Source organism: Musca vetustissima, unplaced genomic scaffold, assembly GCF_032173495.1.
Source record: "Musca vetustissima isolate MV318-11 ecotype Yass unplaced genomic scaffold, APGP_CSIRO_Mvet_v1 utg13454, whole genome shotgun sequence".
NCBI lineage: Eukaryota > Metazoa > Arthropoda > Insecta > Diptera > Muscidae > Musca > Musca vetustissima.
Window position 1 is genome coordinate 96,016 of NW_026877931.1, and position 135,191 is coordinate 231,206.

General features: G+C 35.4%; 16 protein-coding genes across 18 annotated transcripts; 8 read left to right on the top strand and 8 right to left on the bottom strand.

Moving 5' to 3' along the window:
* Window positions 1-13,698: 13,698 nt before the first annotated feature.
* Window positions 13,699-22,102, bottom strand: LOC133322643 (exportin-6-A). The gene is made up of 11 exons (XM_061531607.1): window positions 22,050-22,102; window positions 21,457-21,977; window positions 20,065-20,217; window positions 19,612-19,994; window positions 19,343-19,536; window positions 18,111-18,526; window positions 17,500-18,055; window positions 17,235-17,404; window positions 16,960-17,169; window positions 16,466-16,883; window positions 13,699-13,777 (listed from the first exon to the last, which is right to left on the bottom strand). Exons 1-11 carry the CDS (start codon window positions 22,050-22,052, stop codon window positions 13,703-13,705), a joined length of 3,099 nt encoding a protein of 1,032 aa, XP_061387591.1. The 5' UTR covers window positions 22,053-22,102; the 3' UTR covers window positions 13,699-13,702.
* A 3,600-nt stretch (window positions 22,103-25,702) lies between these two features.
* LOC133322634 (ubiquitin carboxyl-terminal hydrolase 30 homolog) lies at window positions 25,703-28,538 on the bottom strand. The gene is made up of 6 exons (XM_061531598.1): window positions 28,441-28,538; window positions 27,612-28,333; window positions 27,450-27,539; window positions 26,189-26,512; window positions 25,892-26,100; window positions 25,703-25,815 (listed from the first exon to the last, which is right to left on the bottom strand). The coding sequence occupies exons 1-6, from the start codon at window positions 28,526-28,528 to the stop codon at window positions 25,704-25,706; spliced, it is 1,545 nt and encodes a 514-aa protein (XP_061387582.1). The 5' UTR covers window positions 28,529-28,538; the 3' UTR covers window position 25,703.
* An 11-nt stretch (window positions 28,539-28,549) lies between these two features.
* On the bottom strand, window positions 28,550-113,687 carry LOC133322636 (CTD nuclear envelope phosphatase 1 homolog). 3 transcript variants are annotated; one of them, XM_061531601.1, is made up of 5 exons: window positions 113,548-113,687; window positions 110,681-110,929; window positions 110,420-110,602; window positions 110,146-110,340; window positions 28,550-28,586 (listed from the first exon to the last, which is right to left on the bottom strand). In XM_061531601.1, exons 1-4 carry the CDS (start codon window positions 113,644-113,646, stop codon window positions 110,149-110,151), a joined length of 723 nt encoding a protein of 240 aa, XP_061387585.1. In that variant the 5' UTR covers window positions 113,647-113,687; the 3' UTR covers window positions 28,550-28,586; window positions 110,146-110,148. The 3 variants fall into 3 exon arrangements, with proteins under 3 accessions (XP_061387585.1, XP_061387583.1, XP_061387584.1); XM_061531599.1 differs by having other exon boundaries at window positions 110,681-110,938; XM_061531600.1 differs by lacking the exon at window positions 28,550-28,586 and adding an exon at window positions 107,485-107,528 and having other exon boundaries at window positions 110,681-110,938.
* Window positions 30,142-31,281, bottom strand: LOC133322640 (replication factor C subunit 3). The gene is made up of 2 exons (XM_061531605.1): window positions 31,222-31,281; window positions 30,142-31,159 (listed from the first exon to the last, which is right to left on the bottom strand). The coding sequence occupies exons 1-2, from the start codon at window positions 31,279-31,281 to the stop codon at window positions 30,149-30,151; spliced, it is 1,071 nt and encodes a 356-aa protein (XP_061387589.1). The 3' UTR covers window positions 30,142-30,148.
* LOC133322641 (exosome complex component CSL4) lies at window positions 32,144-32,905 on the top strand. Its single transcript, XM_061531606.1, has 3 exons — window positions 32,144-32,317; window positions 32,382-32,630; window positions 32,696-32,905. The coding sequence occupies exons 1-3, from the start codon at window positions 32,144-32,146 to the stop codon at window positions 32,903-32,905; spliced, it is 633 nt and encodes a 210-aa protein (XP_061387590.1).
* LOC133322645 (nuclear pore complex protein Nup160 homolog) lies at window positions 43,788-48,595 on the top strand. The gene is made up of 7 exons (XM_061531609.1): window positions 43,788-43,869; window positions 43,935-44,408; window positions 44,473-44,662; window positions 44,714-44,898; window positions 44,982-45,388; window positions 45,461-47,396; window positions 47,523-48,595. Exons 1-7 carry the CDS (start codon window positions 43,791-43,793, stop codon window positions 48,593-48,595), a joined length of 4,344 nt encoding a protein of 1,447 aa, XP_061387593.1. The 5' UTR covers window positions 43,788-43,790.
* On the top strand, window positions 51,414-55,859 carry LOC133322646 (vesicle transport protein GOT1B). The gene is made up of 5 exons (XM_061531610.1): window positions 51,414-51,438; window positions 51,570-51,661; window positions 51,774-51,952; window positions 52,015-52,096; window positions 55,815-55,859. Exons 1-5 carry the CDS (start codon window positions 51,414-51,416, stop codon window positions 55,857-55,859), a joined length of 423 nt encoding a protein of 140 aa, XP_061387594.1.
* LOC133322639 (cytochrome b-c1 complex subunit 7) lies at window positions 53,944-54,653 on the bottom strand. Its single transcript, XM_061531604.1, has 3 exons — window positions 54,516-54,653; window positions 54,341-54,388; window positions 53,944-54,205 (listed from the first exon to the last, which is right to left on the bottom strand). The coding sequence occupies exons 1-3, from the start codon at window positions 54,553-54,555 to the stop codon at window positions 53,958-53,960; spliced, it is 336 nt and encodes a 111-aa protein (XP_061387588.1). The 5' UTR covers window positions 54,556-54,653; the 3' UTR covers window positions 53,944-53,957.
* LOC133322647 (uncharacterized) lies at window positions 56,459-59,224 on the bottom strand. The gene is made up of 8 exons (XM_061531611.1): window positions 58,503-59,224; window positions 58,322-58,430; window positions 58,120-58,255; window positions 57,905-58,049; window positions 57,117-57,193; window positions 56,937-57,052; window positions 56,750-56,864; window positions 56,459-56,670 (listed from the first exon to the last, which is right to left on the bottom strand). Exons 1-8 carry the CDS (start codon window positions 59,222-59,224, stop codon window positions 56,459-56,461), a joined length of 1,632 nt encoding a protein of 543 aa, XP_061387595.1.
* On the top strand, window positions 60,076-61,726 carry LOC133322638 (puff-specific protein Bx42). The gene has a single exon (XM_061531603.1). The coding sequence runs from the start codon at window positions 60,082-60,084 to the stop codon at window positions 61,717-61,719; it is 1,638 nt and encodes a 545-aa protein (XP_061387587.1). The 5' UTR covers window positions 60,076-60,081; the 3' UTR covers window positions 61,720-61,726.
* On the bottom strand, window positions 65,526-77,227 carry LOC133322648 (nuclear pore complex protein Nup153). Its single transcript, XM_061531612.1, has 8 exons — window positions 77,102-77,227; window positions 75,310-75,691; window positions 74,914-75,217; window positions 69,780-74,832; window positions 69,596-69,685; window positions 68,931-69,020; window positions 66,425-66,489; window positions 65,526-65,712 (listed from the first exon to the last, which is right to left on the bottom strand). Exons 1-8 carry the CDS (start codon window positions 77,225-77,227, stop codon window positions 65,628-65,630), a joined length of 6,195 nt encoding a protein of 2,064 aa, XP_061387596.1. The 3' UTR covers window positions 65,526-65,627.
* LOC133322644 (uncharacterized) lies at window positions 81,460-81,705 on the top strand. Its single transcript, XM_061531608.1, has one exon. The coding sequence runs from the start codon at window positions 81,475-81,477 to the stop codon at window positions 81,697-81,699; it is 225 nt and encodes a 74-aa protein (XP_061387592.1). The 5' UTR covers window positions 81,460-81,474; the 3' UTR covers window positions 81,700-81,705.
* Window positions 83,336-86,660, top strand: LOC133322650 (lysine--tRNA ligase). The gene is made up of 6 exons (XM_061531613.1): window positions 83,336-83,364; window positions 83,799-84,107; window positions 84,188-84,413; window positions 85,346-85,486; window positions 85,559-86,506; window positions 86,571-86,660. The coding sequence occupies exons 1-6, from the start codon at window positions 83,336-83,338 to the stop codon at window positions 86,658-86,660; spliced, it is 1,743 nt and encodes a 580-aa protein (XP_061387597.1).
* A 4,667-nt stretch (window positions 113,688-118,354) lies between the features above and the next one.
* On the top strand, window positions 118,355-121,081 carry LOC133322651 (basic proline-rich protein). Its single transcript, XM_061531614.1, has 2 exons — window positions 118,355-119,427; window positions 119,550-121,081. The coding sequence occupies exons 1-2, from the start codon at window positions 118,443-118,445 to the stop codon at window positions 121,079-121,081; spliced, it is 2,517 nt and encodes an 838-aa protein (XP_061387598.1). The 5' UTR covers window positions 118,355-118,442.
* A 3,038-nt stretch (window positions 121,082-124,119) lies between these two features.
* On the top strand, window positions 124,120-125,600 carry LOC133322653 (NADH-ubiquinone oxidoreductase 49 kDa subunit). The gene has a single exon (XM_061531617.1). It carries the CDS (start codon window positions 124,158-124,160, stop codon window positions 125,577-125,579), a length of 1,422 nt encoding a protein of 473 aa, XP_061387601.1. The 5' UTR covers window positions 124,120-124,157; the 3' UTR covers window positions 125,580-125,600.
* Window positions 125,601-126,621: 1,021 nt separating this feature from the next.
* Window positions 126,622-127,835, bottom strand: LOC133322652 (ribonuclease H1). The gene is made up of 5 exons (XM_061531616.1): window positions 127,783-127,835; window positions 127,466-127,715; window positions 127,120-127,397; window positions 126,789-127,059; window positions 126,622-126,723 (listed from the first exon to the last, which is right to left on the bottom strand). The coding sequence occupies exons 1-5, from the start codon at window positions 127,833-127,835 to the stop codon at window positions 126,622-126,624; spliced, it is 954 nt and encodes a 317-aa protein (XP_061387600.1).
* Window positions 127,836-135,191: the final 7,356 nt, after the last annotated feature.

Consider the following 135,191-nt stretch of genomic DNA (forward strand, 5'->3'; position numbering starts at 1 on the left):
ATTCCAATGCAAGCTCGCTCGCCCCACCCGAACCAATTATAAAAATTGTTATGGAAATTTTGTGTTTAGTGTTAAATGAAAACTGAACAGGAGAGATTGAATCTTAACAAAATATTTAAACTTGATTCTTTAAATTTTAATTTCATTTCATAAATTAATTTAGTTAAAAAAAATGAAAAACAAACGAAACAAGCCCTATTCTTAATTTCACGATAAAAGAATAACAAATGAAATGAAAACCATACTATATATTTTTAAAAATAACTATAAATGTATAAAGTTGAATGGAATTTGAAATGAATGTGGCTGTGCCACAATTGACATACATATATACATACTACATAATATATATATTTATATTTAAAAAACAAAAAAGAACGAAACATGTAACTATTATATATTCACCATCATTTATTATCATTTGTTTTTTTATTTTTATTCCGCTAGTTTAATTAAACCCTTTTATTTTTTTAAACGCATTTAAATGAAATTTGAATGCTATAGTTTATCATTATTATTATTATTTTTTGTAATTTTTTTGATATGTATACATACACACATAAATTAACACTATTAATAAATTAATTATTTTTATTTCTTCCCCCCGTCTTCTATATATACATATATATGTATTTAAGTATCATTATTTTAGTTCAATGTCTTTTTTTCTTTTGCAAAAGAAACAAATTGATCACAGTAAAGCAGAGTTTTTCTGAATATAGAAAATTTTACTGTACTATAAATGGAAAAATCTAAAAAAAAAAAAAAAAAAAACAAAATAATATTTCTATGAAAAAAAAAACACGATCAAAAATTAAAATTATTTTTTGTTTTATTTATATGTTTTTTGGTATATAATTTTCTATATTTTGATTTTGTATTATTTTACATGTCATGAGATTTGTACAGGAGTAGTATAATTATGAGAGATCGAAGAGAAACCCCATTAAAATATCGACGCCTCCGAACCATAGTATGCTAAGTCGACTTAGCATGTTTTAAAGTTCTTTACGTTTTTAGATACTACGGTCCTTAATTTAAATTCTCTGAAATTTTGGTAATAATCGGCCAATCCAAACCAAAGTTATAAGCAAAAATGTACTCAGCATGGCACGTACGATTTAAGAAACTTCCATACTTTGAGGGCTTCTGCTGAAAAACTCACTTTTCAGACATAGCATACTATTCTTCGGAGGCGTCGATATGTACATCAAAAAGTTCAGACATAAACCATAACTCGGTATCTTTGCATCATCAATTACAGAGTGATATGTACACTTCACCAAGCAGTGTTATCGACGTTGTCAATTAACGGGTTCTGTCTTTGCTGTCGGTTTACAGGACACATTACGTTTCACCGCATTTTGGGGTGCAACTACACTAATTATGAAAAGCGCCATCACGCAGCAAACATACGAACTATTTAGTTTTTTTTTAATGGTTTTATGTTGTTCTCCCATAACTGCCCTACCTATGCGGGTTATTTTAAATGCTAACATATTTAGCATGCATTTGGAGACTTACGACATTTCGTTCAAAATGAGATGAATACTCAACAATATGAATAAAAACATTGGTTAAAAAATCACGCCTTATATAGCCCTTGAAAAAATATTCTTTAAAAAATGCATGCATTCTTGGTTCTTGAACACATTCTCGCCTGATAGTCCTTGAAGAATATTCTTCACGGCTTCTGTTGGTCCTTTCAAAAATATTCTTTAATAGATTCACGCCTTCTGATGGTATTAAAAAAATAACTTTTTTAATAAATGTTTGTCATTTATTTAATAAACCTGAGCTTTGTTAGTCCTTGAAAAAGCTTTCATTAATAAATCCACGTCTTGGTAGTCCGAGAAAAAACATACACGGCCTCTGTTGATCCTTGAAAAATATTCTTTAAAAATCCAAAAACATCCATGCCTTGGTATGCCTTGAAAAAACATCCACGCCTTGGTATGCCTTGAAAAAACATTCACGCCTAGGTAGTTCTTGAAAAAACATCCATGCCTTGGTAGTCCTAGGTAGTCCTTGAAAAAACATTCACGGCTAGGTAGTTCTTGAAAAAAACATCCATGCCTTGGTAGTCCTTGAAAAAACATCCACGCCTTGGTAGTCCTTGAAAAAACATCCACGGCCTCTGTTGATCATTGAAAAATATTCTTTAAAAATCCACGCCTTGGTAGTCCTTGAAAAACATTCATTAAAAATCCACGCCTTGGAAGTCCTTGAAAAATATTTTTTCCAAGCCTTGATAGTCCTTGAAAAAACATTCATTAAAAATCCACGCCTTGGAAGTCCTTGAAAAAACATCCACGGCCTCTGTAGATCCTTCAAAAAATCCACGCCTTGATAGATCTGGAAAAAAATCTTCAATAAATCCACGCCTTGATAGATCTGGAAAACACATTCTTTAATAAATCCACGGCCCATGTTGATCCTTGAAAAATATTCTTTATAAAATCCTCGCCTTGATAGCCCTGGAACAAAATGCATGCACTATAAAGAATATTCTTTAAGAACTCCTGGTCTTATTGCTCCAAACAAATAAAAAAAATCCCCCATTTATAGTCCGCTACAGGGTAACATCTACATTTCCCCACACACATTTTGGTGTGTATCTGCACTAAGTAAATAAAAAATACCGCCACCTGACAGCAAACAATTAAACTATGGGTGGTATTTCAATGGATTTTTGTTTCGATCTCCCATAACTACACTACTTTTGCGGTTTTTCTAAAAAATATTATGTCATATCGATATTTTGTTGAAAAATAGATGAATGTTTATTTCTTTCTATTTTTTATAGTTATTGTTTAGACTTCCTCCATGTATTGTTCATTGGTACCTCCATGTATTTGCCAGTCCCCTTCTATTTTCTAAAAGAGAAGTGGTTTTATTTCGCTCGTGAATTTAGTTCTGACAATTCGCAAGCTCAACGAGTTCTTATTGTGTCGCCGGTAAACCAAAATATCCACTGGACGTCTGTTCATGTCAGATATTTAAATCTTAGATGGAAAATTCACAAGGGACAAGCAGTCATCCTTCAAATTCTTGTATCCATCATCAGAACAACATATTTGATGAGGTAGAGGCAGGATAATCCATCCCCTTCATACTGGATTTTCTAAAAAAAAGTTACTACTACTTCTCCTGATCGACGAAGACCTGAAGTAAACATATTTTTTCTCTGTGGGACTTCTCAAAAAACTATCACAATTTTGAAAATTTTAAATTAAATAAAAATATTCCACTTCGACCTAAGCAAAACAAAAATACCATATATAAGTCAGGATAAGTGTTTGCTACCTGGGGGGGTCACGGACTTAGGGTATATATCTGTTGGGAATATCGACTTATACTTTTGTATTTCTACGGAAAAAGTTAATTAAACCCTATTTATATTTTTTTTATTATAAAAATCGATGGGACCTCAGTTACTGAGACTCTCCATGGAGGGCACTGGAACTCACATAGACTGAAGAGGAAATAAACGTTGATATCTCAGTTACCCACTATGCCTACCACCATCTACCATAAATGAGTAAGAAAATATTTTGCCTCTGTTAGCCAGGAGGACAATTTCGCTGAACAAAATGTAGTGAGGGCAGATTGTGTCTATAAAAATTTTATTAAGACCTCAATAACCATCGAAAACCCCGTAGTGCTTAAAATAAAAAAAACTATTTTTTATGTCACACTTCCAGTCAGCTCTATAGATGAAAAAAATTGAGGTCTCAGTTGCCGAAGAAAATTGGGAATTTTTTCTTCTGTATAATAAAATACGAAGGCTATTATATCAAAATTTTAGTTGCCAACCGACGACAGAACTAATTTTAAAGCTGATCTTTTTTATTTAAAATCCCCACTTTTGGTATATTAATTCAAGCTTTAATTTGTTTTTAATGATCAGTCACCATATAGACCAAACCAAAGAATCCAATTTTATTACAATTTTTCAAAATTTCAGTCATTCAAGAACTTTTCAAATTTACTCAATTTTCATAGTTATGTAATGCATTATATCAACATTTTTTGATTCTGAGAAAAACTAAACATTTTCAGCTAACCATTGATGAAATTTTCATAAAAATCCCCCCAGTCATTGCTGAGATATTTCAATTTGAAGTTTAGCATCAGCGAAAATATAGCTGTGCTGCGATGCTGTTTGCCTGTTACCCCAGAAAAAACTGAAATGATGGTAATTTGATTTCGTTTCGTTTGAATGTGGTGCGATTGTTGCCAGATTGTTTGCTTGCTTCTTAGCCATCGTGTTATTATTTAGGAAGCATAGAGCATATTTTTAGGCGTTATATTCAATTGTGCTAACAAACCAAATGTATTGGTGAAGATATTTTCATTTAACGCCTAAAGGTATGCTTTAGATAATTAAGATTTATAAAATACAAGGGGCGGTGAATGGGAGCAATGTAATAAGGTTGTGATTTATTTGTGGTTTCTAGAGGACAAAAAACAATTTTTAATTGGGTCCATATTCAATTTTGACTGGTGTAGAATAATCGTGGAAGATTAATTTTTTTATTTTTCCGTTAGCATAAATTGCTGAGCAACAATCATCAGATCAAATTTAAGGAATGCAAATATGAGAGTAGTAAGAGGAGCACTTTCTGGATGACGATCATGGTGGAAAATTGAAAATTTGAATTTATGTATTTGGTTCTGGCTCCTCTTGTTCCAATTTCAGATGGTCCGTAGTGAATCTACAGACAAGTGAGTAGTCATAGCTGGGCATGGAAGGCGACTAATCAAATTTTTTGAGATCAATAAGCGACTAGCAATCGACCATCCTGATCTTAGCTGTCCCAAGACCACTTGTGTATGTCTGAAACATTCCGCATAGGAGACACTGAGTCCTGCGGTTGCATTTATCTTACCCTTGCTTTATAGGAGTTCAACAAAGTTTGTCAGTCGTTCTGAGATTTGAGGACCTGGTGTGTGCGGACAGCTTGAAAAATATGTTTACTTCAGGTCTTCGTCGATCAGAAGAAGTAGTAGTAACGCTTTTGCAGAAAATCCAGTAGGAAGGGGATAGATTATCCTGCCTCTACCTCATCAAATATGATTTTCTGATGATAGATACAAGAGTTTAAAGGATGACTGCTTGTCACTTGTGAATTTTCGACCTAAGATTTGAGTATCTGACATGAACAGACGTCCAGAGGATATTGTTGGTTGACCGGCACCACAATAAAAACTTGTTGATCTTTCGAATTGTCAGAACTAAATTCACGAGCGAAATAAATCCACTCCTCCTTTAGAAAAGATTAACGGGGACTAAAAAATACATGGAGATACCAAGGGAAATCTAAACAATAAATATAAAAAATAGAAAAAAAATAAATATTAATTTATTTTTCAACAAAATATCGATATTGCATTATATTTTTCAGATAAACCACAAAAGTAGTGTAGTTATGGGAGATCAAAACAAATCTATTAAAATACCACCCATAGTTTAAATGTTTGCTTTCAGGTGGCGGTATTTTTATTCACTTAGTGCAGATACACACCACAAAATATGTGGGGAAATTGGTGTGTATCTGCACTAAGTAAAAAAAAATAGCGCCAATCAATGGATCGAATTGGATACTTCATCCGCTTGATATGGAATTTAGATGTTTAAAAAATTGCTCTAAACAAATTATAGCAAATTTGAGGTTAGGGTTGAAAATGTTAATATTTAATATTTTTTTATATTTTCTTGTCAATTAAAAGGCATTAAATTGGCCTTGACGAATTTTTTATAACATAAATAATGAATGGCAAGGATATTTTTTATAATATAAAGAATGACTGCAACGATTTTTTGAATAGCTTTACACAAAATTGAGGTTAGGTTTAAAAATGTTTATTGTTAATATTTTTAAATTTTCTGCTTAAGTAAATGGCAATGAATAGGGTTTGTTAATTTTTTTTTTAAATAGAAATAATGAATGGAACCATTTTTTTAAAAAGAAAACAAATTAACCCAAATTTGAGGTTAGGGTAAAAAATGTTAAAAATATTAAAAATCTTGTCAATTAAATGGCCTTAAATAGGCCAAATGGCATTTAAGAGGATCTGTCCAATAACAGAAATAATGGCTGGAACGATTTGTTAAAAAAACTTAACCCAAAATTGAGGTTAGGGTTGAAAATGTTTTATTTCTTTAATTTAAAAAGTTCTTTTTAATTAAATTAAATGATATTAAATACGCCTTGTCATTTTTTTATAATAGAATATTAAATTAAGCTTAACCCAAAATTGAGGTTAGGTTGTAAATGTTTATTTTTTATATATTTTTTTTAAATTTTCTTGTTATTTAAATGGCACTGAATAGGGCTTGTATATTTTTTATAACAGAAATAATAAATGGAACGATTTTTGTCTCTTTTTTTCTTCAAAAAAAGCTTAACCCAAAATAGAGGTTAGGGTTAAAAATGTTTTTTTTTTTATTATTTTTATTTTTACATTTTCTTCTTAATTTACATACATACTTACTTGCGACAGAACTTTCGTTCCATAAGCCGAGCTTAGAAAACATTTCCAGGCGCGTCGGTCTTTTGCGCAGTTTTTCCAATTTGAAAGACCATTTTCGGCGATATTGTCTTTGACTTGATCTTTTCAACGTATTCTTGGCCTTCTCCTTCTGCGTGAACCATCAGCTAGTTTGCTTTTATATGCCTTCTGGGCTGGGGCATCTTCATCCATTCTCACAACATGACCTAGCCAACGTAGTCGCTGCAGCTCAATACGTCTAACAATGTCGATGTCCGGGAATAGCTGGTACAACTCATGGTTCATTCGACGGCGATATTCACCGTCAACGCAGATCGGTCCATAGATCTTTCTTAGAATTTTTCTCTCAAACACTCCAAGAGCTGCCTCATCTGCTTGCGTATATCAGCACGGGTAGCATCAGCGGCTTGTAAAGTGTGAGTTTGGTCTGGCGAGAGGTGACCTTGCTTTGAGTTGTTTGCTTAGACCATAGTAGAATCGGTTGGCCATAGTGATGGCATTCTCCGAATTTCAAAACTAATGTCATTAGTTTCAATTATGGCGGTACCAAGGTATATAAATCTTTGACTACCTCGAAGCTGTAGTTCTCAAGTTCCACAGTTGGTCCGAGTCTACTGGACGTATTGCGCGTTGATACCATCAGCTTGGTCTTCTCGTCGTTTACTGCCAGACCCACTTTGGCAGACTCCTTCTCAATTTGTTCAAAGGTGGTTGTTACCGCTCGCAATGTTCGACCCATTATATCGATGTCATCGGCGTAGACGAGTAACTTATGTGCCAACTATAGAGACTTATTCCTCTATAGTTGGCACATATCGTCTTGCCTCCTTTCATGTGCACGGGACACAGGAGGCTGAGGTTCCAATCATTGGGCATGCATTCTTCTAGCCAAAGTGTACAAATGAGCTGGTACATGCACCTGACCAGCATCTAATCACCGGTCTTGAATAGTTGGGCTGGTAACCCATCGGCTCCTGCTGCTTTATTGTTCCGATTGATTGCTATTCTGACTTCATCTTGACTAGGTGGTATACACTCTATACCGTCATCTATTTTTGGTTCTGGGGTATCCACTTCACCGCCACTATTTGATACCAGAAGTTTTTCAAAATGCTCCTTCCAGATCCTCAGCACGCTGTCTGTATCTGTCACCAGGTTTTCTTCTTCATCTCTACTGGAGGATGTGCCTGTACCAAAGCCTTCGGACTTCATTCTGACTCCTGTACATTTCGATTTGCTCACGCTCACGTTTTTTTTTTTGTTCTTTCTTCTCTTTTCTGAAAGTACGTTTCTCTCCTTTCCTCCCGATAATTCTCCATGGCATTACGTGTTGCTACTGTCCGCAGGGTTGCCCTATACGCTGCGTAATATATAATATATTTTCAAATCTCTGGTCCTCTGGCCCTAACCCTTAATTTCCTTAATATCTTTTCATTTTTTAATAATTTAAAGAAAATAATAGTTACTAATAAAAATTAAAAATATATACATATATATATATATATATTGCCTAGAAAAATTTATAAATAAATACATACAAGGAATAAACAAAAAATAACCTGAACGAAAATATTTTCAAAAAAAGTTCAAAAGAAAAGAATGTCAGGCCTCTTTTTTTTTAAAGACAGCATATAAAAAATATAAAATAAGAAACAAAAGTACAACTGTATAACAAAAAAGAAGAAGAAAAAGGAAAATATATAGTTACCTGTTTTGCAACAAGAACATGCTGTGGCATGTTCACAGTATATAATTAGAGTAAAAAAATACACAATTTTTTAGTATTACAAAAATGAATTGTTGAATACGATAATAAAAAATATATATTTTGTGTATAATTAGAAAAAATTTTATTGTAATATGAGAAAAAATGATTTATAAAAAAGAAAACACTGTGCTTTTTATCCAGTTACAGATTTAGATGTCATATTTATATATAAAGAAGCTTAAGGTATAATAATAAAATTACACTACCATTAATTCTGTTATATATGAATGAATATTGTTTACAATTTTTTGATACACAAATAAAAAAAATTTTTATGACAAATTTTCATTTTGTTTCTTTTTTATTATTATTATTATTTTAAGAAATAAGCTCGAATATTTTTTTTATAAAAAAAGACGTGTCACTGTTATAAAAAAATTATATAGAATAATAAACAAAAAATTCTCATTGTTATAAAAAGGAAATAATATAAAATAATATATATTTTGTTTAATTGGTGGCACAAAAAAAAAGACCTTTTGAAAATATTTTTTTTTAATATTTCTTATATTTTCTTGTTCATTAAATTGCATTGACAGGCCTTGCAAATTTTTTTTATAATAGAAATAATGACTGGGACGATTTTTCTTAATAAATGGAAAATCAGTTCACAAAAAGTGAGGTTATAATTAATTAGGTTTTTATTTATTTTTTTTTTTATTTAAAAACGTACAAAAATAAATAAAATAAAAATTGGACAATTTTAATTTATTCTTATTTTTAGTAGAAATTTATTTTTGTTTCATGGGACACAAAGTGTGGTTATGATGATGATTTTATTTAAAAAAATATATTAATTTTTTAAATTGGTGGCACAAAAAATAGACATTTTTGTGCTTAATAATATTGGAACAGAACAAAAAAATAACAGAGAAACAAATATTTTCACATATTAAAAAAATTGAAAATAAAAATAAATAATGAAAATAAAAATAAATTAAATGTTAAATAAAAAATATTAAAAAAAGATAATAAAAAAAAATTAAATGTTACAAAGGGAAAAATAATATATTTTTAAAATAATAATTATAAAATTAAATGTTATAATTATAAACAAAAAGAAAGCATATTTTTCTAAAAAAATAATATACATACGCCGTTTTTTAATGAAAATGAAATTTTTAAAAAATGAAACTTGAATTGAATAAATTGTCACACACACATTTTGTAATTTAATAAGGAACAAAAAAACTCTTAAAAAAGAAAACTATTTATTAAACATAAAAAGAAAATGAAAATAAAAAAATACAAAACCAAAAAGGAACAAGGAAATCAAGTTTTGAGAAATGTTTTTTAAACTAAAACAAAAATTAATGTATACCTTAAAAACAAAATTGTTTAAAATATATATATAATAATAAAAAAAAAACAGAAATTAGTTTTATATCTATATATATATTTGAAATGAAATTTACAAAAAAAAATACACTCACACACACAAACAATGATGATGGCGAACAAATAAAACAAAAATAACAAAAAGTACCTTGTTTTAGTATTACAGAAACAAAAAATATATATATATAAATAAATATATGGAGAAAACTATTTAGATAAATAAAATACATGATGATGATAATAATAATTAAATCAATGTAAGCTATTAGAAACAATTTTAAACATACAGTGAGTGCAAAGAACTTCAAATTTATTTTTTTTTTAATTTTATTCTTATTTTTATTAGAAATTGATTTTTGTTTCATAGGACACAAAGTGAGGTTATGATGATGATTTTATTAACAAAAAAATAAACATACAAAAAATTAGGTTAATTTAGTTAATAAAAAAATTATAAAATCTTGAACATACTTTGCTACAAACAACCTCAATTTAAAATAAAATAATTATTTTGTTTTTGAAGGACAAATATTGTTTAAACAAAAAAAACAAAATTGAGGTTAGGGTTGAAAATACTTTTTTTATATTTTTACAAAAAAAAAACACAATACAAAATTAGAAAATCTTGAACATACAGTGCTACAAACAACTTCAATTTATATAACAAAAAATTATTTTTGTTTTTGGAGAACAACAATTGTTTAAACTAAAAAAACCAAAATTGAGGTTAGGGTTGAAAATATTTATTTTTTAATATTTTTACATTTTCTTTATGATTTAGATATCGTATGGGGTATATGTCATGTGTGTTGGTCCTGATTTTAGGTACTTTGAAAGTAGTAACAAATATTCTATAAATTACCTTTAATTCGGTATTTCATGTAGGTTAAGGAAGTTCTCTGTAAACTGTCGGTATAGTACTTTATGGTATATGTTCCACATAATGGAAGGCCCAGCCGTTTCTTCAAAACATATATTTTTCAAGATTTTCGCGTATTTTTCTCAAAATTTTCTTTCATACTTCAGTTACAGCTAACAGAAAGAAATTTTTAGTCAAATCAGTAACGTCGTTCTCAATTGATGAGTTGCTATACATTCTTTACATCATTTGTTTAATCTTTTCTTATGTATGAATTGGTGTCGGAATACTTAACGTCGATTAAGCACCCAATCTCTAATCGGGCAAAACACAAAGAAACTATATAGCGCGGCATCTGTCGGACGAACTTAAAACGCCCCAGAGAACATATCGAGCCATATTCGCCAAAAAAACGTAACCCTCAAATTTGAAATTTTACAGTAGAAGGTTTGTTTTAATAAATTCAGATTTAATAAAGCTATCATTTTGAAATTTAGAACTATAGTTTAAAACAAAACTAGTTTATAACAAAACTATAGTTCTAAATTTCAAAATAATAGCTTTATTAAATCTGAATTTATTAAAACAAACCTTCTACTGTAAAATTTCAAATTTGAGGGTTACGTTTTTTTGGCGAATATGGCTCGATATACACAAAGTTTGGTCAAAATCGGTGCAGTAGTTCTTGAGTTACGGCGCAAAAACACAAAAAACTATATATTGCGCCATCTGTCGGATGAACTTCAAACTATCCAGAAGCACTCTTCACGCTCCATAGAGCATTTACACACAATTTGATACAAATCGGTGCAGTAGTTTTTGAGTTCAGCGATTACGAACATACTCGTAATTTATATATATATATAAAGATAAAGATTTAATTTTGAATATTTTAATTTTTGCATTTTACAAATTCTAAACTTCAAATGTTTTTTTTTTCTGCAAATTAAGTAACGATAAGTTCTTTAAAATTTGAAGCAGTTTCAGTTAATTTAGAATTTATCTAAAAATTTTCAAGATTTTGTGATTTCATTACATAAACTGCACTGAATTCAGTACGCGGTGCAAATTTTTTACATAAAATCGGACGAAGCTATATATGAGAGCTATGTCTAAATCTGAACCGATTTCAACAAAACTTTACAGACATCAAACTGGACTGAATTCAAAACGCTCTGGAAAATGTTGGCTCAATCGGGCAAATTTTCTGAGTTTGGTGCACCACTTACATAAAATCGGATATGGGAGCTATATCTAAATCTGGACCGATTTCCACAAAACAGACATCAAACAGGAGTTAATTCAGTACGCTGTGCAAAATTTTGTCACAATCGGACAAATATTGGACGTCTGGTGCACCATTTACATAAAATCGCACGAAACTATATATGGCAGCTATATCTAAATCTGGACCGATTTTCACAAAACGTCATAGACTTCAAACTGGACTGAATTTAGTACGCTGTGCAAAATTTTGTCCAATCGGACAAAATTTCTGAGTTTCGTGCACCATTTACATAAAATCGCACGAAACTATATATGGCAGCTATATCTAAATCTGGACCGATTTCCACACAACTTCACAAAAAGAAATTGAAAAAAATTGCTCGTACCGGCAATTTTCTGGCAATTCGTTTTGTGTATTTTGTTTGTAGTGTCAGTAGTTTGAAATACCAATCTAGAACATTTTCACAAAATGTCGAAAAAAAAAATATGTTTGAAACCGAATTGCCTCTACACACATGAAGCAAGTTCAAAGGAGAACGATAAGTCTGCTTTTCCACAGACAAATTTTTATCTGGCAAATACTGAGTTTGTAGGCCAAATAAGTGACTTGTGAAAAACAAAAATTTCATCCTGTTCGATTTTGAATTATACAGGGAATTTTGAAACTTAAATAAATTTTGAATTGACATTTCCTTTGAACCTATTTTTAAAATTTTTAAAATGCAAACACTTTTGACTTTTATTTTCTGTTTTTGTATTTTGATTCGCCTTAAAGAAATGTTTATTGAAAAAAATTCCATTTTAAATGTCTAGGTATCAATCCTCCGAAGACTTTTTTGTTCAGTTATGAATTAATGCCTTGCACCAAAAATGGAATATTGAATAAAATTAAAAAATAAATAAATTCTAAATTTTGAATATGTTATAAATATTAAAACATTTATTATAGACAATTAAATTTTTTTGAAGCCATAACCTCACTTTTTCCACATAACCTCACTTTTTGTTCAATACTCGAGAAAATACACTTTTTCATATTTGTAGCAATGTACGAAGCAACAAAAAACTAATAAAACAATACGCAAATGAAAATAAATAGAAAAACATAAATAAATTACACAGTATTGACTTTTTTGTTATTGTTAAATTTTTAATGTTAGGTTATGAATGACCGAATAATGGCGCTATATATCAATAATTATAATAATACATATATGTAGTATCCGTATATTTTTTTGTTATATGCCTATGGAAACAGCGCAATATTAATGGATTATTATTTTTAATTTTTTATTTGACAATATTTTTTTATATCTAATTTTTTTTTATCGTTTGTTTTTGAAACGTAGACACTAAACACTACAAATGTTTATGGAGGAAATAAAATAAAAATAATAAAAAGTAAACAAAAAAAAAAGAGAACAGAAAATTTAATCTACATGGTAATTGTTATTTTTTAAACAAATGAAAAAATAAAAAAATTAAAATTTTATAAAAAAAATACTACATCGTTATGTATGATGATGGATGATGATATTGGTTTTTGCCTAATTTTTAAAGAGTTCTTAAAAAATAATTTATATTTAAGTATACAATAATAATAATAATTAATATTTATATAAAAAATGCTACACAATATTTATATATATAAAAAACACTTCACTTCGGCGCATACATACCATCAACGGGTACCCAAAAATGTTGATGTCGCACACACACACAGACACATTCACTCAAACATGATGGGCGATGAAGACATTCGAAATTGTTGAAAATGGGTACACGTTTGGTCTTTTGTTTTTGTTTTTGTTTCTGTTTTCTTTTTTTTTAACTTAAGCTTACTTATAATATGATGATCATTATGTTCTTGTTGCTGTCGCAAATGAGGCGACTCAGATCGACAACAATGTGGATGCGAGTTTATCATATATGTAATCAAGACATCTATCTCTAAAGATATTTAAAAATTTATAGAAAAGCAAAAAACCACTTTTTTATGTTTGCGATAAATGTACACAATGGGCATCTTGTATTAGTTGAGTTAGTTTTTGTGAAAATGTTGGAATGTCCTGTTGAATAGAAAAAATAACAAACACAAGAAATTAGAACAATATATTATATTAAAATAAAATGCTTTATAAAGAAACAAACAAAAAAAGAAAATTTACAAGTTGGTATAAAAAAATAATAAATAATAAGAAATTTGAATAAAAATAAATGTTTTTAAATGATGTGAAATATTAATATAAAATCTGTTTTATTTTATAAGGGCGGGCGGGTTTTCTAAAGAATAAATAATAAATACAAATTTTCAAGGATTTTTAAAAGAATAGTCTTTCAAGGGCTCAACCAGGCGTGAATTTTTAACAAAATATTTTTCAAGGGCCAACTCAGGCGTGGATTTATTAAAGAATATTTTTCAAGGACTACCACAAGGCGTGGTTTTTTAACAAAATATTTTTTCAAGGACTACCACAAGGCGTGGTTTTCTAACAAAATATTTTTTCAAGGGCCAACTGAGTCGTGTATTTATTAAAGAATATTTTTCAAGGGTCAACTCAGGCGTGGATTTATTAAGGAATATTTTTCAAGGGTAACTGTAGCGCGGATTTATTAAACAATTTTTTTCAAGGGCCAACTGTGGCGCGGATTTATTAAAAAACTTTTTCAAGGACTACCACAAGGCTTAGGTAGGGGTTTGGTCATTAAATCAGCTAGTTGATTCTCAGAATGTTGCAATGTTGATATTAAACCTTCCGTGACCTTTTCACGCACGAAGAAATGTTTCAAGTCGATGTGTTTTGTACGCTTATGAAATTCTGAATTCTTTGTCGGACGAATTGCAACGGTATTGTCAATTTTTATCACTGGAATTTCATTGTAATTCCCTATATCCTTTAAAAGTCTTTTAAGCCATATTATTTCTTTTGAATCTTCACTTGCAGCAACAATTTCTGCTTCAGTTGTTGAAGTTGACACGGTTGGTTGCCGTTGACTTATCCAAGATATAGCTCCACTTGCAAAGGTGGCAACAACACCTGTTGTGGATCGTCCAGTGGTTACGCATCCGTCGAAATCAGCATCACTATAACATTCTAATATCTTTGGTCTTTGCTTCTTATAAGCTATTCCAACATCTATGGTACCAGCAATATATCTAAAGACTTGTTTAAGTCTCTGAATATCTCCAGCAGTTTAGTTTTCAAGATACCTTGATAAATAACCAACGCTATATGCCAAATCTGGTCTTGTTCCCAACATTAGATACATGAGAGCACCTACTGCTTGTTAATATGGAAATTCAATTGTTGCTTTTCCTGCTCTTGTATCACATTTGATTGTGTTTTCCATCGGCGTTGAATTATTTCTGAATTAAATCTCTTCAGAATTTCTGCGATATTTTGAATTGATCATCGCTGTTTTTTTATTTCGATACCAAGAAAGTATTATGCGTCATTGCTAACAATTTTGAACTCCGATTTTAAATTCTGAAGAAAATAGCCCAATTCCATTTTGTCCGAAGCAGCAACTAATCGATCATGAACATAGAGAGCAAGGATCAGCTTTTTAGCACATTTCTCCCTAATATATAAACAACTGTCTGCGGATCTGGTTTCAAACCCAAGCTTCATAAGGAAATTTTCCATTCGTTGGATCCAGCATCAGGGTGCTTGCTTCAAGCAGTATAAACATCGTTTTAAAAGGCAAACTCTATTTGTGCCAACATTCTTGCTACTGGATCATCGTAGTATACTCCTTCTTTTTGCTTTAATTCTTTTATAACCAATCTTGCCTTGCATCAATACTGCCATCTGCTTTTGTTTTGACTCGATAAACCCATTTCTCGAATCTTCTTTTGTGAAGATTCGAGAGTACCCAGGTATTGCTTTACATCAATGAATTCATCTATAATTTCATGGGTTGAATCCAATCGTTTCTCTCTCTCTACTTTCAACAGCTTCCGAATAACTTGATGGAAGTTCGATTTGATGTTTTGAAACTATAATAGTTCGATTTCTCAACCTTTTTACATTAATATTATCACATGTGCCATCTAAGGCATCTCTATTACGTTTTCCAGTTTGTATTTCTTCAAAACCTTCAAAATCTTCCATATCAGATGTAGAATCTTGAGCCTGATTTTCACTTTCATTGTCCTGCTGGACCTCATCTTGGGCCTCATCTTTTGAACTGTCGTTTAGACGAATTCGAATTGGTATTTCATCTCCTTGCGTTTGTTGAATATTAGTGGAAATCTTTTAAAATTTCTTGTTCTGATGCCTTTCTAAAACCAAAACCTTCAATTTCTTCTGAAAATATCACATCTCTGGATATTTCTACGGTATTTCGCTCTTTGATGTAGACATGATATCTCTTATCGCCGTCATATCCAACAATATATCCAATTATTGTCTTTCTATCCATCTTCTACCGGCGTTGACTGGGAATATGAATATAGCATTTTTATCCGATTATACGGAGGTTTGTTGTTCATGGCTTATTTCCATACCATACAAGGCTCACAGATTTCATTGTTTTTCTTTACCCTTATTTCCATCTCATTTACTAGTTTCTTCTTAACGTACTGTTTATCTTGGTGTCCCCATCTGTCATGATATAATTACAGCTTCGACTTTTCTATTGAACTTGAAGCACATAGATTTACAGACATCTGATGAAAATCAACTCTATATAAAGTTCCATTTGCCACTCTACCACTTTTTAATAAATAAATTATAAAAAAAAATCTAACTCACCGTTGTTGAACATATTTCATCAATTAATTTCATATTTATTGGTAGACCGGCATTGGCAAAACTTTCACGCATTTTCAATGCATCCACCTGTGACATGGCAAACAGGGCACTTGCCAAAATATCGAAGTGTAACGCCCCCTCACCGGACAGCAAAACATTTATGAGAGCACTTTGAAATGAGGGCAGTAGCTCTTTAAATAATGGTCTCTGATATAAACGCCATTTCTCGTGGACATTTTGCATTGACATTAACACGGTGCGCACAATATTCGGATCATTACCGGTAACCAATATCTGACCATAGGCATTCATTATGGCCATAAAATGTTCTTGCCGTTTGTTATCACTTGACAGATGCATTGTCGAGTTTGATGTTGCATTGTTGCCATAGAAATACTGCCATTTACAGGTGAGGATACTAGAGAAGAGTTAGAGAGAATTTTTAATAATTGGTTTATGAAATTCTCAGTGGGTGGGAAAAGCCTTGAACATACCTATCAAATAAACCATAAACCACACTTGCAATATCCGACGTATCGGCTAGATTATTATCCATCTGAACCATTGGCATTAAGTGTTCAAATGTAAAGTCAAGAATTGATGGCAACATGGCCAATGATGCACTGCCTGGTTGTTGAACAATTAATTGGAACATTTGTAGAATTTTTTCCATAACTGCAACACGACTTACGGTCAATTGTTGTCTGCAAAAAAAAGTAATATAAATAATATTTAAATTACAATTTTTTTTTATTTATTTATTACTCACCTACTGTTAACACTAATAAAAAGTGTTATCATTTCCTTAATAAACTGTGAGCCCAATTGACTTTGTAGAGTACGTAAAACACTTAAACTAAATTCCGCAATAGTAATCGCCAGGGCATTACTACTTTGACCAAATGTATTGTAAATGACTAAAGCTTTTGTTAAGATTGGCTGCAAGACAAAAGAAAAGAAACGAAACAAGAATATTAAATAGAAATGAAATAAGGCTATAAATGTGGGAATAAAATATATGTATCCCTACTCACCTTAAACGTTTGGGCCAACATGTCTTTTGTGGTATTTGGAGAGTCTTTAAAGAATTCAATAACTAAACTAAATGTTACCAATAAACTTAACGATATGGAAGATACTTTTGCCTCGCCCGTTGCCGGTGACACCGAATTCAAATCCAATTCCAGGAAACTCTGTGCAATACAGCTGATATATTCTTTCAGAATTTGACAACGTCTGCTGTAGTCCTGCTGCTGTTCGTGGACATTCTTCCAGGGTAATACTAAATAACTAATTAGACTTATGTAAATATTTGCAATAACTTGACGTGGTAAATGCGATAGACGTGGACCCGATTGCATTAGATTGGCAATTGTCGGTATATCCAATAGGCATTTGGGACGTATCACAGATGATATACAGAGCAACAATTGACTTGCTGCCATATAAATTAATGGCGATGAACCCATTATGGTATTGGGTTGGAAGATATTGCCCAACGATTCGAAAAGTTGTAATAGCATGTGATCCGATTTCAGGGATTGACACAGCGGTAAAATGCTACGTATGGCCATAAGAACTTGAGCATATCTGCAAAAAAAATTAAATTAATAATTAATTTCAAATTTAGATTATAAAAACCTACAAATAATCATAATCAGTCTGAAATGTTGAACGATCAACATCGATGGCATTTAATTTGTTGCTGGTAAAAAATTTCAATGTTGTCAAGAGATTATCGGCTAATATATTTAAATGGCAGTTAACTTCGGAGGCGGCATCAGTTGCGGCATTCAAATCCAGTAATGGTGCTATTCTTACCACAGCCTGACACACCGTGGCAAAGTCTTTCAAATGTTCGGCGAATAATTGAGATCGTAGCTTACGCATTACTTCAAATGTTTTGCCACAATCGATATCATTTTCAATGGATTGCAGTTGTATGTGTGGTCGGGACCAATGGCTAAATACTTGAGCGAATACAGCATTGGGTCGTGACTCCGCCACCAAGGCAATACATTCAATACATTGGGTTAGATATTGCTGCCATTCGGTTTGAGTCTGAAAATAGAGAGGGGGGAAATAAGATAAAAAAAAAAGGGATTAAAAAAATATAAGCTTTGTTAAAAATTCACGCCTTGCTAGTTCATGAAAAAATAATTTGTAAAAAATCTACGCCCCTTTTGGGTTCCTAAAAAAATATTCTTCTAAAAATGAAAAATCTTTGAAATATCCCCAACTGTTGTTGCTTGAAAAAATATTTTTTTAAGTCCACGCCTTGCTGAGTTCTTGAAAACATATTTTTTTAAATCCAAGCCTTGCTGAGTTTTTAAAATTTTTTTTTTTTTAAGTCCACGCTTTGCTGAGTGCTTGAAAGCATATTTCTTCAAGTCCACGTCTTACTGAGTTTTTGAAAAAAAAAATTAAGTCCACGCTTTGCTGAGTGCTTGAAAAAATATTTTTTTTAAGACCGCGCCTTGCTGAGTGCTTGAAAACTTATTTCTTTAAGTCCAGGCCTTACTGAGTTTTTGAAAAAAAAAAAATTTTTAAGTCCACGCCTTGTTGAGTCCTTAAAAATTATCTTTTTTAAGTCCACGCCTTGTTGAGTCCTTAAAAATGATCTTTTTTAAGTCCACGCCTAGTTGAGTCCTTAAAAATGATCTTTTTTAAATCCACCCCTTGTTGAGTCCTTGAAAAAATATATATTTTTAAAAATCCACGCCTTTTTGAGTCCTTGAAAAAGTAGAATTTTAAAAATGCACGACTAAATAGCTCTGAGAAAGATTGTTTTAAAAAAGCCACCCCTAAGGACCCTTTAAATTATTATTTCTCCATTGTTTTAATTTAAAATTTTTAATATATAATAATAATACTTACATTATCCTCCATTAGCTCATTGTCAAGCAATTCCAGTTCAGTCTTGTTATATTCAAACTGTGTGCGACGCATTATTTCACCCACCAATTGATGTATTATATCATTGTAACGATTCAATTTTGCATTCATACTCAAGCCCTTAATGATGGGTGTCCAAATCTCCAATTTTTCCGTGAAATCATAGGCTCCGTTTTCTGTAACACAAAACATACAAAAAAAGCACAGAATTAATATTATTAAAATAATAAAACTAATGTCCTAACACTCACCACATATCGTACAAGTATATAGGGCCTTTAAAAACACCTCCAATACCGTTGATTCTTGTAACATTTTTTGCCAATACTTAACCGCATAGAGACGCAGTAATTCACGAAATTTATCAATATACATTTCACTTTGCTGTTTAGAGGTATTATGCTGTTCCAAGAGGACATTAACACCATTCATTAGTGTCAGACTGCAGGGTAATGTCTTTTGTAAATACAACAGCTCGTTAAGAACCGACAGACCGGCCAATGACAAGTCTTGATGTGCTGAACGCCATTGTGATATATCCAATATGGACATAAGAAAATATTCAGATATTAAATCAGTTCGTATCCATGATACTAAATGTTGGATACACGTTAGCAGTTCTAACACAGAGGAACTACAGAGAACAAAAATACACATATTATTTTATTTAAATGTTACGAGATTAAAGTTTGATTTACATTTACCTTAATTGATTGTCATTTGGCAGCGTTGCTATTAAACTATAATCCATGAGAGTATTTGATATGGAATGAATGTCTTTGCCATTAATATGACACACAGCTATTAGTAAATATTTTGTTAATAAATCCATTATTTCAGGCATACACATGGAAATGCTACAATAGGAGGGAGGCAGGGCGAAACAAGACATGAAAAAAAGTAGAGAAGGTATTACAATCACATTTTATCGTAAATAGAAGAATTTAAATCCATTTATATTTTTTATCGTATTTCCACACTTTTTTAAGTTATGAAAAACAAAATATTATACGAAAATGAGTCACTGAAAACTGCCCTGACTGTATCATTCACGTTGTATAGGCCACGTTTTCACGGGACTTTAGAAAAAAATCTAAGCTATTAATAAATCCACGCCTTGTTGAGTCCTTGAATAAATATTCTTTAAAAAAATCTAATCCTTGTAGAGTCCTTGAAAAAACTTCCTTTAAAAAATCTAAGCCTTGTAGAATCCTTGAAAAAAACTTCCTTTAAAAAATCTACGCATTATAGAGTCATTGAAAAAAATTTTCTTTTAAATAATCTACGACTTGTTGAGTCCTTGAACAAAAAATGTTCTTTAAAATAATCTACGCCTTGTTGAGTCCTTGCAAAAAATATTCTTTTAAAAATCTACGCCTTGTAGAGTCCTTGAAGAAAAATTTCCTTTAAAAAATCTACGCCTTGTAGAGTCCTTGAAAAAAAATCTTTTAAAAAATCTACGCCTTGTAGAGTCCTTGAAAAAAATGTATTTCTTTAAATCTATGACTTGTTGAGTCCTTGAAAAAAATTTCCTTTAAAAAATATACGCCTTGTAGAGTATTTGAAAAAATATTCTTTAATAAATTCACGTCTTGTTGAGTCCTTGAAATAATATTCTTTAAAAAAACAACGCCTTATTGAGTCCTTGAACAAAAAATGTTCTTTAAAAAAATCTACGTCTTGTTGAGTCCTTGCAAAAAATATTCTTTTAAAAATCTACGCCTCAGGGTCCATTCAAAAATATTCTTTAAAAAAAATTACGCCCTGCTGAGTCCTTGAAAAAATGTTCTCTAAAAAATCTCCGACTTCCTGATCCATTAAAACATGTGGCTGTAGTTTGGCATTGTGTGACCTTCGAACCGGCTGAACTTAAAAAAGTTCTCACTTATAATTATATTTTTTCCCCTAACTAGGAGCTATTTTTTCATAAACGTACAACAAATACACAATGTCGGGATACACATAAGATTGGTGGCAGCCACACACATTAAAAACATATCGAATGGATCTTAAAATAAATTCAGTCAAACTCCCATACAAACAAACAAAAATAAAAACAACAACTCACTATCATTTTTTCACTCTCTATTACTCACCAGGAATGAAAATATTGTTTTCGATCAGTACTAACATCTTCACGATTACTAACCACCTCCTCAGATGTGGTACGCAATAGGCACAGGCCTAAAACAAAATTCGATTTGATCAAAGTGATACAGTGGGCAATATAATTCGGATCTTCATCGGGAAATTCACGTTTTCCCATGTGAGCGATTAGCTGAGCATAGGTGTCACGTTGTCGTTTCACTGTGGACACCGGCGATAAACCGATATAGGTACGCCATAGAGTCTCACGGATTGCCAGACGATCAGAACTGCCCAGCTGCATCCATCGACGCGTTATCGAATGTTCCAATGTTGAGGTGCAGAAAAACCATAGAAATTGATTTTGTTCAAATGTGCCGGCATTACTGATCACACTCAGACATGTCTTCCAGGCATCGGATTGATTTTTAAAGGCGATTAAATCGGATTCTATTTCTCGTTTGCGATTATTAGGTGTGGCCGGGGCATAGAATTCATGTAACAATGAATCCACCAAAACTAGGGGGGAGGACTGTAATGAGAAAACAGAAAAGGAAAAATATTTGTAATTCCATTTTTGTTTTCAATTTCAAAATCGATTTACCATTTTTGGACTCCCAAGGAAATTTCAATTTGTGTTGTCTTTTTTTTGTATTTCGTAGTTTGTTTTCTATTTTATGGCCACCACAATCTACCAAGTTTTGTGTTTTTTTCTGTTGGAGACACAGACAGCCACTCACTAGCAATTGTCCCCGTCGTCGTCTTTGTCGCCTTTAATAATAGTCGTGTGGGTTTGGCTGCTTACTGTATAAAAGGGTTTCTTTATTTTTTTTTCAGTTAGGAGTAATTTGTTGTTATTTTTATATCAACAGTCTATTGGCCATTTAGATTATATCTTTACGGTATTTTATTTATTTTGTTAATTATTTATTTGGCTTCTACAACGTAAATCTCGTAAAAAATCTCCTGCTGAAATTCTTATTCGCAATTTAGGGATAAGTAAATCGACTTTCGATCAATCGATTAATCGACTTTTTGTATTGAAATACTCTCAATTGTTAGGGATGGGACAAATTTCTTGGTTATGCAGACAGTGATTCAAATATATATACAAAAGACGGTGTTCGCTCAGAAAATTTTGTATGGGGAACTAAGTAATTATTTCATAATTAAGGGTCGAACAACGAATGAGAGAGGAAACAAAGCTCGTCTGTACATGGCATTAATTCGCAAATCTAAGAACCTGGCCATACTGATTTGTTTTTGTAACGGCGTCACGTAATGTAACGCGCCAATAACAGCACATCTCATTGCAATTAGACGGCGTTCATGTTTCAAGCAGTGTTCGCAAAAAAACGGTACACTATCGTAGTGTACCGTACCAGGAACACAAACACTAAAAAATTTTTAGCGTTAGTGTTCCGGTACACAAACATTAAAAAATATTTTAGTGTTACTGTTCCGGAGCACAACGAAATTCGTAGTGTACCGCGGTCGGAGCACTAAAAATCGTAGTGTACCGCTGTCGGAACACTAAAAAACCGTAGTGTACCGCGGTCGGAACACTAAAAATCGTAGTGTTCCACTGGCCGGAACACTAAAAATCGTAGTGTTCCATTTGGCGGAACACTAAAAATCGTAGTGTTCCACTTGGCGGAACACTTAAAATCGTAGTGTTCCATTTATCGGAACACAAAAAGATGTATTAATTATATTTTATTTTTTGTATGAATACAATTTATATATTTTTTTAATAGATTTAATAAATAGAAAACTTGTTAAATTTGTATTTGTTTATATTTTATTAAAAATTAGTAATATTTTATTAGCATCTACAGTTTAAAATAATAAATATTTTATAACTAAAAAAGGTCGTCGAGTGAAAATTCAATCTGATGCCAACTCGCAACTGAAAATACCATTGGATTACATTTTCGCTGATAATCGATTGCGCTGATCGGAAAAATGTATTGCATAAGACTACCTGTGCAAAAAGCATAAAGAATATGTGGTTTTGTAAGATTTATCCCAAAATCATAAAATTTTTTTTTTCATACCCGCGTAATTTGTACACTTCTTTTAATGAATAAGCAGGTAATAATTATGTTGATTGTGTGACAATCACCAAATTTTGAATATTTTTGCTAAAATTTCCTAAAAGTATGAATCATAGATGGATGCAGGTATAATTGTTTTAAGAAAAAAATTTTCGTACTAGCATTTTACAAGGAGATCTCCCAATATTATGGAAAATATGTTCGTTGTGTAAATTAATGAAAATGTTATCCTAAGCTGTATAATTTTGTCACAAAAACTGGCCAAAATACCTATTTCAAATGGACATTTTCACTTTTTTAATTGCAAGTAAACTTATATTCAGTATTATTTTTTTTTATTATTTGATCTCATTTTACCTCAAAAAAAAAAAAAAAACAGACGTGGAACGCTACGATTTGTATTGTTCCGACCAGTGGAACACTACGATTTTTAGTGTTCCGGCAAGTGGAACACTAAGATTTATAGTGTTCCGATAAGCGGAACACTAACATTTTTAGTGTTCCGTCCAGAGGAACACAACGATTTTTAATGTACCGCAGTCGGTACACTAAGATTTTTAGTGTACCGCTGTCGGTACACTACGATTTTTTAGTGTACCGCAGCAGGTACGCTAAGATTTTCGTTGTGCTCCGGAACAGTAACGCTAAAAATATTTTTAGTGTTTGTGTACCGGTACAGTACGTTATTTTAGTGTACCTATCCACCTTGGTACGGTACAGAACACTATGGAACGGTACCATAATGTTTATTTTCGAACGCTGGTTTCAAGTGCAGCAATAACGGTATCATTCTTGGGGTTGCACACATATCTGGCGTTTAGCGTTTTTATAGCAGACGGCGTCAAATGTTATCATTGAAAAGGGACACAAAAAAATTAAGGGGACCCCCCATTATTGGTTTAAAAAAAACGATTTTTTTATTTATATTTAATATGAACCATGGTACAATAATTGGCTGATTGGCTTTTACGTTGATTTTGATCTATTGCCATCTAATTTTGGCATATTTACATGATTTGCGATTTTGAAATGTTTCTCTTTTACTAGCTTTACTATTAAAAAGTACTAGAACAGACCATATATTTTCCACACTTTTGACCTTAAACTTGAAAAAACTGCTGACATCCGCTTGCTGTGTGACCTTATGTAGCTTGTTTGGGATAAGGCATATTAATAAATTCATCCGGAAGACTAGTTGACTAGTTAATTCACAATAATGAATTTTGACAGTAAACTTGAGAGACAGCTGATATCCAGATATTCTCTCTTGCTGGCCTTATTAATAGACATTTGCAGATGACTTTCGCTAGCTGGGTCTCCTTATTAATAGATCTTGGACAAGGCCTTTAAATAAGGTCGTCTAGGGAGACCAGCTAGATATCAACTGCCTCTTAAGTTTGATTTCAAAATCCATTATTGTGAATTGACTTTCATTGTTCAAACGTAAACGAAAGCCAAATTTTTGACATTAGACTTGAGAAAAACAGCTGATTTTCGCCTTATTAATAGATCTGGCAACTGACTTTCGCTCCTGTTAACCAGGATTGCAACTTGTAACATTAACCAAAATTATATATGGGTACTGTAAAAAGCTTACCGACTGCATCTGCAAGCATCTAGAACCATTATTAGAACATTACACTTTCAATTAGTTTTATATTTTTTTATATTTATGTATATATAATATTAATCTGGGAAATATTTGTTGCTTATTGGAAAAAAAACTTGTTGTTTTGTAATATTAAATGACATATAATAAATACTACGAGCTTAGTGTTAGAACGAGCTGTAATTCATTATTATTATTATTTATTCCTTTATATAAATACGGCATCTGTGAAATTCCTAGACAAACACTCCTTCTCTCTCTCTCTCTCTCTCTCTCTCTCTCTCTTTATTTTGCCATCAACAATTCAAGTGTTTCCCGTGGGGGTTGGGGCGGGGGCGAAATGTTCATTTTTTATGTTTTTGTAACATTGAAATACAAAAAAATATTTATATATAAATTCATTGTTGAATAAGAGGAGATTGGGCGAAAATGCAATATATCTTGTTTTGAATATTTTTTTTGTTCTGGGTGTTTACATTTTTAAACATGATGTAAGCCTTTAAATTAGAAAGTCGTATGATAGTAAAAAAGTAGTGTAGTAGTAGAAACAATTTTAGGCATGAGATCCACAGTTAAAACATGCGGGGTTTATTTATCGCAGTGGTCTTTGGGGACTACGATCATAAAATATCAAATAGGCTGGTACACTTAAAACTTCATCAATGGATACTTCACGGACCACAGTGTCGGATGTATAAAACCATCTAGAAAAATAACAAAAGAAATATAAATACAAATACACAATGTTGTAAAGTGTTGTCCTGGGCCGGAAATATTTACCTATGACTATTACGCAATGCTCCCCTCCGGTATGTAACAAAATGTCCAGAATGGGCTTCACCCGAATGAACCACAACAGCCAGCAAACGATAGAGATTACGGGGAAACATTGTACCAAATGGTGTGCCATATGAATCATTGACATTACCCATATTCATGGGTAGACTAGAAGAGAATAATGACATAGTTGAACCCCAGGGGGTGCCGGCCTAAACAAACAAAAACAAATTATAAAAATTTGTTTAATTTTATTTTAAAGCAAAGAAAAAAAAACATGCTTTTGATTCGATAACTAACCTGACTATTGAGATGAGGCTGCACAAAACTATATGGTGCCATGGATAAACTTTCAGGAAAATGTACATAATCCTGTCGTTTACATGCTTGCCCGGTGGGCATCCAAACGGTACGAGCTATGTGTATGCACAGGCATGCTGGTAATTTTGCAAATGTCAATGATTTGGTGTGTGTTGTGGTCTCATTACATGATTCGCATTTGACACCGGTGACATCCTCGGAAGTGATATAGTCACTAAGTAAATGACCCAAACTAAGTCCGGATCGTCGTTGTTGTGGTAGATTTAACGATATACTATCGAATTTATCATAACGTACTGCAGACTACAAAAGGAAGGAAGAGGGAAAAAGTTAATGGTGATGAATTTGCGAAGAAAATTTCAATATGAATAAAAATTCAGCCTGGCTGAATATGATTTACTATCGAAAACCCGTTATTTTGATTTGCTGAATATTACTTTCAGAAGAAAAACATTTATTTAGCCTGGCTGAATATGATTTTCTAAAGAAAAAAATTTGTTAACCTGGCTGACCAGGATTTTCTAAAGAAAAACATTTTGTTATAGTGGCTTAATATGTTTTTTTCTTTTCTATAGCAAAATGTTTATTTTGCCTTGCTGAATATGATATGATGATATAATATCGAATAAAAACATTTGGCCTTGCTGAATATGGTTTTCTGAAGAAAAATGTTTATTTAGCCCGGCTGAATATGATTTTCTGAAGAAAAATATTTATTTAGCCTTGCTGAATATAATTTTCTAAAGAAAACATTTTGTTAAAATGGCTGACCAGGATTTTCTGAAGAAAAACATTTTGTTATAGTGGCTGAATATGTTTTTCTATAGGAAAATGTCTATTTTGCCGTGCTGAATATGATTTTCTATAGAAAAACATTTATTTGGGCTTGCTGAATATGATTTTCTATCTTCATTTTAGTTAAATATGATTTTCTATAGAAAAATGTTTAACTCAGCATGGCTGAATATTTTCTAGATAAAGTTATAAAACATTTTTTATTATTTCTATCTACTCAGTATTTCGTCCAACGCAAAAAAAAAACAAAAAAATTATTTTTGTTTTTGTTATGCGATTTTGTACTGAAAAAATATATACTTGCGGTTATTGATTTATTTTTAATTAACTGAGTCATTCAAACTAGGCTTCAATTAAATAATAATAAAAATATCTGCAATTTACCCGCTACGTGTATTGACATAAATATTAAAACAAATTATAGAAAATATCCGTTCGAACTTACCTTATATCCACAGCCATTACAAACAATTTGTGTTCCCATGGCACCTTTGAAAGGATGTTGCACTTGTGTTGGCATTTGATCCGACCATATCTATACACACACACACACAATTAAACAAGAATTAAAAAAAAACTAATTTTATTTAAAAGTTTTCCTACTCACCGAAACTTTTCCCGGTCCTCTTGTCAGCCTCTCCAATGAACGACACGATCCGGAATTTCTTTTATTTAGATTATCGCGTGAACGACTTGCACGACCATTACCCATCATTATTGGTGCAGCAGGTTTAACAAAATCTACTTCCATCATCTCAGTTGGTGTGGATGACATGGGCATTTGTTCCAAGTCCCGTTCACATATTGACGACGGTGAGTCTGGAGTATGGGCTTCTGAACGAACCATACGTGATAGACCGGTGGATTCATCATAATCAGCATTCAGAAAATCACTTAACATGGCACTTGATGGTCGATTGGGTGCATCACCCCGACCATCTTCGGGCAAAGCATCCGACAATGAACCAACTTGTTTGGGTCGATGTGCTTCTTCTTCCAACGTCGAAAGCATAACGTGAAACAATTCATGAGCATCATGTTCCTCCTGTGGTATAACCCAACCGAGGGCGTTAAGGGCACGCAACACGGCACCCGGCGAATAGGGATCTCCACGCAATGTGGTGTGGGTACCATTAATTACCTCCAAAGTGTTCAACAGCGAACTTATCAGACTCTTTTTATCCGGTGATGCATTATTATACAATTGCAGCCAAGCAATAAACTGTGGGCATGCGGCAAAGGCCTGCAGAAGGGTATTTAAAAAACATGTCTGGCCAAAATTGTGCAGGCCAGCAATTTGACCACGTCGTTGACGTAAACGTGAGGATCCTTAAATGACAAACACACACACACACACACACAAAAAAGAACTCATCACATTAGGGGAGGTCTCCAGAAGAAAGAAAGGAAAAAAATACCCCCATTCTAGTACTCACCCGAACCACTGGGTCCCCAAAAAACAAATGCTCCAACAACAGCAGCGACCGTAACGCCAGCTGCCATTAAAATTTTATCGCTTTCCATGTCAAAGTCTAATTTTCCGAATTTATTTTTTTTATCACAATTAAGTCAGCTTCTTAATCTTTTTCATGTTTTGTCCCCCAAAGGAAAAAATGCGAGTTTTGCCTGGCGTTCATCCAGAGAGGAAATATAAAATAGATACCGAAGAAGAAGAACAGCTGTTCTGAACAGCAGCAGCAGGGTTGTCGTTGTCTGAAATGTCATGGTAACTTTTAATAAAGCGTGTGGCAGGTGGCAAAAGTGTGTGGTGTTCAGGGAATTTAAATCGAAAATATCAAGGTCTATATAATAGGTTATCCAGTAAGGACAGCTGATATCTACATATTTTGTCTAACTATGTTGTTTCGATTTGAATTTCAATAAAAAACACACTTACGCTTACAAAAATGCCGAAACGGTTTTTTATTCAAGCAAAAATTTGTTAAAATATGAAAATTATATATTTCAAATCTTAGAAAAATCAAATCAAATTGTTTACGAAAAATTGGTGTGGTGACCAATTCGGGTTGTGCGTGCTTTAATATTTGGAAAATATAAGGATTTTCGCTCCAACTACAAAATTGGACAAAAAATATAGGTGTAAAGTTGTAATTTTGAATGGATTAGCCCTTTGGACCCAGGTAGCGAAAGTCAACTGTTTTATTTTATCAAAACTAAATCAACATTTGGACTTTGTTTACGTTTTCATAATGGAAATTAGTTCACAATAATGAATTTTGACAGAAAACTTAAGAAACAGCTGATATCCAGCTGGTCTCCCTAAATGACCGAAGTGATTATATCAAGATCTATTAATAAGGTCACCCAACTGGCGATGGCAAATGTCAAAAATGTGGACATTATTTACATTTTCATACTGGAAGTCAATCGTAATAATGGGTTTTGAAAGCAAACTTGGGAGTCTGCTGATGTCCAGCTGATCTCTCTGAATGACCTTATTAATAGACCTTGACGCAAAAAACGTCCTAATTTCTTACATTAGACTTGAGAAAAAACAGCTTGCTGGGTAACCAGTATGAATTTGGGTTCTCACAACTCCGCATCAAAAACTAATATTTGAAGCTAGTTTCAGGGTAGCCTCTATATAACGGTAACCCCCAATATTCGGTATTTTGGACACATTTTCAACCGAATTGGCAGCAAATTGGTATTTTGTATTCTTTTTCTTTTTCGGGTTCAAATTTCAATACCAAAAATATTGGTATTGACCCATGTTTCAGGGTAGGCACCCCCAGTAATCAGTGTTTTGGATACATTTTTCAACCATATTAGCTGTAATATGGTATTCTTATTGGGTGTCAAATATCATTACCGAAAATTATCAATACCGATAATTCTTTGGTATAGTTCCATATAATGGTAGCCCCACTAATATTTAGTGTATTGAAAATTTAAAAAATATTTTTCTTGCGTCTTTCAAGGATCTATCATAACATGAGATTTCTTCTAGGAGCCACCACCATTATTTTAAATATTTTTAAAGTCAACCTCGAGGTGCAGGGTATAGAAAGTTCGGCCGGCCATGCATAACATAATTTTTACTTTTTTTCATTTTACCTTTATTTAATACAAATACAAATAACTTAAACAAATTACCTTATACTACGAGGCATTTCTTTTTTTTTAGAAATCATCCATCATCATTGAATCGGCAATAAATTTCTTATAGATATTCATAAATTGGGCCACAAATGCTTCCAAATGGAATATGTGTTTGGCACCATTCTGCATACGATGTTCGTATAGCGTGGCATATTCCAATGTTTTGGCCTTAATCGACATGTCACAGTTCTTAACGAGTTCCTTAACCAAACCCTGAAATATGACATCGGGAGGAACACCCTGAGCCAGCAGTTCATAGAGACGATCACGAACCTTTTCCAATTTAGCTGGTGATTGTTCGGTTAATATTTGATTGGCAGTTTCACGTAGAAAAACTTGCCAATCTAGTTCTACAATATCCTGTTGGGCTGTAAACGGGTACTGTTGTACTTTACATGCTTCCAGCATTAAAATGGCTCGACGTAAATTCCTTTCCGATTTATCGATTATGCGCGTGGCCAACTCCAGGGGTAAAGCAATATTTTCTCTTTTACTAACGGCCTGTAGAACACTGGTCATTTCAGAGGGAGTGGGCGCGGCCACACGTATGCCTAAGCACCTGGACCGAATGGCGGGTATAACGCGTGATGTGGAATTAACCGACAATATAATACGACATGTGGCCACATATTTCTCCATAGTACGACGCAAGGCGTGTTGTGCATCCTTGGTAAGTTCATCAACTTCGGATAGAACAATAACTTTAAAATCCCTTTGTCCATTCGGATCGATTTGATGTGTTTGAGCAACTTGTTTAATTAGATCGATAACAACAACACGATCATATATGCCAGCATCCGAGGGATTCACCTCCAAATGATAATTTGAACCGACTGTCATGATTTCGATTTTACGATTCGATGGTGTCGTGAATGTCATGGTTTCATTGCGTAGTCTTTCGACGCCCGGACCATACAATTCCCGCAGTAGACACATGATGCGTGTTTTCTTACCGGCACCGGATGGTCCATAAAACATAAGATGGGGGAAATCACCTTGTTGGCAGAGGTTTTTCAGGTTCTCAGCTTGTTCCTGAAATGCACATACATGTTTAATTTAGATGTAGCAAGGAAATTTATTAATTTGGATCTTACCTTATGATAGTCCAGCTTCATAAGTTCCCTTGGACGATGTTTGTCTACCCACAGAGCCATGTTTGTATGGGGAGAAGTGTTTTTTTATTTATTCAAAAGAAATCAATTTAGAGGAATTTGCACACAAAAATTGGCATGTAAACAATATTTGGCGCAAAACGTAACTTAATGGCCAGGGTTGCCGTGGTGCTTGAAAATATTGTCAATTGTAGGTAATACATTTCAAACAGATTAACAGAGTTTGTCGTCTAACGCCGAACTAAATACCAATATCAAACGCTCTCAGTGGAAACGAAAACCAGGGAATCCAGCTGGATATCAGCTGGCTTTCAAGTTTGCTGTCAAAATCCATTATTGTGAATTGACTTCCATTATGAAAACGTAAACAATGTCAAAGACATTTTACTTGAGAAAAAAATATTTTTTCAAGCCGTGGATTTTTTAAAAATATTTTTTCAAGGCATGGATTTTTTAAAAATATTTTTCAAGTCATGAAATTTTTAAAAATATATGTTCAAGGCATGGATTTTTTAAAAATGTTTTTTTTTTTCAAGGCATGGATTTTTTAAAAATATTTTTCAAGGCATCGGTTTTTTAAAAATATTTTTTTAAAGCATTGATTTTTTAAAAATTATTTTTAAAAGCATGGATTTTTTAAAAATATTTTTTCAAGCCATGGATTTAAAAAAAAATTCAGCGAAGTCCAATATTAAGTCCAAAATGTTGACATTTGACTAGAGAAAAATAACAGCTGGCTTTCGCGCTTTCTTGGCAATGAAGTAGAAAAATAATAATAACAAAACACGGCAACCCTGTCCTCTCAAAAAATCATCATCTGTTTATTATTTACATTGAATAATTCACGTTTTTTTGTGTTAAAACAAAAACATACAAATAGTAAAAAAAAATATTTTCCTAAAAGATGACAACTGCTAGTGGAAAAAGCCAAAGGAAACACTCCAAATTGATATGTCTGCCCGGCCAGCGTCTTTGTCTATCCGATGAGAATACAATATCTGGCCAAGGAACATATGAACGGATGGGCTATATTTATGCCACACTGGCCGGCACGGTGCACATCAACGAAAAGGATAATGTAAGTTACAACAAGATTTAAATCCTATTTCCCATTTAATGGAAATCCCCCGCTGTATTTCCAGTGTAAATTCATTGAAGTTCAATGTGCTGGAAGTCAAACAATTGTACCCGTGGCCGGTGACATTGTAACGGCACGCGTTCTCCAAGTCAATCAACGTGCTGCCAAATGTTCAATTCTGTGTATAGGTGAACATGTTTTGGAACAAAATTATCGTGCTATTTTACGCAAAGAGGATGTTCGTGCCACGGAAAAGGATCGTGTTGAAATGTATAAATCATTTCGTCCGGGTGATGTTATTTTAGCCAGAGTGGTAGGTTTTTGTAAAATAAAAAAAAAAATAAAATCTGTAATGTTTGGTATTTTCTTTTTTCTTAGCTACCACAAACCGAATTGTCTTGCTATCAACTGAGTACAGCTGAAAATGAATTGGGTGTTGTCATAGCCATATCCAGTGAAAGTGGTCCAAATGGTCCACCAATGGTACCCATTAGCTGGACCGAAATGCAATGTCCAAACACCTTGGTGAAGGAACCGCGAAAAGTTGCAAAAATTGTACCAGCCAGTGCTGTGAAAACAGAGAATTGAAATATTAATACAAATATTTAGATATATATAGAAATGTGTAATTTTAGGTATTAATTTTTTTATAAACGAAAAAAGAAGGTCATGACTAAAATAAATAAAAAAAGAAAAAACATTCAAGATTATGGTATTTATTATTGAGACATTTAAAACGAACGAGACAAAAGGCAAAATTACAGCTACTTCAGTTAAAAATAATGGAGCGATATTGACAATTTTCTGCGGACGTTTTTTTTTTATCAAAATCATGAATAGCCAAATTACTTCCATTTCGGTTGCAATATAAGGATTGTGGAAATATTCATATGAGACTGAAATTCTCAAAATACCGAAAATGGGTAGAATTTTTATATGGGTGGTATACCTCTTGAAATCTTATTGGTAAAAAATCCATCTCTTTAATTCGTATTTGTAAAAAATCTACCTCTTGAAATCTTATTTGTAAAAAATCCACCTCTTGAAATGTTATTTAAAAAAATCCACGCCTGAAAAAATATTTTAAAAAAAATCTACGGCTTGAAAAAATATTTTTTTAAAAATCTACGCCTTGAAAAAAATATTCTTTTAAAAATCCCCGCCCCTTGTTGAGTCCTCGAAAAAAATTGAAAAAAATATTCTTTTTAAAATATAAAAATATTCTTTTAAATTTTTCTTCTTCTTTTTGAAAACACAATAAAAAATATTTTTTGTTTTGTATTTTATTATAACCATATATATATATATATATTTGAAACATATACACATATTTCGGAAAATTCAGTCAATCAAAAAATAAAATATTACTCAGATTAAATTGTGAGATATTTGAGAGATTTTTAAATTATATTAACAAGAAAAAAATGATGTAGAGAAAAAACACAAACCAATGTCCTGGAGAGTTAGAGGATACTTAAAAATTAATAATAATAATGTTATAATATTGTGTAATTAACAATAAACAAAATGCTATAAACTGATACACTGCACATAAAATAAAAACTAATAGAGAAAAATTAATACACTAAGATTTAAATTAAAACTAATGAAGTAAGAACCAAAAAAAACATGATTTTTTAATAAGAAAAAAGTAAAACAATATCGGCTATCGTTATTGGAATTTATTTACACAATTGTTAAGAGATGCTTATTTTTTCAATATAAAGAAAATACATTTTGGAAAATACAGATATTGATGATGAAAAAATACTAAAAAAAGACAACAGATATTTCAAGGGTATGGTTTTTTTAATTTTTACATTTTGATAATCAAAACTTGCAGTGTTATGAGTAGCATTGCATTCAAATGTCGCTTTGGATATTTGATTTTTTTCGTTATAATCTTATAATATACAAAAAACATATTTGAGAAGTGAGCTATGCAATCGAATAATATTACTTTTGAATGATACAAAATAAAATTCAAATATATATTTTTTTAAAAATTTACTTAAAATTTATAATAACGAGTTGTACATTTTTATTTAAATGTAGTTAAAAAAACAAATTTAATTAAAAAAAGTTTTCTAAATGCATTCTTTTGTTGTTGTCAATTAAATGTATGTCTTTTTTTAAATTTAAATTAAAAAAAAAAAACAAATAAAAAAGTTTACAGCCAAATTGTTCCCGCCGAGTATATGCCTTTAGGAATTTAATACAAAAAAATATACCAAATAGATTCGATATAATTTTTTAGTACATTTACCTTTATGGTGCGGACATTACCTCAATTTTTTTGATATTTTTTAAATTTAAATATTAAAACTATTAACATTTATTTGATGTATTTTTTTGGAGCAAGTTTTTTTAGACATTAGAAATAATTTAAATCTATAAATAACCTCAATTTCTCGTTTTCTTGCAATTATAAAAATTATTATATTCCACCATTGTACAGACAGGCATAAACATATATTCGTAAATTTTGATTTGTTTTTTTTTCTCATCCCAGAGACATAACCACAAATTCTTATTATTTTCTAATATAAATAAAATTGAAATATTAAATTTATTTGAAATATATTATTGTTACGGAAGAACAGAATTTAAAAAAGTTTGCAGTTAATTTGTTTAATAAAGCACAAAAGTTCAGACATAACCTCAAATTCTCAATTTTTGTATTTTGTAACGGCTTAAGATATGTATGAAAGTATATTTATGTTATGTAATTTGAAAATACCATAATGAGCAAAAAATTTCCAGTTAAAAAATATGATTATGTATGAAGATATTTTTTTTGAGGTTATATCGAAAGATATTTGAGTTTATGTCTGATATACCCTCTGGCATATAAAGTACAAAACTCAATAATAATATTTTTTTTCTGTAAAAACAAAACAACAAAAATTTGAATGTAAAATAAAAAAATTATAGTTATGACTGAAGATATGTTTTTGAGGTTATGTGTGAAGTTATGTTTTTGAGGTTATGTCTGATGAAGACATATTTTTTTTGGTATATGAAGTGTGTTTATGTTATGTAATTTACGAATACCATAATGAATATATTTCCAGTTAAAAAAGTATATAATTATGTATGAAGATAGTTTTTTTTTGGAGGTTATGTCGAAAGGTAAGGTCTCTGATAAACCCTCTGGCATATAAAGTACAGAACCCAATAAAATAATGTTTCTTTCTGTAAAAACAAAACAACAAAAATTTTAATGTAAAAAATATATATGGTTATGTCTGAAGATTTGTTTGAGGTTATGTGTGTGAAGATATTTTTGAGGTTATGTGAGAAGGATATTTTTGAGGTTATTTCTGATGAAGACATATTCTGTTTTTTTGGTATATGAAGTATATTTATGTTAGGTAAAAATATGATAATGTATGAAGCTATTTTTTTTTGGAGGTTATGTCGTAAGGTATTTGAGGTTATGTCTGATATATACCCTCTGGCATGTAAAGAAGTACAGAACCCAATAATAATAAAATGTTTCCTTCTGTCATATCACAACAAGAACAAAAACAATTTGACTGTAAAATAATGAATTAAAAAATATTTTAAATTAAATTTAATTAAAAAAACATACATACATGTTTATGAGACACAGTGTAAAAACAGAATAAAAACTTAACGGAGAAAAATTCAACATGTAAGTAACTTTGATATGCAATATATATAGAGATAAAAATACAATTTTTTGTTTGAATTGCACAAGAAAAAAAAAAAACAAATTTACTTTAATACAAAAAAGTGCAATAAAACAAATTAGGAGCAGTATTCTCTATTGAAACTAATAATAAGAAAACATACATTTAAATTGTAATATCATAATTTTTAAACCTTATTCATAAAAAATATTAGATTTCTTTTTAGAGGAGGAGGTATTATAATTAATTTTGTATAGTTTTTTATGAATAAGGCACCGTTTTTCTTTTTTTCAAAAAAAAAATCGTTATTAGCATTTCAAAGATTTGTATTTTAGAATTCGAATGTCCTGCTCTTTTGCACAGGAGGAGGTTGTGGTGCTGGTGTTGTTCTTGTGTATTAGTCTTGTGTGTTCTTTCAAATCCTCAGGCGTTGGAAATAAATGCAAACAATAACAACAGGGTTGTATGGAATCTTTTGCACATTGTTTGATGACCGATGATGCTAGGGATGTTGTTGTAGTACAATTAGTTTTACCATTATTATTATTGTTGTTGTTGCAACTACTACTTTTTATGTTCATTAAATCTGTAAGCCACAAGGGTGGTGTTGTTGGTAGGGGTAATACTTCGTCTTCTGCAGGTAACAACAAATTATTTTCAGGCACTTCTTTTTCTCCTTCTCCTTTGTCTTCTGTAATGTTCTTATCATTGTTATTGTTATTATTGTTGTCTTCTGTCTTAGTTTCCCTCCAATTGCAATTGACATCTGGCTGGCATTCTCGGCTGCTGGCCGGCACTTTTGTTTCCATTAGCCCATCACCATCATCATCGTTGCCATTATTGGAGACTTTTGAAAATTTCCGTTTTTGTTTATTTGTTAGTTTTGATTTTGATGACGATACTGCTGCTTCTGGGCATTGCCGAAATTCATCATTTGGATGCTGCTGACGCATATGTGTGTTATATAGAAGAAAACCTTTCAAAGATTCCTGACAGTGTGGGCAGGTGTAGTTTTGTAATTTGATTTGTTTTATGGGCGCCTTTACTTTGACAATTTTCAATTGGGACTTAAGCGAGGAGGACGACGAGGACATATCCTTGCGTTTTCTTTTTGTTGTAACAACCTTTTGTTTTGTTTCCACATTACCATGATGATTCGGAACTTCTTCGCCTGCTAGTGTTTTGGCCTTTGTCTTTATCTTTGTTGTTGCAGTTGTATTTGTAGTATTGCTAGTTTTTGGTTTTGTAACTAATGACTTTTGCTGTTGTTGTTGTAGTTTGGATGATGATTTCTTTTGACTTGCTTCTGGCTTATCTTTTGGTTTCGACAATTTCTTGGATTTATCCAATTTTTGAGATTTTTTTGAGAGATTTGCAGTTGTTTTTAAAGATTTTAAATCTTTTTGGGATTTTTGCTGTTGTTTGGAGATGGAGGTGCTGGTTTTGGTACTTGTTTTATTGTTCTTTGTACTTTTTTCTACTAATTTTTTAACTAAACTTTTCTTGGAAATTTTGGGTAATTTTGCTTGTTTTGCTTTCTCCTTCTTCTTCTCAATTTTCTTATCTTCTTTTTCCTGTTTCTTTGTTGTTGTTTTGGCTTTTACCACTGCGGCGGCATGTTGCTCCTTCATATGCTTAACATGATTCGGATAGCCACAGACAACTTTCTGACATAGCTTACACTGAAAATAGAATGATTTACGTTTGGAAAATTGATATATTCGAGCGGTCGTGGCCACTTCCTGCTGTCGCTTGGCACTCCAGCCAAACGACCCAACATGCACTATCTCTCTTAGATGGGTTTTAAATTGACCTATTTCGTGTTTCTCCAAAAAATGACGACACAACGCCAGATATTGTGTACCCGTCCACGTACATTTAATGGGACATTTCAGCTCCTTCATAATGGGATCTTGCAGTGTTTTCGATTCGACCGGATGCTTTCGGATAATATGTTCCTTGTGATCTTTGAACACCTCATCGATCAGGCCACACAACTGACATTCGTAGAATGTCAAACGTTGCATATAACGTAGGCGTATTGTCATGGCGCTATCCTGGGCAGCTCGGGGTTTTTCCTTCAACACGGGGCCATTATAACTGCGATGTTTGCAACGCATATGGTGGACCAAGCGTTTCTCCTCGGAAAAGCCATGTTTGCACTGGGGACATTTGTGGCCATCGTGGGTAACCTTGTGTACCCGAAGGCTCTCTTCGTCGGGTAAATTGATTTTGCATTCGGGGCAATTATATTTAATAGAGGAGGAGGAGGATTTGGTTGTTGGTGCTGCAGCAGCAGCTTTGGAATTCAATTTGGCTTGTTTGCTTGGAGGTTCTTCTTCGGTTTCGCTGTCACTGGAGACCAAACTTAAGCTGGCCACCAAACGCAGTTGTTTGTCATCGTAACTTTTACGTGCTCTCTTTTTCGCTGAATTTGAATTCTGTTCATTCGCCTCGACACGACGAAAAACAATCTGTTCATCATCATCATCTTCGTTTGGGATCTTGTCATTGCCTTGTTGTTTAGATGCTGAAATTTTTTCAATGGCATTGTTGTTATTATTTTTTGTAGGAGTTAATAACTCCACTTGTACAGTATCTAAACCTGAATTAGATATTGAAATTTGTGGTTGTTGTTCATCACGATTATCTTTGGCCTGTGTGACAGCATTACTGCCGGAGACGCCGCCGCTGCTGCTGTCATCATCATCCAAATCTATAATGGCCACAATACGATGACCCTGCTTATCAACAATATCCGGTGGCAGTGATGGTTTTAATTCAGGTGTCGACACCAGCGGGACAGCTGTGGCAGGACTACTTTCCCTTGAATTAAATGCATTTAGCAGTTTTGCATCATCACCCTCACTGCCACCCGTGGATTGTGGTGGGGTATATTGTGAGTTGTAATGATTTAAATATTGTGCATCATGCTGATGATGTTGTTGCTGTTGTTGGTCTTTGGGATCCACAAATAATATTTTTGTCTGTTGTTCGTTTTGTGTCGGCCTCATTTGTTGTTGATCGACCTTTTGCATAAACAAATCATACAGCATAACATCATCATCCACAATGACAGGGGTCTCGGGTCTATTTTGTTGTGTGGGTGGTGATGTTTGCAAAATATTAGCTGTTGGTGGCAGTTTAGTTGGCGGTGGTGGTGGGGCAGTTGTGTCTTCCACATCGACTTCAATATCGCTACTATCACCTTTACTATTTGTATCATCTAGACGGTGAAATATCTGTACTCGTATATCGCAATCCTTACAGATATTACCCAATGTCGGAGTGGTTCTTAGTAACTGGAAATACAAAAAAATATATATTAAAAAAACTGTAATAACATACTTACAAAATAGGAAAGCAAATTTTCCAAATTTTTTAAAAATATTTTTCAAGGCCTAGTCTGAGACGTGGATTTTTCAAAGAATATTTGTTTAAACATAGTTTGAGTCGTAGATTTTTTTATTTCTTCAAAACCTAGTTTGAGGCGTAAATTTTTTTATTCCTAGAAACCTAGTCTTATTATAAAGAATATTTTTTAAGTTTTAAGGTCTAGTATCAGACGTGGATTTTTTAAAAATAGGTTTTAAGTTGGACGATCTCCAGAAAAATACTATTTAATTTTAATGAGGACTTTAAAACAAACCCCCAAGATTTTCAAATTAACTTAAGCCCCTCAAATTTAAGCAACTCCCCACAATTTTCCTAAAAAATTCCAATGCAAAATTAAACATGGAAGCTCCCATATATACGATATCATTATCAAATTTGAATGTATTGGTGTGCGTGCGTACGTTCGTTCGTTCCAACATCAATTGGGCTTTCTCATTCATGCAAAAAATATTCTTTTTTCTGCTCACCTTTTGTGACGCCTTATCAATCGCCGCTGATCCCTGGATATCCTGTACGGATAGCCGTTGTCGTTTATTGAATTCCCTTAGTTGAGCTTTGGTGAATTTTAAATTTTTCTCCGTACGGCAAATTCGACAGATTTTCCATGGTTTACCCATAATTGTTGCTTGTTTTTGGTCGCGAACGCTTGGTGTTTTTTTGGAAAAATCAGTATTTTGGTGTGTTACTTTCTTTGGTAACGTCGTCGTCGTACAGTAATTCTTGTTCAAGCATTTACACACTCACACACAATTCTTACGGAAATTATAATAAGAAAGTAAAATAAACAACTAAATAAAGAAAACAATATTTATATAGAACACAAATTTCTGAAATCAATCTACCGACTCAGACTCAATGATGAATATTGTTTATTGTTGGGACGAACTGACGAAAAGCTGACAACTGACAGCAGAAAAGGCGGCACATAATGTGAGTGACGGTAGAATGGGGTACCATTTTTGGTACGGTTGTCATTGAATGACAGTTGTGGTGAATGAATGTTAATTATTTAAGCAGAAGAAGAATATTCACAGATCTTTGGAATCCTAACTTTCGCTAACTGGGTGACCATATTGATAGATCTTGATGAAATCCATCAGAATTTAGTTTTAAATATAATTTAATGATGCCAACAATTGTAATAACTAATTAATTTAATTATTTGTTTTGTTATCAATCGTCAGTGAATTAAATGGCGCCACCAATTGTAATCGCCAGGGTAGATTTAATAAGGTACATGCATGAGAACAGCTGTCGGCTCAAATTACTGTCAAACAATCTACGATTTAGGACAATTGGCATATTTGCAATAAATTAAACGAAATTGGTATGTTCCCGTACTGCAAGAATCTACCAGTTGTTACTACGATAACGAATTTTCCTTTATGATATCGAAGAAAATAGTGAAATCGAGTAGATTCTTGCAGTATGGGAACTGACCAAATATATTACAATGTGGAACTCGTACTCATATACTCTGAGACACATATTCACTCTGGATGAGACCGGATTATTTCAGAGTTTTTTGCTTGTGCTTCAGGGAGAGAGAGAAATTTCTCCCATGAACTATTTATAAGTCGATAAAGTTCATGGGAGAAAGAATGTTACCGTGTCAGCAATTTATTACAACAAAACAATGTGGCAGATCCGAAGAGGTGCGCGTGTTATTCTTACGGGAGTTTATAGAGCACCCCGAGACCGGGCAAAGAGAAGAGTATTGCGCCGTATACGCTATCTTCAAAGTGGAGGAGGAACCACCACAATTGCAGCATCTCAAGTGGCATTAGAAATGCGAAATCATCCAAGGTGCTTGGTCCAGATCATGATGCAATAATAAGGTGATGTATCAAACCAAAAACCTTTGTTTTTGTCTCCATTATTTGTCAAATTTTTCAATATAATATTTCACATCGACTTCAAGTAGAAATTACCCACTTTGACAGTTAATCAAGACATCAGCTGAGCCAAATTAACTACCTATTCATTGTCCAGATGGAATCTCCATGGTGATGTCGAAGCAGCTTGATGAGCCAGGAGTAGAGTACCTTACTAAAGTCCTCAAATTCTCGGTAGTTCCCGATGCCTGGAAAATGGGCAGGGTGGTCCCGCTACTGAAGCCAGGCAAGGATGCCAGCAAAGGTGAGTCATACAGCCCGACAATTGAGGCTTTACTACTCCCTAGCATTCGTGAATGCTACTCAGTTGCTGATCATCAACATGGGTTCCGGAACAACAGCTTTGCACGCCGGAAGGACGCAACCAGAACATGCCGTGTAACAGGACAGTCGCTGAACCTATCAAAGGCATTTGATACCGTAAGTCAAGTCAAACTGTTCGAGGACGAGAGAACAACCCTTCAGCCAAGTTTGAAACGTTGGATCGTGAACTATATTTGTGGACGCCAGTCGTACGTGGAATTCAGAGACAGGAAATCGATGGCTCGTAGATTTAACCAGGGAGTACCCCAAGGAGGAATGATATCTCTGGGACTGTTTAACCCCTACCTCCCTGGAATTCCTTGCCCACCGGACGTTTATGCCGTCCGGATCGCAACATATGCAGATGATTGTACGATTATGGTGTCAGGACCTAAAATGTATGACATTTGCGAGAAACTGAATCAATATCTCGTGGATATTGCAGACTTTTAGCATTTAGAATTATCTAATGTGTACCAACTAGGCATTCATGATCTGAAGAGAGAGATCCAAAGATACAAAAGGGAGCCTCTAGATCAACAGGCCTATGAAGCAGGATTGAATTGTGTTCGCAAGGATGCAGTTGAGGAAGCAATTCGAGAATATCGTGTGAATACTATCCTCGGAGATCACCGCCTACGATAGCTGCAGAAGAGCAGTAGCTACCTCGTCAAAGTGGTCTTGGACAGTTAAGATCAGGATGGTGTAGCCGCCTCAATTCATATTGCGCACGGATTGATGGAGAAGTCGATAATATCTGCCCGGTATGTGGTAATGGACAACATGACACGCTACACCAATTCAACTGCCCAGCCAAACCCCCACACCTAACCCAATCTTCTCATTGGACTCAACCTATACAGGTCGCATCCTTCCTGAACTTGGAGTTAGAAGCAGAACCAGATTATAGAGAATAAGAAGAAATACACAGCAGAACAAGCTGCTACGACAACAAATAATGTTGTTGTAATAAAAAGTTCTTGAAAATTCGTAGATTTTTTTATTTTTGATTATAATTTAAAAACATAGACATTTATTTGTACCAACAGCTGTGCTGATGCGACCACCTTATTAACTCTGCCTTGATAGTACCAGATGTTCACGTTTTCATAAGGGAAGCCAATTCACGGTAGTGAATTACCTTTGTAATAGACCTTGATGTCACCCATGCTTTCTATTTTCAATGAATCATATGATAACATATTTCAATCAGAATAGCCGATGAGGATTGCGTACTGGTGACCTTTTAAAAGTAAAATAAAATTTATTGGGTCCATTTTTTCGATAATATATGACCAGTTCCCGTACTGTACGAATCTATAAATTTTTAAAATTTTATCGGTATCAAAAAGGAAAATTTGTTATACTAAAAAATTAGTAGATTCTTGCAGTACGGGAACAGACCAATAGTTAAATGTACAGAGAATGACATGGTACAATTATAAAAGGTAACAGCAAATCCCAGCTGATTTGATTCCAACGTAATACTAGTGTCAAATTTTTAAAATTTTAAAAATCACCCAACAGGAAAATTATCAAAAAGAAATTGAAAATTTGTTATATCTGCCTGCTAAAAAATCTTTCTTCATGGAATAACTCGCGAATTCCCAGCATTTTCATATGGGTTACACATATAAGTGGCAATGGCTAAATTATAGGAAAGATGTGGAAGCGATTGAAATATAAATTTTATAGATTTTCATTCATGTTTTTCAATTTTTATTTTGAGGATTCGAAAATATTTCATTTTCAAAATAAAAATAATTTGATGATATTTTGTTTGTTTGTTTACATTTTTCTGTCAAATGAGTTGACACTAGTAGAACTTACAACAACAAATTTCCATGTGGTTGTTGTATCGTTTTTTGTACAACAACACTTGCTGTTACCTTTTATTATTATACCATGAGAGAATGATTAGTTATGTTTTGTGACCTGTTAAATGGGCATTGATTTCCTTGTTTAAAAATCGATAACAAATAAGAATAATCGATGTATTAACAATGATAATCTACCTACATTCCCCTGGTCGGGTTTTGCCAAGTGAATGGCGGGATTTGTGCGAGAAGAAGAAGATAAATAAGCATAGCTAGCCGCAAAAAATATATTAGTGGAATTTATTAAAGAAATATATCCGAGAAACTACCAAATTCCAAGTTTTACTTGTTATTGTCTCTTGTTGTTTTCTATTATCGATCCACTGTAAACAACTTTCACATATCAATGGAAAGTTTAAGTTATCGGGAAGTCATACCGACCAATGCTTGTCAGGAGGAATGGCATGAAATCACGCTAAACACGGGTAAATATAAAGAGGCTTAACTATTAGCATTTTCTAAACTTTTTTGTATCGATATTTTACGACAGGTGGTACCCATAGCACGCTACAGGACATTAAAGTTGCTGAAAAAGCCGGAGGTTATTGTTACAAAAATGTTGCCCTCAATCACAATCGTAATCGTTATATTTATTGGCGTTCCTATCAGGATGTCTTGGAGCTAACTGAAATTAGTTTGGATTTTAATTTATATCAAAATAATCTGCGATATAAATTTACGGATTCTCCGGTGCTGGCGGTGAGCATAACGGAATGCGGCGAACATGTTATTTTACTTGTCAGTACGGTGTGTAGTCTGCATCGTATAACCTTTCCACATCCCGATTCGTTGGCGGAGGGTTCATGTTCATCGAGTTCGTATAGTAATACAACCGGTGCTACAAATATACCCTCGGTGGAATTTAATGAATCGCAATCGTATTCGATATTCTTTGATGCCAGTGTTACGGCAGCACGTGATCCGAGCAGTTTTTATGTTATTGACACACCGCTGGGAGGTTCAAGTAAGTATATATGTACATTGTTCCAAGGAATTGATAAATTGATTTAATATGTTTTCATTTACAGATAATCATGTGCCACATGCCGCTTCAAGTTATTTATCGGAAAATGGCGAAGAGGCCTATTTCGCCTTGGCATGTCAAAACCAACTGATGTTGTATACCATGAATTGTTCAACGGGCCATACCATTGGCCATCAACTAAAGGAGCATCATATAATGCCTAGACTATTTTCGAATCTAAAAGGAGCACTGATGTGAGTTTTTTTTTTTTTTTTTGTGTAATGGTACTGTATTTAAAATTTCAGAGGTAAAAGTGATACATCCGATGCCGATCATGCCAATTCAGTTGTGTTCACCTGCATTAATAATCAAATCTTGTTATTGGCATTATATCGTAATGATCACTTGCGGGTATGGTCATGTGTTAATATGCAAAGTTTGTGTGTCATTAATTGTGTCCGTGAAGGTAGTGAGCAGCGATTACAGGGACGTAAGTATTTCATTTACTAAGGGGGTAATATTTTGGGTATTTGGTAATTATTAATTTTGTTTCATTTTTTTCCTTGCGAACAGCCCAAAGTAATGCCTTGCGTAAAATCAATGAAAACAGTTTCTGTGCTTTCCTTTCTCATGCTTCGGGCTCGGAATTTGTATGCGTTGATTTATTGGCCGACTCGAGTAATGGTTCGGGTATTAATTTACAGCGTCGCCGCATTATAGCGGCCCCTCAATTGGATTTAACCGATTTCGATGTCTGCAATTCACGTATATGGGCATTGTGGAGCAATGCTGAGGGTGAATTTAGCATATCGAGTTTTTCTCTGCTGCGTGGTATGAATTGGGTATCGGCTGCAATGGAACCACCACCAGATCGTTATTGTTTGGGCATGGAACAGGGTATGGATCCGCGGGAGGCATATTGTTCGTATATATTTCATCCAGGGAAATTTGAACGTAGCGTTATCGCAAAGGCATTGTTTGTAAGTATAATTTTGAAAAATTCCAATTTTTAATTATTTATTTTATGTATATGTACCATTTCATTTTCTCAGATGTTCCGTCGTTCCAATGTCCGTTTCGAGGGTAAAAATTGTACCATGACCTTGCTGAAGGAACACGTCTGCCAAGCCATCGAAGATGAAATCCAAAACGAGGTGAAAGATTTCGATGTCTCCGATGACGACTATTTGGAAATATCCACTCGTTTGTGGGAACGTTTCTATTCATGCTGCGAACAGTATCACATGAAAGCATCCCAACCAAGTGGACTGGTCATACTCGAGCCCCTCGATGCTGTGTGCGTTGTGAAAAAGAATGCTTTTTCCCTTTTGCGGCCTTGCGAAACCATTGAACACCTAATGTTAGCCGGCGAAGATGTTGACGTGGAGGCTGTGGTGCCATCATATTTTGCTGACGCCGAGAAATCCGGACGTGATATGGTCAATTTAGTTGGTATCTTATCACAAATTGAAAAGTGGCTGCCGGAGGATATTAAAATCGATATGGATCGTAAGCTCTATCAATTGGAAATGCCCAATGTTCTAATTGAAAAGTTGACAGAGGATTTGCTGGCTGGCGATACGGAGAAGGAGCTGTTGCCTCGTAACTTTTTGGTTTACATACGACAAAAAATTCAAAATATCAAAGATCTCCGTATGGCCATCAGCATGCTATTGGATTGTCTGCGTATGGATAATGGTAATCCGGAAACAATGCAAGCTAATTATGCCCAACTGGGACATTCCACCAAATTTCTAATGTCCCTGGGAGCATTGTTTGGCAGTCAAGTGGGTTTGTCTCTACTCTCCGAGACGGTGAGGCAAAATTCCCTAATCCGCTTTGCCATTTGTCGCAATTTATTGTTGTTGCAACAAATACTCATCAACACTCATTCATTGCCCGTCGACATGTTGGAATGTTTCCGTTCGCAGTTCATGTCCGATATATTGATTTTCCTGCAATCGTACTATGTTATGATATGGATTTCGGAGACCCCGGTTAACATCAATGCGGCGGCTGGATTGGAATCATCCATACAGAGATTGAATCTGTTGCAATTGATAAATGGTTCGGGACGCATCTACAACAATGGTGGAAAATGCAATTCGGCCCCATTGCTACAGGTATTCTTAAATGCCAAAGGTCTGTACACAGCCTTGGCTTTATTTTCCGATAGTTTCAAGGTCTTGGAAAATGTGTCCTGGCAACAAACCCTTATGCCACTGGCGACCATTATCAGCCAATTAATATGGGCAGTGTCGTTTAATTTTGTGTTCGGCGAATGGTTGTTCAGCACCTGTCAGCACATCATCATAGCCGATTATGTCCGTCTGCTGAATAGCTGGTGTGAATGGAATATTTGTTCACGACACTTCATCCTCGCCGTCTCTCTGCTGGACAGTGGAGAATCCCAAAAAGCCTATGACCTTTTCTTACAGTCGGCTAAGGGGGTGGTCAGGGAACAATTTCTAGCCGAGAAAATGTTGAAAAACACCCCCTACGAACATTTGGTGGAGAATCTGGGTGACTTTGAGGGTGATGAGGCGGCCAAGGTGAAAATGATCAATCAATGTATTGCCCAATACTATTTGAAAGTGATCCAGCTGTTTGAACAACATAACGCCCTGGATCACATCATCAGTATGGCGCAGGTTGCAATCGGGCTATTGGATAAACACGACCCACAATTGCCAATGTTTCAATCGATTGTCTTCAATAATCATCTGCAGCTGGAACACTATGAGGAGGCCTACCACTCGTTAATATACAATGCGGAGCTGTCGAGGCGTAAGGATTGTCTGCGACAATTGGTCATAACGTTGTTTGGCCGTAAACGTTACGATTTGCTAATGCACTTCCCCTATGTCGGTCTACATGAGGAATTTGAAAATATTGTCGAATCCAGAGCCCGGTCGCAGTCAATGGATCAGAATGATATCTATGATTTTCTTTATGCTTTTCATGTTAACAATGGCAATATGCGGAAAGGTAGGTAAAAAATAAGAGTTTTTTAATATTTTTGGCGGTTCTCAGGCGGGTGTGGATTTTTTTAATTTTATTTAGGAATATTTAACAAAAAGTCTCCTTAAAAATAAATAATTTGCCTTTTTCCAGCCTCTGCCATTATGTATGAACAATCAATGCGCTATCAATTGGAAGGTGATTCATTGGAAGCGCTCAACAAACGTTTCTCATCCCTGTTGGTGTGTTTAAATTGCCTGCATTTAATTGATGAACGTTATCGTTGGATTGCCAAACCCATAATTGGCGATGAGTATGACATACACAACTCATCCAAAGATTCAGCAATGGAGGACGAGGCGGATTCTGGAGATGAACAGACATCATCATCATCGTTTAATAAAACACAAGTTGTTGTTCTCGAAATTAAACATATCAAGCGAGAACTTTTACACACTGAAGCTCTCATTAATTTGGCCGGACATCGTAAAGATATACATTCATTTTTGAATGCTGGGCCCCAGGAATTGGCAATGATTTTAGCCAGTTGTGGCCTTTACACATCTGCCATTAAATTAGCCAAGGGATTTGATATCAGCTTATTACCCATATTTGACAGCCTAGCATCAGCTTGTGTCCGCACCGCTGATGAACCGCCCAGTGAACCATGGTCATGGTTGCAAGAAAATGATTTGGCCGATTTACCACATCGTAACAAAGCCGCCGATATGGCATGGTCATTGCTGCGCAAACTTGTTGAAGATCACGAACAGGATAATTCAACGCTAATACGTAAATCAGTGGTCAACAAACTACTTAATCTGCAGGCCTTTGTTCCACAATGGCTTTACAATGACTATAAGTTGGCAAATTGTTCCGAACTGCTATACCTTTATGTTAAACATAATCGTTTGCTAGAAGCTGCCGAACTTGCACAGGAAATGCTTTCGGCAATGTTGGGTGCCGGCAGTGAATACTTCAGTTTCCAACACTCCATTGCCGTTACAAATGCCGAAATGTGTTTACCGCTAAATACGTTGGATATATTGCTGCATGGCCTGAAACTAAATGCCGATGATATTGAATATAAACAGGCTCAAGTGGAATTGGAAGAGAAGCTGCATAAATATATTGAAACGGCGACACGCACAGCACAGGATAAAATTGAAATGTCATTTCAGGTAAACCGGGGACGTCAACAGCAGCAATTAAATTGGAAGGCATAAGTTTATATATTTTTATAGTATAAAATTTGTATTGTAAGTTTTTTTTGTAATACTTTTGTGAAATAAAGGAAAAAATATTTGTTAAATGAATATAAATTGGATTTTTGTTTATTCGCGGTTTACACAGGCAACTCAAGATCTACTAATTAGGTCACCCAGCTAGCGAAATTCAGCTGTTTTTTTCTCAAGTCTAATGTCAAAAGTTTGGCTTTTGTTTACATTTTCACAATGGAAGTCAATTCATAATAATTATTTTCGACAAAAAAAATTGATTTATTAAATGCCTTGGTCCAAACAAGATCTATTAATAAGGTCAGCGGTTTTTTCTCAAGTTTAATGCCAAAAATTTGGACTTTGTTTACGTTTTCGTGATGAAAGTGAATTCACAATAATGGATTTTGGCAGGAAAATTGAGAGGCAACGTATCCAGCCGGTCTCTCTGGATGACCTTTTTAATAGACTTTGCCCAAATCGAATGTCCAAAGTTTGGACTTTGCTTACCTTTTTATTATGTTTTTAAAAATCAGCTGTTTTTTCTCTGTCTGATGTGAAAATTTTGGACTTTGTTTACGTTTACATTATGAATGTTCAGAGCAAACTTGAGAAGCAGCTTTTCTCCCGGGATGACCTTTTTAATAGGTCTTGTAGTCTACGTAATAATGGATTTTGACCGCAAACTTGAGAGGCAGCCAAGGTATATTTAATAAGGTAGACGCATCGGGCCAGCTGTTGGTGCAAATAAATGTCAAAAATTTTGTTGTAATGCTGAAGCAAAAAATTAAAAAAAACAAAATTATAAATGAAAATCTCCGAATTTCGAAATGCTTGTTTGGCAATACTTTTTTTAACATTTTCGACAAGAATTTGTGTAAAAAATCTTGGGAATCTGTTTGTTTTGCTAAAATATTTTTGAAATATAAAAATACAACAACCGATGTTTGTTGTATAAATTCGCCGATGCGGCTACCTTGGAGGCAGCTGGTCTCCCTGCAAGGCCTAATAATAAGATCGCCAGTAAGCCAGCTAAATATCTGCAGTTTGCTGTCAAAATCCATTATTGTGAATTAATTTCCATTATGATAACGTAAACAACATCAAAATGTTTGAAGTTATGCGGTGTACACACTAGCATTTTTGAATGGCACTCTTGCCCAAATTTTGCTTGTTTGATAGTGTGGCCTCACATGTTTGTCATTCATCAGGCAACCACAAAAATATTTATGGTTGTTGGACAGTCAGTAATCGATAAAAAAGCTGACAGTCAAAAATGATAGTGTGTACACCGCTTTAGACTTATGAAAAATAAGCTGACATTCAGTTGCTGGATAAGCTTAAAGGTCGTTTACATTTAACCGGATTTGGTTAACCCAGTGGGTTTAAATTTTCAATTCCTTTGAATATATGCCAAATAAATCCTCATAAAGTAGGTTAACCCGGTAAAAAGTTCTAATGTAAATGCCGTATTAATTATAAATCTTGGCCTCCCTTAATAGTTAACCTTTTTTTTTCTTTTTTCATAATGGAAGTCAATACCACATTTAAAGGACCCTTTCATTCAGAAACTTTTTAAATTTTAATAACATAACAATTTTTCTGAATTGTAGTTGTATGACATTTGCCGCACGACTTGATTAAGTCTCCATCAGCCCGCGATTTGTACAAAAACATCGTTATCGATTATTTCGATTACATGCAAACACGTATAGCCATGGTATAATAATAGACGGTAACAGCAAGTGTTGTTGTACAAAAAACGATACAACAACCACATGGAAATTTGTTGTTGTAAGTTCTACTAGTGTCAACTCATTTGACAGAAAAATGTAAACAAACAAACAAATTATCATCAAATTATTTTTATTTTGAAAATGAAATATTTTCGAATTCTCAAAATAAAAATTGAAAAACATGAATGAAAATCTATCAAATTTATATTTCTATCGCTTCTACATCTTTCCTATAATTGAGCCATAGCCATATATATGTTTAACACATATGAAAATGCAGGGAATAGCGAGTTGTTCCTTGAAGAAAGATTTGCTTCCTCAAACTTTCCCAGCAGGCAGATTGAGTAAGTTGAATACGGGAGCACATTTAATAAAGAACAATTACAAATTGTATGTGTTCCCAATTTTCCTGTTGGGAGATTTTTAAAAACATAATTTGTCAAATTCATATTGACACTAGTATTACGTTGGAATCAAATCAGCTGGGACTTGCTGTTACCTTTTATAATTGTACCATGACATATAGCATGGCTCAAGATCTATTAATAAGGTCGCCAAGATAGCAATCGAAATCGGAATTGACTTCCATTATGAAAACGTAAACAAAGTCGAAATTTTTGACATTAGACTTGAGAAAAAACAGCTGTTTTCCGATTTCGATTGCTATCTTGGTGACCTTATTAATAGCATGGCCTATAAATGACCAAGATCTATTAATAAGGTCACCAAGATAGCAATCGAAATCGGAAAACAGCTGTTTTTTCTCAAGTCTAATGTCAAAAATTTCGACTTTGTTTACGTTTTCATAATGGAAGTCAATTCACAATAAAGCATTTTGACAGCAAACTTGAGAGGTATCGATAATCAGCTGGTCTCCCTTGGTGACCTTATTTATAGGCCATGATCTTGACATATAGCATCTCTAGTCAAATGCGTTTGTGTCATTATCAGCTGTTGTGAGAAAAACAATTTTTTTTAGTTTACGTGGAATTTTGTGAAATTGTTTTAAATTTATTTGTTTTTGAACGAAAGAATAAGAACAATTTAAATAAAAATATTACTCACGTGTACTAATTAACAATATTAACAAAATGATTGAAGTAACAGATGTACAAAGTATGTAATGTGGCTAAATGGTACATGCAAAAACATGAACCACAAACAATTTTCATGAATGATTGTTTTTTCTTATAAAATTCGTGAAATTTTCGTGAATATTTTTGTGTGTTATTTTTCTTCCTTTTTAGAAATCGGTATTGGTCTATCGGGAATGGGTATAGCATTCCTATTCTTGGGTGTACTATTTTTATTCGATAAAGGCCTGTTGGCCATTGGAAATGTAAGTTGTTGCTGTTGTATAAAAACATTGGCCTCTTTCAATAATAATGAATGATGTTGCTGCTTTGGGGGTCACCCCAAATGTCACTTCCTTATATATTTTTTTCTTTCAGATTTTGTTCTTATCTGGTTTGGGCTGTGTTATCGGCTTAGAACGCACATTTAGATTTTTCTTTCAACGACATAAAATAAAGGGTTCCATAGCATTTTTTGGCGGCATTTTTGTTGTTCTATTGGGTTTTCCTATCATTGGTATGGCCATCGAATCATATGGATTCTTTGCATTATTTAGGTAAGTTTTTCGTTTTTTTTTTAATTTTTGGTACTTATATTTTGTAAAATTGTTTGTTTTAGTGGTTTCTTCCCCGTGGCCATTAGTTTTCTCAGCCGGATTCCAATTCTGGGTTCGCTGTTTAATACACCGTTCATGCAAAAGGTATGTAGATGTGTTTTATTATTATTATTTTTGAACGAACTAGCGTTGTTAAAGAGTGTTAACGTTGAGATTATGGCTGTGTAATTTCTAATTTATAATATTACCCTGGAAATATATATTAATTACAATTAAGGTTGCGCTAGAATATTCCCAAAGGTCCATTGATATTTTAGATGAATATATAGTTATTGATTATAGACAGACGTACACAGTGCCTTGGGGTAATTTTCTATAATAATCTGCTGGACTTCTATGTAATGTCTTCTAGAAGAAGACTTTCTATATGAGTACCTGCTGGACTTCTATGTAATGTCTTCTAGAAAAAGGCTTTCTATATAATACCTCCTGGTCTTCTATAATTATATCACAAAAATGTCTTTTGTTGCTGGTTTTCTCTATTAAGACATTCTAAAATATTATAATTTTGATCTTTCGACATTTGTCTATTTTAAGAATTTTTGACCGAGTGAGATCCACTATTGTGAGAGGTAATCTTGTATTAGAATTATATGGATTTTTGTAATATGTCTTCTAGAATAAGGCAGACATCAAGGGTTTCTATAAAAGATCTCCTTATAAATATAAAATAAATGTCTTTGAAATGTTGTCTCCTAAAATAACCTTCTAGCTTTCACTATGAAGAAATTCTAATCTTCTATAAGGATACTTCTTGCTCTTCTAAAAGAAGTCATTCTGGTCTTCTATAAGTAACTCTTTTTGGTAGTCAATAAGAAGACATTTTGGCCGATTATAAAAAAGTTTTAGGCAGACTTATAGATCACTTATTGGAAGATTTTTAGGCTGAATACCTTTTTTCTATAAGAAGACTTTTGGATCTTCTATCTTCTGATATTTTGTAAAAGGACAAGAAGACAATGGTCACCTATATGGAAGACATTCTGCTCACCCATAAAAATAAAAATCTGATAGCTATAAGAAGACCTTTTTTGTATATTATATGAAGACAATTTGGTCACCTGTACGAAGATCCTGATCTGCAAGAAAATCTTTGATCTTCCATATAAAGACTTTATGGTCTTCCATATGAAAATCCATATAAAGGACTTTTGGTATTGCATATAAGAAATTTTAGTAATGGAAAATGAAGCTAGAGAACCTGAAAATTTCTTAAAATGAAACTGAAGTGTTAAATTTTTCAATGGCAAAAAAACCTAGGAGTAGTAGCAATTTATGTGCAAAATTTCAAAGCTCACCGGACATGACTAAATCGACACCGAATATTATGGTGAAATGTAAAAGGTTAGGATTATTTTTTAACCAAATAATTTAGTTTGGTTGTGGAAATGTCAAAATCTTGATATATGAACCCCTAGGTTCCGTAGATACCCTTATATTTTCTCATTAAAATGTTACTACAGTTGAAATCGTTTTACCGACGGTATTCAAAACAAGTTATTTCTTTGGGATGCAATTGCGTAAATTGTGTCTGAAATTACCTTAATAAAGATTTGCAAATCCCTGCTCTCCAAAAAATAATTTTAATTCCATTTTTCTACGCCGTATTATCTTTACCATAATTCTACAGAAATATGAACATTCCCAACATTTTGTTTTTTTATGATTTACACATTTCCAATAGGACCTTTTTTGCTAACGTTATAACAAAAATCCGATATGACAAATTATAATTCCATTTTCCAGAATATTCCCGAACATCATTTTATGTATAGGTTTACATTTAGTTTTCCATTGAACTAGTTTATTATTGGTTGTTTGGGTTGGGTTTCACTCCATATTTCACTTAACATCGATTTGTATATTTTTTGTTTTAGTTTAGAAATTACAAAATAAGAAGAACGGCTAAAATGGAATCATAGCTAAACAAAGCTCCTGGCCGCACTTAATGATTCTTGTTCCATTCTTCACGTTCTTCGCGCTCCTTGATGACTTCCTGCAAATAGGGTTCCAAGTATTTGACATCATCTTCGTATTTGGTCCATTGATCCTTGGGCAAAATAGTCTTGGTCATGGACAAGTGCAAAGCGCGCATAATGCGGTAGTTACGTTCATCGTACACTTTACGGGGCAGACGACGGATTGCCTCCTTGACATCTTCGTTTTCGTACAAACAATCGTCACGGTGTAGACCTATAAAATGAACGTAAGAAACAGAAATTGAGGTTAGTTTTTTTTTCTTTTCAAACAGCCTCAGCGAAAAACAAATACGGTTTGGACATTGTTCTTAATAGGAATTCCGCAGTGTATAAAAATATCAGTACATACCATATTGATTGAATCCAGACAAGTTGTATGCCCATTTACCCAAGCTGGCTGTAGAAATGGAAAATAATACATTTTATTTCATTGTTTACGTAACATGTACGGACTCTTTTTTGTTTAGATTTCCACAAGTGATTGAAAAAAATACACACGGTATTTTATTTTGTAGAACACTTACAGAAAACCATGGGACCGCGTCTTGCTACATAGCCAGCCATTGTTTTTTTATTTCGTTAATTTCTAATAAAACTTGAAAATTTCTTGACAAGTTGCTTTCGTTCAGCTGTGTTTCAGAAATTCTGAGAAAAAATTATTTCCCCAAGTCTGGTGAAATGTCAAAATGACAGCCACAGCTCTCTCTCTCTCTCTTGAATTGTAATAGATTAGTCATATATACACTCTGTATGACACATGGTTGTATTTGTAAATGATAGCATGTACCTATCATTGATAACATGTATTTGTGATTGATAGCACATTTAGAATAGTATCATTAGTGAAATACTATTACTATTGTTATCTAAATGTGATAAAACTTAAAATTTTGAAAACGAAAATGTCGATTAATAGTCAGATCATTTGTATTGTATTGGTACAAATTAATGAAACATCGAGTAGGTAAGACTATAGACTAGGTTGGACAATCTGTGATATATAACAAAAAATCAACTATGTAGGTAGTGGCTTCTTCTGCCAAATACAAAAAATAAGTATACGCAACAGGTGTTTTTCAAAACATAACTGAAAACACGAAAAAATTATTAAATGTTATGATTTCTTCCCATACTCATACTCAGATTCTGAACATCAATTCATCGTAAATTTATTCGCACTTGCCTTTAAAGTTATTCTGAACAACAATTCGCAGCGATATGAGTATGACGCTGAGCAAAAATGAATAAAATCTATTCTAGAGGCAAGCCGTTAGATGCGAACGTGAGCCGTCGGGATTTCCCGTTGCCAATAAGAAACACGGTAAACGACTGTCGCTGACTCTAGACACTCTGGTTGTGTTCAGAATCTAAGACTGATAAGTCTTTGTAAGCAACTCTGCTGAGTCCGTAGAAGTGTGAGGTTTAAAAAGTGACAAGGGGGAAGAAATTCAAACGAGAATCGTAGAGAGCAGAAGCAGAGTTGCTTAAAAAAAGTTGCATGTATAAACTCAGACTAAAATATTTTTTAAAAACTACATTTTTAAATACGCGAATATTTTTTAAGCAAATTTTTCAAGTCTTTATATAGGCGTAAATTCTCTAAAAAGTCACCATATAAGCGTGGCTTTTTAAGATATTTTGTCACCAGTTCATAGAGGCGGGGATTCTTTAAAAATATTTTTGAAGACTTATTATAGGCGGGGACTAGTTAAAAATATTTTTCAAGTCTTCAAATAGGGGTGGATTATTTAAAAATTATATTTTTTACCAAAATATAAATTACTATTTTTTATATTTCTTTTTTATTTATTTTTATTTTTCAGCTTGTGCAAAAACTTGGCGGTGATGCTGGCCGAACGAGGGTATAGTTTTAAAATACTATTTCTATTTCTTTGTAATTATATAATGTCTTAAGTAAATGCAAACAAAAAGATGATTTAGTATAATTTTATTTTAAATGCCCCCACAAAAAAACACCCCACACTTACTAAGACCTCAAAACAACAACAAAAGAACAAAATCTATTACTCCATGTAATCCATTTTGTTTTCATAAGCAATCCATACATAGATTTTATAACGAGATAAATCCTGATTATGTGTAAGTTGAAAATAAAAAAATACTATTTTTTTTTTTTTGTACAAAAAAAAAAAAAAAAAAAAAATAAATAAATAAAAATAATAAAATAAGTAGTGTCGTCTGTATGTGTTGTCTGTAAAAAATATATGTGTGTATAACAAATATCTTAAATTTTTTCCTTATTAATATGTTCGTAATTAAGTTGCATTTTGTGGAGAATTGTAATGATTTTTTTAATATAAACAATTTCGATATATAAAATTAAGTCATTTTTTATTTTTGTTTGTTTGTTTTTTTTAACAAAATATAACTTTGTCTTACAAAAACAAGAATGTTTATTTTGTTTGCATACTAACAAGTGATGCTGTTGTTGTTCTTCTTCTTGTTTTTAAAATGTACCCGTTAATATTTTTTGGCATACTGTTTTAATGGAATTATTTTCATTTGCAACTAACTCTTGCAGGACACCACTATGACAGGATAGAACACGACCCAGGGAAGACGAATTAACCTTCAACTTGAATACGCACATTTTCATTTCTGTATCCTGTTGTAGCAGCGGTGATGGAGTATGTTCTACATATTCCAATTGCAAGGAATCTAAAACGAAAAAAAACACACACACACATACATAAATCATATAAAAATTAATATTCGAAGCAATTCTTGAAATTATTACCACTGTCATAAAAACGACCAACACTCCAATTAAATAACATTTCCATGGGAAATTCCAATATTTGTCGACGTATCATTTTTAAAATATAGCTAACAAAACCAATGCCAAGACGCAGCTGCAAAAAATGAAAATTATTTTTTTTTTTTATTTTTGAATTTATTTTTATTTTTTGTTATAAAACACTTACCGTTGTAAAGACAACATAATAGGTAAGTATGGTTGGAAAAAGAAACAATAAACAGGCAAAGAAGACGGTACCCAAATATAACTGGCGATTCATATAACTATGGGACTCCACACGATCTGGAAATATGAGATTTTATTTTATTATAGTAAATAATATAGGAATTAGTGAACGTGAACTTACTTTTCAATACATTTTTACGTTTGCCCAAAAACATTTTCCAAAGAACTTGTAGACCTTTTATTTCCACTTTATATAATCTGCAAAAAAATTAAAAAAAAAACCATAAAAATTTATTTTTTTTAATATTCGAAAAAATTCCAAATCGACGTGAAATTATAAAAAAAAAAATATTTTTTTGATTCGTTGATATATTAAAATTAATAATTTATGCCTGAAATTTTATAGTATATAAATTTTTATAATTTTTTTTCAATTTATTTCAACTAAAAAAAAAATTAGAATATTTTTCACGACTTTATATAGGGTTTGATTTAAAAAAAATCCAAACGGCTTTTATTTTTCTGAAAATATTTTTCTAAATCGCATTTCTTGAAATTATTACCACTGTCATAAAAATATGTTTTTAGTTTTTGGATTTTTGATAAAAGTTTTTTAATTCGCCATATTTTTTCTTGTCCCAGTAATGGATACTTTAAAAATATATTTTTTTAATTTTTTAAAATTTTCAGTTTACAAAAAAAAATTACTATACCACATTTGCATCGCTTCCTCTATATATTATTTTCTAAATGTATTTTCTTCAGGACAAAAATAGATGTGTTTTTTTTAAAATATTTTTTTATAATTTCCACAATTGAATTTTTTAAAAATAGATGTAGCTTTTTATTGTAATATTCTTTTCAAATTCCGTGTAGTAGTGGATTTATCCAAAAAATATTTTTGTCGAGTTCCGATTTTTTAAGAAACATATATGAATTACTATGAATATTAAAAAACAAAATACTTACACTGCAGCATAAATGCTAAAACAATGAGCATGTAAACCAATAACTGATATAATATCGCTTAACAATGCCAGCTGGTAGGACAAGCCCATGGAACCCAAAAATGTTATGGGCACAAATAATTGTCGAATGCATGGTTCAATAGCATCTATAAAAAAAATTAAAATGAATATTTCCAATTACAAAATTGTATATTGGAAGAACAAAAATTGATTCACTTAAAAATGTATCCCACAATTCGACATGATAGCCAAAACATTCCAAAAGGAAATTATTCAATTGCACATTCAGTTTCAGACCAATCGGAGAGCCTTTTAATGAGTGCAATAGTAAACGGAATTTGTTTACAATAAACTGAAAAAAAAAAACAAAAATAATTAATTCAAATAATTATATTATTTGTTAATGATCATAACTTACATGAGCAGACTTGATTAGATAATTACCAGGATTATCAATATATAAAATTAGTATTATCATAACACAGAGACCCAAGAAGGTATCAAAGGCAATGTTGAAACGTCGCTTTCTGTAATCAGAAAAATTAATCAATTAAAAGTATAGCTATAAAAACATTGCAGCAAGTGGATAACCACCTTACCTACAACTTCGAAATTTCATCCATTCCTTATAGTGTTCATATAGAACGGTGTGTTGAAAAATATACTTAAATGGTGGCTGATAGAGGAATATTGTTAACAGCCACATCATAAAATTGAAAATCAATTCAAACACTCGGAAAATGCAACGTTTGACATCGTAGGCAAAAAAGTCTTCAGCATGGTCACCATCTTCTGCACCAGCCACATGAACAAAGGTGTTATCCTTGACATGTAGCAACTGATATAAATAATGTAAATCATCATCATCTTCGGTGCTGCTATCATCATTAGATTCCTTTCGCCCTTGGACATCGATGGATTCCTTTAAATCTTGTAGTTTAAGTATACGTCCCTCCTCATAGAGGAAAACATTTATTTTACCCGTCGTTTCTGGTTTAATGCTCAGCTTATTTAGATATATATAGGGCGTCTCATCATCGTAGACAAAGGATAATGCCACATCCTGATTTCGTTGGAATGTTATGGCCTCCTTGGCATTTACTATGTGACCCAAATGTCGAAATCTTTGGTAAATTTGCAAGCGATTATTTTCACTGATTTCATTGTCTTCATCATCCACACTACCCCTCCTTTTATCATTTATGGCACAGACAATGTAATACGATATACAATTGTTGTCGCCAATTTTATTTTCACCATAAATATTGCAGTTTTCTTTGGTGTAAAAAAGTTCCAGCGGTAGAAATATTTTAATGCTCATGTTTAGCCTTGAATGCTGAATGAACCAACCTAATTTAAAAACGTTCCATTTGCATTGAACAGAGGGACAAGAAAAAAAAAATGATGGTTTGTAATTAACGAAGTCAAAACAACGTTTTTAGGTGATGCATAGCGTCGATATCTTTGTTTTGTTTAGAACGGCTCATAAAGGAATGAAATCAACTGGAAACGCAAATTGTGCGGTCGGAACAATTTTATCGTCATGCTACCCCCTATAAAATGATATTTGATAACAATACATTTGGCCTGTTCCCGTACTGCAATAATCTACTAATTTTTACTACGATAACGAATTTTCCTTTATGATATCGAAGAAAATAGTAAAATCTAGTAGGTTCTTGCAGTACGGGAACAGACCAATTGTTCAATACAAGTATTCACTAAAATGAACTTAATCATCGTCACAGCAGTTCATTTCCAAAATGATTTACTAGTTCATAACGGAAAACAAATCATTTAGCTTGCAGATAATCACAATTATTATTTCGTTTAGTTAACTTTGTTTTATCACAGTAATTTCTTGCAATTTTAACGTAAACATGAGCCTATATTTTTTATAAAAAAAATGCAAAAAAATTTGCAATTGAAAATGTGTACGCCACCTAATGGTGTGTAAACAATCATATCGATAGCAAAACTACCAATTGATATGACACCATAAAAAGTTATCGATTGTATCCATCGATTGCTTACCAGCACTAACAATTTTATTACCAAAAAAAAATTTGTTTCACTTTACTAAAAACCTAAAATTATTATTTTTTAACAATTTCAATTAAGAGTCCTTGTCTCTGGCAGCGAAATTAAATACAAAACAAATTTAACCACAACAATAGCATGTCTTTATCAAGTCTTTTACCCACGCCCACAAATGCTGTGTGGGACCGTGAGGATGAAAGACGCGTGGCTGCCAAAGGTGCGCCACAAATTGGTGCCTTGGTATCGGCAAAGATAGCAGCACCTCCCTATGGCCAGCGCAAAGATTGGATACCACGCACCGAGGCGGATTTTGGTGATGGTGGAGCATTCCCGGAAATTCATGTTGCCCAATATCCGCTTGGTATGGGCGCTCCCGCCAATTTGGGCAAGAAGTCGAATGCATTGGCTGTACGCCTGGATGAGAAGGGAAAAATTAAATATGACGCCATTGCCAGACAGGGACATGGTAAAGACAAAATTGTCTACTCTTCAATATCACAGCTGTTGCCAGCTGAAGTTTTGTCTGAGGATGCCGAAGAATTACAGCGTCCGGATGCTGAAACAATTGCCGAGACAACCGAAGCCACTCGGAAAGCTTTGGAAAAGTTGACAAACCAGAAAATTGCCGCTGCTATGCCTGTACGCCACGCGGAAAAATCAGCTCCAGCACAATACATACGTTATACGCCATCCCAGCAGGGTGATGCATTCAATTCCGGAGCGAAACAAAGAATTATTCGTATGGTGGAAGCTCAAGTCGATCCTATGGAACCACCTAAATTTCGTATCAATAAAAAAATTCCACGCGGCCCACCATCACCACCGGCCCCTGTACTCCATTCACCCTCACGCAAGGTGACCGTAAAGGAACAAAAAGAATGGAAAATACCGCCCTGTATATCGAATTGGAAAAATGCCAAAGGTTATACTATACCACTTGACAAACGTTTGGCAGCCGATGGCAGGGGTCTTCAGCAGGTCCACATTAATGAAAAATTCGCCAAAATGTCCGAAGCTTTGTATATAGCCGATCGCAAAGCTCGAGAAGCTGTCGAGGCACGTGCCCAATTGGAAAAGAAATTGGCCCAAAAGGAAAAAGAAAAGAAAGAGGATATGTTGCGTATGATGGCCCAAAGGGCTCGTGAAGAACGTGCCGGCCTGCGAAATCCCACAGATGATGCGGCTGGTTCAAGTGCTGAGGCCAAAGAACGCAATGAATTACGCGCCGAACGTCATCGTGAAAGGCAACGGGATCGCAACTTGGCCAGAGCTGCTCCCGACAAGCGTTCCAAATTACAAAAGGAACGTGAACGTGACATATCTGAACAAATTGCCCTGGGTATGCCCGCCAAGACGGCCAGTAATGGCGAAGCTCTGTTCGATCAACGTCTTTTCAATACCACCAAGGGTATGGATTCCGGCTATGGGGATGATGAAGCCTATAATGTTTACGATAAACCATGGCGTGATGCAAATTCCATGGGTTCACATCTATACAGACCAAGCAAACAAATTGACAATGACACATATGGTGCCGACTTGGATCGTATTGTCAATACACAACGTTTTGTCCCCGACAAGGAATTCTCTGGAACATCACGTGGAGCTGCTGGTGGTGCTCCCGCACGTAGTGGTCCAGTGCAGTTTGAGAAAGAAGAAGATCCTTTCGGTTTGGATCAATTCTTGAATATGGCCAAGAAAGCTCCCAAAAGGGGAGAGGATAAGAATGATCGCAGTTCAGGCAGTAGTTCGGATAAGAAACGTCGAAAAGATTAAAGTGTTTTCTTATGATATAATAGGTATATTCCTAGTATTGAACTACGTTTAGTTTTACATAAGATGATGATAATTTGTAGCATATAATAGTTACAATAATAGATATCGGATGACTACATATATATATATTAAGTTGATATATACAAAATGCTAATGGTTTAAAAATGTTTGAATAAATAATTCATATATAAATAAACATATTTCAATAGTACCTTGAAATGATGGTGTATTTTTTCATATTCATATATTTTTTTGCAGTCTGTTCTAGAGTCCTCAAAAAAATATTCTTTAATAAGTCCATGCCTCTGTATAGGTCCTCAAAAAAATATTCTTTAAAAAATCCACTCCTTGTTTGGGTGACTACAAAAAATATTCTTTAAAAAATCCACGCCTTGTATAGGTCCTGTAAAAAATCCACGCCTTGTATAGGTCCTCAAAAAAATATTCTTTAAAAAATCCACGCCTTGTATAGGTCCTCAAAAAAATATTCTTTAAAAAATCCACGCCTTGTATAGGTCCTCAAAAAAATATTCTTTAAAAAATCCACGCCTTGTATAGGTCCTCAAAAAAATATTCTTTAAAAAATCCACGCCTTGTATAGGTCCTCAAAAAAATATTCTTTAAAAAATCCACGCCTTGTATAGGTCCTCAAAAAAATATTCTTTAAAAAATTCAAAAAAATATTCTTTAAAAAATCCACGCCTTGTATAGGTCCTCAAAAAAATATTCTTTAAAAAATCCACGCCTTGTATAGGTCCTCAAAAAAATATTCTTTAAAAAATCCACGCCTTGTATAGGTCCTCAAAAAAATATTCTTTAAAAAATCCACGCCTTGTATAGGTCCTCAAAAAAATATTCTTTAAAAAATCCACGCCTTGTATAGGTCCTCAAAAAAATATTCTTTAAAAAATCCACGCCTTGTATAGGTCCTCAAAAAAATATTCTTTAAAAAATCCACGCCTTGTATAGGTCCTCAAAAAAATATTCTTTAAAAAATCCACGCCTTGTATAGGTCCTCAAAAAAATATTCTTTAAAAAATCCACGCCTTGTATAGGTCCTCAAAAAATGTTCTTTAAAAATCCACGCCTTGTATAGGTCCTCAAAAAAATATTCTATAAAAAATCCACGCCTTGTATAGGTCCTCAAAAAAATATTCTTTAAAAAATCCACGCCTTGTATAGGTCCTCAAAAAAATATTCTTTAAAAAATCCACGCCTTGTATAGGTCCTCAAAAAAATATTCTTTAAAAAATCCACGCCTTGTATAGGTCCTCAAAAAAAAATCCACAACTTGTTTTTGTTTGAATATCCCAAAGAATTTTCCTACACCCCTACCTACACACGAAATAAATACAAGAAACACGAAATTATAATTTTAATCTTTATTATTATTATATTTCAGTATTAGACTTTTTAATCATTTGTTGTTTTTGCAATATATTTACTTATTTACATATGTGTGTAACTCTCTCTTCAATTTCAACTGTACTGTTTCTTCTTCTTGTTCCTTTTCTGTTTGAACCCAATCAACATTTATGGATTTTCTTTATATTTTTGTTGTTGGTTGGTTGGTTTCCCGGTGTATGTATGTATACATTCATTATGTTTCTCTGTATGAATATTTTTTTTTTTTTTTGTTCATTTATATTAATAATATATATTCATGATCGTAATAAAAAAAGTAAAAATCTCTTATTTCAAAAAGTTATGCACAAAAACAAAAAAAAAAAATAATAAAGGAAAGACAGAAATTTAAAAATATGTTGTGTTTTTTCTATAACTACAGACTTATTTGAAATTATGCATTTTTAATTTTGCGATAATTTGTATAAATTAAAAAAGAAACAATTTTGAAAAAAGGAAAAAAACATTTTTTTATTTCTTTATATAAAAGATTATTTTTTTAATAAGAATTTTTTTATAACAAAATATGAAATATATTATATAGACTTAATTTGAAATTAAAAACTATAATTAATTTTTTTAGAGTTTATTTTGCATTTTTCTTATTAAATTTTTCTCTTTTATTCTTCTTCTTCGGTTGATTAATTCAAATTAAATTTTTTATTCTTCTTATTCTCGGGGAAATTATTGTTGTTACAAAAAAAAGGAAAACAAAAATTGAATAGAGAAAATGTGTTGGTAATTATTGATGTATGCTGTTGTTGGCTTTCTTCTTCTTTTTTTTTTTTTTGTTTGTACGAAATGCAAAATTGCGAAATAAAAAACAAAGAAAATTAAAACAATTATAATTTTTCTTACAAAAATTAACAATTTCTAGGAAACTTGTATAGCAAAAAATAATAGAAACAATTGAATTCTATAAATATATATGTATATAAAGATATTATTATTAGTTTTTTTGTAATTCTCTCCCATAAATGAATTGAGTACGGAGAGAAAATGTGAAAAACAATCACACAAGACATCATCATATTTCGTACAAAATCTCGTATTTTTTTTTTACAACATACAACTTTGTTTTTTTTTCGTGTTTTGTTGTTGTTACTAAATAGGCGTTGTAGGCACGTTAAAGAAAATTCGGTGTAAAATATACGAGAATTTTACATTGACAACGGTATGTTTGGCCGGCCACATATTTATCTGTAGATATATTATAGACATGAAGAAAAGAATTCACCATAATCGTGTTCGGAGAAGAAAATTATGATGTTGGGTGGTTGTTGTAATTGATTTGCTGTAGCATAAGAGTTTAATATAACTCATATTTTTCTTGTTTGTTGTTGTTGTAATTTTTATAGTAATTATGCTATAATAAGATACGCTTAAAATAAATCGTTAATAGTTTCAAGTCTGTTGTTGAGTGTGTGGTGTTTATGTTGTGTTTAGTTTAGTAAAGTCTGTTGTTGTAAGAGGAGTTTGTTTTGTTGTTGTTCTTGTTTATAGAGTTTGGATGCAACATGACGTTGTTGTCGCCAGCAACTTTCAAGCCACAATGAATTTATGAAATGTAAAAAAAAAACAAAAATATAAATTAATTTATTTCATTATTTGTTATTTTGCTAACCATACGAATTTTCCGTATTGCTGAGCAGAAGGAGGATGAACTGAAAAGGCGTTAGAATTTGGGGGGCAAATATTGTTGATTACTACTGCAGCTGTTGAGGCTTTTGAAAACTAAAAATGTTTTTGTTTGCAATCTTGTTTTGTAAAAACGAGATTTTTATGACGTCGTTTTTTAACCAAATGATTTATTTTACTATAAGTTAGAATATTTCTGCTTCTTCTTTCTATTTTTAAATTAGAAATTCTCCCTAGTCCTCCTCCTGCTGTTGCCGTTCCCAGTCCTCCTCCTCCTGTCATGGTTGTTAGATTTTGTTGTGGTTTTTGTACTGCGGTTGCTTGTTGTTGTATTTTTGGGTTAATTGTTGTTGTTGTTGTTACTGTTTGGCGTATTAATTTATACTTATTTAATATAACTGTAGATGAGTTTTGTTGCTGTTTCTGATAATTATAACTATTTACAATGGTAGCGGCGGTGGCGTTGGCGGTGGCGCTGACGGCGTCACATTCTGCATCAGCTGATGTTGAGCGCCGTTTAAATTGCATGTTTTTGTTGCTGGCAACATTTGTAATGATGTATCTACTCTTTTGTTGTTGTTGTTGTGGTTGCAGTTGTTTACAGTCATCAAATGTCTGTGTTGTTGTTGTGTTAATAATGTTATTGTCCTTGTTGTCGTCTCTGTTGCTGTTACTGTCATTGTCTTCTAGTATCTGTTGTAGTTGTTTTTGTTTAATGTCTTGTTCTTCTTCTATATTTCTAAGATTAAGTTGCATTCTTGTTGAGCACAGTCCTCCTCCTCCTCTGTGTTTATGTTTTTGTTGTTGTTGCTGCTGCTGTATTTGGTCCACGCTACTACTAGGAGCGTCCGATTTTATGGAAATTTCTACCGTTGTGTTACACGACGTATGGGGGCACGTATCTTCCGTTTGGCCTGTTGTGCTGATTGGGCTCCTGGTGTTGGTGTGGGCCTACATACATATATAAAGACAAATTTTGTCGCATGTTAATTTTTTTTTTGTAAATTTTAAGGTGGTTGGGGACGGAGATTCATTGTAGGAAAGGAAACTTGTGCATCAATCCATATTTTGATTAAAATCACTTCCATGGGTTGGTGGGTTAATATTTTTAATACATTTTCATTTCCCCAGAAAATCAACGCAAGTCACATTTGTGTTAATTGTTGCAGTTAGTAAAAAACGAACGAAACACATGGACAAATTATATTAAACAAAATAGTTGTACAAATATTAAAATTTAAAAAAGGTCTGTTTTACTTTTTAAAACAGAACTTTTCAAATTAACAAAATGGGAAAATAAAAAACCCCATTCAAATCTACACCTTTTTCATATGTTATTCAAGACATTTCAATTGCAATTCGAGAATTTCATTAGTAATTCAAAACATATAATTTTGCAATTCTCGAATTACATTTGATATGTTTTTCGAACAACCTGGAGAAAATGTGTAGTAATTTGTTTTTATCAAAATCAAGACCCACTTCTGCTGATTGATATGTTGTTTCCTTTACTTCATTTTTCTATTTCGAACCATTTGAAAAATCAACAGTCCAATTTCCATTATTATCTCTATTCAAAAAACGGACAATAATTTTCACAAAAAATGGTTCGTTAAGAATTTATTGCCAAATTATTTTATGGTATGTGGTGGGTTGTACTTACGCAAATATGTTACTAGAAACAGGCGCGGTGCCTGCATTAAATTGGAAAGGTGCACTCGGCGTTGTCTGTAATACAAAAACAAAAAAAAAGAAAACAAAATTTTGATGTGTTAGTTAGTATAGCCAAAAATTGAATACTTCAAGAAAATCAGTAACATATTTAATTGAATATGAGGTGAGGTGTGTGAAGTGGGTGAATGGAAAAAGAAACTACACCTTTTTATAGAATTAAAACGTTTTTTAGTAAGTTTTCTTTGTATTGATATTGAATTAAAAATAAATACATGAATAAATGGGCACAATCATTGAAAATGTCATATAAGGAGAATGCTCTAATTTAAAAACGGTGATTTCGAGGAAAAATCAAAAAAAATAAAACAGGGTATATTAAAAATGTATTGTCACATCCTGAATTGGGTCATCAGTTAATTTTGAACCCAAACGCAACTAACCTGAAAACTATCTCCCTTAAACAAGTCATAAGTATTTATCATTTATCGTTGCCGACTGATATATAACCTCCTTTAAGGGGACCTCCCACATTCTCGATTTTCAAATTTTAAAGATTTTCATTGGGCTGGTATATGAATACCAATGCATGTTAAGGTTTGTAACTTTACACATATATAATTGAAGATTTGAAAGAGAAGAAAAATAAGACGATAGCGCCTGAAGTCCTGGCAGATGTGGCGCGCAGGTGGATCTGCCATCACTGGGTGATGACACGGCAGATAGCATGGACACCGCCGGTTGCAATTCGGAGTGCATTATTTTGAGTTGTTTGCAAGGATCTCCATCTTTTATTGTTTTTTTTTTTTGTGATTAAAGAAAGGTAGTCCTTATTTTTGATGGCGGGTCCAAGGGGGTTAGAAACAGTACATGTATGGCTCTCGTATGAACTAGGATTATTGACATCGCTCAAAAATTAACAAAATGGCGGACGTTTGAAACAAATTTTGTGGAAATTCGCCTATTTTTGAGCACAAACTAATTTAAAAAACAAGGAAGTTTTTCACCGATTGACTTTATCTTACTTCATACGATAGCTATACACTTCCAGAGAAACGGGACAAAATATGGAACCGATTGGATTATTAGTTTTTGCCGTCACTTGATGCTGACACAATAAATCGGCTATATCTTCAAGAGTTCTTGAGATTTCCACTTGAAACTTTGTAGGGACATTCTTGCATTTGTATAGATTCGAATTAAATCAAAAAACTATATTAAATTTTTTGACGCCGAGAATGATTCAGGATGCAAGGAATATTATCGACAAGAGTACGCAACAACCCCCATCATTGACTTTCTGCCTCACGTTGTCGGTCAGACCAATAAGCAGCGATATTGTGCTACGATGACACCGGAATCCATACTGGCTTTCATGTAAAAGATAGGACTCATCCAAGCATGTAATAATTTGCCTCTTCATTAAATGTTACACCAACATTGACAGAATAGGCATTACAGAAATTGGTCTCAGATCATTAGAACCATTACTCTTTGAAATCGGTACAACTCTTGCTATGTTCCATTCCAACAGCATGGACAACATAACCACAAATATAAGGAAATACTAGTCTTAAAAATTTCAATTGAAATCCGTCACAACCAACGGCATTTGACTTAATTAACTGGAAAGCTTCCATAACCTCCTCACCACAAACAGACCGGAAACTGAACCCTTCCATAACACCTTCAGGTACATGTGGCATACGCATATTATCATGGGACTGATTACGTACAAAATTACAATTAAGACTCTCAACATCATCACTATCTACTACATCCTTAGTATCATAAGAAACTCATTCGCTTTTAACACTGACCAAACTTGCTTCGAAGTATTACTGAAAAAAAGGTCTTTATGAGCCAGTCTCTTAAATTTCCTCGCAACATGTTTTGCTTTATTACGTAATCTCCAGAATATTTTCCAACTTTCTTCACTTCTTTCACTCAAATATACTTTATATGCAAGATCTCTTACTGATAAACTACACCGAATCTCACGAGATTTGTACCAGTCATCGCTTTTTATTCTGACAATATTTTTTCTAACTGGAAAAGCGGAATTAATGAAATGAAGAAGATATTTTAAATATGAATAGATTTTTTTCTGATCAGGAATATAAATATGTACGTAGTAGGGTCTCGTGCGAATGTTTCTTAATATTGCAAAAGGAATAACAAATTAAATTAAAAAACACTCCACTTTATAGTGGAGGGGAGGATGAAATCATTACATATGATTTTTATGTTATGTATACTGATTGTTGTACTAAATTAAAAAATTAATACAAAACTCATTCAATTTAGGTAAATTTTAAGACTACATTGGGAACAGCCAAACTAAAGAAAATTAATAACAAAAACAATAAAAAAACAATTATAGAAATATATTATGCACACATGCACATACATACTGAACAAAAATATGATATGATACTATATAGGTATGTTGTATAAATAATTATAATTTAGAATTTACAAACTAAAAACTACATTACCTCTAATGCACCAGCAGTACCGCTGCCAAAACTAAAAACTGGTGCTGATGGTGTTGCGCCGAATTGGAAAGGTTTCGTTGAATTCAATGACTGCAGCATTGTTTCGTTTTGGGTTTTAGTTTTTTAATCGTTTTCGACAGTGGCCAAAGTGCATATTACGTTACACATATATATAAATACACATACATACACACACGCACGCACAGACATACATGTAGTCATAACACACAAGAAAAATCACAGACATGATGATGATCATCATCATCATTAGATGGTGGTGATGATCGATCATTTATTCGTGTGTTAAGATTTTCAGAACAACAACAAAATGACATTTTGTCGTTGATGTTGACAAACGGTGACATGTACATACATATATATTCCACAGGTTGTTAATTAATTTACGTCGCAAAATAGACGATTCAAATTTTATAGTTTTTTTAATTTTCCCAAAACAACACAGTAGTTTAATTTTGGAGCAAGAGAGATACGCACAAAAAAAAGAAGAGGGGAGGGGGAAAAAGAGAAGAGAAATTTAAATAGAATTTAGTTTTTCAATCACTACAACTACTAATTGTAATATAGTTTTAATATAATAAATAATATTTAAAAAATTAAAAAGAAATATGAATACACTTTAAGGTCTCAAACATACATACCTCTGCTGATCCAGTAAAGTTAAATGTAGGTGTGGCTGTAGTGCCACCAAAATTGAAAGCTGGTTTTGTTGTGTTGGCTCCAAAATTGAATCCTCCCTAGAAAAAGGAAAAACAAAAATAGAAAAATTGTTATTGGGGCATATCATCAGATCGTTTTTTTAATAACATTTCCTAAATTAATGCTACGTACACTTGTACTCTGTTGCTGCGTTGATTGTTGTTGTTGCGGTGCAGCAGACTGTGCTGAAAAATTGAAAGCTGGTTCGGGCTTTTTAATTTCTGTTGTATTCGCTGCTGCTCCAAAACCACCAAATGTTGCTGAACCCGTAACGGCGGTACTGCCAAATGTTGGTGTGGCACTTGTCGATGATGCCGAACCGCCAAACGGTGATGAACCAAAAGCCGGTGCTGGTGTTGCTGCACTACCGCTAGGATTTGCACCGAATAGGTTTGTTGTAGCAGGTGCGGGTGCGGAATTTACAGCAAACAGATTAGTGCTGGTGTTATTTGTTGCTGCTGTCGTACCAGCTCCAAACACAGGCGGATTATTTGGCGGCGAAGTATTTGCTGCTCCAAATAACGATGTGGTTTGTTGTTGTTGTTGATTGGTGTTACTACTGGCTGCTGCATTGCCAAATGTCCCAAAAACTGAGGTTGTTTGTTTAGCAGCATCTGTGGTATTGGCACTGGTGGCGGCAGGTGTTGCGGCTGCCGATGATGATGATCCAAAAACAAAACTTGTTTTAGGCCAGGCGGTACCTGAGGCAGCAGCACCAGGTGTATTATTACTGGAGGCAGAGTTATTTGTTTCTGTTGATGCGGCAGCTGGGGTTGATCCAAATACAAATGGTTTGGCTGTAGTTTGCCCACTTGGATTTGTAGCTCCTGCTGCTGCTGCACTGCCAAATACGGGCATTGCGGGCTTATTGCCACCAAACGAACCAAAAACATTTGATGTTGTTGTTTGTTGGGTGGCGGCGGCGGTGGCAGAAGAATTGCCACTGCCAAAAGAGCCAAATGTTGGTGTATTTGTGGTAGTGGAGGAACTAACCGTTGTTGAATTATTGGCAGGATTTGCTGCTGCTGGCAAGGAACCAAATGTTGGTGTCGCGGAACCACCTGTATTTGCACCACCAAATGAACCGAAGACATTTGTTGTTGTGGCAGGTTTTGTACTTGAAGCTAATGTCAATGACGACGACGATGAGGATGACGTTGAAGAGGTTGCAGCTGAACCAAAAAGTGTCTTACCACCACCCAGAGGTATGGCAGCAGCAGCTGTTGTTGTTGTATTGCTGTTACTACCAAAACTGAAACCTCCAAAACCACCACTGGTGGTAGTGGATGAACCAAAACTAAACATGGGTTTAACGGCAGCCATTGCTGTTCCCGATGCTGTCGACGTTGTAGATGTGGCAATTGTTCCCGTGACAGGTTTGATTCCAGATGTTGATCCAAATACAAAACCAGCAGTGGGAGTGACGTTATTTGTTGTCGTTGTTGTGGTTGATGAAACAGCTGATATTGTTGATGATGCTGATGGTGCCTTAAAGGCAAATCCTTCAGAAGAGGCGGCGGCGGTTTTAGTTTCCACTTTTTCTTCCGGTTTCTTGCCAAAACTAAAACCGGAGGTAGTTGAGGAAGCTGCAGTGGAGGAACCAAAACTAAATGTTGGTGCCGGCATTGTCGTGGCAGCCAATGACGTGGAGGAGGTGCTGGTGTTAGCAGCAGCTGACGTTGCTGACGGAGCTGCACCGGCTGGTTGCAAATTAAATTTGACACTTGGTGAATTCACTGCCGCCGGGATGCTGGTCGCAGTAGATGTTGATGCTGTTGTTGTGGTTGTTGCTGCTTTAAGACCAAAAGAAAAACCCGTTGTTGCAAAAGTGCTGGTTGTTGTTGTTGCTGTTGTGGAAACATCGGATTTTTTGGTAGCGTCAGTGGTGGTGGGTGCTGCACCAAATTTGAAACCTGACACCGCTGCTGTTGTAGAACTTGAAGACGACACCGCTGCTGTGGTAGACGTGGTCAAAGTCTTTGCTGTATCTGTTTCATCTTTTTTACTTTCTTGACCAAAACCAAATGTTGGTTTAATTCCAAATTGAAAACCAGTGGTGGCTGTAGTTGTTGTGGGCAATGATAATGTGGATGTGGCTGCTGCTGAAGTAGCACTCGATTTATCATCCTTTCTCAGCTCCTCTTCCTTGGGAGCATTTGCATTTGGTCCAAAGCCAAAACTAAATTTGGCAGCAGCTGTGGCGCCAAATGTAAATTTAGTTGTGGCAGACGCGGCGGATGAGGAACTTTCGGTGCTTGTAGAACCTGGCTTAGGTTGATCACAGCAAGCACACTTTGTACGCTCGGCATCATTGCGTGTCATACAGGCATCACATTCCCATTTCGAGGCCCTTTGTTGGGCTGCGAGACTTTTGAAACCAGCGTCAGTGGAGGTGGCTGCAGGTGTTGTGGCTGTAGTCTGTTGGCCACCAGATGCGAAGCCAAATTTGAAGGAAGTTGTGGCTGCCGAAGTGCTGTTGGCAGCAGCAGCTGCAGCACCTGGTTTCTTTGTTTGACAGGCCACACATTCATTGGCATCACTTTTATTGCTGATCATGCAGGTCGAGCATTCCCAATTGCCTGACTTGGGTTTGAACGCATCGCCAAAGGTATTCTTAATTGATGGCATTGATGGAGGTGGCATAGATGAGGACGCTGGCGCTGCACCTTTTCGAGGAGTTTCACAGGCCACACATTTACTGCTCGATTCTTTGTTGCGTATCATACACATATCGCATTCCCATTCACTGGATGACTTCTTAAATTGTTGGCCAAAGGTGTTTGTTGTGCCTGTTGTTGTTGATCCTGATGAAAAATTAAATGTGGAAGTGCTGGCTGGGGCTGTGTTTGCCGCGCCCTTCTTTGGCGTTTCACAGGCCACACACTTAGTTGCTGCCGACTTGTTTCTTATCATACAGGTATCGCATTCCCATTCACTTGAGGACTTCTTAAATTGTTGTCCAAAGGAATTATTGGAATCGGTTAGCGGTTTTATTCCAGTCTCCGAAGTAGTAGTACTGGTACCAAATGGTTTACTTAATGCATCTAAACAGGAGCCGCTGCTTTTCAATTGAGGTTGTTGTGGTTGTTTCGCTTGTTGTTGCTGTATTGTTTTTGTGGTCTTAGGTGTCATATTTAGGGTGACATCTAGGGGAGGACTAAATTTATAATTATTAAGATTTGTTGGGGTTATATTTTGTGTGGGCGTGTTCAATCCCTTAACGACAAGGGGTTCCGAAAATTTGAAATTTGATTTTGCTGGGGATGATGATGACGAAGATGAGAAACCAAAACTATTACTGTTGCTGCCGCTGGCAAATATATTGGGTTTGATGTTCTCCTTTTTAGCAGCGGTACTTAAGGTCGCATCGCTTGTTGTCTTTGATGTAATAAATGCATTTTGAGTTGTGGTTGAGGTGGTGGTGGCATTTGCTTTCTTATCGAATTCTTTGCCACTGGTTGCCACCAATGAAGTGGCCGTTGAGGCCGTTGTTCCTTTTGAAAATGTTATATCAAATTTGGGCACAGATTGCATCAGGGGAAATGCTATATTGGGCAAATTAACCGAAGGTGGAGGAGCCTCATCCAACAAGTCCTTGGATGCAGCTGAGGCTCGGGCCGTAGCTGTTACCTTATTTTTAATTTTATTTGTATGTTTTTGTTGTTGCTGCTGTTGTGGCGCCTGCGATGGTTCAACTTCCCCGACCGCATGGGCGGCTTTGGGTACATTATTATTGCCAGTCGATGATGATGCTGCTGCTGCAGCAACAGGTAAAGAATATTCAGACGACTCCAAGTGATTGGAGCTTCTGGCAATATTCCTAGCCCTTTCGGTCGTATTTTGTAACTTTTTCATTTGCAACAGCTGGGACATTGTTGGCACCTGTAACTCTTTAACGGGAGGCATTAGACCACCGGAGGCCTTGGTGCAATTTGCATTACCCGATGGTTGTAAAATAACTGCCGGCCTTGAATAAGGGGTGCGTACTTGTGATAATCGCATTGCACGCGACATATTTAGATCACTTTCATTCAAACGTCCCTTGGCCTGTGGCGGCAATTGAACGGCGCCGCCACCACCAGCATTCGTTTTCATATTACCAGCCATTTTCTTTGCTTCGCTAAGCGGTGTAGCAAAATCACTTATCAAATCCAAGATTCTCTTAGCTGTCGATGACATTTCACCCATTTGCAGAGAGTTGCTGTTGGTGGCCAATGATGTGTTCGACGATGATAATGTCGAGGAGAGACTTGACGTTGGCCGAATAAGTGTCGGAGTGATGCGTACAGCACTGGCGCCTGCACCGGCCGTATATTTATTATAAGCGGCAGCACCGCCATATGTGGTCTTTCCCTTGTAGAATGGTGAAAATGTATTTAGCAAACGACTGTCACTCAATGCCGAGGTACTGCCATAAATTGAGGCATTAAATTGTCGGCGATTTAGGGACGTCAACGACAAAGTTGATGTATTCAATTGATTTGAAATTCCACTGGAACGGCCACCACCAATACCGCCTCCCTGACTGGCTGTGGTATTGAATAGAGATTTTCTACCTTCCAGATGAGAATAGAAATTCAGGCCATTGCCAAATGAAGAGGTGCGGCTGCTATTGCGGGTTGTACCGGCACCACTACCACCACCCGCCGTTCCGCCCAACATATTAAACAGTCCCGTTGTATGGCGATCCTTTGTCTTCATTTTGGACATTTCACCCACACCACTTTCACCGCTCTCCGAAGCACTATCCAAAAGGATAGCTTCATTTTCTTCGGGTATATCTGCGGGAGCCGACGAAGATCCATTAATGTGACGTTGTTTTTTCATTTTTTTATGCGGCAATTCACATGATGATGTCTCATTAAATTGACCATTATGTTTGAGTAAATTATTTTCACGTACATCATCATTATCATCGTTGACTCCTTCGTCGTCGTCATAATCGTCTTCATTTCCTCCCACCCTTTGCTCAGCTTGAACTTCATGTATGGTAGTTGATGTACGTCTGGGTGGTACACCAATTGGCGATGAGGATGATGTTTGATTATCGCCTGTTTTAATGCCGGCCAAAGATTTCCGTTTCATATGACTTGCAGCGGTGGCCATAATGCGTTCCACTCCCATTGAAGATGAAGCGGTGGATGATGAAGTCAGGGATGATGGTATATTTAAACTTCGACGGGAACTGTGAAATAAATAAAATATAATAAAATAAAATATAAATTAAATACATCAAAAAATTGTTATAAAAAATTTATTAACTTACCTTAGACCACCAACAGTAGAACGACCATAAACATTCGACTGACTAATGATTTTATCTTCATTTTCATTGGGTGGGTTAGATACTAATTCAATAATATCGGTGTTAATTTTTGGCTGATTAAAATTATAGGCTGGCTCTTTTTTACTTTGATTGGCATACAAATTCAAATGGGTAAAACGTTGATAGGATGAACGTGATACATTGCTGCCAACACCACCTGATCCTCCAGCCACACCAATAGAATTGCGAGAATATGAACTGCTAGTCACTGCGGGCGTAGATGATATCAATGGCCGTCGTGGTGCTATTAATGGGGTATCTCTTACCTAAAATTATATTGACAATTGTTATATACTTTTCTTCTTAAATGATATATATAGAGACACAATAGAGAACATACATCCACATTAAGACGACTCCTTTTAGCGGGTGGTTGTCGCTCATGTGTTGTTTTGGGTTGCACTGTTGCAGCAGTTGTTGTTGTTGTTGCCCTTCTTCTAGCAGCATATTCTTCTTCACTGTTTTGACTATCGTCATCCTCCTCCTCTTCTTCGCCCTCACCTTCATCATCTTCCGGCTCAGAGGGTTCATCATCATCTTGTTCATATTCATCTTCATCGAATTCAAAACGTCGCCTTCTTCGTGCCTTTGTGCCCGAGGATAATGATATACTACCATTTAACTCATCGTTACGCCCTTTGGTAGATGGTGAAAACCATTTTGATAGACGATTTGGTAGAATACTTGAAACACGAGATTTTACTTTTCCAATTATTGACTATAGCGAAAAAATGGAAAATGGGAAAGAATTAGTATTATTTTTTATATTAGTATATAAAAGATAGAAAAAGAACAAGAAAAACGTGAGCGTGAACAAATCGAGATGTCAGAATGATGTTCGGAAATTTTACCAACGAGTAAAACACCAAACCGACGGTTTTTGGTGCAGCCACATCCTCCTGTAGATAGATGGATTACCAGCCGAACTATTCAAGACCGGTGGTCAGATGCTGGCCAGGAGCATGCACCATCCGATTAGTACAATTTGGCCAGAGGAATGCATGTCCAATGATTGGAACGAACCTCAGCATCCTGTGATGGTATCAACGCGCAAGACGTTTAATAGACTCGGACCAACTGTGGAACTTGAAAACTACAACTTCGATGTAGTAAACGATTTTATATACCTCGGATATAAAATAACATCCGCTTTGAAATCCGGAGAAGGATAGTGATGGCCAACAGATACTACTATGGTTGAGTAAACAACTCAAAAGCAAGGCCACCTCCGGCCAGACCAAACTCACACTCTACAAGACGCTGATACTACCCGTGCTGTTATATGAATCTGAAGAATTAGTACTTGCGCAAGCAGATGAGGCAAGCTCTTGGAATTTCTGAGAGAAAAATTCTCCGGAAGATCTATGAGTCAATCTGCGCCGACGGTGAATATTGTCGTCGAATGAACCATGAGCTATACCATCTATTTTCAGACATCGACATAGTCAGATGGATCGAACTGCAGGGACTACGTTGAGTAGGTCATATTGTGAAAATCGATGAGGATTCCCTCACTCAAAAGGCATATAAACCGAAACCAAGTGATGGTTCAGACGGAAGGGAAAGCCACGGAGAATCCGATGGAAAGATCAAGTAGAAAACAACATCTAGGAAAATGGTCTTTCAAAATTGGGTGAGATGCGCATAAGACCGACGCTCTTGGAAATCTTTTTTAGGCTCAGCGGCTTATGGAACAACCGTTTTGTCATAAGCCACCTAAGTAAGCACTATCATAGCCACCAGCCAATTTTAGATGTGGTAAATATTTCAAAATTATCCGCGACCGGTGCTTATACTTAAGCCCAAATAATTTTGCATTTATTTTCTTCTTTCGAATTTTCGTTAGCATCTGTAAGGATATTTACACGATATTTTTACACAATACTATCGCCAACCGTGTCATAAATACAATAAGTATGGAAGGAAGGAACTCTCCGGTATATGTGTGTACAAGCACAAGAAGCCATTACATTTGTTAAGATCACCAAATAAATATAGATACATATTAGGGAACTTTATCCTCGTTAAGAGAAGGTTTCCATACAATTATTTCAATGCATCTTGAAATACTAAAATCAAAATCAATTTTATTAATCCAAATTTGTTATTATTGTTGTACAGTACTCACATTATCAGCTGCATTTGTAGGATCATCGGTACTAAGGTTGTGTGCTGATTCGCTGCCACCGCCGCCGCCAAACTGTTGTTGTTGTTGGAGTGGACTGTCATTGTCCAGACCACCATATTCCGACATCTTGATCTGTATCGAAGAACACTTTTGTCAATCAGTTGGTCAGACCACAACAGATATTTGTTGCTAATAGTATTTTGTTTTTGTTGTTGCTGTTGTTTTAAAATTTCGTTAAATCCTGGTATTATTTTTGCTTGTGTCGAAATTTTAGACACAAGCTAATTTTTTTCACAATTCCCATACACCGCAACGAGGTTAACGTTGACGCATGCATGCACACACAAAATACACCACGCACCCCCTAGAGCTTGGCGTCTTCAATAATGCTGCTGCTTGCTGCCTGCCTTACTGCTAGGCTGTGTATTGTATTTCACACCAAAATCACATCAAATCTAAATCTTGGCTTAATTGTGTTGTTGTTGGTTTTTGCTTTTCTTTTCTGTTTGTCTAAAATTAGCAAAATTATTTCATAAAATTAACAAATCGCCATTGAAGTATATTTTGTTTTGTTTCGTTTTTTTTTTTAGTTTAGTTAAAAATACTGTTCTAAGCTTAAAATGGCAAGTATTAACTCGCTGCTGGTTGTTGGATGGTTGCTGTTCGAACACAACTTTTTTTCAAATATTTTTTTCTTTCTTTGCTTGCTTGCCTTCTACTTCTTTGTCGTTTGAACTCTTCTCACATCACTCGCACACGCATATACAACCAACCAAGCAAAAGCAAGTATAATCGCTCGCCATCCATGCACTCACTCACACACAACACACACACTACCACACATTTCATTTAGGGCCACCACATTTTTTTCTTCTTCTCTCATCACCATCATCACACCTTTTGCAATTTTTTTTCTTTTCGTCGTTTTCAATTCAACTTGTCTTCGTTACTGCTTCTGATGTTCTATAACATTTGGAAAATTCATAATTACTTTTTTCTGGGTATTTTTTTGATCACCACTGAGCAGAGTATCAATTTAATGATTGTATTACAATTTAGCGCGTTCTCATTACAATTTAGTTTAATTTAACAATAGTAAAGTGTGAAAAATCTGGCTTTTTTAGCGACGAACGAAGAACCGCGTGAAAATGACGAGACTTTCACGAAGAAGACGACAAACAAGAAATAAAAAAATAAAATCCTATTGTCTCATTCTCTTTCGAAAAGCATCTAGTTTTGTCTCTTTCACACTCAAACAAAATGCTAAATAATAAAGAGAAATGTCAAAATTTTATCAACGACAGGGTTGTTGTATTTAGTACTATTTCTGGCGCGTTTCAATGCAAGTTTAGACTATGCCTTTCATAACGTCTTATAGCATAAAATGTTGTTTTAGTGCGTGGTTTAAAATATTTGTCTATGGTAAATGACACATACCCTCCACCATAGATATACTGGCAGGAACTTGAAATGAAAATATAGGGAACATACCAAAAATGGACCTATACCGACTTTTCTACAAACCGATTATGTAAACAATAATTTTTAATAGAAAATTATACCCTTATCCTTATGGCTAATTAGTGTGTATACACTTTCACACGGTGAAAATTTGCCTCATCGAAATATTGGTTCTAGACCCCATGTTTCTTTGGACCAAATCCCTTTCAGAAAAATTTGATTTCATCCCATCTTATGTCTTCCAAACTTAGTTCAAGTCCGAATTTGGGGAATATCGTTCCATGGCTTCTGGTACCTCCCACACAGGGGCTACGGCTAAGCCTAAATGCGGGCTATAGTTCACATATAGTTCATTATCAAACCGTAGGTTCTAGTTTTTTATCTCGATATCCTTCGCAGGTGAAATGATTACAACAGAGTGTTAAACGGCATATACATTAACCTAACCTACTTTATGAGGATTTATTTTACATATATACAATGGTTAAACGGTTAAATGTAAACGTACTATTAGAACCAAACCCAAAACGCGGAAAAATCAGATAATTATATTAATATAAAAAATGGTGTTATATGGGGACTACGCCTAAAAGGGGTTGACTATTAATAATTTTTGGTAGGGAGATTTGTTTTCAGAAAATACCAAATTTCAGTGATTTCGGTTGAAAAACGCGCTCAAGAACCTCAAAATGACGAAATTTGGGGGTACCCTTATATGGGAGCTACCAGAAAAAATGGACTTATATATAATTTTTAGTGGAGATATTTGGTACCCAATAAGAACCCAATATACCAAATTTCTGCGAATTCGGTTGGCAAACGCGGTCAATAACCCCAAAAATACCTAAAATTGGGGGTACCCTCATATGGGGTCTACCAGAAAAAATTGACCTATATTCATAATTTTTTCGGAGTGATTTGAAACTTATTAAGAACTCAAAGTACTAAATTACAGCCAATTCGGTGGAAAAATACGACCAAAACCCCCAAAATACTGAAAATTAGGAGATACCGTTATATGGGGGTTACCAGAAAAAGTAGACCTATATTTATAATTTTTTGTGGAGACATTTAGTACCCAATATGAACCTAATGTACCAAATTTCAGCTAATTCGGTTGAAAACGCGCTCAAGAACCCCAAAATACCGAAAATTGGGGGTACCCTTATATGGGAGCTATGCCTAAACGTGGACCGATATATCCCATCTTCGAACTTGACCTGCCTGCAGACAAAAGACAACCCTGTGCAAAATTTCAGCACCCTATCTCAATTCCTTCGGAAGATAGCGTGATTACAACAGACGGTCGGAGAGACAGACGGTCGGACATCGCTACATCGTCTTAGAATTTTACCCTGATCAAGAATATATATACTTTATAGGGTCGGAAATTCATATTTCGTGAGTTACAAACGGAATGACAAAATTAATATACCCTCCGTACTACGGTGGAGGGTATAAAAATAAATTAGAAAATATTTATGAAAAAATCCAAGAAATCAGCGATTATAGTAGGAAATTCTGTTCGAAAAATGTATTTTAAAATAATCAAGTCGCACTATTCATTTTTTTAATATTTTTTTTTAAAAAATCTTACAATTTTTAGAAAAGAAATTTAATTTAATTTTTTTTTTTTAGAAAAAAATTATAACTGATGATTTTTGTAAAAAATACTTTTTAAACAAATTCTCGCCGGAGAATTGTTATTTTCTTCAGAAATCATTTAAGAAAAGAATGTCTAAGAATTGGTAGTTTTTATGATTTTAAATACGCCTAAAGAATCGGAAAAATATTTAAAAAATAATAATGAGACACACTCCAATAGTTTTTAAATAAAACTTATGTTTGGAAATCACTCTAAATTTCCACTCAGCTCTTTTGGCGCAATTGACAATTCGCCCTTTCTAATCTTGACTGGCGACGTATTTTACCAGTATCGATTTCGAATGATTGTTCATCTTTTTACAATTTGGCATTGGCCATAACTTGCAGTTTAACACCTTCACCGCGCAAATCTTAAAAGATGAGTTTCCAATGTTCTTATGTCTCACACGACGAGTTCGATTTTGATATGTAAATAAAATAAAAGTACATTTACATATACGATTTTAAATCGACTCGATTAACGAAATCCAGAAATACATACCTTTAATCATGATCTAAATGCCGATTAGCTGATCTTTGTAAGTATACATATAAAATTATTAATTTGCATTAATTTGCACCGAAAATATTTGTTTGCAATTTGAAAATAATGAAAAAAATAATTACAACAATGGAAACGTTTTTACTATGCTGTGATCGTTTGGAAAGTAAAAACGAACACATAAAAACGAAAAACTCAATAAATAGTTTTAATTTTCCTTTTATCTTTCATTTTTGTATTTGGCAACCGTTAAATTTAAAAACAAACAACATATGAAAACAGTTGCAAATATTGGTACATTGTGAGAGAGTTGTATTTTTTCATACAAAAACCGCGTTGCATCTCATTAGTATCATGATTCCGAACATGATTTAAAATAAACACTGCCGCATAATGATTTAAATTTGTTTGACAAATCATTGTAAATTCAGCCTGATTCAGAAAATAAACCCAGATTAAGTCTTTAATCATGATTAAATGTTATATGCAAATCCGCTTTAACAGTACATGTGTAAAAAAATGTAGATTAATGAGATAGATCTATTTCCGGTCGTTCCTTTCTTGGAATACTATTTGTGTTCGATTTGAATTTCGCAACCAGATAACTCTACTATTAATCATATTTCGACCTACAAATCCCTGGCCAGCTGTTTTGTTTCATACCGCCGTGTTGTGTAACTGTCTGTGAGTAGATCTTTTTTGCTCAAAAATTAATTAAAACGTGAATATTTAACACAAAACTAATTGTATATTTCAGTAAACCACAATGTCTGCTCCAGCTGCTCGCCAATCTGTTGGCCTAATCAAGAAGGCGTGGAATGAAATTCCCGATATTGTTGGTGGTTCCGTTTTAGCCATCATTGGCTTGGGCCTGGCTGGTATTGGCTTGGCAAACTACTACGGCCATGATGGTGATAACCGTAAATATAAATACGGCTATGTTATTATGCGTCCCGATGATCCTAGAGCCGCCAAAGTGCATAAGGATTAAACGAAATCAAAACAGAAAAAATTGTTTTTGCTTAGCGAAATAATGTGATTTTTTTATTTGCAAAAAAGAAGTGGAGTATGCATTATAAAATAAAATAAATTAATTAACTACTAGCTAAGTGTGTGCTGACGATTTTTCTTTGTGATACAATTTCAAGTGTAATGTTAATGCCTTGATGGTTAAAAATGTTTTGTGGCAGATAGTGCATTGAAACGGTCCTGCTGTTGTTGTTGTTTTAGTAGGTGTTTGCAATTTTTTGTGATACAATTTCAAATGCAGTTGTAATGCTTTGTTTGTTAAAAATGTTTTCTTGCATTCCGTGCATGGCAATGGCGATTTCGTTTCGTTTTTAATAACAAAATTATTCAATTCGTTTTCTGTTTCTGAAGTTTTATTGACTGTTACATTTGTTGTATCGGGAGGTATTTCGGTTAAATGAAGTGTTGTTCCCTCGGCCATTATTGTATCCTTTGAGATATCAGTTGTAATGCTTTGCCATGTTGTTTCTCCCTGTGGCGGCTTTCCATCCATCAATTTTGCATGAATACTATATGCAATATCAAATTCCTTTTCGGCTAGTTTATATCTCTTCAAAAAACGATAGGAAATTTCTAATTCTTTTATACATGCAAAACAAATATATGGTGGATACCTGGATTCATTTTTAGGCGCCACACCAGTACAATATTCCAACATGTTGATGATGGTTGGTGTTGTAGTATCCTTACCATTATCGTAATCAAAAACATTTATTACATTTGTTTGTTGTGTATTACATGTTCGGCATAAATTTTTGAAGATATCCATATTTGTACAATACTATTATGAGGAGCTTCCAATGTTGTCTTTTGTTTTGGATACCAAAATACCACTATTCAATTAAAATGCCTTTTTTATCCTCCATCAAAATAGAAATATTAAATATATTGTATTTCCATTATCTTTGAAGTACTCTCAAAATTACAAAAGGTATTTATAGAAAAAAAAATATAATTTTACAATGATATTCCTCCATAGATTGAATTGGAAAGTCGCTATACCTTAAAATACTACAACTCTTTAAATACCCAGGCTCCTTATGCAGCAATTTTTTTTTATATGTGCAAAATTTGTTTATATTTGCTCTAAAATTAAAAATACACTTTTTGACAGTTGTTTGAATCTCTTTAGAGAGGAGCACATTTTTCCAGAGAGTATAACCTATAAAAATAAAAAGCGCTCCACCAAATGAAGTGTGCAAACCAACCATACATTTTAGACTTTATTAGATGCTCAATTTACATGAATTAACCATACGTTTCAGAGATTTCATGTTTTTTTTAATTATTAAAATTTTACAAAACAATGGAAAAAATACGATTAACATCTTAAACTGTTATATATGAATACCAACCACACAGCATATGTCTAATAAGAACTTGCTTGTCTACCACACCTTGTTATAACCTCATTGAATCACCCTGTTTTGTTTTCTGGCTGGCTGACAGCATGTTCATCTTCCCGTTTGACATAAACGATTGTGTGTGTTTGTTGCTAGAAGCAGCACGAAGCTTTAAATTTATTTTAGAATTAAATAAAACATATTTGCCGGATAATATACTGCAAAAAGGAAATATTTTGAAACTTCGACTTTATCATGGCTGAAACGGAACAATTGTCCAAAAAGTGAGTAAAGAAATCACACAGAAATCGTAATGAAATGGAAGACAACTGCTGCTGGTGGGGCTGATGTGTTGTCAAATTGTTCATGAATAAGTTCGCCGAAAATTTATTTGAGGTTATGAAGACCACACGCAATTCTTTCTTGTAGTTGGCAGAGAAATGAATTAATTTGGGATATAACACAATTTTTTTACAAAGAAAAAGAAAACAAGTATTATAAAGTGCTAAGTCCGAGTTAGGAAATATGTTATCTCTGCTGAGAACAATTGGCCGTAGAAGTGAATTGACTTCACTTGCCCGCAGTGTTACAAATAGCAGTACATTTTATTTTAACAATACGCCCGCTTTGCATCAGCCCAGCAAAAGGACAAAACTGTATTAAGAGTGATATTTATTTAAAAAATAACGTCATTACTTTAACCATTTTTCTATTACAGTGAACTAAAACGCCGCTTGAAGGCCGAACAAAAAGCCAAAGAAAAGGCCGAAAAGGAAGCTTCCAAGGCAGCAACTACCCCCGCTGCCGGCAGCACGGAAGGCAAAAAGAAACCCTCATCGGCCCTAGATGAGGAAATTTCACCAAATGAATATTTCAAATTGCGTTCGGCTGCAGTAAATGAGTTGAAAAAATCCCCCGATACTCATCCCTATCCACATAAGTTCCATGTTAGTATATCACTGGAAAATTACATTAATAAATATGGTAATCTCAAGGAAGGTGAAATGTTGGAAAATGAACAGTTGAGGTAGGTTTTGAGAATTAAAAAAAAAGGGTATGGAAATCAATGGATTTTCTTAATGATAATTTGTTTTGTTGTTGATATAGTATTGCTGGTCGTGTCCATGCCATTCGTGAATCTGGCGCCAAACTCATCTTTTACGATTTGCGTGGTGAAGGTGTTAAACTGCAAGTTATGGCCAATGCCAAATTGTACAAAGATGAACAATCATTTGAAGTCGATACTGGTAAAATACGTCGTGGTGATATTATTGGTATTAATGGTTTTCCAGTCAAGACCAAAAAAGGCGAATTATCAATTGCACCAAAAGAGGTGAGTGGGAATTTTTAGCGATACTACAGATCGTGTTATTCGGTATTGTTCGGAGTGACTTGCAAACATAAGTTTGATTTAAAAAAAATCCGATCGGTCTCATTATTGATTCTTGTAAAATAATTGATAAGAACTACCAATTCTTTTTTAAATTTTTTTTCAAAAAAAAAATTTTTATAAAAATATTTTTTTTTATAAAAATATTTTTTTTATAAAAATATTTTTTTTATAAAAATATTTTTTTTTTAAATATTTTTTTATAAAAATATTTATCTACAAATTTTAAGATTTTTAAAAAATATTCACCCCTATTCCGTAAGTCGTCGTCGTTGTCGACGACGTTTCTTTGTCAACAACAACGCATCGACATCACTTCGACATTGATTTGGTATTCTGTAACACTTATGCGACGATGTCGACTATTTATCGCTAATATCAATAAAACAAAAAACACATCTCTAAAATTAAAGTCAGCTGTTCATTTTATTTACTTTTTGAGTCCATTTATGCATGTCCCTCCGTCCAAATATTATTTTAAAAAAGTTCCAGTTTACCTTTATGATCCGAATGGGACGAAACTTTTTTTGGCACAAGACGAGCGCAATTCATATTGGCCAGATTTATATACGGATCCTATCACATATTTTTATTTACACGAAATGTTCCAAAACTTATTGAATAGAGTCGAGGATGACGTATCCACTTCTTGACCGGACATATTTTTTGTTTAAATTCTTTAAACAATTTTGTTCAAACACTTCATTCGTCAACAAAACTAATGACGAAGAATCTTCGACATCGTCGTCGTCAAACTTTGTTACGGAATATCAAAAATGTGTCAATAGTTATCGATAAATGTTCCTATTCCCATAAGCGTTGATTTCTTAGACTTTTTCATAAATATTTTCTGATTTATTTTTCTTTTTTTTTAGATCACACTTTTGTCTCCCTGTCTGCACATGTTACCCCATTTACATTTTGGCTTGAAAGACAAGGAAACCCGTTATCGTCAAAGATATTTGGATTTGATTTTGAACAATCGTGTTCGCGAAATTTTCCAAATTCGTGCCAAGGTAAGAATAATATTTTAATTTTTTATTTGAAAAATCAAAAACCCTAACCGGTTTGCACCAAAACTATTGCAGATCATTTCCTATGTCCGTCAATTCTTAGATCGCATGGGTTTCTTGGAAATTGAAACGCCCATGATGAACATGATTGCCGGTGGTGCCACTGCCAAACCCTTCATTACACATCACAATGATTTAAACATGGATTTGTATATGCGCATTGCTCCCGAGTTATATCACAAAATGCTTATTGTCGGTGGTTTGGATCGTGTCTACGAGATTGGTCGTCAATTCCGTAACGAAGGTATCGATTTGACACATAATCCCGAATTCACCACATGCGAATTCTATATGGCCTATGCTGATTATAATGATCTAATTGAAATAACCGAGCAAATGGTATCGGGTATGGTCAAGGCCATTCATGGAACCTATAAAATTAAATATCACCCCGAAGGTCCTGAGGGTCCCGAGGAGGAAATTGATTTTACACCACCCTTCCGTAGGGTTAGTATGATTAAGACACTGGAGGAGAAATTAAATGTGAAATTCCCCCCAGCCACAACGCTGAATACCAAGGAGACAAATGATTTTCTATCGGCATTGTGTGTCAAACATAATGTAGAGTGTCCCGCACCCAGAACTACGGCTCGTCTGTTGGACAAATTGGTGGGCGAATTTATTGAAGAGACCTGCATCAATCCCACCTTCATTTGTGAGCATCCACAAATTATGTCACCCTTGGCGAAATACCATCGCACCGAACCAGGTCTAACGGAACGTTTTGAATTGTTTGTCATGAAGAAGGAAATTTGTAATGCCTATACGGAATTGAACGATCCCGTTGTCCAGAGGGAACGTTTCGAACAGCAGGCCAGTGATAAGGCAGCCGGTGATGATGAAGCCCAATTGGTAGATGAAAACTTCTGTACCGCCTTGGAATATGGTCTACCACCAACTGGTGGTTGGGGTCTGGGTATTGACAGATTAACAATGTTCCTCACAGATTCCAATAATATTAAGGTAAGATCGTAGATGAGGAGAATTGAAATTGATTTATTTTATTAATTTATTTTAACATTCTTAGGAGGTCCTATTGTTCCCCGCCATGAAGCCAGATGATCCCAATCGTGCCCATCCTGCTGAACTTAGTAATACCGAGGAACAGAAGAAATAAACTGTGCTGACTCACTCCTATTTATATTTATATAGGAAAACTTAAATATTTATATATTAACGGAGTAGTGTTTTTTTTCTTAATGTGTTTCCCATTTTCATTTCCAACTCAAAAAAAACAAAACCAAACGTACAGAAAATAATTTATTGCCCCCGCCCTTTTCGAGACTTTCATTTGTGGTTAAGCAAGCGAAAAGTTTTTTTGTTGCGATATTCTGCATTTTTTGTAATAAAATCATACATTTTTTCCAATAAGAAATTGGAATAAACAAAATTTGTCGTTTATTCATTCGTGTGTATTTATCCTGTGAACTTGGATTAATTTTGATATCTGTGATTTAGAGATGCAAAACCAGATTGAGCAGAGAAAAACGCTCTTGATTTTTTTACCCTTAGCCTTGTGGCAATTGGGGTTTTGCTACGGCAGAAATGTGCCTCATTGAAATATTGGCTTTAGAACTCATGTTTCTTTGGACCAAATCCGTTTTAGCAGACAATTTGCCGATTTAGAAAAGTTCTAGTTATGTGGTGTCTTAGAGCATCATTTTTTGAATCAGACAAAAACCAGACAATTTCCGCTAACCATTGATGAAAGTTTCATAAAAATTGCCCCAGCCATTGTGGAGATATTTCCATTTGAAATTTACTCTCAGTCAAAATATAGCTGTGCTGCGATTCTGGTGGCCTGTTAACCACAAAAAAATAAAATGATGGCAATTTCGTTTGGATTCAGAATATAATGTGGTGGTTGTTACAAATAATATTGCCAGATTGTTTCTTTGTTTGTCTTTTGTTGTTACTTAGAGCAAAATAAATCATATTTTTAGGCGTTTTATTTAATTTTTTTGTTAAAACAAATCAAATGTAGTGTACAGATTTCAACGTAGCGCCTAAAAGTATGCTTTACAATATTAATGATTATAACGTAATATTTGTTGTAAATCAAATCAATGGCATGAGGTTGTGATTTAAATATGTGGGTTCTAGAAGAAATATTTATAAAAATATATTTTCTTTATTTTTTATTTCAATGAAATGAATTTTCTTTTTTTAATTTCAATATTTCTTAAGCTACCTTTCTTAATAATTATTGTATTTTCTCTTTATTTATTTTTTAATTCATTCTCATAAATATTGTGGGATTTTCTTGATGATTGCAGTGAATTCGTTTTCATGACTTAAACGAAATGCATAGAAAAGGATACATTTTTATACAAATGTCAATCAATAAAAAAAAACAATTGAATGAAAAAGTAAAAAAGAGGGAAAAGAGAGAATATTCATAAAATTCTAACAAATCTAATATTTATAATAAAAAATTAAACAAAAAAACACACATCTTCTTAAATTGTAAAGGGTATATCTTTAAATTCAGGATCATTTGCCGGTTTAATATACACCTCACCATATTTGGCCATATATTTCTTGATAAATTCACGTGATTTATTTTTAACCGATTCGGTAACGACCAATGTCTGGCCCACCGATTCACAGTATTTCAATTCTTTGATCATTACAAAGTGGGTTAACTGAAAAAAAAAATGGAAAATAAAACATTTGTATTTCGATTATGGCCATAATAAAATGTAAATGCAAATAATTTTACCTTGCGTGCCAAATGATTGAAATCCTCATTGGATGTTATACGGCCCACAGTACATGTATCACGACGATATGGTTTCAAATGATGTACAATAATCCCGGCAATTTCACAGCGAAACTTTTCCTTGTTGCGGCGATATTTGGCATCCTGTTCCTTGGGTTTTCTGTAAAAGCAGAGAGAGATGAGATGAAAAACAATTATTTTATAATTTATTTATTTTTTTTTATAAAATATATTAACAAAGTGCCCGCTGCTTCGTATGCGCAAAAGGGGAATAGTACATTTAGTATTATTCGTACACACAAAAAAATTGAAATTTCCCAATCTGTCGCCATAGTTCAATCCTACTATTCAACAGTAATATAAATTTCAAATCTCAGGATTTCAGCTCTATCCATTCATTCAAATCCAAATTGTACCAAATTGTGTACTTTTTCATACACATAAGTACTAATTTCTAAAACACATCAATACTTCACTCTAACAGTAATCTTAATTCCACCAAAGTCCAAATTGTACCAAATAATTATAAAATTTCTAAACTATTTCCATATCTAAATTCTACACTCCAACAATAATTTTAAAAACCAATAATTAAAAAAAATTCTGGAGTCCAGCTTTATCCATTCACACACATAATAAAGTTGTAACAAATATAGTACCTTTTAGTACAAAAAAGTACTAGATTTTCATGTCTCAATTCTACACTCCAACATCAACTATTATTCTAAATTTTAGGTTTAGGTTTTGGGTTTAGTATTTTTCGTACACATAAATACGAATTTTAAAAGTTATATTTTATAGCTCAATCGTCAACAGTAATCGTAATTCAAAATTTTATGTTTTCATGTCTATCCGTTCACCCAGAATACAAATTGTTCTAAAGTTATTGTCATTTAGTACTTTCGCAAACCATAAGTACGATTTTCCTAAACTACCACAATTCTACACTCCAACTGTCATTTTAATTTCAAATTTCAAGACTCCAGACTCCTATCTGTTCACCTACATCCACCAACTTGTTCGAAATTTAGTACCATTTAGAGCTTTTCGTACACATAAGTAAGAATTTTTAAAACTACCGTAATCCTGTACTCCAATAGTAATCCTAATTCCTATTTTCAAGATTCCATCTCTCAAATAAATGCAAATAATACCAAATTTTGTACCATTAAGTACTTTTCATACACATAAGTACGAATTTCTAAAACCATTTGCATACATAAACTGTACACAGGCTTAACATCAGCGTAAAAACAGTGGTTCCTTCGATGGTAATACATCAGCTGGCAATCTTCATACAGAATTCCTTCACCTTGCAACTTAAGCAATGCTGTAGGCGTCATGTGTTTTCTTCTAAGGATGGCGGGGAGTTCCTCGTTGTACTCCAGGAATTGATCCTATTCTCCACAAGTTGGCTCCTTTCCAAGAAGTTGATCGCATTCCTCATCATGCAGACATCGATCCGGTTGAAATCGATGGTATTGTAGACGTTCTGGTTTGGCGGGCGTCTATTGATTCCGTTGCTGTCTTTGTTGGCCTCATTTCCACGCATGCTGCCAATATTCTTTTTTCCCATGCTCTAATTCTTTCTATTTCAGCTGACGATATGTCTGCCCAAGCAGCAAAAGAGTAGGTGAAGATAGGCCGGATTACTTGCTTGTACATTAGTAAGAAGTTCATTACTAATGTACGCATACGGAAAAGCCTTTTGTAGGCGAAGTTCATCTTATTTGCCTTTGACAGCACATAATCCAAGTGGCAGCAGAAGTTAAAGCGGTCGTGCAGGATGATTCCGAGATACTTCATCCTGTCGGAAACTCCGATTAATGTTTTGGATGCTCCTCGCTGTTGATTTGGGTTTGCCCTTAAAGACCACAGATGCACATTTTCCAACATTGAGACCCCATTGGTTGAAATAGTTATGAAGTGTTTCCATGTACTCGTTCAGCCTTCTTTCCACGGTGCTTCCAAAGCGTCCTTGCAATGCCAGTAGCACATCATCAGCATACGTTAGCATCATTGCTCCTTTAGGTGGTCCTGGTATGTCACAGATGAACAAGTTGTACAGAACTGGTCCAAGCAGGGATCCTTTTTCTGCAGTTTTCTTTAAAGCGATGTAGGGGACCTTGTCGATTCCGTAGGATTTTTCGGTGCTCGCCGGACTATGGCGGATCCGACCATGGCTGGGTATACAAAGCCGTTTTCTTCCAATTGAGCTTCATTGCTTAGTGCAGTCGCATCCGCTTTGAGCTCGCTGTTGAAGTTGACAATTGGTGTGTGATTGCCAATGGTGTATCCATTTTGCACTCCGTTTGATGAATATCCGCCATGTGGCCATTCTTCCGCCTATTCTTCCATTCAGATCTTGAATGCCTTTGATGGGCTGCCTAAATGATAGGTCAGCAGCTCTCTTTACTTTCCCGTAGGTTGTGGATTTAACTTCAATATTCTCCAAGTAGCCTTTAAAGCCGTCCTTCTCATGTATGAAAATAAGTTGCTTTATTATAACGCTAAAGTTCCTGATGTCCGCTTTGAGGATGGGATGACGATCAGGATCTGCAGTTCTTCTCAGCGTGTCCCGGAGCCTTTTCCGCTCAGCGATGAATCTTAGGATGTTGGGTGGTAGGTCGCCAAGGAATTTTCTCCTTGTGGTTTGCCTTGACACGTTGTCCTCTATGGCTCGTCTGAATAGAGTACTGAGTCCATTTACGCATTCATCCACTTCGCTCTTTGTGACATTTCTGTCAGTGGGAAGAGCGTACTGTACTAAGCCTTCCAGCAGTTGCCTCTTGTATCTTCGTATTGTTCTTGTTGGATGTCACTAGTCCTCAGGCATATCTCGACTGCTCGATGGTCAGATTCGAATTCATACGTTTGTAACAAGCCGAGGTTGTCAAGGACAATTCATGTTGTTCGCAAGAAGAAATCGATGAAAAATCAACCTTCTTCGCCCTTTTATACCCTTTTTTAGGTTACAAAATATTTTTATCGTTATCGAAAATTTTCTTAAAGGATCGATAATATTCTTAAATTTATGTACAGGGTTGTAGTTTTATATATATATATTATATTCAATCTTGATTTGTTTAAAAAATAGTGGATTGCTTCAATTATAAAAAAAAACATATTTCTATAGAGTAACCTTTTCTGATACCTCAATACATTATATAAATCGAATATAAAACCAGTGTGTAGTAATTCCGTCGACCTACGCAAACCATGGGCTGGGCAACACTGACTGACACTTTTTAAATATTTCAATATTGGTCTTAATATCCCCTATATAAAACACGCATACATAAAGAGCAAGTCTGTAGAATCTGCAGTGCACGAGGTGGTAGGCTACATTGAGAGGAATATGGAAAATTCAAATTTTACGCTGGACGCCTTCCTAGATATAGAGGGAGCCTTTAACAACGTTAAACATGAATCCATAAACCACTCACATAAAGAAGTTGGCAATCCTGATACCCTTACATATTGCATAGATAAAATGCTAAACTGCAGAATCATAAATTCAAGTGTGGGGGACGGGAATAATAATCTCGAAGTTTATGCAAATGGCAAACGGCCTTGGTGTAAATCCATCAAAGACGGAACAGGTAATGTTCACTAGGAAGCGTAAGCTCGGCGTTTTTGTTCCACCAACACTGGATGGAGTGCAACAATCCTGGACGTTCAACTGTCCTGGACTGTCAACAACAACTATGCATGCAAGAACTCCATTGGGAAAAGTTGGGGGCTAAAACCATCGACTATATTCTGGTTGTATAACACCGTGGTAAGGCCTATCCTATGGTTCTCTTGTTTGGTGGAACTGTTTGCGCCACAAGTCGACATCCAGTAAGGTACAAAGAGCCGCCTCGATTTTAGTTAGCATTTAGCTCTGAACGCAATGCAGAACTTTAAGCCTCTGGGCCTCAGCATTATGTATCAGGCCGCGCGTAGCGCCCTAAGGCTGCGTGAACAAAACCTCTGGCGAAATTGTGACTTTGGGCATGGTTGTATTTTGAACGAGCCAGGAATGACATTGGACCAACGCGTTAATCTAAGGGACTATATATCACCAATCCTGAGATTTGACAATTTAGATGTCGTTATTCCTAGTAGAGACGACTGGAACCGAAGTAACCCTCCTCTGGTCGGTCTGGCCTTCTATACAGACGGATCGAAGATGGAAGAAGGTACAGGGGCGGGCGTCGACTGTGAAATGCTAGGCCTTGAGTTAACCTACAAACTGGATTGCAATTGTAGTGTTTTCCAAGCTGAAATCTTCGCGATTTGGAAGGCAGCGGAATTGATAAAAAGTCTGGATGCAGAGGTCATTGGACCGGTGATTATCTTTGTGGATAGGCAAGCGGCTCTTAAAGCCATCAAATCTTGTTATATCAAATCTGAGGCCGTCTTCAAGTGTAGAGCAGCTTTGGAAGAACTTACTTACAGCTAACGGTTGTGTTGGGTACCAGGACATTGTGACATCTTAGGTAATGAAAGAGTGGACGAACTACCTAGACGAGGATCTCAATCCACAGATCTAACAACTGTTGATTCAACCAAACCACCTATATGTCATTTATACCGGAACTTTGAGGCTTTCTTCGACGAAAGAGCCTGTGAATTTTGGCACAACGACCTAGGTGCAACGTGTCAAGATCCATTTGGCCGACTCTGTCTACCAAAAGAACGCACTCACTGTTGAACCTGAGCAAAGCTAAAATAAGTCTAATGACAGGAATCATTACTGGTCACTGCAATATCAGGGCTTTTACTAGTAAATGGGATCTTGATGCAATTGATTACTGCAGACTCTGCGTTAACGAGGAGGATATGGAGACAATTGAGCATCTCCTGTGTCACTGCCCAGCCCTGGCTTACAGGCTGCACAGACTAGTGGGTGCACATTTTCTACCGAGTCTTAGCTTCTTCTCAACAACCGAGCCTGCTCTAATCTACAGCATAATTAGACACTAAAGTGGTTAGGGAAGTACAACCTTGACACGTAACACATCTTCTGTCTGATTCCTATAGCCATCGACCTTATTCCAACCTCATATTTTTTATATCTTTCTGTAAGCTTCTCATCTCCCTTTATCTCCCCAATCTTCTCTCCCCTACAGATCTGTCCTTATCTCTTTTCTTCTCGTGGATGATCACAACGGACCTAGCGGTCTCATAAATGTCTTACCTTATTACAACCTAAGAATTTTTCAATATGGTTTCGAAATAGCCCATATTAAATTTATAAAAAAAAGAAAAAAAAAAACAACTATTCGTCAGCATTGTTTCGACAGCATCCCAATAATAAATACAATTCTGAAAACATTACCCCAAGATGACAGTTGTCTATCCATCTACTTTGTAACATGCTTTTCGTGGTGTAGGCTTTGCTTTCTACGTGTATTCCCATCTATTTCTTATGTATTTGTGGCTCTTCATGTTCTTCCAAAAAATGAATTTGCTGGGGTTTCTTGAATAATGGGCACATCATCATCATCATTCCTGAACTTTTTTGCAGTGATAGCGCTTGTGTTATCACCGTCTTATAATTACCCATTTTCTAGTAATTTTTTTTTATTTTTCATTTCATTTTTTGAGATGTTCACCAGGGCTTCTTACATTTTTTGAAAATCCCATCTATTACCCAAAAAAAAAAAAAACCGAACAAAATGTTTAAATAAATATGAAAATTAAAAATAAATATGAAAAAATGGCAACTGTTTAAAATCATTTGTAAAAAAAAACGAAATTTTTTGTTCTTCTCTTTTTGCTCACTTACCTTTTATCTTTCTTTTCCAATTTACGTTTTTTATATTCCTGCCGGTCATTAAGACCAGCTGCTGCTGCAGCCGCCATTGAACTTGAACTGCTGCTACTCCATTGTTCATTGAAATCACGATGTGATGGCAGGGGTCTTTTCAATTGCCGCTTCGTGGTCAATGCATCCAATTCATCGACAATTTTATCACCTTCAACAATTTTATCAATTAGCGGACTATTAATTTCCTCCTTTAGATCATCATCTTCATCGGATGATAGTAAATAATCTTGTATGGGTAAAACACCTTCCGTATTATCCGCATCCTGTTCAAATTTTATTTTATCACTTTCGGATGTTGTTGCTGTTGTTGTTAAACTACCCAGGGTACTCATATTTAATGCTGACTGGCGAAGGGCTTCAGCTCTTCGTCGTCGTATTTCTTCTTTACGTTTGCGAATCTTTTCTTTGTTTTCCTTATACTTACGTACTTCCAATTGATTGTAGATGCGATCTTCTTCACGGCGTGGCTGTAATTGCGCGGGGAGGGAATGGGAATAAAAAAATAAAAATTAAAAAAAATCACGCCTTGTATAAGACCTCAAAAAATATGCCTTAAAAAACCAGGCCTTGTATAAGACCTCAAAAAATATGCCTTAAAAAACCAGGCCTTGTATAAGACCTCAAAAAATATTCCTTAAAAAACCAGGCCTTGTATAAGACCTCAAAAAATATTCCTTAAAAAACCACGCCTTGTATAAAACCTCAAAAAAATATTCCTTAAAAAACCACGCCTTGTATAAAACCTCAAAAAAATATTCCTTAAAAAACCACGCCTTGTATAAAACCTCAAAAAAATATTCCTTAAAAAACCACGCCTTGTATAAAACCTCAAAAAAATAAAAAAACCACGCCTTGTATAAGACCTCAAAAAATATTCCTTAAAAAACCACGCCTTGTATAAGACCTCAAAAAATATTCCTTAAAAAACCACGCCTTGTATAAGACCTCAAAAAATATTCCTTAAAAAACCACGCCTTGTATAAGACCCCAAAAAATATTTCTTAAAAAACCACGCCTTGTATAAGACCCCAAAAAATATTCCTTAAAAAACCACGCCTTGTATAAGACCTCAAAAAATATTCCTTAAAAAACCACGCCTTGTATAAGACCTCAAAAAATATTCCTTAAAAAACCACGCCTTGTATAAGACCTCAAAAAATATTCCTTAAAAAAACCACGCCTTGTATAAGACCTCAAAAAATATTCCTTAAAAAACCACGCCTTGTATAAGACCTCAAAAAATATTCCTTAAAAAACCACGCCTTGTATAAGACCTCAAAAAATATTCCTTAAAAACCACGCCTTGTATAAGACCTCAAAAAATATTCCTTAAAAAACCACGCCTTGTATAAGACCTCAAAAAATATTCCTTAAAAAACCACGCCTTGTATAAGACCTCAAAAAATATTCCTTAAAAAACCACGCCTTGTATAAGACCTCAAAAAATATTCCTTAAAAAACCACGCCTTGTATAAGACCTCAAAAAATATTCCTTAAAAAATCAAGCCTTGTATGGGTCGTCAAAAAAATATTCCTTAAAAATCCACGCCTTGTATAGGTCCTCAAAAATTCACAAAAAAAAAAAGTACTTACACTTATCGACCTTTCATCGACCAAACGTTGATAACGTTTTTGCCTTCTCAGCTCCACCTTGCGATCGATGTAGGCCTTCAATTGTTCGGCATTCATTCCGATTAGTATTTCATCATCATCGTCACCACTGCTGTCGTCATTGGCCGTCGAAAGCTCATTACCCGAATCGTCGTTGCCGGCATCCGCACTGTGTTGGCGACTACTGTGCAGCAATTGTGCCTGGCTAGGTGGCTCCCATTGTGGCACGCGATACTGTACATGGTAGTAGTATATTTGTCCCATTGGTGTTATGGCATATTTCCATTCGGGCGGTAGGGTGCTGCAAACACTTGGCAGCTGATAATCATCGGGATTTGTGGATTTAGGTTTGACGGGTACCTGGACATGGGCATAACTGGGTGGTGTTGCAATGGGCTTTCGCTCAACCGAGAACCATTGACCCGTTGCTGGATTAACACAAAATGGCACCTCTTGTGGCCGCGTTTTCTTTGGATCTAAACCAAAGAAACGACATTTCGTTTCGAACTCCCGTCTCTCCTCGGCCATGCGTTTTTCAGCCTCATCGCGGGCCACCTTGGCGGCAAACATTTCACGCCGTTGGGTTTTTGAGAGATTCTTGGTGGTATCGGTTGTTGCAGTTGTGGGGTTGGCGGTTCGTGCCACCGGGCCGGTATTTCCCAAACCCCCATTGTTCGGTTGTTGCATTAATTTCGCCGAATTGTGTGGCCGACCAAAGCGGGACGTTGTGCTGGCAAAACGTCTACCAAAACGATCATTACGATACTGATCATGATCGGTGCGATTTTGTCCTTCATTTTCGGCATATTGACGATCTGCTTCACGTTCGTGTTCTTTCATTTGTTCGATGCGTTCTTTCTTGGGTATGCGGAATATTTCCGGTAAACTTTCCCAGGTTTGGATTAATTTCTGGGCCAACTTTTGTAGTTCATCACAATTAATTGGCGGCTGATGAGGGTCTTCATTAGTTTGAGAAGACGCGAGGACATCTTGGGAGTTACTACCACTTCCCAAAGAATCTTCATTGGGCGATAGATTCGATGTCGTTGGTGTTGTTGTTGCAGCTGCCGTTGCTGTCGAACCACACCAATTACGTACCACCTGCATAACTTTACTATCGGTCAGGATGGTCTTATTGGCAATTGGCAGCAGCTCCAGTGTCTGCAACAATGTCATACGAATTTCCATATTACCCGCATCTTCACTCATCCACCCGTGTAGTAGACGCAGACCATGATAGTCCAGGAATAACCGACGACAAGGTAATTCACCTCTGCGTAAAATATCCAAAAGGTGAAGACGAGTCTGGGTTAGTTTGGCCCGAACCATGAGTCGTGACAGACGTAAGGTATCGGCTTGTGTCTTCAGACCACAGCGACTGAGGAATTGTACCTCATCCTCGATGTCAGGATCTTCCAAAGATCGTTGTTTTGTGGCCATCTCCAAGGAGGCAGACGATTCTTTGGATTTCTTTTTGCGCCTCTGTCGCTTCTCTTCTCGTTTTGTTTGTTTATTTTTGGCTGCTACCTTTTCGGCCATTTTTGAAAGAAGCTTTTTAAATTTACTCTTGGAATCCTCTTCCTCCGGAGATTTGCTGGCCACAGTGCCCTGTTCCTTGTGTTGCTTGTCCTGAGGGGATAGTTGTTTGGCCTCCTTGTCTCCGATGGGTATTGGCGCCAATTCAACCTCCGCCTGGGCTGCAGCCATTTCCAATTTCTTTTGCACCTCTTCGGCATTGTACACCTCACTTGCATCACTGTCATCTTCGTCGTCTTCGAGGAGATTTCTAGTCGCCTCTTCATCTTCTTCCTCCTCGTCGGTGTCATCTTCATCCTCCTCCTCATCGTCGATTTGTTCACCTTCATCGGATGTGGGTTCCTGGCCAATCCAACCACGACAATTTGCCGATTCACAATAGCAACGTTGGGCCTCCCGGCCATAACGTTGATACTGATAATCGAAGGTGATCTCCTCACCCGGCATAATCGATTTACGGCTGAAGAAACCAATTCTCAGCTCACCATTGACCGTCCATTTTTGTGTCTCGGCATTGGGATCACAGGAGTGGTTGATGAACCGCGAGATGTTGCCCTTGATGGTGGCATCAATAATGGCATCACTGCGCAGCGCCATAAAATAGTAATGGCGATTCTTTTCCTGGGAATAGAGGATGCGTCGCCGTTCAAACTCCTCGGTATCAATGACCTCACCCACATATTCCATAATGAATTCGCCGGGTAGGATTTCAATGTCGGCCATTATGCCGAAGCCCTTTTTCTCGGTGCGGAAAACCCGGCAGGGTGAACACAAATATTTCTGGAAACGTTTGTTGGTGCAACGATCCTTAACGTTGCACTCATTGCCACACTCGATCATAAGCAAACGATTCAGACAATCTTCGCCACAGGCCAATTCGCCGCGTTCCTCCTCCTCGGGTGTTAGGAAACAATCGCAAATCATTTTGCGTGCCTCACGACTGATCACCCGCTCACATTTGTATTCGTTCTCCTTGATAACCTGGAAATTGCTGAGACGTTCTTCCATCTCTTTGAGGAATTTGGCATTTTTCGCCTCCACCTCGGCCAAATCCAGCAGGTGATCGTCCAAGGTGTAGTGGCTTTTGGTCTCCACATCATCTTTAATGGAGAAACGTTCCTTGTCGCGTACCAGACCACGGCCTACCAAGGCCTTGGGCGTTTTCGTTAGCTTCAAACGATGCGATCTTCGGACACCACCACCCGACGACGATTGATCCTCGTCCATTTGGCTAGAGGATACCATGCCGCTGTCGGGACTTTTATTTGTCGGATGATTGCCGGGCGGTGGTGTTGCACTGGGTGTGGTCAAGGGGGTATCTGCTGGGGTTTCAAAGGTGTTTATGGCTATTTGTTGTTGTTGATCGCAATCGCCAATGGACTTGGTTTCAATTTCGGTTGTTTGATTTTTGATTTCTTCCTTCTTTTCTAGTTCTACTGTTGACAAAACATTATCAACACTATCATCCTCATCTAGTTTATATCCACGCTTCAGTAGATTAACACCATCTTCAATGAATTTTTCAATATCTTTCAAGGGATCGGGGGGATCTTCATCAGTTGGGGGATTTGTAACGGTAACAGTAGTGCTGCTCTGCTGTTCATTCTGTGTGGCTGGTTGGTTGGCAAAACCAAATGTGGGAGAGGTGGAAGGTGTTAAGGTATCCACGGGGCAGTCTTCCAATGGTTTGTCATTCAATGCTGCCTCAAAAGCTTCCTTCAATTTTTTTTGCCGTTTCTTTTTGGCTAATTTTTCATCTAACGGTGGCAGTGGCGGCGACGGAGACGACGACGATTTTTCATTGTCCGTTATGTTGGTCTCTTCTTTAGGCTGTTCATCACTACTACTCACATTGTCCTGCAATTTGTTTTTGTCATCATGGGCATCATCAGCTGGTAGCTTCATAACGGTGGTATCATTATTTTTGTTACTAATTTCCGGTTGTGTTGTTGTAGATTTTGACCTTCTGCCGCGACGTTTGGGTGTATTTGTGACAGTTCCTTTAGTATCTTCGTTAAATGTTGTTGTTGTTGGAGTTGCAACTTCTGCATTATCTTGATTTTTATTGATTTTCTTATTGGTCTTTTTACCACCATGTCTAGTGCCGCCGCCGCCAGGTGATGGTTTATGGGATGTTTGTGGAATTTCCTCCCTTGCATGGGGAATTTCGTGTTCAGGTTTGGGGAGGCTTTCCTGACCATCTTTCTTTTCTTCGGTTGTTTTTATAAATTCGCTGCTTTCAAGGACCTCCTTTTCGATAGAATTATCTTCATCAGTGTTAGTGAGGTTATGTTTTTCAGATTCTTTTGATTGGGTGTTAACCTCCTCTGCTTTTGAAATTCCTTTTTCCTTTTTACCAACTTTTTTAACTTCTGTTGTTGTTGTTGTGTTTGGTGATGGCGTTTTGGAAGATCGTAACCTGGTGTTATCCACCGACTCCGTTTTGCAAGTATTCTCATCATCACAGGAAGTGAGGTTATTTTTCGAGGAATCTTTTGAATTGTTGTCTTCTTTTTCGGCTTCTTCTGTTGTTGTTGTTGTTGTTGGAGATGGTACTTTGGCAGATCGTAGCTTTTGGCTATCCTTAGTATCATGTTTGTCTAAGTCTCCAGCTGCCGGAAGGTTTTGCCCGGAAGGGTCTGTTTTTGATTTTCGTACTTTTTTACCCTCCATTGCTGTTGGCGAAGAACGTAATTTAGTAGCATTATTTTCATCTGTTTTCGAATTTCGTTCCTTGGCCGATTTTTTGCTCTCCACTGTCGTTGTTGTTGGCGAAGAAAGTAATTTCGTATCATCTTCCGAATTGAGATTTTGTTTCATTGAACCGCCTTTAGGAGCATTATTTTCATCTTTTTTCGAATTTCGTTTTTTGTTCTCCACTACCGTTGTTGCTGTTGTTATGGGGGACGACACTTTTGAGGAACGTGATTTGGTTTGTTTTGATTTTCTGGTTGGTGTTTGGTTGTTTGGTTTAATAATATCCTCCTCTTCCTCCACTGCCACTGCCAACGATGAACCTTTAATGGGGTTATTATCCTTTACATTACATATGCTGTTTCCTAGGGTGTCACTGTTGTTATCCTCCAAACTGCCAGAAGTTGCGGACTCGCTAACCTCCTTTCCTAGGCCATCCTTTATTTGATTTTTGCCAGATGATTTTGACTTGCGAGAAACGGAAACGGTGGCCTCCATGCCCTCCTCACAACCTGGAGGAATTACAGAGCTATCCTTACACTCCTGAGATTCATCCAGTCTTATTTCAACTTGTTCTTCTTCATTTTCAATTTTATTATTTTCCACCATATCATTATCTTCTCCTTCAGCAGTACCTTTAATTTGTACCAATACGGCCTTCGAACTAAGGGCAGCAATTTCGGCAAATGTTTCTTCAAGCGTTTTATGCTTGGCTTCTTCATCACCACGCCGATTGCTGCTACGCCTCTCATAACGTCTGGTGATTTTCTTATTAAATGCCAAGGGCGATGAAGTATCAGAACGTGATGAAGGTGAAATATTAACTTTTCGAAGAGTTGATGGGGATGAAGTATCCGAACGGCCAGGGGAAGTACATTGTTTTTTTCCCAACAAGGGAGACGAGGTCCGCGAACGATTGGGAGAATTTGAATTGGAATGCTGAGGAGGAACTTTTGGAGGTTTGCCATGGGTTTTCGGAGTTCCATGATTCGTTTCATTGGATTTATCATCAATCGATTTACCATCTTGAGAGTCTTGGATTGGAGTCTTCTGCTCGCATGATTTATTATCCCTTACATAAGGATCATGTTTGTCGGACCTCGCCACTTCTCCAGCTAAGGAAGGATTTTCTAAGTGTTGTGGAGAATTCTGCAAATGTTGTGATCCTTCATAGCTGTTCTGTTCGGATGTTTCAGAATCAAGAACCTTCTGATCTGATGATTTGAAGTTCTCTGCATTTTGTGCTATGTGGGTATGTGCAGCCTCCTTATTAGACTGTACCGTACGTAATATATCCAGCAGGGTATTTGTCTCGATGCTAACATTTTGTATATCATATTTTTGTTGTAAATCCGCATTATCGGATGCTATTTCGATTTTTGTTTCAATTTCCATTTCTTCATAACATAGCTGTGTTGATTTCTGGCTTGATCTCGTCTCTTGGGTGGATAATTCATTCGTTACTAATGATTCAGTTTCTAAAGTGGCTTCCTTTTCCATAGGACTTTCAATGGACTTCTCACCTTCAGATGATATTACCTCAATCTGATCTTTTTTCTCTGTTAGCAACTGCAGATTCGAATCTTCTTTAGATTTTTCCTTAGGGTTATTGTTAGGATTTTCTTTTGAAACGTCATCCTGCAATGCCTCCTGCATTTGATCTTTATTTCGAACTGAGAAATTTTCAGCAATTTCAGTGTTTTCGATGACATCGTGGCCTGTATCTTTGGCAGATGTTATTGGATACTTGTCTTCAGATGGCACATTGTGCAACTGATCCATTTCTTTCTCTGATGTATTTTGATTTTCTTCTGCCCCTTTCAAGTGTGTTTTAGAGGCTTCCGAAACTTCTGATTCCTTATTAGTAAAATGAACTTCCTTTGGAGATAACTCGACAATTTCTTGCTCCAATATAGAATCGTTTGCCAAAGCAATACCTTTCGATTCTTCACTGAACTCAGTGGCAAACTGGCTTATATTTCCTATCTCCTTTGATTCTGGTCTACTGGAAGAAACTTCCTCCTTGGCTATTTCTTCATTTGTCTTGGCAGCAGCAATTTCTTCTTCTCCTTCTTCGGGTCCATGTAAATTCCTAAAACGTGATTTACGTGGTTTTTTCTTTTGTATTTCACTTGATTTTTCTGCTTCTATTGCGAAGCTTCCGGCCTTTGCATGGTTGCCAGAGTCCAATTCTTGTTCCAGTTCTGGTGGAGAATCCTTGTTCTGCTTACGTAAAGATTTTCGCTTTGTTTGACTTGATTTTTCAGCTAGGGGCAGAATTTTGCATTCTTCATTTTCTTCTAATTTGTTGGGTACATCAATTGGATCTTCAGATTTTGAATCATTTGCATTGCTATCTATTGGGTAACCTGTCAGAGAACTCTCTTCCGATGTAGATTCTTTTGGTTTGTCCTTATCCGGTGATTTTATTTCGTGGTCTATATCCCTATCCATGGACTTGGTATCACTACTATTGGAATTATCATTGTCGTTAGTGTCCATTGTATCACTATCATCCTTGTCCTGCTGACGATTTCTCAAAGACTTCCTTTTGGTGGTGGTGGTGGGCAGCGATCGTGTTTTATTTCTTGATGCCGATTTTGTGGAGCTTTGCGGCTTGGCAGGAGCAATGGCTTCTTCAGTTACAGCTTCTTTAATTACCATAGTTGTAATGGGCTGTGCTTTCCCCTTGTCCGACGTTGCATCCGCTATGCCAACTTCATCACATTCCGGGGATATAACTTCCTGAGGAAGGGGCTCAGTTGCCGTTTGCAAAATTTCCGAAGGCCTAACATCAACAACAGCCTTGGAGAGCTCTAAGACCTCTGGTGCGGCCACTTCATTTTCAGTCTTCTCTTTAGAAACTTCTGTTTCATCTGACTTTTTCGAATCCGTTCCTATATTCGATGTCTGTTTGCTCTCTTCTTCGTCGTTGGAAGGTAGACGACATTCAACAGATTCCAATTTAGATTCTACAGATGATTTGCTATTTTCCAATTTTGTTTTTGCTTCCATGGCTCCTCCTCGTTTATTTCTACGTTGTATACGTTGAGATCTCTTGCCGCCAGTAGTGGAAGGTTTTTCTCCTTCATCATCTTCATTGTGTGGAGGCGAGGTGATTCCAGTCTCGTCAGCAGCTGCAACATTCCTGCAGAGATCTTCTCTTTCAGATTTTTCTGAATCAGTTAGACTTATGCATCTTTGGAATTTTTTAGATGCTCCTTCATCGGGAACACTCTTTGGTGAAACTGGAGGTGTTGATGTTTCATCAGTCTTTTTTAATTTATATTCTTTTTCAGACGAAATAGATGGCGGCGGCGCTGTGCTCAATGGTGTATTAACATCTTCAGACGTGGATGTTGATGGCGTTTCATCACTTGACAATTTCTTCTCCAATTGATGTTGTTCATTGTCCATTTCATTCGAAATTGAATTGGCTACTACCACGTTGCCCCCTTCTTCTGGCGAGTCAATGTGTTGAGCCAAACATGCTTTATACTCCCTCCAATTTGTGGCCTTTTCGGGAGTTAACTTTAGAGATGTATTCTCTTCTTCGCCGGCCCCTTCCTCCTCCGCCCCATCTTCTTGTTGGCGTTGTTGTTGCTTGGGTGGTCGACCTCGACGTTTTTGCAGTTGTGTTGTCACTGAAGTATCCCCGGCGGCTTTGGTCTCACATTCATTCGATTTGCTACTACTAACCAATCTCCGTTTCGCGTCTACCGATTTGCGAACATTACTTTCCATTTGGGCCACAATTAAACTGGTCGTCTGTTTGGGTTTCAATATTGCACTGGTGGCAATGTTGTCTTTATCGCCCACGGTTTTACTTAGCATTGCCGGTGGCATTGGTGGTATGGGTGGCGGTGGTGGTTTTGTTTGTTCTTGTGATATGGAATAGCGTCTAAAGATGGCAGATTTTTCCATAAATGTTTTCTGTTTGGATAGCAAATCCGCAGCCGCGCCACCAGCTGCCGCCGAACCAGAACTAGCATTGCTATTGTTTGCTTCACCACCTGGAACCTGTGTCACGGCACCAGATTTCGATGTCGACGGCACATTTGAATCAATTCTAGCCTCAATCTGTATCTTATGAGGTTTTCGATTTTTATTTAGCAAATCTCTTACATCAAATTTCATGATTTTCTTACGCGAACTTCTACGGCATTCCGAAATGGGTATAATGGCCGGAGGATTGGGTTTACCCTCGGGGGTAGGAGAAATAGCCAAGGCTGCAACGTCTGTGCATTCAATGCCACTGGTTTCGGCCTTAGTTGGTGGTGACGATTCCATTGCATCGCCTGCTGCTGCTGCGGATCCCTTTGAAACTCTTGCAGTTGGCCTCTTATTTCGTTGATTTGTTGTATCCATTATCTTGTGTAGTTTTTGTGTGTTTCAGCTTTTCTGTTTTCTCTTCTTTCACATTTTCAATATACACTCGATATTTTTGTGTTTTAGAATATAAATTAAAACAGTAAAAGTTGAAGAATTAATTCACTCCAATTGATTAGTTCAATTGATTCATCAATTCACGTAAATGAACTGATGGAACTGTTTCCTTATACGACAATGCGAATATGGGGTACAGAAGAGATTTGACGATAAAAAAATAAACACAAAACAAAATTGTTCATTTTACCAAAATATTTACGAATGAGTGCAAAGAATAATAGCGAAATAAAGGACTTATTAACACAATAGGATTATTGCATGCATCCATGTGACGCTTCGACGTAAATCCAAATATTTAATCTCGGATGGAAAAAAATGCTAACAAAATATGGGAAGAAAGTGCAAACAGAAACTGAAATCTACAGTTTTGAAATTTGTTTTGGTTTTCCAGTTTTTCTTTCCAAGCTGAATTTTCCCCCCAATTCGACCTATTTTAAACCAATAGTACGTTTACATTGTACTGAATTTTGTTAACCTAGTGGGTTTAAATAGTCCCTTCCATTGTATATATGTGAAATAAATACTCGTTTAACTTCGAAATTGGGCTTATTAGTTATTCTGAATAAAAGAGGGAAATCTAATGAGAATTTGAGAAAATTTGTGCCTGGATAACTCATTACCGTTCAATACACTGTAAGAATCTACGAATAACAGAATAAATCGTTCACAGTGAAATTTCTCCCTCCCGGGAATAGCGCATTTGGCAACACACATCACTAAACTATAATATGAGGTAGAATAGGCGTTCTATATGGTTAGAAAAGCCGTAATGATCTACAGTCAAGAGTCTATCTGGTTCCAAATAGTAATAAAAATCTCCCTGCTATTTCCTTCAGTAATATTCAGCATTCAGATGTATGTGACCTGAAGACAAAGTAATAAGTTAACTCAGCAAGCTAATATCAGCAGATTTTTCTCATGTCTAATGTCAAAAATTTGAACGTTGTTATAGACCACCTATTGCGGCGCAACGGTAGGGTTCCAGCTAATCAGTCAGAGCAACCACTTTCGGGGGGATTCTCAGCCCAACCACCGTCAGCCCTGGGTTCCCACACTCGCCCACCCAACCTTGACACTTTTGTGTGTTCGATCGTAAAATCATACGCCTGCAGTTGAAGTGACATTAGCCACTTGCGACTGGCGTGGTCAGTAATAATTGTAAATTTCATTAGCTCGACGTAAGGTCGAAATCTTTTAACTGCTAGCACTGCGGCTAAGCGTTCCTTCTCCTTTATTGAATAGTTTCTTTGAGCTGCATTTAGTTTTTGGGAATAAAATGCGATGGGATTTTCATCACTATCGTTGTTCTTTTGAAACAATACAGCTCCGATACCGTATTCACGTGCATTGCATAGAATAAAAAATTGTCTATTGAAATCTGGGTGTCGAAGTACAGGAGCTGAAGTTAGAGAACGCTTTAGGGGTTTGAATGATTCCAAGGCTTCAGGAGTTATTGTAAATTTTTGACCTTTATTTAAGGTATCCGTGAGCGCAGCTGACATTGAGGCAAATCCTTTGATAAATCGTCTGTACCGCGGGAAAAACTTCTCACTCACACCTTTATTTAAGGTATCCGTGAGCGCAGCTGATATTGAGGCAAATCCTTTGATAAATCGTCTGTACCGCGGGAAAAACTTCTCACTTCTCGAGGTGTTTTTGGTACAGGATTTTTTTGGATTGCACTGGCCTTTTCTGGATCGGTTTTAAGTGTGTCATTTCCGATAATAAATCAAAGATATTTCAGTTCTTGGAAACAAAACAAGGATTTCTTTAACCCGATTGTTAGGTTTGTCTTTTGTAAGCATTCAGCTACCTCATTTAAATGTCTGATGTAATTGTCAAAACCATCGGCTATTATCAATAAATCATCAAGGTATATAAAGACATTTGATTTCAATTTAGCTGGTATTAAGTTATCCATTAATCTGCAAAGACGTTGTGTCGCGATACATAACCCAAACGGCATTACCCGAAATTGGTAAAGGGGACATCCAGGTACTGTGAATGCAGTATAAGGTTTTGTATCATCCTCCAGCTCAATTTGCCAGAAGACATATTTTAAATTAACGCTACTTATAAAATGGGTTTGATCTATTCTGCTCAGGATCCCGTCCATATTCTGCAGTGGATAGGCGTCTTTGACAGTTAATGCGTTCAGCTTCGTGGCATCTAAACAAAAACGGTTTTTACCAGGTTTGCGTACAACAGTAGTCCGATTGTTCCACGGCGAATAACACTTAAAGCCAGCATGAATAAAAAACACCAGTTGATTTCTTAAAACTAATTTCTTTATTTATGACTTCTTATGTCAAAGCTTATATACGAGAGATGGCTTAAATTTATTTTGTATTTTTTTGTTTTGTATAAGGAAAAAAATTGAAAATTATATTAAACACATACAAAATATTACAAATGAACATACATATATAAATAAATTAATAATATTTTTTATTTATTTTTGTTTTATACTCGCGATATCTTAGGGAAGAATTTCATACAACAAAGAAGATTGTCATTGAAAGCGCTAAGAGCAAAGCAAACAAAAGAATTTACAGGCAAAAAAAAAAAAAATAGAAAAAAAAACTACAAAACAAAAAATTGACGCGAAATCAAAGCAATTTGAAAAGAAGCAAAAAAATAAGAAAATGGGACCCCAAAAGCTACAAAACATACTTAAACATATACATACATATGTATAAATATATATAATTAATTATAATAAATTTGTAATGCCCCATATAGTATATGTAACTAATATATATGTATTTGTTTTGTTTTTAAGAAACTTATTACAGAATTTGATTTACAACTATATGTGCATTATATACTAAACGTTAATATAAAATCAATAAATTTTAAATAACGTAAACATGATAAGTATTTTGGGGAATAAGAAGGAAGAAGGAGGGATGTGTTTTTATTCTTTAGATATAGTATATTTATGTATAATCATGTGTACCATTTTCAATATAGTACAAGTCAAAAAAAGTAATAATAATAATTTAGTCAAATAACAAATATAGTTTTTGCTTTCATTTGTTTTCAAAATGATTTTTTTAATCAATCAAATTAAAAAAATAATAATTATGTAATATATAATGAAACAAACAAAAATTCGTTCAAGTGTCACAGCACCAAATTTTCAATTTCTTAATCTGTTTGGGGAGAAAAGAAAACAAAAAACGAAATACGTAAATTAGTTGAGTAAAAGTTTTTGAAAAAACAAAATCCAAGGTAGATTATGGAGATAAATGCATCAAGTTTATGGTATCATGGCACAATAAATAGGTAGTCCAGTTAGCGCAGCTGATGTCTCGGTTAACTGTCAAAGTGGGTAATTTCTACTTGAATTCGATATGCAGCCTTGCCAACCATGTGAAATGTTTTAAGGAAAAATTTGACAGATGGTCGAGACAAAAACAAAGGTTTTAGTTTTGATACATCACCTTTTATTGCATCATGGGTAACATATGTCACAATAATGGTTCTGTTTCAGTACTGCAAGAATCCACTCGATTTTACTATTTTCTTCGATATCATAAAACGGCATTTACATTGGAACTTTTTGCAGGATTAACCTACTTTATGAGGATTTATTTGACAAATAGGCAATGGAATTGACAATTAAAACCCACTGGGTTAACTAAATCCGGTACTATGTAAACGCACTATAAAGGAAGGAATAGGCTTTCAACCGTACAATCAATCTTCAGCATGCCTAACGATATCAATGCCGTCAGGGGGACGTGAACAAACTGTCGGTTAAAATAACTTGCGGATTAGTCACAATTTCGTCGTTAAATGTGACTGAGGTCATATTATCCTTTATACCAGGCTCGACAACGAATTAAACGTTTCCCACAGTATATTCACAACGGTTCCGATGATGCGAATATTCAGATGTTCCAACCATTTATTCTGTGTGGGTTTCCTGGCCCTGGAATCTGCTGGGTTAGATCAACGTTTCATTTGCTAGACCAACTGCCTCAGTTGCGAAATTTGGACTCATCTTGGGTATTCGACCATCAGTTAAAAGAACTAGCGGAAGGGAATGGAAAGTTCTCTAAAGCGCTGTTTGGTGAACTCTTTTAATCCCTGCCAGTTGGCATTCCTATGGTTAGGCTCCCACCTTGACTTCTGGTGCTATCCTTCTTCAGAACCATCACAACGATATTGGCTACAATTTTCATTGAATTTGGTGGTTTCCTACACCGCCGCCACCAAGATATTATTCCGATTCATGAATCTTCTATCTCGTCTATTTTTTCGAGAGCACCATTGAAATTACATTGCAGAAATTATGTGCGGTGTTAAGTACTGAAGTATTGGACTGCCGTTGAGGAGACTGCGGTGGAGTTCCGTACTCCGTAAAGATGACATCGTGAACAAATACTCGCTGAGGATGGCGTTTTAGCAGCACGATAATACTATTTATATGCCTTGGAGGCTTTGGTATTAAAGAATGTAGTCTGTTTACGGTCGAAGATTGGTTTGGATGGGCAATTGAATAAATTTATTTCATTATTCATTGTAATAGTTCCTTTAATGTTAGGAGCTCCTGTTATACCATTTCCTCGAATAAATAATATAAGTTTTTTATTTTTATCTGCTGCTTTAACTCTATTATTAGTTAGAAGTATAGTAGAAAAGGGAGCTGCGACAGGATGAACTGTTTACCCGTCTTTATCTTCAATTATTGCTCATGGAGGAACTTCTGTTGATTAAGCTATATTATTTCTTCATTTAGCTGGAATTTCTTCAAGAGAGTCAAACAGATCTTCAAATTGAAGCATCGCCGGTGTGATTCCATCTGGTCCTGGCGATTTATAAGGTTTGAATGTATTGATTGCCCAGCGTATCTTATTTCTGGTAACCACCTTGCCAATGAGATTCAAATTCAGAGTCGGGGGAGGCTGAGTGTCATTACGTTCACCGTCGATGGTATCCAGATCTTTGCAACATGGGAAATGAGTTTCAGTTCGTCCACGGCCCATCCTGTTTCTTGATACTCCTGATGGATTTCGGATCCTTCGATAGCAAATCATCGAAACCTAGAAGCGTCGTTGACACCTTCTATCGACTCACAGAAATTTATCCAAGACTTTTTCTTTGCACGCTTGATCTCAATCTTGTATTTGTTGAAACTAGCTCTATAGGTCAACATCGTGTTTTGATTTAAGCGCCCAGTTGTACAGTCGTCAGGTCGCTTTCCTGAGCTCGCCAAGTTCCCTGTTCCATCACAATGACCGAGATTTTTTCCCAGGGTATGTTAGCGGACAGGATTCCTTATGGAAAGGACGTCCGTTAGATTGTTCATGTCCCCATTGAGTTCCCAAGCTGTTCCCAAGCTGTTTGTATTAAGAGTCAGCTGGGAGTTCAGTTTCCAGTTTGTTCTCCTGGGATTTCTATAAGGCTTTTGTTTACCTCCGTCAAAAGAGACCTCGAAGAAAATCTTCAAATGATCCGAAAACGAACATTCATCAGATACTCTCCAATTGCTAATTTTGAGATGGTTAAGTCAATGACCTCCTCTCTATCCCTGTGGCAGTCCTAACTTCGGTCGGCTTAATTAGATATATAGAACAATATGGTTTTATGTCGTTATCAACTTTTCCTTATTTTTGTTCCAAGAGATGTCAGCTATCGATTTGTATTTTCTGTTTTGTTTTCGATTTGGACATATCATGCTCCCATTACGCTGATGCGATTATCTTGTAAACATATACCTTGGTCGAAAGAAAAAAAAAACAAAATTATTATTTGCTAATTTACCTGCTACCATAAACCATGTAAGTGTAAATTTCTTGACAAAACTGAACGGACATCATTTGTAAATCTTAGGGCATCCAACATTGGAAGTAATGACAATAATGAAATATCCATGGGATCGGAAAACCAACTTTTAATGGGTATAGCATTGTGGGGAAAACAACGATATGCTGCTGGAGAATTGTCAATTATAAATATCTGCAAAAAAAGCAGAAAAGGAAAACAAAAAGAGTTTAAAAATACGCAAACCACAATTGTATGTACCATAAATATTTACCCTATTCAGATCATTACAAATAGCTGATAAATCTTTGGTATATGAACCATAATCGGGTGTACAATGTTGACGATAATAGCGGCGTCGTAATATATTACGGCCATTGTCTAATTTGTCAGCAACTGCTGCACCATAAATTTCCATGCTGGCTGTAAACACAACCAGATCATACCATTGTGAGACCTGATGGGTGGATTAAAAGAAAGAAAAAAAATTATATTTAATAAAAGAGGTAAGGAGGGTACCACTAAATTTACTTACCACATCTAAAAAGAAGTCAACATGCGGCCTTTTATGCACAAAAAATCTCACCGGATGCCGATCGATTGTTACCTTGACGGTAAAATCATGTGGTGTACCGGGTTTCACGGTATTCTTGGGCATGGCATTGTGATGTGAATGTATTAGGGTCTCATCTAGATCCAAGACCAATGTCTTCCGTTGGACAATGCTAAGGCGATGCCGTGACACCGGTGACAATGGAAACAGTTCATATTTGACAGGTTGATACTGGACAAACTAAAGTGGTTCATATCAGTGTTTCTTATACTTTTTTCTCAAAACATTTAATGGGGTTGTTTACAAACAACAATATCATATATCGTATACAGTAAAAAATGGAATAAATTAAATAATTTAGGTTTTACTGTATATGATGATCAATTTTCATATTACAAAAACATATATGTATGTGTGTGTATGTAGTGTTGTCATGATTCTAAAGGCAGCAGTAGTTGAAGAAAAATTTTGAATAGCCGGTTATTATTTGATAAGAAATTGGCGATTGATATCAAATTGCATATAGAAAATATTTGATAAGAAAACAAAAAAAAAATTTTTTTTAACCCTCATCATTCTAAGTTAAAATCTAAACTAATAAATAAATAAAAATTTTTTAAAGATAGTGGAAGGGCAAATTATAAAAATTCTATATAGAAAATTGAACAAAAAAAAAAAGAAAAATTAGGATGTGAAGGGCGTTATATGGGGGGCTTAACCTAAAGGTAGACCTATATGGTTTTATTTATTTATTTTTTTTTTTTTTTGTTAAATTTATATTTTCTACCCTATGAAAACCAACAACATCAAATTGCAGGCAATTCGATTGGAAAATATATACATACATAATTTTCGAAATATCAAAACGTATGAGGTTATGTTATATGAGGGCTATAACTAAAAGTGGTCCGTTATTGTTTATTTTTCGTAGGAAGATTTAATACTCTATGAGAACTCAAAAAATTTGGAGGTTATTTAATATGGGAGCTATACCAAAAGGTAGCCGGTTATTGATTGTTTTTGGATGGACAGAATATAAAAATACATACATACACGGTTGGAAAATACGAGGGCAGTTCGGAAAGTTCTTAGCCTAGCACAAAAAGCGCGGTATAAAAAGAAAAAAGTTAAGAGTTTTGGAAACGTCCATCTCTCTTATGAACACATGTTCATATAGAAACAGGTGTTCAAAATGGACACATCCGCAATTTTTTTTAAATATGAATAAATATTTTGTGTCTCGTACCATTGCTATTTACCTTGATACTGAAAGCGTTGGCCGACGTCAAGGAAGTGTACGGAAGAAAGAAAAAGAAAAGCAACATGAGCATAAATGATTCAAAGAGTAAAGAAGCGACTTGATCGAAAACCGCGTCGCAGTGGCCGAAAAATTGCTCGTGAGCTGAACATATCGCAATATTCCATTCGGCAAATATTGAAAAATGAGCTCGGGGTAAAGCCATTGAAATTCCACAAAGTTCAAGAACTTACACCGCAACATAATGAAAATTGACTCAAAGAGCTAAAGAGTTGCTTCGATTGGCCAAAAGTGGTGAACTTCCAAATTTGGTTTTCTCCGATGGGAAAACATTCGTTGTCCAGCAGTTTATAAACAAACAAAATGATCGTGTTTACTTGCCAAAGAGGTCAGCTGAAAATGTGCACCTTCGGTTGGCCACCAGAACTCAATCGCCGGTCATGGTGATGGTGTGGGCCGCCATAACAGGCGATGGTCGCCCTCCGCTCGGATTAATCGACCGTGACATCAGAATAAATGACGAATAATATCGTGAACACTTGGACATTCCAACAGGACTCAGCACGCTTCACGCAAAAATGGTTACAAAATGAGGTTCCTCACTTCATTTCCTTTGCATAATTGCCACCAAAATCTCCGGATACCAACACGTTGGGCTATTGTGTTGGACGGAAGCGCTTCGCCAGGAATGGGCCAAAATACCGCAGACCAACATTCGGTAACGTGTGACGGTTTCATTTACCGTTTGAAGGCCATAATTTTTGCCAAAGGTGACCAATTCGAACAAATCTGAACTTATTCTAAAATTTGATGACATTTTCCGAAATTTTTGCTCTCATTCAATAAAATTAAAAAAAATGTAAAAATTATGACGTTTGACTTGGTTACAGTTTTTTTTATCTCACTCTGTATAATAACCTGTGATCTCTATACAGACCAATTGGCCTGTACAAAGGCTATATACAGACCAATTGGCCTGCTTCTAACGACCTTTGGCCATTGATCTCCATATTTAGACCAATTGGCTTTTATAAAGGTCTCTAAATAGTCCAATTGGTTTTCCTAAAGACCCGTGGGACGTTTGCATATTATCTTGACCTTGTCCTTGACTATCATAACAACAACATAGCATCAGAGATGGTCCGTCAGAAACAGTGACGTAAATCCTTATTGAAACCTACTCAAAACCATTAGCTTTTTGACAAAATAGCTGTTTCCTTTAATAAATTATCAAATTACGTATGCTTTACTCAAATCCATATCAAATTTCAAAATTTTCATATCCAAAAAGTTTGGAATTGTTGATCAGTTCCAGTAAGGAATAGTCAGATATATATAAAAATGATATATATTCTACAAAATACCTATATATGGTAATGATATTCAAATAAATAACGTTTACTACATTTATTACATTTTATACAGGTATATGACGTTTTCGACGTTTACACCTTTTTGACAGTCGAAAACCTAAAAATTCGTCACACGGACCATTCTGCATAGCATACACATAGTTTCTGTAATAATCAATTGATGTTAATATATGTATATTTGTGAGTAAGTAATGCAATTATTTAAACCTAGTACTTACTGCTCTGACTTGACGGTTGAACATAAAACATATGCACGTCCATACTTTTGATAATAGTACCAATAATGCACGGAATTTCATTTGAACGAGGGAAAACATTGGTAAGATAGCAACTTACCAATGCACTACATAAATATCTTGTTTTTGTTTGTTTGCTTTTGTTTGATATTAAAGCATAAACAGTAGTTGCCTGTGTATGTATGTATGCGTTGGGGGGGTTAACAAATCTCTCACAAAATTTGTAATTGTTTATAATTTTTGTTGTTGTTTTGTGTTTTAACAGTTCTTTTTCAAATAGAAATCGTCCAAAGAAATCCGTTGATGATTTCAAATGCCTGTTGTTTGTTGTTGTTTATAAATGACGACGAAGATGACCACGACAACATCCGAAATAATTTGTTGATGTTTATAATAATTATTATTATTGTTGTTGTTGTCTCTAAAATGTGAAATAATATATATAGGAAAGTTTAATGATTTATTTCGGAGATAATCAAGAAACAGAAAATATAAAAAGAAAGAATAAAACAGCAACACACAAACAAATGTACCAAAATAAAAGAATCAATTGAAAAGAGAGAAGAGCAGAACAGAGCAAACCCAGCCAGCCAGCGAGCCAATATTGTTTCTATACCAGAGGAGCGCGCGCCTAAACTGTGCATGCTGCTCTCTGTCTGTCTGCTGGCTGTCAGACTGTAGCAAGTCAATAGAAGAAAAAAACATGGTTAATATATATTTACACGATTAGATTATTATTTTAACTGGGGATTTTAATAACGAATTTTATGAATAAAAGTGTTTTTTTTTTTTTTTCACTGATTTCATTCCCGAATTGTGAGAACGTTTTTATTAATAACAAAAAAAGAAAGAAAAACAACACATCAAAATTCTATTGAAAATACACGACGCACACACACAAACTATAGAGGAGCCGCTTTCCAAGAATTGTATAGAGTTGCCTATTTTTATTAAATACCTACAATGTGGGTTAACAAATGACACCTAAGCCATGTTTACATAAATGTGATTTTATGGGGGATAATGCAGGGAGATATAATGGGTACATAGTTCGGAGAATCCATATATAAGAAATATAGCAAAAAAGTACTGCTGGCATTCACCCTAGGGGCTCAAGTCTAGTTTAGGGTACCCTCTAGGATCGTTTTGAAATTATTACCACATGTAGTCCTTGGGCTCCCGATTACAACGGTATACATTTTCGGTATTTTAGGATATTTAAAACATTTGAACTCCTGATCACACAAACACTATTCAAATAAAAAGGAGATGCGACCGCGTAGCCGCAGTTGCCACTTGTCCATAAGAGAAAGTCTTAAATCCCTGACCAAAGGCCGTCTACCCCCAACAACTATTCTAATTAAATTGAGGTTCGGTCGCGTAGCCGTAGTTACCATCTATCCATAGGAGAAAGTCTTAAATTCCCTGCCGAAGGCTATACACAAACTCCCATACAGAATTGAAGAAGGTTCCGCGGAATTTTGGAGATAGCTCAGAAAGTATAAACGTAGTTAATTTTAAAAATCATGAGAAAATACAAGGTCCCAACGAAACTTTGGGAATCCATATTTCCGGAAAAACCGATTTCTGTGCAAAATTTCAAAGCTCATTATTTTTATTATTGGAAGAGGGTAGCCGGAAGTAGTCTAACTGCCTACAGGAATTACGGGGAGATGTTGGTTTAGGACTTCATTGCATCCGTAACCGGTTTTTGGCTTTGGGAACTTCATGTTGATGTACAGTTTTCATGGAGTTCGCCGAGTTCTATCTGTTGACGGTTATTTGACCCGGAAGTTCGGATAAAGATAACCGGTTGTACCCGGTTCTTTCTTACTTATTTTTTTATTTATTGAAATTCATTCCTTAGCTGGCTTATGACGGAACCTTTGTACCATAAGCCAAGCTCTTGTGCGCAGTTTTTTTTTTCAATTTGATATATCAATATGTTAACTTCTACTTCATCTTTCCACCTTATTTTTGGTCTTTCCCCTGCTGCGTGAACCATCTGTAAGCTGCCTCATCTGCTTGCGTAAGTACCCATGCTTCAGATCCATATAACCGCGCGGTGGGTTTGAGCGTCTTGTAGAGTGTGACTTTAGTCTGGCGGGAGGTGACCTTGGTTTTAAACTGTTTTTTTATGGCTTTATGGCTTATATAAAATCTTTGACTACCTCGAAACTATAGTTCTCAAATCCCACAGTTGGTCCGCCATTTACTGCCAGACCCACATTGGTAGACGCCTTATCAATTTGTTCAAAGGTACCTGGTTCTACGGATCTTTCCATTTCGCACCTTTTTGGAAAGGGCACACTATAGTCTATCATTTAAGTCAGGATTCGTGAGAGACAATATGGACCCAAGATCGACTTTTAGGGAGTTAAAAAAAAATCGGGATTTAAACCTCAGTTTTTGACTGCATTTTCCAAATGGTTAGAGGTAATGGAATGGTATTTTCATAAGCTTTAAAATAATACCCATTTTGTATTAATCGGATCTGTAGAACCGGGTACCCGTACTTCCGGGTCATATAACCGGGTACGACCCACAAAAAAGATCCCCATAATTTGGTTTAAAAATATCCTATCTTTAGAAAATATGTCAGATTAATTTTATAAGCTTTAAAATGATACCCATTTTATATTAACCGGATCCCTGGAACCGGGCACACGTACCCGAACTTCCGGGACAAGTAACCGAATACGTCCCCCAAGAAAAAAATATATCCCTATAATTATGGTAAAAATACCTATCTCTGGAAAAAAATCAGAAAAATCTGGTCGTTTTTAATTAAACTAGAGTTACGACTATCATTTACAGCCTTATAACACTGTACTTCAGCAGATTACAATAACACAACAGCAATAATTACAAAAAATGGTTACATGGTAACCCTTAACCCAATATATAGCATGTACCATATTTCGCATTTTCGGCACTGAGAACATGAAGGAGCATGCAATTTTCACACAGCACACATTATCTCTCATTCACTCACTCTCTCTCACCCAACAAAAAATGATACAACGCGACGAGCGAGCAGGTAGAAGCAAAAAAAAAAGCGGCTAAACTATAATACACTATAGATTTTTCTTCTTCGTTTTTTTAGTGATAGCAAAGCAATTACATAAAAATACAGGACAAAAACAACAAAATATTATTTGAAAACATTTGCGCTTCATGTTTGTAGATTTCTATTATCTTGTATTATATTGGCTAATGTCCAAAATAATTGCATTTATTTATTTGAATTATGAAATTTCTAATTTTTGTTTTACTCTTCCTCTTGTATCTCTCATTTCATGGCATGGCTTATCTCTGTGGTCTAGTGTGTGTGTGTGCGTGTGTTGTTTCTTTGATTTTATTTTTTCATCTTGTATGGCACTTTTTATTTTTCTTGACGTTGACGGTGATTGGTTTTCAATTGAAAATGCAGCAAGTACCTATTATTTTTTGTTTCACTCTTTGGATTTAAACAAATAGATATGTTTCACTCTCATGAATCTATTGTTTTTCTTTTGTGTCACAAAACTTTTTCTTATTTTGGCTCATCCGATAAACAAATAAATAGTTGCTTTATTTGGATTTTGATCACTCTATCCACATATAATAAAAAAATACCACCGCTCACGAACTTTGCTTTGGATGAAACTGTTGACATTAGAAGAATGGAGCCGCGTTTGTGTACTTTGACGGCGTTGTATGATAGTTTATTGTTTATTTCAGGGTGGCAACATTGTTCTCAAGTATATTGGGGGGAGAATTTATGAAGGCGTACGATCATTGTCAGAAATAATATGCGTGTAACACAAGGCTAGTTTTGACATGAAGATTATTCCAATTTTCTGGAATTTAAATCATACTGTATACATAAATGAGATCGGAAAGTGTTTTATAATAAACTATTATTTAAATATCTCTTAAGTTGTAATTTTCTGTGTTTATATGTCATGTACATATTCGGTTTAATATCTACTAAAACTTTAAAGTTACGTTTAGTGTTTTATAATAAAGTATTAATTTTAAATGCCGTTGTATATAGATTTACCAAATCTAGTCATATGTAAACAGAAAAATTTGGTTTGTTCCCAAACTGCAAGAATCAACTACTTCTTACTACAATAACAATTGGTTATTTATGATATCGTAAAGCTGCAAGAATTTACTCGATTTTACTATTTTCTTCGATATCATAAGGGAAATTTCGTTATCGTAGTAACACATATGACCACATATGACCTTTGTGTTTGCTATTTTTTCTATTTGCCAGTCATAACTGCTACGTGTAAATTATAATTTAATCGAAATGCATGAAATCTGCATCGCCGCTGAATATTTCACCCAACGCCGTCAAAATTGTTTTGCACAATAGCAATTAATCGATTTTATACCAAAAACTAATCGATTAGTTGAACATGAAATTATGCATCCCTATTTTGCAAGGCACTCGTGGAAAGGCGTCATTTTCATTCTTGCAAATATTTAATAGTGTTCTGAAAATGTTTTATTGATTTTATTGCAAGCCATAAAAAGTGTTTTTGAAAATAAGTTTGCTTATTTGGAAATAAATTAGAAAAAAACGTTTCATAATATTGCAATTGTTCAAAACGAAGAAAAAATAAAAAAATTATTGGTAGAGAAAAAACCGGACGTGAAACGATTGCGAAAAAAGCCGCTAAGCCGATAGCAAAGAAAAGCAGTAATTATAGGACGACGAATTTTGTGTTCTCGGAAAACGAAATTGTGAAAAATATTGGTGCATTTTTAAAATAAGAAAACCACCTATTTGAATTTCAATTCGGATTTTATAGAAAGCAGCCAAAATTGTGGAAAAACAGGAAAAAACTCCCAAGCGGAAGAAGAAGGCCGCAGCCAGTAAAATGACTGCGGTCTTCTCGCCGCAACCACCGCCCCAGGCGGCTGGTCAACCACCTCCGGGAAGTATGATGCAGCCACCACAATCAACGACACCGAACTCAATGCAACCACCGCAACAGCAATCTGTTGTTGGTCCGGGTCCGGGTGTTGGCATGATGGGGCCGGGCGGAGGTGGACCCGGTATGCCACCTGGCATGGGCATGAGTGGACCGGGCGGTGGACAAATGCAACGGGGACCACCGATGGGCGTGATGGGTGGTCCATCGGGAGGCCCAGAAGGTATGATGGGTGTTCCATCGGCCGGACAACATGGTGGTGGTGTTCCACCTCCAAGTCCCACACATATACAGAAAATACTCGATGAAAATTGTAAAATTATCCAGACAATACAAAGCTTCCAGAATATGGGTAAATCGTATGAGTGTACATCGTATCACATTGCGCTACACAGGAATCTCGTTTATCTTGCCCAATTGGCGGATCCAACAATGAATATAAATCAGATCTTGCCACCACCACACATTTTGCAGCCTCAGGCCCAGCAACAGGGGCCACATGGTATGATGGGATCGGGAGGACCACCACCTCCACAGCAACAATCTGTGCTGCAAGGAGGACCACCACCGCCGCCTGGTAGCCAGTCACAAATGGGTGGTCCTGGTGCGCCCGGTGGCATGGTGACGATGCAACAACAACATGATAACAGTGGTCAGCAGCCACCGTCGGGTATGCCTTCATATGGAGGTCAAGTGCCGCAGCAACATCCCGGAATGACTCCGAACGGTAGCCAGTCCCAACCACCCAATGGTCCACCACCTGGCCAAGGTCCTGGTGGCCAGCAAGGCGGTCCGCCACCACAATCCCAGCAACAGGGACCGTATAGAGGACCAGGTCCCCAGGGACCGCCATCTCAACCGCCTGGCCAAGGACAACAGCAGCAATCAGGTCCACAACAACAACAGGCAGCTAATGCTAACAATCAAGGCAGTAAGTACAGAAATATCCATGATATACCTTTCCAGGAAGGTGGGTTTTACACTCGATTTTATTAAAAAACTTTTTTTTTTAAGTCAGGGACTTGAACTAAAATTACTTAATTTTTTTTGCAGGCCAACAACGTCCAAATTCGGGAACTCCCACACCGGGCGCTCCACCACCTGGTCAAGGTGCATCACAACCACCTCAGGGCCCTCCAAATCAACAAGCTCCACAACAGCCGCCACAAGGCCCTCCACCACAGCAAAGCCAATATCGGGGAGCCTATCCACCACAACAGCATACCCATTATCCCGGTTATCCACCACAGCAACAACCACAATATCCTCCACAGGGTGGATATCCATATGGACCGCCGACACATGGCTATGGACCGCCACCGCCAAATGCACAAACTGGTTATCAGGGACACGCCGGTATGCCGCCAACATCAGGAAATAATGGTCCACCCGGCCAACATCCATATGGCGCGAACACAGGTCAACAAGGACCACCGGGAGCCTATCCTCCACCACCCAATCAACAAATGAATTCAGGGCAACAACCTCCCCCCGGGCAAATGTATGGCCCGCCGGGTGGTAATCAAGGTCCACCTCCAAATCAATATGGACCGCCACAAAGCTCAGGGGGTCCACCACCTCCAATGGGTTACGGTGGATATGGAGCACCACCACCAAACAGTTATGGCCAAGCAACTAATGCCCCACCAGGTGGCTATGGACCGCCACCAACAAGCCAAGCTCAATCACCCTATCAACCATATCAGCAGGCTGGGCCCGGTCCACAAGGCTATCCAGGTCAAGGCCCACCTCCGCCACAGACACAAGGCAATCAGCCTTCAAATGCAACACAAGGTGGGCCGCCTAATCCAAATGCTCCACCTCCTGGTAGTGGTTATAGTTCGTCACCCAGTCCTGGCCAAACACCACCACCCAATCAGCAGCAGCCACCTGTAAGCGGTGCAAACGGTCCGCAAAATCCAGCAACAAGTGTGCAATCAACGCCGCCACCCACTCAGCCGCCAACGAGTAGTTCCAGTGCAGTTAGCACGGCTGGCCCGACACCAACATCCCAACAGGCGGGGCAACAACAACAGCAACAGTCGTCAGCACCACCCGGGCCGCCGGGACCACCTGGAACAGCTTCACAACAGCAACAACAGACACCACAAAATTATCCTCCGGCTTCCAACAGTGGACCACCAACGACTGGACCCCAGGCGACATACTCTTCACCACCGTCCAGTGTGGCTGGTAACAATTCACCATATGCTCAGCCACCGCCGCAGCAAAATCCACCCGGTAGCGGACCACCTAATACCACAGCTCCTCCATCGAATGGGGCACCACCACCAATGGCTCCGAATCAGTATCAACCACCACCCGGTGCACAGCCACCCTATGGGGCACCACCGCCACCACAAGGTTATGGTCCACCACCACCCGGTGGATATGCCCAGCATGGTTATCATCAGCCGCAGGGCGGCTATGGTGCTATGCCACCTCAGGGACAGTATCCGCCGCCATCACCGCAAGGTTATCAGGGATATCGTCCAGCTGGACAACAAATGCCACCACCAGGTGCTCCGCCACAAGGACCACCGCCAGGTGCCTATTCGTATTACAGTAACCAACCGCCGCAATAAATTAATGGGTGGGTGGTGCAAAGAAAACTATTTTTTATTTGTTCCATTGGAAATGCAAAAAAGTAAGTCCTAAATAATTCAAAAAGCTGCGAAAACAAAATACTTGGGTTTGGCGTAGCCTAGCCTTGACTGAATGGATAATAAAAAAATTCCTATGGACGAATTCTTCGACTACTCCACTACCACTACTACACAAGGAACGGCTAGAAAAAGGCATTTATTAAAAACGAAGAAGAAGAAGCACTTCCAATGATGATGATATGCTAATAATATAAAAAAAATCTGGATTCGATTAACTATATACAGATATAGATATACTACAAAAAAAAAAAAAAAAAACAAACACGATGAAGAAGCAAAACTAAAATCAACAATAATGCAATTGTCTGCAAAAATTAGGGAGTCCAGAATTTAAAGCAATGGATCTAAGCAAACAGAAGCAAGGCCAGGCAAACAGTATTTTGGTACTTCATAAACTGAATGATAAATGGTGTATAATATTATTGCAAGAACAACAACAGCAACAAACAAACCAACAAAAATGAAATGACGATGCAATGCAACTGCCTCTAAAATTTGAATCGAATCATCTCCATATTAAATAACTACTTAATTAAGCTTTTTACACAAAAAAACAGCAACTATGATGATTAGTGTTTTTTCTTTATGTTCTATTTCTTACTCATATATATTTGTGTGTACTCCCTTCTTTCTCCATGCTCTACTATCTATACTATTCCCTATTTTCTATCCTCCCCTTCCCTGCTCCCCTGTATATCTTAGGTGTGTACTTTTGTTCTTTCATTTAAATTAAGTTTTAAAGTGTTAATTGTATCATTGTATTAAGTATAAGTTTAAGAATACAACAACAACAAGACAAACTATTTTTTTATTTCCATCCTTACACTACTTATTTCGTTCAAAAACATTTTTGTTACGGTTTGAAATACAATTTCAACAAAAAATATTTAAATTAGATTATTGTGTGTGTAAACGTGTACTCATTTTTTCGCCAATTTCAAAAATACAATAAATAATAATTATAATTCGATTGCAGTAGATAAAGGATATACGAAAGTAAAAAAAAATAAACAAAAAATATACATCGTAATTTTTTCTTAAACCTAACTTGTTCTTATAAATAAAAACTAAACGATTTAAGAGAATAATAGTTTCTTTTAAGAATATTTTTTTCTTAATTGTTTTCCTATATTCCAGAAACCAACGGTCCAGAATTTGAATAAAAGTTCAACTATATTCTCAGCTCCAAGTTTAAAAGCGACATCCTATGGAGTAACCGATGTCGAGTGTTGATCACCTTCATAAGGATCCATTGTCTTTCACACTGTGGGTGAATTCCAGAAACCAACAGTCCTAAAATCAAATAAAACTTCAACTGTATTCTAGTTTTCAAACAACATCCCATGGTGTAACCTGCATACGATCCAAAATAGTGCTGTAAGAATTGCTACCGCATATTTTGAATATTTTCTCATGAAGGTGATTCACACTGTGGATACATTCCAGATACCAAATAAAAATTAAACTGTCTTTAAATTTCCAAGCTACATCCTATGGAGTAACAAAATAAAATAGTGCTCTGTAAGAGTGTAGATCACCTTCATAAGGATTATTGTCTTTTCATAAAGGCGATCCACACTGTGGATGCATTCAAGAATCTGTTTTCAAGCTCTTGTACGTTCCCAAGCGAAATCATATGAAGGTAACCCTGCAAACGATCCCAAATAGTGTTCTAAGAATTGTTACCGTACATGTTCAGATGTCGAGTGTGGATCACCTTCATACGGATCATTGACTTCTCATAACAATGCGGGTGCATTCCAGAATTCACCCGCATTGTTATCAAAAACCTCATGACATACTCGACCCGCGAAAAAATCCCTTTACCAACATACTCCAGTTAACAGTGACAGTGCTCCCTAGATCCACTAATCGAGATGTCAGAATGAAATCCGGAAATTTTTTCAACAAGTAAAACACCAAAGCGAAGGCTTTGTTGCAGGTACATCCTCCTGTAGAGATGACGATGGAAACCTGAGGATCTGGAATGAGCCAACTGTGGAACTTAAGAACTACAGCTTCGAGGTAGTGAACTATTTTATATACCTCAGCAGGACCATAAACAAAACTAATGACATCAGCTTTGAAATCCATAGGAGCATAATGTTAGCCAACAGATGCTACTATGGTCTGAGTAAGCAAGGCCACCTTTTGGCAGACCAAACGCACACTCTACAAGACACGTCGGTCTTGTGCGCAAGACCGTTCTCCGAGATGTCTTCTACTTGATCTTTCCATCGGATTCGTGGCCTTCCCCTTCTGCGTGAAACATGACTTGATTCGCTTTTATATGGCTTTTGAGCTGGGGTATCTTCATCCATTCTCACAAGATGGCCTAGCCAACGTAGTCGCTGAAGCTTGATCCGTCTGACTATGTCGATATCTGAGAATAGACGCAGATCGGCCCATAGATATTCCAGAGAATTTTTCTCTCAAACACTCCAAGAGATGCTCCTCGGCTTGCTCTTGCACAATCTAAAATGTTTAAGACAATTTATTCCTTTAGATATTCCAACATTTTTGCCAGTTTCTGAGTATGTCAAAATTACAAAATCCATCCAATTCAAAAAAAAAAAAACATATGTTATCTACCCCCCTCCTGCAAATAAAATTTAATTAAATGCTAAAAACATATGATCTGCCATTTACAAGGCATGTTTACACGATGTGATGCTCGAGAGAATCCAAAGATTATTTTTTAATTTGTTTAGATTATTTTGAACGGATGAAAGAACGTTTTAATATAGTTGGTTAAATATAAATAAAAACAAATTGGAAATATATTAATTTGCAATTAAATTTTGGAAATTTTTTCAAATAAAATATATCACATTTTGTTCTTCAATTTCACATCGTGTAAATGCTGCGTAATGTTTCTCTTCGTTCCTACTGTCAACAAACGTCAGTGAACGAACAAATCTGTCAGTTACGACCCTGCAAAAAAAAAAACATACAGACAATAGTTGTGTGGTGTATTCGGTAGAACTCGTCAAAAATGGCTTTGTATTATGTAAATGCATTTTCAAAGCGTTTTGCATCCGTTGGACTTCAGCTGGCCAAGGCGGCCACAACACCAAGTGCTGGAGCTGGACAAGCTGCTTTGAACAGGCAACAGAAACGTGGTGCTGCAAAATGGTATCCCGATCCCGAATTTCTAAAGCAATTCGACGGCCCCGTCATGTACCCAGATGACATAACCTCTCAATGGAAACTACCACCATGGAATCATCAAGTTACACCGGTGGAAAAGTCCATTCGCAATTTGACATTGAATTTTGGTCCCCAGCATCCAGCTGCTCACGGTGTGTTGCGTTTGGTCATGCAATTGGACGGTGAGACGGTTGTGCACTGTGATCCCCACATCGGCCTTTTGCACCGTGGTACCGAAAAGTTGATTGAATACAAAACATACACCCAAGCTTTGCCGTATTTCGATCGTTTGGACTACGTATCGATGATGTGCAACGAACAGTGCTACTCGCTGGCTGTGGAAAAATTGCTGAACATCGAAGTGCCGCTTCGTGCCAAGTATATCCGTACCTTGTTTGCCGAAATTACGCGTATTCTGAATCACATCATGGCTGTGGGTACCCATGCCCTGGATGTGGGTGCTTTGACACCTTTCTTCTGGCTCTTCGAGGAGCGTGAGAAAATGATGGAGTTCTATGAACGTGTATCGGGTGCCCGTATGCATGCCGCCTACATTCGTCCCGGCGGTGTCTCCCTGGATTTGCCAATGGGTCTAATGGATGATATTTACGAGTTCGCCAGTAAATTCTCCGAACGTTTGGATGAAGTTGAAGATGTGTTGACCACCAATCGCATCTGGGTGCAACGTACCCAGGACATTGGTGTCGTTACCGCCGAAGAGGCCTTGAACTATGGTTTCAGTGGTGTGATGTTGCGTGGCTCCGGCATCAAGTGGGATTTGAGAAAACAACAACCCTATGATGCCTACGATTTGGTCGAATTCGATGTGCCCATCGGCACCAAGGGTGATTGTTACGATCGTTATTTGTGCCGTGTCGAAGAAATGCGTCAATCCTTGCGCATCATCGATCAGTGCTTGAACCAAATGCCAGCCGGTGAAATCAAGACAGACGACAACAAGGTGACACCACCCAGCCGTGCTGAAATGAAACAATCCATGGAAGCTCTCATCCATCACTTCAAATTGTTTACACAAGGCTATCAGGTGCCACCTGGTGCCACTTACACAGCCATTGAAGCTCCTAAGGGTGAGTTTGGTGTCTACCTGGTATCGGATGGTTCCAGCCGCCCATATCGTTGCAAAATCAAGGCTCCCGGATTTGCCCATTTGGCTGCCTTGAATCATGTCGGTCGTCAACATATGTTGGCCGATATTGTCGCCATCATTGGAACCTTGGATGTTGTGTTCGGTGAAATCGATCGATAAATTAATTGTTCTATTATAGGTAAATGCTACTACTACTCCACACACATACATACATACAACATGTGATGTTTGTTTGTTTTTCTTTTCTTTTTTTGCGATACACCTGGGAAAGGAATTCCAGTTTAAAAAATAATGATGATAATGAAATAAATATATGCCACGAATAGCGAAAACAAACGAAATATATCTTTAAGAATGGTTTTTAATTTAATTTTGAAGAACATGATACTGAATTGGTCAACAACTAAATAAAAAATGATGATTATAGAGTGTGATTCTAGTGAAATCGAATAATATTGAGTTTGTTTTGTTACTTTGTAGAAAACAATTCCGAAACAGTTCGATGATGGATGGTCGATGGAATGCTGTTTTCGAAATTAAAATTGGAAAGTCAAATAATTAGCGCTAAAAAGTGGGTGGATTTTGGATTGGATTTTGGTCGATATCGTTTCTATGTACTTGGATAGATTATGTGAAATATGGAAAATGGGATATATATAGCACTCCTACATAATACTGACCCATTAGTTGTATTTTGGAGGTCTTATATAGTAAATCGACATTTCGGTGTGTTAAAAAATCCATGTCCCATTTTAGGTATTTTGATTGTCTTTAGTGTATTCTCTTGATCTTGACCAACAAATAAAAGTAATTTAATGGAGAACATTAAATTATTTTTTAGTCCAAGCTTGGAAATATACAACTTCAGAGACATTACCAAAAGAAAATATTAAAAAAATCAAGCTTCGAAGAGTTTGGTCGGAGGAAAACATTTTTTAAAAGATCTGAGTTTCGGAAAAAAATATTTAAAAAAATTCACCCCTCGGAGGCTTGCCTAGAAAAAAATATATATTAAAAAAATTCAAGCATTCAAATTCAAAGATTGAAATCTCGGAGGCATGCCTAGGACAATTTTTTTTTTTAATTCACACCTCGGAGGCTTGCTTAGAAAAAATATATAATATAAAAAAACCAGACATCGGAGTTATTAATATTAAAAATTAATTAGACAACAAAATACAATATTTTTAGGTTTTTTATTTTATTTTTTCAAATGTAATCTTTTATAAATTTCCGAACCCTCACGGGCCAATTGATCGGCCATTTCATTTCCCCTTATGCCTTTGTGGCCGGCAACATAATTCTAAAAAACATACCAGAAACAAACATTAATAGCAATCAAATGACAAGCACATTAAATGATTTTACCCATTTTATATCGATTTGACCATCACTCAATAGACTATCCAACTCCTTGAAGTCCACAACATTTTTCACGGGATCGCCATTTTTCAAACGCCAATTTTTAGCCTTCCAACCATTTATCCACATGGTAATGGATTTAATGAGAAACTGTGAGTCTGTGGAAATGCCAAGCTTTTTAATGCCCAGATTTTTCGCTACTTTAATGGCATAAATTGAGGCTTGGATTTCACCAACATTGTTGGTGACACGCCCGCCAACTGGTTTGCCAGCATTACTAACAACAGAAATCATTTAAATGTTATACAATTTTTTTAAGTGTCAAACTATATATTACAGTGGATGATTATCTCCAAACCAGACACCAAAACCGGCACAAGCATTCGCCTTGCCATTATTAAAGCACGAACCATCTGTATAGACTATTACATAGCCTTCCGAGTCAATATTAAATTCATATTTGCCAATGTGTACCAAACCGGACGTTTCACACACTGTTGACTCGTATTTACCAATTTTACCGGATTTAAATTGTCCACAATCCTGACTATCATTTTTGCGTTTAAGCGATTTGTTGGGTTGTGGTAAACCCTCAACTTCTTCTAAGGCCATTATCTGAAACGAAATAAAATAAAGCCCATGAATTTTATAAAAATCTTTGTTGATTGCTTTGCTATTATTACCAAATCTTCATCAGTTAGAAAATTCTCATCAAAGCTGTCACCATCACTTGGTGGCCAAAAATCTGCCACTTCTTTTTTGTCCGCCACCAGACACTTGGCATTGGAGCTTGAAGGAACTGTCGTTGTTGTTGCTGTTGTGCCAACACTTGGTTTGTGATAGGCATTAATAAATTCTTCTGCGGCACTTTTAGTGGGGAATTTTTTATATCTTGCTCCGCGATAACCTTTTATTTGTTCCTCACATTTTGCCCTGTTGTTAAGTTTGAATTTTTTCAATTAATTTGTATTATTTAATTTGGTGCTCTTTGTTCTCTTACCAAGTATCGAAAATTCCAACTTCTCGTCCTATTGCCACCGCATAAAAAGCCATATTTCTTCGTGCCGTTGTTATTCCGTTTAGGAAAAGTTTAGTCAGGAGCATTTATCTGGAAAATGAAATTCTTTTGGAGAATTTGTTTTGTCTAGCCGTGAATAAATAATTAAAAACAATTTTACACAATTTATTTTAAATTAAACAATAACACAAATGTAAATTTATTTATTATTTTATAGCCGGTGAAGGACTTGCGTCCCCCTTGTAAAAAAATAAATTACAAAGCGAGCGGCATGACACACAAACACAAATCAGCTGTTTGGCTCATTTGTAAATAACTGTAATAATCATGGTACAATTATAAAAGGTAACAGCAAATCCCAGCTGATTTGATTCCAACGTAATACTAGTGTCAATATGAATTTGGCAAATTATGTTTTTAGAAATCACCCAACAGGAAAATTGGGAACGCACAATTTGAAACTTTATTAAATGTGCTCCCGTATTCAATTTTAATCTGCCTGCTGGGAAAGTGAGGAAGCAAATCTTTCTTCAATATACTCGCTACTCCCAGCAATGGCAATGGCTCCATTATAGGAAAGATGTGGAAGCGATAGAAATATAAATTTGATAGATTTTCATTCATGTTTTTCAATTTTTATTTTGAGTATTCGAAAATATTTCATTTTCAAAATAAAAATAATTTGATGATAATTTGTTTGTTTGTTTACATTTTTCTGTCAAATGAGTTGACACTAGTAGAACTTACAACAACAAATCTCCAACAACTTCTATTATTATACATGTGTAATAATTACATATGGCCACACAATAATTTTAATGTGTACTATATATTCCAAGGTGCTTTTAGACAAAAAAAAACAACAACAACATGTAATTACATATCGTTCATTTGCTGCAAGACCGGCATAAATCAAAAAATCGATTTTGCAGAAAATGCGTTTTATATTGTCAATTTACTCACACTTTATATGAGACAGAGGAACTTCTACAACTTCTCAATCAGAGTGTGTAAGAGATATTCATATGCTTTTTTTACACAACATGAGGGTTATTATAGCGAACAATCGTGCATCATTATCTCGAAAATCGCGTTTTTTGAGTTATCCCTGTCTTGCAGCAAATGAGTGTTTTTTTCGTATGTGAAACATGAGGAAATCAGCTGTTAGTAAGGTTATGTTCGTTCGTTTACTTTCCCACTAACATTTACTCAGTAAGAATTTGCAGAGAGTAAATACGAATTTTTCATTTTCAAGAGAGAAAATTGCCAAAAGTAACCGAACAAAAGTAAAAACATTTTTGTTTACGTTTTCACACGATTATGTCAAACTGATTAAATATCAGCTGATGGTACAAGAAAATTCTTAGGGAGTAAATATTTCTTGTAAGTCTGCTTTTCCACAGGCAAATTTTTATTTGGCAAATACTGAGTTTGTAGGCGAGAGGGGTGCGAGGAAGAAAAACAAAAATTTGCCTGTTCAGAATTTGCCGTGCACGTTGAAAACAATTTTGTTGACATTTCCTTTTGAACCTATTCGCTTTACTGACACACAGCCGGCTTTTGTTTACAAACCTGTTGCTTTAATTTGTGCATGTGAAATTTAATTTTTATTTTTGCAATTTATATAATAAAATTTATAAAAACTAAAAAATATTAAAAAAAATCTTTAAAATGCAAACACTTTTGACTTTTATTATCTTTCTTTTGTATTTTGATTCGCAAATTTGGCAAAGAAAAATTTGCTAATGGAAAAGTAAGCGAACATTTCAAAAGAGAAAACAAAAAATTTGCCAAATAAAAATCTGCCTGTGGAAAAGCAGACTAAGAATTTGAAAATACTCAGTAGCACAACTGTCAAATCTGATCTCTCAATTCACTCTCTTTTATAAGATTTTTTGGTAAACGAACAACATTTTGTAATAATTGGTCTGTCCACGTACTACAAGAATCTAATATTTTTTACTACGATAACATTTTTTTTTATTATATCGAAAAATTGTCGTTGTAGTAAAAAATGTACATTCTTGAAGATACTGGAACATACATATAACATATCGGATATATGGAAAAAAAATATTAAGATATTTTTGCAGTATGGGAACATACAATCTGAAGCTATAGAAATACAGTGTTGCGTACCGCCTACTGCGGCTCCTGGTGGGGTTCCAACCAGCTCAGTCGGGGCACCGCTTTAGGGGTGAATTCCCAACCCTACCACCATCAGCCCTAGGGGTCGAACAATCAAGAAGGAAAACGGAAATAGAACAACAAACAACAATACAAAATGACAACACACATACGACCATAACGAGGGAATTTGGTGTCAATTATTCCCGCACTTCGCCCGCCCAACCTTGACCCTTTTCGTCCTAATAAACACTTAATTTTAAAGGGCCCCTGATTCCACACACACTCACCTTACTGCAACATCATCCAATCTTCCTCCCTCACAGAAAACAACTAGCAATTCATATTAATCTAAACATTTACATATAAACAATATTTATTAATTTCATTATTTTTTTGATTACTTAAACCTAACATAAACACTTAGTCAATATTCTGAATTCCTAACACCTAAAACTATCGATAAGTCACTGTTTCAGACTACCCACACAATCTATTGAAACGGCTCCTTCTGGCCACTCTATTATACTATTACCTCACCTAAAAGAGCTCTCTTAAGTCGTTATTGGGGAGATTACCATTTGGTCCCCAAAATAGGCAAATGCAAGTTTCCAATAAGATATTTGGGGTAACCCTACACTTGTCGCATTTGTTAGGCGTTAAAAATTCTCACAATTCAAAATCTTAGATATTAATCACTAAATACTAACACATAACACACTTAATCTAACACTTAAAATTTAGTAAATATATTTTTGTTTGGTTTTTTTAAATTTTTGTCATTTGGTGATTTGCTTGTTTTTAATTTTGTCTTTGATTACTAATTCATTTTTTTGTTTTACTTTCAGATCTCTCGGCGCTCAGGCTCTAGGCATTTAAATTTCGACAAAACAATGGTTACCTGGTTTCCAGATACTTATTTTTCCAGGATTTTTGGACGGACAGACACATCAATTTATTGGCCAACTGCGTTCAAGCTTGTGCTGGCGTGCTGTCTTCACTTTGGGCTTAACCGTCTTCCAGCCAACTATTCTACGGCTAAAACCATGCCACATAAATATTTTCGCCGAATAAGCCCAAAAAAAATCGGATGACCTCCTCCGTGCAACGACTTGGAGGGGCCAATGCTTGCCTTTTTAGTTGATGAGGATGTTGGCGAGATCTATACAAAAACACAAACATTCAAACACATAAAATATTACCGAATTACACTAACTTACTTTATTTTGTTCGCTCGCCGACATAAGGCACTCAACAATAAAAAACAAACACAAGTCTTAATAAATTTTGGGGATTTTTTTGTTTATCTTGGGGATTTTTGTTTTCTTTGTTTTGAAAATTTGTTATAAATTATAGTCTCTCGACCAAACACCAAATAAATTTGATCGAATTTTCCCCCCGTTATGCCTTTTATACCCCCGCAGCCAGATGCCATTTTCCCACTTTTCTGGGATTCTCGCGCATTTTCCGACATTTATCATTTTTCCTTTATCTCACCTCTTGATCCCTACATCTCGACAGGGTTGTATTTGCCAGGCCTAAATTTCAGACCAGATGGCAACGCATGAATTTCTCAACCGCTGTACTGAGCTTACTGTATCCGGCTCACTTTTTTCTGGCCGGCAGCAGCAAACACATCATCTCGGATAATTGCTGCCGGTTGTGTTTTTTTTATTTTATTTTTATACAAAAATTATATTCACATGCAACAAAACATCAACATGGCCAAGGAATCGATGGACATGGTGATGTGCATGATATTTTTTTGTTTGTTTAAAATTGCGGTGAGGAGAGAATATAAATGAATGGGCGACCAGCCCTTGGAATCCTGGTGTCCACGAGGAATGGGCATACATGGAAATGGAAACCGGCGTGGAACGCAAATCTACAGGTAAGCATTCACAATTGAACAATTTATCGAAGTATATTAATGATTTTCTTCTTTTCTTGTTTCAGAAAAACCATAAGAAATATTTTAGTCCGAAAATTGAATGTGCGTGTGTGGTGCCAAAAGTGGCGTGGGTTCCATCATTCATAGCTGTGTGTGTAACATAAAAAGTGGCGTGGGTAATATTACCTGTATATGTGTGTGTGCTACACTGGCCACTCATTCACACATAACCATTAAGTACATTCATGCCGTCTCATTTGTTTGAATGGATACACACATCCATTTTGGCGGTATTTTTATGGCTTGGCAGAAATGTATGCGGTTTACATTTATGTACACCACAATGTATGTGGTTTACATTTATGTACATCACAATGTATGTGATGTCAAAAATTGCGCAACTTTTTCGGAATGTTAAGCATTGGTAAGTAGATCTTTGCTATAAATTTTTACACATTTTTACAACCCTTTTTCATTTTCTTTATTTTTAGAAAATTGATTTTTATAATTCTGTTAACATAATGGAACACCTCAGGTAGTTTGGACCTTTGTTTATGGCCCTACAACCAGTGGAAAAGTCTGTGCTTGGCGACAAAACATTCATACAATTTGTTGCTAAAGGTGATGCTTAGACTGCATAATCCGGTAAGAAGTTAGAAAATGTTTGTTGATGTGCTGAATAATTTAAAATTGTTTTCTTTTCTTTCAGGTACATCCTCTTTGGGTTTGTGTGAAATATGTAGACAATTATGATGGTCATGATACCATAAGAACTGATTTGTTTTTTGTTTTGGTAAGTAAAACATTTTCTTTTAATAAAATTGTCTTTCCTTTTTACTAATTGGGTCGTTTTTTATTGCAGATATTTATTGGTGATATGCTTTGATGTGTACCCCTTCACATTTAAGATGGTTTCGAACAAACTGTCTTTGAACCAATCGGAATCACTGAAATGGTACACAGGAAGATTTTGGCTACCACCTTCGGTAACAGGTGGTTTACTATGCGGTGTGGGACGTGTGAATTTATGGAACGTTTGTGGACGTGATCATTTTTACAACAGGTAAAATATATTTCGTTTGTTTGTTCGTTTCAGACAGACCTATCTTTAATTTTATTAGTGTTTTTTGTTTGCATGGCTATATAATGTGCGTGTAAAAAATGTGGATATGTTTGTAAAAAATAATGGTCTGATCTACTAGAATTTTAAAAATTGATAATTTATGAGTTTATATGAACTGTGGGAATAAATGCGAGGAAATGGGTTGTAACCCATACCTTTTTTTAATAGACATTTTAATAAATTTATACTCCGCGCACATATTTCTACCTGTATTATTTCAAGATAATTTTCATTGTTGTTTGTACAAAATTTTACTAATGTTCCTTTTGTTTATTTTCAGTTGTTTATATATGCATGCAGAGATTCCCAATCTATTCAATTGGAACCATCCTGGATTTTCTTTGATAATTTCATCGGAATACTTTTATCTATTGGATAATGAAATACACGTTTTTGGAGATCACTTATCAAAATTGCAATTTACGGGTGAGTGTTTTTTTGTTTTTTGTTATCAGTGCATTCCATATTTATAAATCTATAATTGTGTATAAAAAGAAACTGTTTGTAAACAGTGTGACCTATAAATTATGATGGTGTTGTTTCCTCTGAACAAAAAACTCGGAAAAAATTCGCAAAAATGGACAGATTTTTTTGACAATATAAATCACGATAAATAATAACCATTTTGATTTCTTGAAAAGAGACAATGTTCCACATCTGCATAGTTCACGGAAATTACGTGTATTAGGAAAATTGGTGCCTGTTAATAATGTGTGTTATTGGGTTATTTTCACTTGCGAAAAAGATTAAAATTTTATGGAAATAGTTTATTGTGTATTTTGGCGATACAAGTATTGTTTATGATACGCCTGTCATTAGGAATGATGAAAATGAAATGAGGAAACATACGGATTTTTACACAATATGCTATTATGACTTTTTGTCGGTTTTTTATTTTTTTTTTTATAACCTCAGGTAGAATTTGTTGAGGATGTGATTTTATATGATAACCAAAAGAAAACATTTTTTTGTGATGTAAAGTGCCCGCAAATATGTTGCCACGTTTATTGCAGTCAATATTTGTTTGCAAATGTCACATGTTTATATGTGTTTATGTGATGTTAGTTCGTTGTGTGCGCTGTTATAAAGGTGCCTAGAAGTTGGTTGGTCATGGCTAGGTAGTGTTACTGCTTTGTGAAAATAAAGAGATTGTGTCGATTAGGGTATATCGTAATTATTGGTGATTCTTGGTATGTAGGTATTGTAAGTGTAGCAGGCAACGTGGGGAACTCCCACGCCCTGTAGTCTCAAAAGCCGGGCAATAAAGAAAATATTTTATAGTCTAATGAGATATAAAATCTGTTAATAATTACTGATATAATAATAAAAATGCAAAAGGGCAAAAAAAAATGGACGTTCACAAACATACATTTTCTTATACCTAATATTGCACTTACATAACTATATCACAGAATTATTAAAATTTATATCATTAGCATGAAAATTTTCTGAGGGTTTGTCGGAAAATAATTGGAAAAAATATTTCTTAGCCAAATATAAAATAAAATCTGTCAATAATTTCTAACATAATATAAATAAATGCAAAAGGGCAAAAAATGGACATACACACATACATTTTTAAACCTAATATTGCACTTAAATAGCTATATCACAGAATTATTGCAAGGTTTATATTTTAATATCTTTGGCATGAAAATTTCCCAATGGTTTGCCTTGCACTGTCTCCAGCTCATACATATTGTTCCCTATTGGCGTTTATGTTGTTTTTGAAATCTAACGATTCTACACTTTAAAAACTTTTTGCAAAATTTGGCGTTTATGTTGTTTTTGAAATCAGATAACATGTGATTTCTTCTATACACCTCTTGGCCTGGTAAAAATGTAACTCTACGTGCTCTTTGATTATACCTTTTTGCACAAAGGCCTGGTGCATATTGTTTTTAATCTTTTCTCGCATAATTTCCAGTTTATCGTTGTTGTGTAGTTGTTTTATTTGGTGATCAGAGAGGGATTTGAGTTTTTTGGCTAATTTATAATCTGTGCCACTTGTGAACATGTTATATCCGAATAAAGCAAAGAAAGGGTTCACGCCAGTCGATGAATGCACTGAGGTTCGAAGGGCTTGTTCAATTTCCGGTAGATATAAATCCCAGTCCCGATGGTCGTTCTCAACATAGGTTCTTATAGCAGCCAATACCGACTGGTTTACTCGTTCAGAAGCGTTAGATTGTGGGGAGTAATACGCTGTGGTTAAATGTTGTATTTTGTAATTATCTACCATTTGTTCGA

What these genes read in the sequence shown, in the direction of transcription:
- LOC133322646 (XM_061531610.1), top strand. Translation starts at nt 51,414, where the DNA reads ATGATTGAAGTAACAGATGTACAAA. An exon ending in GCCTGTTGGCCATTGGAAAT is followed by an intron (nt 51,662 to 51,773) that starts GTAAGTTGTTGC and finishes TTTTTCTTTCAG; the next exon opens with ATTTTGTTCTTATCTGGTTT. An exon ending in GGATTCTTTGCATTATTTAG is followed by an intron (nt 51,953 to 52,014) that starts GTAAGTTTTTCG and finishes TGTTTGTTTTAG; the next exon opens with TGGTTTCTTCCCCGTGGCCA.
- LOC133322644 (XM_061531608.1), top strand. Translation starts at nt 81,475, where the DNA reads ATGTCTGCTCCAGCTGCTCGCCAATCTGTTGGCCTAATCAAGAAGGCG.
- LOC133322650 (XM_061531613.1), top strand. Translation starts at nt 83,336, where the DNA reads ATGGCTGAAACGGAACAATTGTCCAAAAA. An exon ending in TATCAATTGCACCAAAAGAG is followed by an intron (nt 84,414 to 85,345) that starts GTGAGTGGGAAT and finishes CTTTTTTTTTAG; the next exon opens with ATCACACTTTTGTCTCCCTG. An exon ending in CAGATTCCAATAATATTAAG is followed by an intron (nt 86,507 to 86,570) that starts GTAAGATCGTAG and finishes TAACATTCTTAG; the next exon opens with GAGGTCCTATTGTTCCCCGC.
- LOC133322641 (XM_061531606.1), top strand. Translation starts at nt 32,144, where the DNA reads ATGACAACTGCTAGTGGAAAAAGCCAAAGGAAACACTCCAAATTGATA. An exon ending in ACATCAACGAAAAGGATAAT is followed by an intron (nt 32,318 to 32,381) that starts GTAAGTTACAAC and finishes CTGTATTTCCAG; the next exon opens with TGTAAATTCATTGAAGTTCA. An exon ending in ATGTTATTTTAGCCAGAGTG is followed by an intron (nt 32,631 to 32,695) that starts GTAGGTTTTTGT and finishes CTTTTTTCTTAG; the next exon opens with CTACCACAAACCGAATTGTC.
- LOC133322653 (XM_061531617.1), top strand. Translation starts at nt 124,158, where the DNA reads ATGGCTTTGTATTATGTAAATGCATTTTCAAAGCGTTTTGCATCCGTT.
- LOC133322648 (XM_061531612.1), bottom strand. Translation starts at nt 77,227, where the DNA reads ATGTCGGAATATGGTGGTCTGGACAATGACAGTCCACTCCAACAACAA. An exon ending in TCTACTGTTGGTGGTCTAAG is followed by an intron (nt 74,833 to 74,913) that starts GTAAGTTAATAA and finishes TTTATTTCACAG; the next exon opens with TTCCCGTCGAAGTTTAAATA. An exon ending in CATTTAACTTTACTGGATCA is followed by an intron (nt 69,021 to 69,595) that starts GCAGAGGTATGT and finishes ACAATGCTGCAG; the next exon opens with TCATTGAATTCAACGAAACC.
- LOC133322634 (XM_061531598.1), bottom strand. Translation starts at nt 28,528, where the DNA reads ATGGAAAGCGATAAAATTTTAATGGCAGCTGGCGTTACGGTCGCTGCT. An exon ending in TTGGGGACCCAGTGGTTCGG is followed by an intron (nt 28,334 to 28,440) that starts GTGAGTACTAGA and finishes TTGTCATTTAAG; the next exon opens with GATCCTCACGTTTACGTCAA. An exon ending in GAGGACCGGGAAAAGTTTCG is followed by an intron (nt 27,540 to 27,611) that starts GTGAGTAGGAAA and finishes GTGTGTGTATAG; the next exon opens with ATATGGTCGGATCAAATGCC.
- LOC133322652 (XM_061531616.1), bottom strand. Translation starts at nt 127,835, where the DNA reads ATGGCTTTTTATGCGGTGGCAATAGGACGAGAAGTTGGAATTTTCGAT. An exon ending in GTTGGAATTTTCGATACTTG is followed by an intron (nt 127,716 to 127,782) that starts GTAAGAGAACAA and finishes ACTTAACAACAG; the next exon opens with GGCAAAATGTGAGGAACAAA. An exon ending in TTTGGAGATAATCATCCACT is followed by an intron (nt 127,060 to 127,119) that starts GTAATATATAGT and finishes TTCTGTTGTTAG; the next exon opens with TAATGCTGGCAAACCAGTTG.
- LOC133322638 (XM_061531603.1), top strand. Translation starts at nt 60,082, where the DNA reads ATGTCTTTATCAAGTCTTTTACCCACGCCCACAAATGCTGTGTGGGAC.
- LOC133322643 (XM_061531607.1), bottom strand. An exon ending in AAACAATATTTTCATTCCTG is followed by an intron (nt 20,218 to 21,456) that starts GTGAGTAATAGA and finishes CTCCTATTGTAG; the next exon opens with CATTTCCATGTGTATGCCTG. An exon ending in GTTTATGGTTTATTTGATAG is followed by an intron (nt 16,884 to 16,959) that starts GTATGTTCAAGG and finishes ACTCTTCTCTAG; the next exon opens with TATCCTCACCTGTAAATGGC.
- LOC133322636 (XM_061531599.1), bottom strand. Translation starts at nt 113,646, where the DNA reads ATGTTTTCCCTCGTTCAAATGAAATTCCGTGCATTATTGGTACTATTA. An exon ending in TTGACTTCTTTTTAGATGTG is followed by an intron (nt 110,603 to 110,680) that starts GTAAGTAAATTT and finishes TCCACCCATCAG; the next exon opens with GTCTCACAATGGTATGATCT. An exon ending in TTTGTAATGATCTGAATAGG is followed by an intron (nt 110,341 to 110,419) that starts GTAAATATTTAT and finishes CTTTTTTTGCAG; the next exon opens with ATATTTATAATTGACAATTC.
- LOC133322640 (XM_061531605.1), bottom strand. Translation starts at nt 31,281, where the DNA reads ATGGCTCTGTGGGTAGACAAACATCGTCCAAGGGAACTTATGAAGCTG. An exon ending in TGAAGCTGGACTATCATAAG is followed by an intron (nt 31,160 to 31,221) that starts GTAAGATCCAAA and finishes TGTGCATTTCAG; the next exon opens with GAACAAGCTGAGAACCTGAA.
- LOC133322639 (XM_061531604.1), bottom strand. Translation starts at nt 54,555, where the DNA reads ATGGCTGGCTATGTAGCAAGACGCGGTCCCATGGTTTTCT. An exon ending in ACGCGGTCCCATGGTTTTCT is followed by an intron (nt 54,389 to 54,515) that starts GTAAGTGTTCTA and finishes CCATTTCTACAG; the next exon opens with CCAGCTTGGGTAAATGGGCA. An exon ending in GTCTGGATTCAATCAATATG is followed by an intron (nt 54,206 to 54,340) that starts GTATGTACTGAT and finishes TTCATTTTATAG; the next exon opens with GTCTACACCGTGACGATTGT.
- LOC133322651 (XM_061531614.1), top strand. Translation starts at nt 118,443, where the DNA reads ATGACTGCGGTCTTCTCGCCGCAACCACCGCCCCAGGCGGCTGGTCAA. An exon ending in TAATGCTAACAATCAAGGCA is followed by an intron (nt 119,428 to 119,549) that starts GTAAGTACAGAA and finishes TTTTTTTTGCAG; the next exon opens with GCCAACAACGTCCAAATTCG.
- LOC133322647 (XM_061531611.1), bottom strand. Translation starts at nt 59,224, where the DNA reads ATGAGCATTAAAATATTTCTACCGCTGGAACTTTTTTACACCAAAGAA. An exon ending in ACGTAAAAATGTATTGAAAA is followed by an intron (nt 57,053 to 57,116) that starts GTAAGTTCACGT and finishes TCATATTTCCAG; the next exon opens with ATCGTGTGGAGTCCCATAGT. An exon ending in TGGTCGTTTTTATGACAGTG is followed by an intron (nt 56,671 to 56,749) that starts GTAATAATTTCA and finishes TTTTCGTTTTAG; the next exon opens with ATTCCTTGCAATTGGAATAT.
- LOC133322645 (XM_061531609.1), top strand. Translation starts at nt 43,791, where the DNA reads ATGGAAAGTTTAAGTTATCGGGAAGTCATACCGACCAATGCTTGTCAG. An exon ending in TGAAATCACGCTAAACACGG is followed by an intron (nt 43,870 to 43,934) that starts GTAAATATAAAG and finishes ATTTTACGACAG; the next exon opens with GTGGTACCCATAGCACGCTA. An exon ending in CACACCGCTGGGAGGTTCAA is followed by an intron (nt 44,409 to 44,472) that starts GTAAGTATATAT and finishes TTTCATTTACAG; the next exon opens with ATAATCATGTGCCACATGCC.